The sequence below is a fragment of the Struthio camelus genome, chromosome 15, assembly GCF_040807025.1.
Source record: "Struthio camelus isolate bStrCam1 chromosome 15, bStrCam1.hap1, whole genome shotgun sequence".
Taxonomy (NCBI): domain Eukaryota; kingdom Metazoa; phylum Chordata; class Aves; order Struthioniformes; family Struthionidae; genus Struthio; species Struthio camelus.
The window spans coordinates 14,368,325-14,512,503 of NC_090956.1; the positions used below are offsets into that span (position 1 = coordinate 14,368,325).

At 44.5% G+C, this 144,179-nt stretch overlaps 1 protein-coding gene and 2 long non-coding RNA genes across 10 annotated transcripts; all 3 read right to left on the reverse strand.

Moving 5' to 3' along the window:
• Nucleotides 1-22,744: 22,744 nt before the first annotated feature.
• LOC138061093 (uncharacterized) lies at nucleotides 22,745-34,536 on the reverse strand. The gene is made up of 3 exons (XR_011134732.1): nucleotides 34,372-34,536; nucleotides 29,572-29,674; nucleotides 22,745-22,973 (listed from the first exon to the last, which is right to left on the reverse strand). It is a non-coding gene; the product is annotated as an uncharacterized lncRNA (long non-coding RNA).
• Nucleotides 34,537-34,726: 190 nt separating this feature from the next.
• Nucleotides 34,727-78,164, reverse strand: LOC104149725 (uncharacterized). Of its 8 annotated transcripts, XR_011134731.1 has the most exons (6): nucleotides 72,185-72,358; nucleotides 70,876-71,224; nucleotides 69,387-69,553; nucleotides 62,951-63,097; nucleotides 60,946-61,088; nucleotides 34,997-44,326 (listed from the first exon to the last, which is right to left on the reverse strand). It is a non-coding gene; the product is annotated as an uncharacterized lncRNA (long non-coding RNA). The 8 variants fall into 8 exon arrangements; XR_011134728.1 differs by lacking the exons at nucleotides 60,946-61,088; nucleotides 70,876-71,224; nucleotides 72,185-72,358 and adding exons at nucleotides 73,763-73,836; nucleotides 75,962-78,164; XR_011134727.1 differs by lacking the exon at nucleotides 60,946-61,088.
• A 7,287-nt stretch (nucleotides 78,165-85,451) lies between these two features.
• HAPSTR1 (HUWE1 associated protein modifying stress responses) lies at nucleotides 85,452-103,118 on the reverse strand. The gene is made up of 4 exons (XM_068908575.1): nucleotides 102,833-103,118; nucleotides 102,061-102,141; nucleotides 97,627-97,902; nucleotides 85,452-88,938 (listed from the first exon to the last, which is right to left on the reverse strand). Exons 1-4 carry the CDS (start codon nucleotides 103,050-103,052, stop codon nucleotides 88,694-88,696), a joined length of 822 nt encoding a protein of 273 aa, XP_068764676.1. The 5' UTR covers nucleotides 103,053-103,118; the 3' UTR covers nucleotides 85,452-88,693.
• Between the last annotated feature and the right edge of the window lie 41,061 nt (nucleotides 103,119-144,179).

Consider the following 144,179-nt stretch of genomic DNA (forward strand, 5'->3'; position numbering starts at 1 on the left):
AAACAAACGGATAGAATTGTACCAGCTACCTATTTCTCAGACTCAGAAACAGCACAAAAATGCCATATTTCCATAAGCATTTGTTACGATGACAGTTCTGAAAATAAAATAGGTTCCAGCCTATTCCCTATCAGGTCAGACTGCAGTATCCAGCTGCCCTTTATCAATTACTGTGTATTTGACATGCTTCATAATCTCTTTATTAATAGGATGAAAGGTTTTATGGGGTAATAACCTAGTTCCAATGAGCAAGTGTATTTATGAGACCAAAGGCCAAGTCATTTGTCCTTGCAGAAGGAGCCTTGAGATCACAGTGATTGGCACTGATCTATGAAGAATAAATCATACAAGCAAAAACTTCTGTCCCATGGCATATGGATCCAGCCCTGAATCATTGAGGACACTGGGGGGGTCTGTCTTTGGTTAAAAGACACCACGAGGCTGTTTTATTATGTGGAAGCCAGTGCTTCTGCCACCATCCTAAGGAGTAGGGTGACAGGTGAGGGTGACAGAGTGGCCAGAGAAATGTTCCAGAGCACCTTGCAAGCTGCCAAGGACAGGCCTGGGCTTTGTAGGAAGCTGGAGCGAGAATTAGGAATCATTTATGGTGCAGGGTAGAGGAGGTATATTGGGAAACTGCAGGCACCATCACCCACTGTTAGTCTGAAATGCTATAAGAGAGGAACAGGCTCCTTTCCCAGCCTGAGAATAACATGAACGGCAGGAGTACTGGCACCAGCTGTGGTGAGCTCCTGCAGCTGCAGCCAGACTGGTACAGTTCTGATCTCTGAGCTGGTGAGCTTCAACAAAGCCAGGGTACAGGTTATGCCCCACTGCCACGTTAAACCGTTCCTGATGGTTTCCTTGGAAGAATCAAGGTTTGGTTGAAATCTTGTGACCTGAAAGTGTGGGCATTTTTTTTATTACCAAAACTTGTTGGTGTTCTCACCCTGTACACATAAGCAACTTGCAGTTGTTTCCCAAAACGTTCTTTAGGTAAACAGAAGCCACAAACATTCTGCTCATTTCAAAAAAATCCCAAAGCATTTTACAGAAACTACCTGGACTAAAAGGACAAATGTGTTTTCCTTGGTTCTTGAGGAGCCATGCAATAGCCCCTCTCGAGAGGGACGGGGCATACATGGCTAATGGATGATGACCACACAGAATCACAGAATCATTTAGGTTGGAAGGGACCTCTGGAGATCATCTAGTCCAACCTCCCTGCTCAAGCAGGGGCCTCTAGAGCATATTGCCCAGGATCACATCCAGGGTTTGAATATCTCCAGGGAAGGAGACTCCACCACCTCTCTGGGCAACCTGTTCCAATGCTCTGTCACCCTCACAGTGAAGAAGTTTTTTCTCAGGTTTAGGTGGAACTTCCTGTGCTTCAGTTTCTGCCCATTGCCTCTTGTCCTGTTGCTGGGCACCACGGAGAAGAGACTGGCCTCATCCTCTTGACGCTCCCCCTTCAGATACTTCTACACGTTGATCAGATCGCCTCTCAGTCTTCTCTTCTCCAGGCTGAACAGGCCCAGCTCTTGCAGTCTTTCTTCATAGGAGAGATGCTCCAGTCCCCTAATCATCTTTGTAGCCCTCCACTGGACTCTCTCCAGTAGCGCCATGTCTCTCTTGTACCTGTATGTATGATCATACCTAGCTTTCCACCTCAGCTGTCCCAAACCTAATTAATCTCATTACACCTGCACCCAAATCAGGCTAGGTTTCCTCTTCTGGTTAAATGTAAACTGGTTAAATGTAAAGTTCACCTTCCCAACACAGCTGGAGGAGAATGTGAGTAAGAATAGAGGAGGCTCCAGAGTAGGGTATTGCTAACAGGAGGAAAGCTCAATATTTCTTCCAATTAGCCCATTTTTCCAGTGGAAGCCACTGCATTAGCACTCAGCATGTGTGCTTCCTCTGTGAGCTCTACTGCTTGGGGGAAATGGCACAGTCACCTCGTGGTTTTGTTTCTGGTAATGCTGGAGAATGACTGCAGAACGGGTTCTTGCTGCAGACAGTTTTTCAGTTCTTACAATCCATATGCAGAGGCTCGCCATAAAAGGAAAAAATCCATATTGACCTAGTATTATCCCATAGTGGCATTTACATATCACTCATAGTCCTCATCTATATACTGTATAATAACGTGGTATTCAAAAGACCACTGGGAAGGAACTGCTGATTTTAATGGCAAGCATTGTAAGATAAAGGTTGACAAGAATTTGTAATGAGGACACAAGAGGAGCCTGTACTTGCAGCAAATAAAGACCAAATTGGCAGTACAGAGAAAGGTAAATATCTGGTTTTAAACTCAGAATATAGGTTGATATTAGAGCTCTAAAACAGTGATTTCCTATTTGACAGGTTCTTCTGTGAGAGCATTCACTACAAAATTGAAGATATTTTTATGTAAATGAATGAGTGTAATAAAGTTTGAGATTATGACTGTAAGAGAAAGGCCCTGCTTTCTATCATCTGTTTAGTCAATGCTAATTCAAACAAGTTATGAGTGAGTTAGTATCAGTCCCAAAAATTCTCGCTGCTGTAGTGCTCTCTCCTCAAAAGCACATCCTCCTGTCATTTAAGATACACAAATGAGGTCAGTCTCTTCCCACCACAGGGTGTCATGCACACACTCAGCCTTTGGTGCAACTTTTAGACAGCCCCAAAGAGAGTCTAGACGAAAAATCTGCCTTCTGACAATGGAAGACAGGTTAATAACTGGCAGGGCATTTTTTTCAGAGGGAGAGATGTACTAAATGAGCAGAAACAATGGAAGGCAACTTCACGTTTCTGCTAATCTGTGCCAATACAACAGCAAGGACGATCCTGAAGGATAACGTCCTTCCAAAGCACAGCAAGAGAGTAACCTTTTATGGTAAAACTGGAGATTTCACTGGCAGTATATTTGGGAGATACAAAGTCATTCGGTATATGGGTACTAGGAATTCCAGTTATCCCAGGTAGGGTGAATATTAACTTTCAGGTCGCCAAAGCATAAGACAAGCTCTGCATGATGGGAGTAAGGAATATGCAAGCTCTTCAGCTTTGCTATCCCTTGACTATGACTAAAAAAAGCAGCTTCTGCCAGAGACAAGGCACTGAGATAGATGGATCCATTCTGGCAGCTCTTTGAGCAATCAGGTGTAAGCTAATTTGTTCTCTTTTCTGCTTTTACAAACACATACTTGTTTAGTAGGAGTTACACAGAGTGGGAGAAGTTTGTGAGAAGTCACATTTTCCTGTATGTTTAAAAGGGTCAGGATAATCTCCGAGTGTCAAAGCAGCTTTCTAAAGTATGGCACCCAGACTATCTAAGTAAGTCTGTTGCATTTCTGAGGCACTTGCTAAATGAGGTAGTATTTACTAACATGCACAATTTTTTCAGCTTTCTAGTCTAGTTATTTTGTGCAGACAGAACTATCTTACCGCAAGCAGCTACTTAAAAAGGCTTCTTCAGCATCTGTCAGATTTGTGATGTTAGATTGGCAGAGCAAAAAAATCAGTTATTTCCTATAACTAGAAACTAGCAAATGCTCATTTCCGTACCACCCACAGATATGTTCATACCTTTTTGTTCTTCTAACATTAAACAAAAAAGTTTTATTTGTATTCCTTCAATAAAATAAATCCTTGGCTTGAATTTTTTGCTGATCAAATAATGCTAAAGAAGTAAACATATTTGAGTTTCTTCCTACACCTCTGGGATTATGCAGGCCACTGCCTCATCAAAGAAAAGCTAAATCTTTTCATTAAACCTTGGCTGTTATTTCCAAGAAGAAAAGTTCCTTACTGCAGGCAAAATTATAGAAAAATGTGCAAATGAGTTGTGAAGGATAGCAGAGGGGGGCTGGATTAAGATAAAAATCTGGCTCACAGTATTGCCAACCATTTTTTCTTTTTGATGCCTTCAGTATAATTTGCTAGACTACTAGATAATAAACTCATCTGCCACTAATATTTGAATTAGTAACCCCCAAATGGCTAAGAGGAGGGAGACTAAGTGGCAAAGGAAAGATGTCAGTTGTGACTACAAAAGCTTGTGCACATTCTCTATCCTTGTCCAATTAATATACTGAATTTCAAATCATTGCATGAGTTCATTTGAAGTTTGTTGGACAAAGCCATCCTAAATACGTAAAGAAAAGTCTCTCTGATCTATTGGAGCATGTAACTAAACAGGCTCAATTCCTAGAATATTGAGCTACATGTATAATAGAAGGCATAATCATCACTATCCCTTTAATTTTAACATATGTTAGCAGGAAATTATTAGTGTTTTGGGAAAATACATTGGATTGAATTTGTTTTAGTTTGGTTTGGTATGGTTTTTTTCCTGGTAGCAGATTGGAGTAACTGCAAAGAGGTAAAAGTTGCTGCAAGCTAAAAGTACAAAGTCTCCTATAAAAATCCAGTGTTCCAAGGAGCAAGAGCATGCACCCAGGAAACCTGTGTTGATTGTTGCTAATACCTATGATAATTAAGCTAAAAATACCCACAAAGCGATAGAATTTGTGGAGATGACTTTATTGTCTTAAGCAAATAATGAGGCAAAGAACGGTTAAATTGATCCCATGACTCTCACTTCAATAATAAAGCAGCAACAACTGTTAATTTATAGCACTCACTTTAAATTACAAACCTAACAAAGAACAGGCAATTTCATTAGAAAGAACATAGCTAAGAAAGAAATGCTGGGAGGGGAAGAAGTCATTTTCAGTGAAATCAAAAATCCTGATAAGTTCTTGCTGCTTTACTTGGAAGCATAATTGGGGAAGAGTTATCAGAAAAAGAAGGTACACCTGACTGTTGGTCCTTAGCATCCAAGCAATTCCCTTTTATTTTACCTTAGGGGCTCTCAGGATAAAAGAGGCTGAACTAGCTAGCCACCTCGAAAACTGCCATAGGTAGTTAGGGTGTCTGGTTATGCTACAGTCTGGGTGCAGATGGCAAGAATTTCTAGGAAGGGGCAGCTGAGAGGAACAAAGAAAGTTCACCCCATCCACCTTGGTCAGAGCCTGAGGAACCACGCTGATATTGCTTTCACAGAGGCTGCAGGCTCAAACACATGGGACACGTGCATCCCTGTGGACAGAAGGAGCCGAAGGAGTAGATGGGGAACTTTTTTCTTTTTCATTTTATTCTCGTCCCTGAAATGAACACACGCTCTGAGAGCCAACAAACCCCTCAGCCCACCCACAGATGCCAGCAGTGCCTGGAAGAGACAGTTCTCTTTTTAAATTAGATCTTTTTAGGCACACACATGAATCCAAGCATTCTCCAGGGCCTGCAGAGCTGGAGCCAATCAACATCCACAGGGTGATGGAAGGAAATGAAGGAAGGATGGAAAGGAAGATGAAGGAAGGAAAGGTTTCTTCATCAACTCTGTGGGCAGCTGTATAGAGCTTATCGGAATAAGACCTTTCCGTTTTTATTGAAGGTAGCAGATAGGACTATGTATCCCCATGGAACATATTTACTGAAGGACCAAGTGCCATAATAGCCTTTTTTTAATGGTAGGACCATATTTTAGAGCTTCTAGAAACATTCTGAAATAAAATCATAGAATCAGAGAATAATTGACATGAGAATGGGCTGATGGAAGTCTCTAGTCCTGCCTGCTCAATGAAGAGCCAACTTTAATGTTAGAGCAAGTGACTTAGGACCTTGACCATCTGAGTTCTGAAAACGTGCAAGGATGAAGAGCCCATAACCTCTCTGAGTAATCGGTTGCAGTGCTGCACCATCTTCATTTTGATTAATTTTTTTCTTTATAGCTAGTCGGAATTTCCCTTGCTGCAACACATGATCACTACCATGTCCTTTTGCAGCACTCTGCAAAGGAGAGTCTGGCTCCATCTTTTCTGTAACCCCTTTAGGTAGTGGAAGACAGCCATTAGATTCCCCTCGGCTTATCTTTTGCAGGCTAAACAAACCCAGCACCCTTGGCCTCTCCTCATATACCAGGTGCTCCAATCCCCAAGCATCTCATTGACCCTCTTTTGGACTTGCTACTGATAGCTGACCTCTCTTTTGCACTGAGGACTCCCAAAAACAGTTTCTCAGCTGTAAGGTGCAACCTCACAAGTGCTGAGCTAAGGGGAATGATCACTTCCATCAATCTGTTGGCTACACTCCTACAAAGACATCCAGTATGCAGGCAGGCTTTATCACCTCAAGCACACAGTGCTGACCCATATTCAACTTGCTGTCCACCAGGACCCCCAGGTTCTTTCTGCAGAGCTGGCCCCAGCCAGTCTGTTCCCAGCCTGTATTGCTGATGCATCTCAGATGCGAGACTTTTTATACCTGTCCTTGCTGAATGTCATGAGGTTCTTTTTAGCCTGTTCCTCGAGCTTGTTAAGGTCTTTGTCTATCTTTGAAAACAAATCCTAAAGGTTTTGAGAACATCTTCTGTGTGATTTCATGAAAAAAGGAATGAATATCTCATAAAATTTCCATATATATGTGCAAATTCCCAGGTGTCAAGCTCTATCACACCATTGCTCTACATTCTTTATAACATCACCAGAGGTCTAGGAAAACCCAAATCCCAGCTGACATCAACAAGAGCTTTTAACTGACTGCAATGACCTTGAAAATAGTTCAGTCCTGTAAGTGCAATAGCAGGAACCAGGATGTCAGCATTAGCACCGCGATGGAGTTGTTTCAGCTTGACTTTACTACAAAGGAAGGAAGATTTACTTACTGTGGCGGGGCTTGAAATCTATAACCAGTATCCCTATTTGAAATTCTGCTAGCAAAATTTATGACATGCATTGGAATGCCATTTTTTCTTGAGCAAGAATATTTCTTTCAGCCATACCTTTTGCAATTCATGAGGCCTTTCTGCAGATACAGTGGGTTATATTACTCTGTCTCTGCTTATATAGCACCCTGAGATATAGACATTTCCAAACCTATATGTATTGTAATGATTGTACAGAACATCTCACTGAAATACTTCTGCATCCTTGATAATTCATTTGTTACTAAATGGAAATATTAATTGCAGCATTTGCAAAGGCTGTTCTAAGCCACAGGGTGGGTGTTCATAAAACTTAACTTCCTGAGTCTAGATTCTTGCAAGAATTCCTCCCGTACATGGAATCTCCGTTGTCACAGGATGTAGTAAAACATTGCCTAATGAAATTTCTATTTTTCCCTTCCTTTGTTGCAATTACTTGTGCATTTTACAAGTGCATTACGACTGCGCTGCTTTTATTTTGTTAAAATACTCAGGGAATCATTAGTTCTGCATCTAACAAAGAACAAATGTACAAATTCAAAAATTAAATATTTATTTTCCAAAAAGCCATCATGAGTTGTAATGAGTGCTTATCTTCATTGTGTGTGGAAATTTAAACCCATGCCATATAATAATTCTGGTGATAAAATAAAGGATTATGCATGACAAGGGACATTGACCCAGTTCAGTAGGAACTCTTTCCCTATCTCTGAAACTTTACTCTAAATTGTAGTAAGCCCAGGCCAGGTCAAACATAACAAATTAGGACTTCCTTTAATGTACTGAGATCCACTGATTTCTCAGAAGATACAATACTAACCTAAAAGCTCTTTCTGAATCTCATGATTTCCTGGATCTTCTTAAAGGAGCAAAGCTTTCAGAATTCAAGGACCAGTATGACCTGTAAGCCAACTATCAATGACACTTGGAGAGCTCAGCCTCCCCTCTCCAATTCCAAGAGACTTCCCTTCATCTCTGTATACTAAGAGGACTTTTGTGAGACTCCCGTTTGTAAACGAGAGTATTTTGTCAGACATGGAAATATAAATCATGGGAATGGAAGAACTGCATTCAAGAAAGGAAAAATGGATCTATTCGTTTGGAAAGACAAAGGAAAAAAGAGACCTCAGGAATATACTCAACATTATCTCAACAATCAGATATTTAAGTGCTTATTAAAGTTCAACTTTGCAAGATCTATTCACCACTCCTTTAGCTGTAAGTGGGAGAATGAATAATTTAGGGAACTGAATTTAATATTGTCACTTGCTAGTTTAAAGATCTGCGGGAAACCTTGGTTGTTACCAGCTGTCACAGGTGTTACGTGAAACATATGCAGTGAGAAGTATTTTCTTTTCAGTTAGCAACATATACATGTGATTGAATGGGAGCTCTCCAAATTTAAAAAAAAAAAAAAAGTAGAGAGAGAGATACCCCAAAGAGTCTGCATTTACTGAATACCTGATTTCTGCAGAGGGAGTGAATTGGGGTCTTCATAAGTGAGCAGAAAGGCTGTATCTAAGCATAGGTAGGACAATAAGTCCAGGAAGACAGCTCAAGATATTTCAGAAAATATTGAAGAGCCTACTTTGGATAATATTTTAAATGATTGTAATTGTGCACAACTCAGTGATATTCTCTTCAGATGAGACCAACATCAAGGCTATTTTTGTGAGAGAGATGCATTATCCAAAAATATTTCATTAGCTCTTACTAAACCCAAGACCTTACAGTCTTCCAGTTTCTCTTTCCTGGACACTACAGCTGTATATGTAACAACCCAGTGACTCTGCGGACTAAAGCATACAGTTTGCATTCCTGCATTTCAAGTGCTGTTGCTTTCCATCTTTGCACCCTGCTTTTACTCATCTTCCTTGGAAATTTCATATTGCTAGAAGTTGTGAATTTTGGCCCATGCCTTCAGGCTATTTAAACAGTTCCAACCTTTTTAGATTAGATAACTTCCAACTTGGTTTAGAAAGTTAAACTATATAGAGAAGACCACCTGCTTTTTGCATCAACGAATCTGCTCTTAAACCACTGGCAATTTCCCTCTCTCTGTAGATACGCTAACTTCCCGTCACTACATAAAAGGCTGAACAGTTTCTAAGACAGAAGTATATGCAAGCACAGAGCTTTGAACTGCTTTCACAGTGGATTCCATGTATGATACAATGTCTGCAAGGTGTTATCCAAACTAAACCATGCCAGTTTTGCTCTTCCAATTAAACTAGTAATAATCACAAACACATTGTAACCTGTTGACCATAGTCAAGTCCCAGTAAAATTGCCCATGCTCTGGTAAGCAAGGGGTATATGCATTGCCATAGCTGCCAAATTTCACTGGGGTTCTGCATAAACATGCCAGCTGGGTGCACAAAACGCCGTTCACAAGACAGGCCAGCAATGAGAGGAAACTGCTGCGTTCTTCCACTTTTCTGCATAGCAGTGTAACCTCACAAAACCTCTTCCACTCCTGTCATACTCTTTCTATCGTCCCTCCCAGGGATAACTCGTACATCATCTTTTAAACCGAGCTTTTTCCTTTCTACAAGCAGGCTGCCTCACAGTAGTGTACTTAGCTGTTTTGAGTATAATTTTCAAAACATTTTAAGATATTCGGGAGCCGTTTTCCCAAATAACCAAAGTGAAGCCTAGAAAGCTATGGAAGTGTGAAAAAAAGCAGAGGCTTTTCTAGTGATTCTTAACAACAGGAAAGGCACTAGCCTGCTGAAGAAACACAGTGCCTTGAGTTAACCACCCACCTGCATCTTCAAGTACCCGAGTATCCACGCACCCCAAGGCACTAAGAAGCCTCATTCTCAACTACTCTCAAATAAATCCAGGTTTCTAAATCATTTTGGCCGTTCTGATAATCAGTCAGTTTAATTAGGCTAAATATAGAAGAATTAAACTGTGTTATAAAATGCCAATAGGTAGACACTTGGCCAGTATAAATTCTCACAGCTCCATTAAAGTTAAAGGAACTATGACAATTTATGCCAGCTGAAAACATTTCCCAGTAAATCTGAGCACAAAAGAGTTTGCAGTCTGAGAAAACAGTATGTGACTGTATAATTAAGTAACGTGGGCCCAATCCTCTTTTTGCACCATCATTTCCTTACAGACCCACATACACTGTCAGAGCAGCATTAATTGGTCTGGAGATAAATAACAATCAAATTCAATACCAGGATGCACAGGCAAGAGAGAGAATAGCTATGAGGACACATGCATTATGATAAGAGTATTCAGTATACTCTTAGCAGCAATAGTATTACTTTGGTTTAGTGCTCAAAAAGTTCCAGACCAGCTTCTAAGGCTGTGACTGGAGTACGGGCTGCATGCACACATACACTGTTTACCTAAGCAGCCTCCCAGCTGTACACCTACCTGTTCATATGAACACACACAGACACAAAGTACAACTTTTCTCTTGTCTTATACAGCACCATAGCATTTAATAGATCTGTTATCATCCCAATTTGAATGTACCCAAAGGCAATAAATGAAACAAAGTAGAAAAACAACTGGAGTTTCCCTGACTGCAGCTAACCTTGTATCTGAGAGCGTGTCTACACAGGGAGCACAATCAGGCAGAAGAACATCAATCACAGACCTTCTAAACGGCTCCCTTTAGAGCAGCAGCTTCATAAGGCTACAAACTCATCTGCAGAACAACCAGGTGGGGCCTGAGAATAACGGCAATAATCAGAAGCTCACCCAGAAATCACAAAATGCCTTTGCAAAGGAGACCAGACCTATTTACCAAAAGGGAGACTGAGGCACAGAGCACTGTAGAAATTGCCAAGCTTTAGACAGCAGCTGAGCCCATCTATCCTCAAATCCCAGGCCACAAAGCCCTTTAAGAATAAAAATCTTTTCTGAAATCTAATGGGAGCTGGTGCAAACATCTTCTCTGCTTTTATTAGCATATACCAGTTCTTAGATCCACTGATACTGCCTTCTGGGTAGCAATGGTGTTATGCAGATGTGGGAGAAGGACAGTGCTTGACCCAGTAGAAGGAAAAGTCCTTAACGTACCTGTATCGTCCTCACTTGAGTGCAGGAGAGACGAGCACAGCCTGGTTCAGAGAACCACCCAGCACGGCCTGCCACCAAGTGAAGGAACTTTGTAGGTTTTAGAAGCCACCATCAACCACACAGGATTGGGTTTTATGCCCAGCTTTTCATAGCACTAGTGTGTTGCTAGACATGATCAAAATCCTGAAACACCATGTTGTCTGGGAATCTCACCTTGATAACCTGTGGCAAGTTAACAGACCAAGCACTGCACAGTGCGCAGTGCACTCTGTGCCATACGCTCAAGGAGCCCTTTCCACTATGAAGGGGACAGCCACATTCCCAGTTTTGCTCGTTGGAGAGAGGTCTAGGCACATTTTTCCAGCACTACATCTACTTTTTTTTTTTTCGGAGGTAAAATGTCCCGTGCCCTCCTTACCTTTCACTGACCAGCTCCGGATTCAGCAGCTTTTATGCTTAAAAGAAAGCACGTGCAAAAGCTCTTTAATCTGAACTATTACAATTTCACTCTTATCTAGGAGTTTGGACCCTCCTCAGATGCACTCCAGCAGTGATACCCTGGAAGAACAGGCAAAAGCTGAAAAAAAGACATGAGACTGACAGCTGAAGAGCAGTTATTTCACCTACAAACTGCCTGTGCTCTGATAACTCAAAAACAAAAAGCTGGCATAGTTTGTGCTTATGTCACTTTGGCCCTGAACAGATACAAATCTGAAACCGCAGGACAAATTCTGCCAAGTAGTCATTCCTCCTCTTCCAGACTGGACAGAAAACATATATTTTGGGCTAATTTACTTAAGGCTGAGCAACAGATGCTTTCAAATAGCATTTCTGGCCTGTACCCTTCACCAGACAGTTTATTTCTACCTCTTCATCCTGCAGAGTAATCTATCTTGAAGGCTTACTTGCTTTCTCGTACATTAGCTCCAGAAGCACTATGACTATCCCAGAACATTTCTATCATCTGGCTGTTAGTGATAATACGAAAGACAAAAAGGATATGGTAGGTTCTGTAAATTACATTTTACTGAAAGGGTAAGAAATGGTTTGACTAGTGCATTGAACAGCTTGGCACATTTTCTACCTCAGGGTACCATTTTTTATCTCAAGGCTTTCATTTAGGAAGAAAAAAGAATGATAGCAGCAAATTTGAAGGCCTTAATTTATTCACAGAATAACTACAATAAAAATAGATACAAGATTATGTTCAAGGTATAGCATCTGTTGATTTCCCCTTAACTAAACATTATGATTATGACTGGACTACCTTTTCAACAGTGATTTCATTCTTATCTTAGAATCACTACCATCACCAAGTACACTTAAATCCCTTTTCAGCAGACAGATGTAATTGCATGATTACCTGCATGGTGCGTGCTTACACATCCTCTTCACCTCTACCTGGTGTCTTAAGATTGCAAACTACACACTGAAATGGATTGTGCTCTAGAAGGGAGGTATCATGAACACAAGTAGCCTGATTCCTCTGGAGCAATGGCACCTGTTTTGCTGTTGCACACAACCATATTTGTGTGCATGTGTGACTAACGTGATGTCTGCACTGAACTTGAATCTGTCAGAAAAGTTGTTCAATTAATTAGAATTATAAGTAGCAGGCAGCTTAAATCCCTTAGGAAGTCCTGACAGTTCTGGTTGCAATGTGTTATATTGAGCTAAAGACTGGGAAGACACCCAATTGGGGTAATTCTGTTTTCTTTCAGATAAGGCCTCAGTCTAGAAATACCTTCGTATTTCAGCACCTGGCTTTTGGAAACTCATAACAATATTACACATTCCAAGCATGCAGAAGGATTTAAACAGCTTGTTCAGGAATGGACGCTAATGAAACATTGCACCTCAAAGCTGACCTCCTCTAAGGGATAAGTAGGAGTTTAAACTTTCAGGATGTCAATATATGGCGTATGTTTAAGATACCATTGGAACTGTGGAGTGAAAAACTGCATTATCTTAAAAAAAATGTTCACCAAAAGAAGTACTCAAACTCAGTGTCATATTGTATGAGCAATTGTTCATATCCTGTAACATGCAGCTGTTACTGGTTACTAAACAAAAAGTGATTCAGTGCCTCTAAGTTTTATGATAATTTTTCAAACATTTCGTTATTAGTGAGCCTATAGTAATTATTCACAACATCTCATGTGTACAGCTATCACGGTTACTATCACTAGCTGAGCTGTTTGGACTAAAGGCCATAGTATGTCCTGTAAATATACCTATCCCTCTCTAAGGAGTGAAGGATGAGTGGGAACTGAAAATCCAAGAGAGAAAAAGAAAGGAGTTATGTTGGCTTTTTTCTTTCATCAGAATTTCATCTTTCTGTATATGTAAAAGATACAGGCTGCAGACTTCTTCCTCCACACCCTCAGACAGACGACTTTGGAGAGCAGTAGCCAGCTTGCTTACTTGGTATCCATCAGCCATGGGCAAACCTCTACCTTCTACTTGAAGACAGAAAGCAGTTTAGCTCTGTAATGTTAATAGTACGTTCCTAAATTGGCCCTGGAGATAATCACTGCATTTCTTGCAGAGTTTTAGCACTTTGGGTAATCTTCCCATTCTTTTCAAGGTTACTTTAAAATGCCTATAAAATAAGCTCATGTTACTTAAAGCTACCCCGATGCTTTAACTTAATGTTCGACTTACAGCTGAACTTTCCAAAACAGATTTTACGGCCCTCTAGAGTCAGACGCTTTACACATTTACTTTATTTTTGTTGAGCTTCTCCTCATTTTTGTTCTGGTTCATCAGCAATTTCTGGTCAAGTTTCAAGGGCAATTCTGTAAACCCTTACTCCGCTTTAGTGAACGGGGCTAGAAACAATCAAATAAAAACCAGTCTCCCGAATGAGATTTTGTCAACTCCAGACGGGACAATATTCAAGTAGCTAAATTAGGTCTGTTTTCATCTTGCACATTTTTTTCAAGTTTTGGAAACAATAAATGTTGATTTTCCAACTCGCACTAAGGATTTGCTGCACCGCCCCTCCCCTTTCTTTCTCCTGAAAAATGTGGCAATAAAATAGAATGAGAAAAAACAGTTCCATTCTTACATCTCCTCCTTGGCATTCAACCTGCCATGCCCACACTGAGGCCTAGCAAGGGCTTTCATTTCCCACATTTCACTTTTGTGACTCTTCCTCCCAGCTCAGGATGGAAAAAGACATCAGCACTTCCTACAGATAAAACTGCTATTACCTCAATACTGCTTTGGATCTAACTATCTCTAAACCATTAGTAGAGAGAAGACTTCATGGTTTTCTTCTTACCCATATGCTCAGCATTTGCTTACACATTGTTGTGTAAGCCCCTACTTAGTTAGTGTGGGGTTAGTGCATGTAACCCCACACTACCTCAGCCCCTAACTTTGAGCCATTTTCACTGCCTGACACTTTTACCCCATTCACTAGAGCGTTCTCTTTAACAATTTTAACTGTTTCACTGCCATACTCTAGCATTTCCCTTGCCACTGCCCTCCTTCCTTTACAAAGCCGTGCTTGTTGCTAGCGAGTTGGCCCCTTCTTTTCCCATCCATCATTCCTATTTACCTTCTGCAGAGGCCAGTAAACCTCCCAGCAAATTTTATTGATTTCATTTGGGCGCTGCCCAGTCTTTTCAAAATCTGCATAATAACTAGGGCAAGAAGCAGCCCTGTCAGTAGTAGTTAAGCTCTAGCCAATTCTCTGAAGTCTAGAAACGTACAAGCTGCAGCGGAAGTTTTCCCATTTCTGGGGGCACTGATAAACTGTTGGTGGATTCTCCAGAACCAAATGAGATCAAAGTCTGTGCCATCATTTTCTTACCTTAGGCAAGAGGAGAGATTTTCTTGTTCATCTGTTGTCATAAAACTTGTAGGAACTCTATCTCTGAGCCTATCCCTCTATCAAACATTGTTGAAATTGGCTGAGTTTCAGAAACTCTTAGGAAGACTGGACAAACACACGCACACAGACCATGACTATAGAGGCATCTTTTCCCTTAGGAAATCCAGCTAAAAAACCCAAAATTGGGACTAAAAGAGTCAACATTTTGTCTACATCTGCAAAGCTAAAGCAATCCAGCCAGCAGCTGCACTGTAACCAGAAATCCAGACCACTCCACTGTTTGGTCTGGACTGACACTGGCCGGAGCTCTGTTATTCAGCCCAGCCTATTCCACCCTCACTTCTCCTTTACCATGGAAAGTTGCCTGTGCTATGGGATTGGCCTCTGTCACAGATCCATACTTTGGACCTGACCTCTTGGAAGTCCAGTGTATTTGGGATACAGAAAGAGTTCCACCTCTTTTTATTGAGGAAGTATTAACTAGCCCTTCTCTGGGCCTGAGCTGTTTTGTAAATGCTGCTGTTTACTGCGTGTTCCTTCAAATAAACTTTTAGTTTCTTGCTACACCATGATAATTATACCTCTGGCAAGGAAGGTTTCTGATGATATCACTGCAGGGCTACTTCTTTTTTTTGTAACCATCAGTGGTGGAGCAGCAGGAGGTCTGTTCAAACAGCTTGTTCTCAAGGGAAACAACAGCTCAGAGGAGGAGAATGGAAAGAGAGAGGGAGAGCGAGAAAGAAAGAGAGAGAGAAAGAGTGAAAGAAGGAGAAAGAGGAAGAAAGAGAGGAAGAAAAAAAGAAAAAAGAAGGGAAAAAGAAACAGAAAGAGGAGAAAGTAGAAAACAGGCTTGTTTCTCCTACATGTTCACAGTCGCCCAGAAAGGATTTTGAAGAATGTTATCCCAGCTGTCCTCTGACACCACAGCACAGATGCAGATGCCAAACTTCTTTCCCACCAGTGACAGCAGCACTAAAGGCAGCTATTCCTTGATAGCCTTTAAGAAGCCACAAGGCCATTTCCCCTAACAGTGGAGAAGGATTCTCAGTGATTAGAAAAGAGACATTTCAAACCTAGAGCAAGTCCCATCTCACTTCAATATTTCATTTAGCTCTCCAAAGTATCTGACAATAATACTCAAAGATTCATTCCTCATAGTCACAGCATAACAAACAGCATGCATGTCAGATGGAGTGACAGAAGAGAGTTAAGGGGAAGGAAGGTTTAGATTAAAGTTCAGTAGCTAATTTTCTTGCCTGAGTTTTCTGATCATGAAATTTTACCTACAGCAGAACTGTGCATATTTGCAGTAATGGCTCGGAGACCCATTGTGAGCTACTGAACCTTGTGAATTACTAAGTAATTGGAAAGACATAATGAAAATAAGGAAAGGATCTGCATCGTAAAGCATTCCTGGTTCATTTATTGGGATGACTGTAGGTATGGTTATTTAGGGGAACACTTTACAATATAGTGCCATATATGTGAGGAGATATTTAGTGAAGAAAATAAACAAATGATGAAGACCTAATAAAGGGAGGTTTCATTCTAAACAAGAAGGACAACATTACACCACTGGAGATTATGTCTGTGAAGAAATACCCAGAGCCCACTGCTATGTGTTTGTTTTCCTAAGCAGGCAGATTAATGAAGTAAGATTTGGGGCTATTGCACAAATCCCCACTTAGTCCTCTCTGTCTCACGGAAACCATCTCCTCCATGAGGAGGTGGTAAAAGGCAGACCACAGATTTCTTGCTGCAGTTATCTGCCTGAGCTGGAAGCTTTCAGTACAACCACTCTTGATCTTCTGAGATCAACTGGCATCCTTCCTCCTCTCCAGCATCCCCCCGCCCACTGTGCCCTGCTGGTACTCCCTTAGGCTTGCTGAGCCCAGAGACAGTAGAGAAGCCGGTACCTAATAACAATACCATTCAGCAGTCGTGCAGCTCGTGGAAGACACTCGGCCTGCAAAGCGATCTACAGAGAAGCTAGAAGTGACACACTAAGGGTGGGGAGTGGCACTGAAAGTAATTGGTGCAGGAGGGTTCAGCTCAGTCTGCAAGGGGCAGATATGAGTTAGGCACAGGAAACAGCATGAATCAGGATCAAAGGAAGAAGGTTGATGGCAGCACCATGAGCAGCATAGAATGACTTGAACAAAGCGTAGCGCACAGGGAGGAAAGGAGACCCACGAGGAGTTTGCCAAGGGAGGGAAGTGAGATGACATACACCAGATGGGGTCAGTAGCCACAGCGTCAGTAATATGATGGTTCAGCCCTGAAGATACTTTTACAGCTTTTGATCTCTTGCTATTTGGACCTGGGCTACTGAGATCTAACAGTAATCATACCTCCAGACACTAAATTAGGACAAGTTCAAAGGATGCCAGCACCTACATAGAGTCAATGACAGGACTAAGGCCAGCATTTGGGAAGAACTTAGAGGGCGACAGAGGTACTCTGTCGTGGTCCACCCCTCAGCAGAGCTATCATCAGTACCAGCAGCCACTGCGCTCACTACCTCTCCATGCTACGCATGTATGAAGTATAATAAACAGAAGGGCTGCCGGTATTGACTCTGTCTCTGCTTCTGAGAGCTGGGTGCTTCTGAGGAGGCATGATGCCGAGCAACTCAGAGAAGACAAAATCCTCTGCTGTAGCAGTGGCAGACCTCAAAATGAGTGCAGATCTTGTGAACGCATAGCAATGGGCAGAGCTCGACCCACCAGCTCCCTGTTCTAGGACTGTGTGGCTGAATGGAACAGGTTACACCATGAGGGGCAGGTTTTACACATACTGAGTTCATTCACAAGCCTCAGGTCCGTTCTGGAAAATGGAAAAAGTTGCCCCTTTCCTTTGTCGTTTCCCTCTACTTCCAGCTGTGATCCTGATACTCACCCTTCACAAACCCAGTAATAAATAAGGAACAAGTACAAGATGACAAAAATGTTTACCTCTCCCCCCAGTTTTTGTTTCTGTGGATTTGCTACAGATGTACTAGTTAGTGATGGATGAGTTTAATCCTTGCCCTTTTTCTGAGGTCTGTGGATTATTTACTGGTGTTCTTACAGTTTGCTGATCTGTATCTACAAAGGGAATTTTGTAATATGTGATGCCCGCATTAATGGGATTTGAGGCCTGTGTAAATCATCCAGCCCTGATACTCATTGCTGAGTACATATTTCTGAGGCAGATAAGTGTCCACAGTGCCTTTGAAAATCCCACGTGATGCTTTTCAACCGTCTCATTTTTTAAAACCTCCTATGAGGATCCTTCTTTTCTCCTCCCCTCTAAAATTGTAAATGCTTTTGGCATTTGAAGAAGTCAAATCCTTCTAAGGCTCTCGCTGTTGATCTTGCCTTGGGTTAGGGTTCAGCTGCCGGAATTTTAAATCTTTATGTTATTTGTGTTGTTGCTGCATTGGTCGGAAAAGACAGGCTGGCCTTACACCTAACAGATGTCTGACTTTGTAAGGGTGGGTTTTTGCTTTGAGATTATTAAAAAGTCCCACAAGTTTATAACATTGAAGATGTGCTCATTTTTCCTACTAAATTTTCCTTTTATTATAGGACTATAAATAAAAAAGGTGATTCAATATTTGCAGAGGTATTATACTTTTCCCAGACTTATTTAATCTGCACTATTAATATTTGGACCCAATCCTGGTGCATAAATCTTTTGAGGCAGATAGTCACTCTCAACCTTGTTGTGCAAACATGGAAGGCTGACCTTTAAAACAATACTGCAGCAATCACATTTTACATTTATAGAGCTCTACTTATCCCAAAGGATCCCACAGCCCTCACACAACCACGAGATATACCAACTGTCTTCTGGAAAGCAAGCTTCTCCACGGCAGAGAGCGTGAGCTAGCTGGCATGCAGCACACTGCACAGCAGAGAGTAGAAGCAAGATCTCAGACAGGGAAATCAACACAACCGGAAAGATGTCTCCGAATCTTTCATTCAGTCTGCGCAGAAATTCATTTATTAAGGTTTCATTCTTTGAAGCACAAGGGGGTTGAAGACAGAAGATAAGATGTGAAAGCCGGAGTCAAGCACACCAGAAGAAACCACCTCCACTCTCCCAGGTGGAGGCAGGGAAGCCCAGGGAAAAAGTCAGGAGGCAAGTCTTTGAATCTCAGCATAGCTACTAGCCTTGGGTCACTGTGAGCACCTCCTGCAGCCTTCCTAAAAACATGCTCAGACAGCCACCGGCTTCATGACACAAGGAGGTCTCGATCTCTAAACGGCTGCAAGTGCAAAAGGGAAATCAGCTTGGCAGGTAGGCACAGCTATCCTATAAGTTATGTTAGTCCCCAGGAAACACTTGTGCACCCAGAAGTTTGTTTATTCTTTCTAAATGTGACAATAAAAGATATTACTGCTTCCTACACATCTTACTCCAAATAGAAATTAACTAAAATTGAATGATAGGAGATCTAGTTTTCCTACAACATTAGGTTTGATACCTGACTCACAAAATGGAAATACACTCTGAAAAAAAGCTGAGGGGAACCAGTTTCTGTCAAATGGAGAAAACTCTGGATTGGGCCTCAGTGATTCTGGGAGGCAGCATGTCCACCGGCACAGGCAACAAGCCCTAAGCCAATCTCTGCCATGCTCTTGCAAGGTGTAGGCTTGGACAAACGTCTTGACTCTCTTTTTCTCTCCTCACAAGACTAGTGGCAACGCAGGAGCAAGACTAGTGGCAACGCAGGAGCAAGCCTTCGAGGTTTGTTTAACTGAAATTCAGAGCAAAATGGAAATAGTCACCCTGTGACCATCATTACACAGACTATTATTCCTATGAAAGCTGCTTTATCATTTTACGACTTAGTTTTGTCTAAATGAAGTTTGAATGAGGATGACCTTGGAAGTGAGATGAAATAATGAGAGAAGATCTCTTTGCATTTCCAGTTAAGTTGTTTAGCTTCTGAAAAAGTCCATTGAACCTTCAGAGATTTCTCATTTCCACAGAGGAGGCATTCTCCCTCATGCAGAGGCATAATGGATGCTGGAAGGGTAAGAAAACATCTTTCCCAGTCACCCACCAAGAGAATTTACTCAAGACACCCACACAGTATGAAGCAAATGAAAGGTTTCCGTGTTTATGTTGGGAGTGTATCTGAGGGAAAACACAATGAAAAACTCCCATCATAAAAAGCAGGCTCTTTTGGCAGTCTGAAGTGGGGGAGTATCATTACAATAAACACATCTTTCAGAAAGCCCCATGCAGCATGGGTTTTGTATGAAAGCACAAATGGAATTAACCTTAATTAGGGCTGCATTGCAAAGCTATACAAACAAATGACAAATAGCACTTTCTCCTTAAGAACTGCCATTGCAATCCATGAGACTGTAATCACAGTAACATCTAACACAATCTGAATGTGCATGTTCCCTATGAACACAGACCTCTATCTCTCCCCGTGATCAAATGTTCATCTAGCTACTCAAACCCATTTAAAACACAGCTGACAAAACTATTGCACAGATTAGGCTATAGCAGGTTCCAAACAGCTTAAAATTTGCCCGTGCTGGAAAAAAGAAGTAGTATAAGTAATGTTGGGTGCAACTGGAATGGAATACATATCAATATATAAATATCATGCATATAACAATTTGATTTTGTGTGACTGGAAAATCTAGCCCTTGGAATGGAAAATTATAAGCGAAAAATATGGCAAAGCAGGAAATATCATGAAACATCTCCCTAGTATTAAAAGCTATGTGAGCTATTTGTTATCTTCATAGATCTGGACTCTTAACACAAAACATGTTTTCCTACCCTGAGAGAGTAGCGTGGCTGTACTAGCAAGGCCTAACTTTTTAAAGAGGACCTCAGAGCAGGAATACATTAATTTTCACCAAACTAACATTAACAGTACATATCCTGACTACTCAGTGAATATAAGAAGAAAATAAATATGATTCAGACTTTTCAAGTAGCAATGAAAATGCTATTTGGCTTGACAGTCTTTTGAAAGCTTATACATACAGCTTTGTTCATGTGAACTGACATCACCACCACTGGAATAACTATATGTGTGTGTATATATATATTTATATATACACACATATGTAATATGTATGTATGTATATACACATACTGGAAATTTTGCAAGATTTGGATCTATTCATCCCAGCTCTGATAAATTCATGTAGATTTGGAGACAGAGGGTATTTCTGACTTATGCCTATTAATCATAAATACACTACTCATTTTTCAGCAATGATTCCCAAAAGTGGAGATGATTTTTTTCACTTACCTCAACCAAAAGAAACTAGCTCAAAATCCCCATGGCATATTTTCCAGGAGCACAAAGTGTGTGGCCAATTGACAAGGCTTTCAACCCCACTTCACAGCTGCTTCCTAAGTACAGCTCTATTTCTTTTATCCCCCGGACACAGCCTAAGCTGCTGATGTGGTCCTCCCACCAGCAGTGCAGGGAGCAGCAGCTTCTGAAGTGATTGCTGACTTATGAAGGTGGAGAAAGACTTTTATCCTGGTCTGTTATGCAAACAAGATCTCAAATGCCGCTCTGTGTATAGGAAGGGGAATCCCACTAATTTTTTTAGCATATTTTCTGATTAAAACCACACTTCATAAAATATATTATGAAATATATAAAAAATTTTTATTCTTGAGATAATGAGTTCCTGCAAGAGAAGAGCCATCTGTAGAGTAGGGAAACCCTTTTAGTTTCATTCTTCAAATATAATCACTTCTAAGTTTTTCAGCCCTGACATTCATTCATAACACTTCAACTAAAATACCACCTTTTAGGCTGAACTACCACAAATGACTTAGAAGTGCCAATAGCCAGTTTGCTAAGACATGAACACACCTGCTGGCAGGATGTACAGCTAAATAACATGGCAGCAGCCTTCATTTACCACCCAAGATGCTGCTGCATTTCAAAGAGGTGATAGCCCAACACATACGGATGATAACAAAGAACGGCTGAGGGAATTATTTTGGGCAATGACTAATACTCAGTAATAACAACCATGAAATGAAAGCAGTGTTAACTTTTATTAAATAATTTTCCACAATAATGCCTCCACACTGTGGCATTAACATGTGCAACAGAGAGCTTAACTAAATTATCAGTTGAGAAAGTAATGTCAAAAGTTATTACAAAACAGATTGGCAATAATGAAATTGAAAGCCCTTGATTGTTTTTAGAAATGTTTTTTAGAGGTGGAAGGGGGGAGAGAAAGGGAGTCCTGTTTAGTGGCCAGTTATCAAGTCCTCTACTTCTTCCACCTCTGCAGACTGCCTTGTCGGCATAGCTATTTATTGTGTCTTGGGGACTGAAAGGCTGTGAGGATCTCCGCTATGTCTCACTGCAATCAAACCGGAGTCCTTCCAGCCCTCATTACATTTGCGGCTTCTGGCCTGGAGGAGTAAGGGCTCATTGCTTATTCGGCTGGTAGCGCTTCTGCGGGGAGGCACTCCTTAATGCTTGAAAAGTATTTCCCTAACACACAGTACAGAAGAAAAACTTGTAGCGTAAATGCATGTATTTCATAGCAAAATCCGTTTACTGCAAACGTAAAGCAACTATTGAGAATCTCATGGTATAAGGATGTTAACACACAGCCGGCTCCAAGAGGAGGAGAATGTGCCAGCATCGCTTGTTACAGTCCTTGGTTCTCAGCTCAAAACGCAAAGGCTCCAGAGATCCCAATTTCCCTTTACAGTCAAGGAGGGAACTGTCACAACTATGCACAACATACATAACATTCGTTTTGTAAAAAGACCTTTCAACTCTAACTTTTCACTCACAATATTGCTGCTGAGAGCCTATGGCCTTTTGTCAAGACAACCCAAGCTTATAGGCAAAGAAAATCCTCCTCAGCAACACAGAATATATGAGAAGGTGGAGCCAGGTTCCAGCCTTTAAACACAGGGTACAGTGGGATTAATGCCATTGCTGGGTTACCTCCCCCCCCCACCCTCCCATTTAATCCTGCTATGACTATTCACTACAAATGCTCATTTCCCCTGTCTCCTTTTCCAGCATGTTTATTCATATTCTCAAAGCACTTACTCTAAGTAAAACTCCTTGTGGTTTCAGCTCTCCAGATACTTACTCTAAGTAAAACTCCTTGTGGTTTCAGCTCTCCAGATGCCTTCATCCACAGGCAAATATTTGACCATCATGTCTCCGCCAAACATAGCCCTGTTGTCTTCTTATGGCTCATACAGTTTTCAAAACACAAGGTCTAGGGACTCTGGCTGTGCTTTCATGGCATACTGCTGTGCTGGCAATTTTTCTTAAGGACTCTCCCTCCTTCCTCTTCACACCTGGATGCTAGCTGGGGGCGTCTGAGTAAGCAACGGAGAAAAATAAAATGCAAGAAGATGAGCAGCAATGCACAATGAGGCCCACATAGCATGGCCTCCTCTTGCAGCTATGCAGCCACTGAGGTAGATGCTGCACAGCAACAGACAGAAGAAGAGTCATAGGATAAAGTCACACAAGAACTAAAGAGTGAGAAGGATATGTTTGGGCTATTTATGAGGAAAGAGAGAAAAGCATGAAAACATTCACATTAAACAGCTAAGGAATTATTACAGGATGACTCCATTATGTTAACACCTTCTCTTCATCTGATGAATCAAGGAGGGTCATACTATTTCTGCCAATGTCTGAGCATGTACTGAAGGTGCTGTCTGAATATTGCTCTGCATAAAAGTCAGCGTCGACAAACTGTGACTGTAAATGTAGTAAGGTATAAAAAGTGATGGTGCTATACATTTAAAGATACATGGTAGAGACATAAATTAGAGGAAGGCAGACAACAAAGAAAATATACACATATATGTACAGAAAAGAGATAAATTTTAAAAAGCAAATTAAATAAATTAAAAATGAATAAATTAAAAATGTCCTCAAGCAAAAAGCATCAGTTGCACGAGGTGATTGATGATTTTAGTTTTAGTTTTTCTTATTGCTGCTCACATTGTATTCCTGGTATGCTATTATGCTAAATAAACATGACACTGAAAATACAAACAATAAAAAATACTTTATACTCCCACTCCTCTATATACGACTGCTTTGTACTCCCACTTGTCTCTTCCTCCCACTTGTCTGTCTGTTATTCTGTCCTATAAATGTTCTCCAGAGTTCCTCATAAAATACCAGCGTCTACTGCAGCAAGACAAGAATATTGCCTCGCGCAGCCAGCGCCCCAGAGGAACTGTGTGACTCGGAGAGGTGAATAGTGGAGAGTTCTGTGTTTCTGTGATTCTGCCAGCAAAGACAGGAAAAAGTAAAGGGAACACGGTGCAGATGAGGGGGCTCACCCGCTTTTCTTCCTTCTTGTTGGGGCCAGTAGTGACATCTTCTGTTTAGTCATCTCAGAGCTAATTACACGTCTGCTCTTTAGTTTCTTTGTTCCCTTAGTCTGATGAGAAACTGAAAGAGTTCAGTCTAGCAAGATACTCAAAGTGAAGACACCTTGTTCATAAGCTATAATTATTGGCCTAGACAGACCTCTGATTCTAGAAAATTTGAGCAAAAAAAAAAAAAAATCAAGACCAAGTGTCATGTCTGAAAACTGAGGTAAGCTACATTCACACTGAAAAGAAAATCTAACCTTCACATAACTAAACTTTGCGTTACTCAGGGATGTTGTGGTTGGAGCAGTTGGAGTCTCCATCAGCAGTTGGAGTCTCCAAATTAGAAAGCACAGTGTTCAACCACAAGCTATTAGACTCCATGTAGGAAATTCTGGCTGAAACATGTGGTCAGATAAGAGAGGATTCTGACCTCTGGTTTTAAAACCTTTCAACTGTTAACAGGGATTCCTTACCCAAAGCTCCCATCCTAACTGAAGTCATCTCAATACAAAATTGCATGAAAAAAAATTTACCACCTGAAAAGTTAAATGGCAAAAGCTAGTAGGTCAGAGACACTACAAAATATATGCAACTTTAAATACAGGCATACTTTGCTAAAATATGAAGTGCCAATTACCTTTTTTTAGCTGCTCAGCTTAATCATTAATAACTGATCTGACATCACTTTATACCATAGTAAATTAAAGAAAGATGAGAAGTGAACTCCAGATGCTGCAGCTGGGAGGAAATGACAGTCTTTGCACCATGGGGTTTCTTGCCCTTCCTTTTTTTAACATAGTGGGTCTGAACTCCCAAGTCTCATTCTGAGTAAACTGCACATAGAAACTCTGTCAGAAGCAACAGTTTACACATATTTTCATGGTGAAAGAATGGAAAAAATATGTACATATATATATATATGTATGTATATACAGGCACATATATACACACACATATAACACTAGTGTAAGAAGTTTATGTATTGTTTCTGGGAATTTAACCTATGACCATCAGCATGTGGTACGCCACAAAGGTAACAAATCCAATTCTACCATAAGACTTTCTGCACCAAACTAGCTGCTTCCCTGCCCATTTCTCACCCTGAAGATGGATTATCCAGTTCGGCGTCAATACATTTTTGCAGTACACCAGAGACCTAAGAAGTCATATGTGTGGACTGTGCACAGCAGGATATGGGCTTGTGCTTCTCCCCTGGTCCACAGGAGGTTAGAGAGTAGAAAGCATCTGGAGAGGAGAGGTAAATACAGTTATGGGAAAATATCTGCCCTCTGTAGGCAAAGAACCAACTGCTGTGACTGAGATGCAGCCCTAGGTGACTTCCCTGCCCTCCACACAGGGAGGATAGATCATCCTGCAACCTCACTTCACATTCTGGTACACTTGCCTCATTCGAGTTGTCACGTAAGCCAAGATTGTGCTTCATGAAATTATGGGGCAAATTGTCTCTCCTGTGATACTCACAGTACAAACACAGTAATTGGTACACAATGAAGAAGTAGTGAAAGTGTTAACCAACATTGTTACCATACAGAAAGCAGCAGCTGTTGTAAATGCATTTCCTCATGCCAGATCTGGGGATGCCTTCAACGTGTTAAGAACATTTGTAACCCTTCTTCATAACTAATAATTACTTCAACGAACGAAAACATAATCAGCTTACAGAATGGATCTAACTTGGTCTATTTATACAACATGTTGTTTTGCTGTCAGTTACTGTGCCTGAGCTGTCAGGGCAAATTTTCTTCCCCATTCAAGTATGGATGTGCAGTGAATGACATGTTTGTGCTGAAGTATTTCTTAGGCAGGCCAGGAGGTCTCTGTGTTGCCTTCACTTCTTTACTTCGCCCACAATTTGACTATCCTATAAATATTTAAAGCTGGACTCACTTTCCAGGCACATTGATTGTCAGGGAATCATTAGCAAGCATACAGGTTAGAACAGACCCATCCAGTTGCAACCTTGGGACAGAGCGCTTGAAAAATTGCTTAGTTTTATTAAGACTCCATCTCTCATTCCCTTCATCTCGAAAGCATAATGGCTTGCTCTCCAAATCTCATATAGTTGATGCCATCCTGTTCCCAGTTACCACCACCAATTGACCTGAATGCTTCAAAGAAAGTTAAAAAGTACAGTCTTTCTGGGTGAACTAGCATTGGTCCTGCTAACACTGGCTGCCGCTTTTTAGCCCCATGTCCCAAAATGCATGCACTAAATCTAAGCTGTGAATATCATTTTAGTCCCTAGAATGACAATCATCTGTCTTACTTCTAACGTAATCCTCCTTCTCAAAGCGTTCCTTCTTGTCTGTCTTCGAACAGGGAAGGGTCTACAGCAGCCTCACCTTCTGGCCTGTTGCCTCTACTAAACAGCCAGTGCAGAAGCAGCTGAGAGACTGCCCAACACAAGTGACAAGCAAGCGCAAGCAAGACTGTTATGTCTTCTGGAAAGATGGTCATAGGAGCAAAGATATTCCAGTAAGTGCTGAACTGTAGATTTAAGATCTTTGCCTGGAATGGGTCAATAAAATCCCACCTCTCCACTACCCAGACCATTGTAGCAGCCAAACCAAGGTGTAGCTCTGTGCCTCATTAAAACAACGTGCAATTCCCTTCAACCTACATCCTAATTCTGTCTAAATTAATCAGTATGCTTTATTTTGTCAGTTTATTTTTCCCACTTGGGAGAATGGCCTCATCATATGCCCTTTGTTCACGAAACAGTTACCATCTCCAGTCCCAGAATGTCTTTAAATACAGCAATATATTTTATCTCCTGTGCAGCTCAAAACATCAGTAGTAGTCTCAGTGAGGTCTTAAAACAAAACAGCACAGTTTCAAAAATCTCCTTTGACTCTCATTCTTCTGTTCCAGCCACACAGCGCTATTATACCATTATACTCATCTACATTTTGATGAGTACCCGCTGAGCCAAACAGTTATGCATGTGAAAGCTACCTGATGGCAATCCAGTAAACCGATTTCCAGATAACCAGTATAAAAAAAAAAAAGACATCATCACTGAGAAACAAAAATGAAAGGAGACAGAGTTAAATCCATTTCAAAAGTGACCTGGAGAAATGGTGGTTTAAACTACAGTGTACTGACTGTGTAGCCCCCTGTTTTACCCTCACAGCCATGGACTCAAATTTCAAAAGCCAGTAATAGATGGATGTCTAATTCTCTTGGGACCCTTGGAAAATACTACCTAAAACTAGCCTAAAGCTGGTGAACTGAGGCACTGATGCAGTATTTTGAAACATCCTGAGATCTTGTACTTCTGATAACTAGCAGAAGAAAGCCCTGCCATCTTCTAACCCTTTTGTCCTGTGGCTAAAATAACTCAGTTGACACCATATATCTTGCCTCTTTAAGCAAATGTTTGCAGCATCTTTTCACTGGGTTCCATAAGGGCTAGCTGCAGTAATCTGAGCCTATTTAGCTCAGATTTAGCTATTCTTATCAGGTGCTCACAACCTTGTAGGTCTTCTCAGACCCTGACAACAGTGAAAGTTCCCCCAAAATAAGCTTCTTACTACATCTGAGAAAGACTCTTAGTTCTAAATGCAACTAGAGGTCAACAGATCCAGTGGATAACTGCTGTTTCATGAATTAAAATTTTTTTTTCTTTACTTTAGACTTTCATGACTTTGGCCAAGCCATTTTGTTTCTTCTATTTCTGTTCTGCTAATTTGTTTTTCAGGTGAAAGATTTCTTGGGATTGCTTCTGTCTCACATAGTGTGTTGATACACTGCCTAAAACCATAGGATTACTCTTGACTGGGCAGTGCACCTTATTAACAAAGAATAATACTGCAAGTAAATGTTTCCTACAAGGACTTGACAAATAAAATTGTATAATACTTGCTTTTTGCACCAGAATTTTTTTTTGGCCCAAAATTAGACAAAATTAAAAATGTCCTGAAGCTCAAGAGATCTAGATTGATTTGTCATTAACATCCATAGGGATATATTGCAAGGTCTTCTTCATATGCTACCTATCGTCTTCTTCACTATTGCACGTTTACAACAGATGGGATAGAGTCTCTTGAGACTCACAGCTCTGTTGCGTGCCCCAATATAGCTATGACAATTGTTCTTAACCTTCTAGGATACCTTTGCCTCCTATTTTCTAATGTCTTCTGAAAGAGTATCATCATCCGCCTTTCTGTCTTCTACCATACTCTTAACTGACAATGCAGAGTAGCCATCCATACCCTATCTTTAATTTGCAGAGATTTTGCACTGAGCTCAGTTAGTTATAGGGGCAATGTTCTGTCTGGTAATTTGTTTATAAATTGTTTCTATCAATGCTCTTTTGTTGGAAGACCTCACTGTCTAGACTTCACTCCCTTGTTTGTAGCAAACCCATGCTATTTCATTAAGATCTGGGGAGTGTTAATCAGAAAAAGGGCACAATCATTAAGTGAATTACTGAAAACATGTTCATCTCTCCCAACTGCACAATAATTTTCTTTTGCTGTGAATTATGCATTGTGAACATTGCAACAATTCCTCGTGGAATAGGTTCACACATTATGGAATACTTTACTCTAGTTGACTCCAAGTGACGCCAAAGCTCCTAAGGGAGAAAAATGTGAGATTTCAGGAAGATATCCTGGGTGACCAAAAGGCCTTTTCCAGCTGCAAGCTTGTGACTTAATGCTGTCTGTGAAGAGAGATAAATTACAAACTAAAAAGAAACAAGCAAAACCTGGCAATTTACGAGAGGAATCAAAGCATAGGAATGAATATGTAGGAATGACACTATACTGTAAACAGGACAATGAATTTCACAAGTACAGCAAACTGCTCATCCTGTGAAGGACATTCTACTGCTCTGTGCCTTCAAGAAACAGTAAGGTTAGCAGCTTCCAGCACCCTGGAAACTAATCTTTAGCAGTAACATTGGAAAAGCCTGGTCTTTCTTCCTGAAGGTCCCAATGACCTTGAGAAGTTTCTTCATGCTATAGTCTACAAGTCATTTTTGTGCTGATTGGCAGCTTTTAAACAAAAGCAAAATAACTGGCATATTGCTGGGATTTAGTCAAATCATCAGAGTTAACCACAAAACCATACAAGCTCTGCAGCTCATCTACAGAATCAGATGGTGGTAGCTCACTGAGTTGCCCCCACCATAGATGCTCATAAAAATCACCTAAAGCGGATACTTTTCTGAAATAAGGGAAGAGAAACAACCATTTTCTTCTCTGAGGTGTATGGAGCATAAGCAGGTACTTTAAATAGTGACATTTATGCAGGTCAGTAGAACAGCAGCCTCGATGAAACTGTGAATGCAAGATCTGCAATCACAGCTCTGTGAAAGACTCTCTGATCACATACCAGCAAAAGAGTAACCATTCCATGTTCCTTCCTGAAGCTCATAAATGAAACAAGCCCACGTTTACATCTTTAGAGACCTTCTTAGCAAAAACAGAAAGACTGCAACAGCAGCAAAATCAGTATGAAGTGTGAGTAATCTACTTAAGCACTGTATAGGAAGTGTCTCCAAATGCAAAAAAAAAAAAAAAAAAAAAAAAAAGCTCTTGATATAACTTACAGATGTTCTAAAGACTGGTGCCAGTGTTCTTGAAAGGATTATGAACTATTGCTCGCTACTGCTTGGCATTTACCCCAGTCACGTAGGAAATCTCTTTAACTGTCTGAAAAAGATTAGACAAAATTAAGAGCAATTCAGCTGACATTCAAAGCTCATGAAAACTAGAGTCAAGTAAACCCAGGACAAGCTCACAGTATGGTTATAAAGCACTCACTGCTATGGTTATAAAGCACTCACTGCTCCCTTCCAGTTCCACTTAGTAGCAAAACAGTTAGTGCAGGCTCTCTACCTTAATCCTCCGGACAGGCCCGACTTAGTTCTGCTACAGATTAATCTTCCTGCATAAAGGAGGTTTGGGTAATTGATGGCTGAGGTCCAAATGACGTTCAGGTTCTTTAGGTTTGTTTTCTAAAAACACTCACAGTTTGAATTAGCAAACTAGTTGTTAATGTCTAGACTGGAGAATCCATTGAAACATTAGTTATTGCTAGATACAAAAGCTCAGTGCAAAACTTGATTTCATGACATATTAAAGCTCAGATAAACGCTCTCTTGTACAGAAGGGATATGAATTTGCACGTGACCCTAAAGAGAAAACTTATTGTTTAGTTTTTGTTTGAAGTGCTGAATGCCTCACTGTCTTCTCGTGAAATAGTGAGCATTCAGCAACATTCCTCTTCTCAGTGTCACCCAAAGTTTATCTTTCCAAACTACTCAGAGCATCTCTAATCAAGCTGCATCTTGGCTTTAGTCCTAGGTTGATATCTTAATATCTGTCACTTTGTTCATAGGTTTATAAGAGGTCAAAGCCCCTTGTCCTTCACATCTCCCGCTGAAAACAAATCTAGTTAAAGTCAAAAAAGACTGATGAAGCTTCTCATGCATGACTAGAAGATTTGAGGTAATTTCATAGAATCAGTGGCAGAGTGTTTACCATATTGGTTCATGCTTAGCTGCCAAGTGGTTACTCATGCAGATTAGCTGTCTAATAAAGTGTTTCAAGGGATGCACTCAATAGCCCTCTAGATCATTTTATTAAAAGTTATAATGATATCTCTGGTTAAATTAAATTCATGCTGTGAAGGCTATTAGGTTAATCAAAATATAAGGGACTCCACCATCTACTCTTAATTAATACATTACATGTTGCTGTATAATCAGCAAGATTCCATCAAGGTTAAAATTAAGAACTAGTGACCTACGATCACAATTTTCAAATGAGGATCATACAGCAATGGCAGCAAATGAAGCCTATATTTGCAGGCATAAATGTGACTATTTCTGCAGCTCTGTAATAAGGTGGCCTTGAGCTCATATAAATGCTTTAGAACAGTAAGGTCTCACTACATCAGAAAGTATTTGAAAACATGTTTAAAATTAACCACACATTTCAGTCCCATTAAAATGAACGGTCTTTAAGCATATCCTTAAAGCTAAACACACACCACTAGTTTTCTAGTTAGAATGAATTTAAATAAACTCTTATTTTTCTGAACTGGGGTCTAAGCAGCTAAGAAAAGCAATACAATGGGTAATGGAATTTATAGTTCACTGCTGCGAAGACTTGCTTGTATACATCATTTTGGCATATCTAGTTCCAACCCAAATCTTTGCATAATCCTGCCAACACCTGTTCAAGTGTCTGCTTTTGTTCACATCAATCACTTCATTAACCTGAAGACAGCTGCTACCTTGTGTAAAGTAAATGACATATATCTGTAGGCTGGAGACTAATATTTGTATTACATTCTGTGACTCACAGGAAAAAGGCAATAAAATTAAACCCTCTCTCTTACAATGGCTTCATTTCCTTGAATCACAATTTTAAGACCAGGCTGTGCATCAACGATTTGTTGTTGCTACTCCTCTGGTTCAAGGATGGCTCAGTAAAAGTCTCTAAAGTAACTAATTTTTTAAGAAAATTCAAGTGCATTATACAGTCACAGTGAAAGTGTGGGATTATGAACTTCTACACATTGACCTGCAGAACTAACGGCGGACTAGCAAGGGGGCACCTGTAGTACCTCCAATTTTGTTGAAGAACTGGATCTTACTGTGACTCAATTTTAGATATTCAGAATATTTGTTCAATATGAGAAGCAAAACCCCGGCATGCATAATGTGATAAAATTCCTGCATTACGGATCCTTAACCCATAGCTTATTGGGCCTTACAACTCTCTAAACATAACCTGGAAAGGTCTTGTATCACAGAAGAATTTTTGCTATTGTATGTATTGTCCTTTACAAAAAAATCTTGCATAGAATTCCCATTTACATCAACTGGAACTTAGGCACACAAAGAAAATATATACTTTGGGCTTTACTGAATCAAAAAAAAATCCAACTTTTCAAAAAAATTTAAAAATTCAGCTTGAAAAAAAATCAAATTGTTTTGAAAAGCTATAATATACTCTAGGTCCTGATACTGGAAAGTATTTAATCTTATGCAAAAATTAAAGCAGACAAACTTTACAATTAATTTCAGGGCCACATCTTTAGATACATCTTCAAAGTTAGGCACATATTTAATTATCTTGCTCAGTTATGACCTAAAATTATTAGCTCTCTCTGATGTCTGGTGGAGCTTGAAAACGCATCAACTACTCTGGAATAAAACACTGATATTTTTCCCCCAGGTTCAAAGAAATTGCAGAGGGCTATCAACTCTACATTCAAATCAGACTATAAGGATTAGGCAAAGGTAGCTATTATCTCTCTATACAAAGCAGGTTCCTAACAAAGGAGATTTAAGAAAAAAATGTTCCTTTTCAGCAACATTTTACGAGAACACAAAAAACAGTAAAATCTTTGTCTCAACGATTTTATGCAACAACATACTCCTAGCTGCATTCTTCACATTGGTTGGCTTTACAATATTCTTCTTCAAGAAACCATGCTTTTAAAAATGCTAGATTTGCAAGCTTATATTCTTATCTCACTGCTTTTTAAAAACAGTAATTCTCTTTAAGAGATGTCAGTGCTTTCTGGTACTCTAGTCCGGTAATATAAAATATATGTTATTGGTCTGGTTTTAAAAGTGCTGAAAATCAGCAGCTCTCAATGATTTTTATTTGGTTTGTGAAAACAGTATCTTTTTAATTTAAGCCAATGGCAAAGCTTCCTATTACTTTATAGTGTAATGTAAGGACTTATATCTGATAGCGACTGTGTGATTTTATTGTTGGGAAGCCCTTTGGACAATACTGATTTTTCGTAAGCTTATAGTGTTTAAGGCTGAATGACTACAAAGTGCAACTCCAACTCATTAAAATTCAAGCAAAATCGTACCGCCAGGTACTGTCAGGTACAAATTAAAACGCCAGCTCTGAGGACGGTGTTGCGTACTGCCCAACACTCAGTATCGCTTTAAAGTCCCGCTATTCGGAGACATATCCTGACACCATCACTCGAGATAGATAACCTTGAAATGGTGTCCCATGATGGTGCAGTAATGGGTGCTAAATCAAGAGAAGATACTTATTATTGTCAGACTCCGGAATTTTTCAGTCCGTCCCATAATTCTGGGTACGCTGTCTCATTTTTTGTGCAAAAAAATTTGAATCCGAGTTTGAGAAAAGGACAGAGCAGATCGAAGGGTTTGCTTTCCTATCAGAGGAAAATTTGTAATTCCTATCTCCAGTACGGAAAGACAAAAACCAACAAAAATATTTCATTCGGATTTTCGTTTTAGACACAAGTTTGGGGGGGAGGGGGAGTTTAGGCCTTCGAGTAGCTCTTACGCTCTCCCGAAATGGCCCCAGGCCCCGGCGGGGCCCAGCGCCCGCCCAGCTCCCCAGGACCGCGGCAGCGGCCGCCAGCCTCAGCCCCGCGCGAGACGGTCCCGCTGAGGTCCGTTAACCGCGTTCCCTTCCCGGTGCTGCTCTGCCCTTACGAAATCGCGCCCGGAGCTTTCTCAGAGAGAAACTGCCAGCCCAGGGCCTCGGCAGCCCCGGAGGCGGCGCGGGGCCCTGGCGGCCGCCGGCGGCTCCCCCCACCCCGGGCCGGCGCGAGGCGCCCTCGGGGCGGCCTGCCGCACCGCCCTCTCTGCCCCGGGGCCTCCGCTGGGCAGCCTGGACACCTCTTTCGCCTGAAAGGAGGTGTTTTCACCCCGCTAACTTCCTTCCTGGCTGAAACCATGTTCCTTTGCTGTCGGCATAGCTTAGCAAACGAGCCTTAATGACTTAGCGCTACCGGACAGGATAAAATGATCTATGGTATTCGCTAAAGGTGCGTGGAGAACTAGAGAGGCAACGCTTCAGAGGCAGCGCGACCTTCTCCACGCACGTCTGCCCCAAGATCCTCTTCCAGGAAACTTTTTTCCCATTCAGGACCCAAATGCATGTATTTTACCCCTCAGGTTCTTCTCCTAGGATGCATCGATCCTGTAAACCTTGTAGATATGTAGATATTTAGCCACATAACTATATGCCTTTGAATGGCTTATACTGCAGTCCTACTGCAGTCAATAAAGTACTCAAATGTTTGCTATTATAGAAGTACTTAAAATCACTGTCTTTGACATTTGCTGAACCTGCCAGCTAGGAGATCAATCAATGTTTACAGCAGCAACAGACTGATAACATTACCTGACTTCCAAGTACTTCATCTTCACTGCCTAAACTGTGTCATTAGACATATATAAATGCAGACCAGGCTTAAAAAATCCAGAGTAAATGTGTGTGGGGAGGAGGCTGCTAAAGCATATAACAGGTTTCAGCTGGTTGTTGATCTCCCTGCCAGATACCCTTCAGATGTGGGGTAGGGAGGGGAAATCAGAGACACGGTGGCTGTTCCTTACCCTCACAAAGAGCTTCCGGTAGGGAACGTGATCCAAGTCTTCGCAAAGTCACCGAAGACCTGGGAGACGGCCCAAAATCTAATGCAGAAAGTTGGGTTCAGTCCCGTGGTTTTATGCCTGCCGTAAAATAACTCCACTCATGGTCAAAGCCTTTCATTACTCTTACTAGTAAGACATACTGATCTTTCTCTTATCAAGCAATTGCCAGTATTCATCTAATTCTGTCAGTACTGTCACAAAGATAGCATACATAAGAAATTAGGAGTATTTTGTTTAAACTAGTGGCTAGAATTTTAGAGTTGTCTTGTGGTACAAATACAATTTAAACAAGAATAGAGGTCACTAATATCTTTACCTGGTTTAGGAAATAGTAGTGGATGATAACTCCCTCGCTGATTTTGTAGATAAACCTGGTCAAAAGATTTAAAACAACGGTTTCTTTTCAATAAAAACAATTTTATTAAAATTAAGACTTCCTGTGTCTCATATGCAGTTTTCAATATTCCTATTTTGTAAAAAGGCATGTGCTTTTCAAAAAAATGTGAAAAATTTGGCAAAAAAGATTACTGAAATATAATCAACTTTTAACTTAAAACAAAAAAGGAAGTTTCCAAACCCTGAAATTTCAAACAATTTCCATATGGTGCAAAAATAGGTTCACATTTTTGAGCTCATCCCCCCATCAATATCATTACCCAGCCATCACCCCACAGTCTCTGAAGACTGGAAGACAGCAAGGCCATCATGCTTACCTGCATTTGCCAGTTATTTAGGTACTGGTAGATTCACTGCCTCCAGCCACATACCCCTTAGATACACCGTGGATGGCAATGCAATCCCTTCTTTAAAAAGTACTGAAAAAAACATGGAGACATCAGTAAACCTTAGTTTTCTCTCTGTTAACATTTCTCCTGTTCCTTCTGCTATTTCTATGTTTCAGTTTTCTCCAGGAATATCTACTAATCTTGACAGCCCAATGGCCTGCAGAGTAATTGCCAGTTTGATCTTCCTTGCTATAGACCTGTTTGCTAGACTACCTTTGGAACATGTTGTTTATTTCTATGGTAAAGTGTAAATATCCTTGAGAATATGTTTTCCTGTAAAACTTTCTGCTGGCAGGTCAAATTTCTGTCATTTCTTCATTTCCTGGATTCTCTATCACTTACCTCGACAGCGCTCATTTACATCAACCCCCATTCCAGCTGTAGTAGTTCGAGGGATGGTATGGGATCAGAGAGGATTCGATTGCTCAAAAAAAAAAAAAAAACTCCCTATCAGCTTGTGAAGTCAGGAAAGGTATTTTCTTTCCCCCCTTTTGGAATTCTGCCTGTTTTTTCTTTCATACAGCAAAAAAAAAATTTTAAACTGTTCTCCCCATTTCAGAAGCAGGTGATAGATCCTTTCTTGAGGAATTGTTTTAAGTTCATCGCTAAGCTGATATGGAAATGATATCTGCAGACACTTTCTTGGAGCTGGGAATTCCTGTTGTTAGCCCTAGAAAAGTCCCTATAGGATTTATTAAAGGATAGTCAATGTTAGTTAATTCAAGATAGAACAGAAGTATTTCACAGATGTTCTGCAAGAAGACCGTAGAAGTTGATATAATCTTTACAAAGAGGTTAATTACAAAGCTTTTGGAACACGTAATATTTACTACAAACTGTAAAAAGCCCACCTTTCACTCAGAGAGCATTTTAGTCCAAACGTTAATCTTTCTGCTATTTCAATTTTGCAGCTGAATGAACTTAGGTGTGGAGAGGGGAAGTGATAGATCGCACCCCCACTCTCAATGAAAGGTTTTGCCCTCTGGTCCCACCCCACCACACTTTCTCCCAGGTGCTCCTGCTAAATGAACGTGGAGGGATGCAGTGCTGCCCCAGCAGAGCCAGCTGGGAGAATTGCCGACAATGACGTGGACATTGCACTGAGCGCACCCCCTCACCATACAAGCCCTGTGGGCACAGTGGGTACTTCCCAATGCCAAGCACAGCGTTGGCTTTCACTGAAACTTCTCTGGCCAACTTGATTTCACTGCAGGATTCCCATGAGGCCTGCAAAAGACCTCTGACAGGCACTCTGCGGGGCTTATGTGTGACGAACTTCAGGGATCAGGTTTTGGGACAGCTGAGCAGACTGACAAGAGGAGCTTAAATAATTCAATTGACTGATCTGACCAGGCAAAATTCCGTTCTTCTCTTTCTTCCTGTTTTCTGCTTACGCCACTTCACAGTGTGGCAGAATTTTATGGGAAGGGGATTTGTTTGGTTTTGTTTTTTGTCAAAGCTATCTTTACGAGCTGTTGAATATGCTGCTTTTCTTTATTGTTACACTGATACCTATTGACAAGACTACAGTAGATCAGCTGCAAGGAGCTCAGCCAACTCGAACACGAGATACCTCTGTTCTATAAAGGGAATGACGGAAAGTTGTGTCCCCTGCATCCACTCCCCCACTGCTGTGGGCAACTTACGTTTCTATCCTTAGAAAGGTCAACTGCCTCATAATAAGAACATAACAAACTTACTACCACGCTCGGCAGAACACAGCCTCAGCCCCATAATTCACGTGGCAAACCTCATGGTATGAATGCAGATCTGCTGTCCTAAGAGAGCCACAGGCACTGTGAAAAAGTCAAGTTGTCTTACTCTTTCTTTTCCTGTCACTGCAAGGACGAAAACCCACACCAACAGAATTAATTTATTCCTCTGATGAAGGCATTAACCAGAAGAGAAAAATGGTAGGAAAAACAAATGTGACCTTCTGACATTTGTAACATATTGATAAGAATACAAAATGGCAACAAGTCCTATTTTTAATAGCCATCATCCTGCTCTTGTCGGCCTTGACTTATTTCTTTATTGTCAGCCTTGACTTATTTCTTTATTCTCCTGTATTAGAGTCACTACCCAAAGGTCCAGAAAACAGCAGAGAACAATCAAAGGAGGAACAAATGAGACAATGCCTAAGATGATCTACCTTTCAGGACATTATGCTTCCCCACCTATACTAAAAACATTTGGTTTATTGTATTTAATTGGGGGCACATGAAACGTGTCTACCTCCAGCTTCTCTTGAGTCCTGTCTGATAACATGGATGTAACAAGATCACTCAGTATCTTTAAGTTCAGTAGGCTGAATTTTCGTTGTCCTCAGATACGTGATTTCTCTTCACCTGTTGCACACATCCTTAATACAGAGTTACATTCAAAATAGGGTGTTATACCACACTCTGGCTGACCACAGAGCAGCAGCTCTGCGGTGCTCTAACCTTTCAGAATATTTCAAAGATCCCTTTCCCTTAGGATGGTGGAATCTGGAAACTAGTCATGACATTCCGTATCAGTGTATTTGATAATGAGTACTCAGCATCAGTGGAGGGAGAAGCAAGGACACAATCTGATCCTATGATACAAAATTAATTTCAGGAAATTGAAAAATTGACTGAAAAGTTCCTTATAGCAAAGGCACTGATTCTCAGGAGTCCTTTGACTAAATGACTCCCGGTGTGCCACCTAACTTAACTTACCACAAATATAAAAGAAGGGTACCAATCTGCAGAAAAATCTGGGCATGCAGATGGACTGTAGGACTCAGAATAGGCAGTTGTAAAGCAGTAATTCATCACAGCTTCCTGGCTCAACTTGCACTTCTCCATAACAGTTGGAACAAGAAACTGGACAACTATCTAAAAACACCACAGCTACATCTGCCTCCTTTTTTAAGAAAATACCCTTCCAGGGCTCTGCACACAGCTGCCTCTTAGGGAGACAAAGTTTGTAGTTAAACAAGTCCAGTTTTCATTCTACATTGGTGTGCTTAAAACTAACCATGATCAATTCTGCTGAGGACACCAAATCTGTAATGGAAAAGAACAGAGGAAGACAGAACCAAAATGCAAGTAAACAGCCAAGGTGTAAGTAGAATTTGTACACGCATAGAGACACGGACAGCAGAAAGTCTCCACAAAGTCTTTATAAGATTAGCTTCATGATCTTACACTGCAAATCAACAACTTCATAGAGAAAACTAGCGTTTCCTTCTATTCAGAAGGATTTTAAAAAAAGTCTTGAGATAGTTAAGTAAAATCTACTGTGGTCAAATAAAGCAGGACAAAAAATCTTTTTTAATTACTCCGAAGAAAACTCCAACAACTAACAATCACCAGGACTAAAAAATCAGCCAATGTAATCTCATTTCCATTACCCTCATTAGCTAAAGAGACTGGTAGATCAAACCTACTTTCAATCTTCCAGAAATAAATATGCTATTATTTTTAGCCTCATTTCCCAAGACAGTGAAGTCAATGTACTTGGGCTGCCTGCCTGCCTGTTTGTCCACTCTGATAACTTTTGGGTCTGCTGGCTAATTTCAACTTAATTTAATGAATAAATAGTGGTTTCAGAGATGTTAAAGTCAACTTTGAAAGGCAGAAACAATGCAACATCTATTCACTTTGGTTTGCAGAGTGCAGCTGGACAATCAGCACAAGCCTACTCTAGGATCCATCCATACTTATGTATCTCTAAATAACCACAGCATGTGATGTCTTTTGCCCAGCTGGTAAGCCAAAATAGGTGGAGAGTCGATATGAAGGGCCCCTCTGCTGGGGCACAAGGCTGTGGGAGAGATGTGGAAGATTATGAGAGGAAATAGAGAGGACTTGGACATACTGGATCGAGCAGTCAAAGAAATGTCAGTAGGTAACTAAGGAATATTGCCAGGATGTAAGAAAAAATAAATAAACCCAGAAGAAACAGGCCTCATTGATACCATTGCTCCTGGAAAAACTTATTACTTATAATAATAGGTCCTAAGACTTGCTCATCCCAGTGCCTTTTGCTACACCAATGCCCATGCAAACACTCTCAAGCAAATCAAATTTCAACACAGGAGATTCAGTTATTGGAGTTGATAGGGTCCCTCAGCCTGGTGTTTTGGCTAAAACTGTTTGTATGCTGTATGGCTATTTCTGTACTGTATCTGGAATACGGATATATTTAAGCAAAGCAAGTTACATCAGGACTCTATTTTTACTCCTAATCCAGAAGGCTACTACCACTCAGCAGATCTGCAATAACAGGAAGCCAGAAATGGAATTCAAGGGCAGGAGTGATTTGCCTGGAATGACAGGCACAGGAGGAGGAAGACTACTTTTAAAAATCATCCTTCTGTAAAGGGCTAATCTCAAAGTCAGACAGAATGAACACCCATTGCTTTGTTCACAGAACAGATTAAAAAGAAAGTCTGACAAGGAACTGACGTCCCCTCCTCTGTGCTTGCAGTTGTATTTCAAATGCTCTTCCTTCATCTCTTCTTTCCTTAAATTAGATTTTGCATATGACTCCTGCTGGTTTAGCAGTTTGTCGCATGCTTGTTACAGGCAATCTACAGAAGACAAATTGCTTAACATGTGGATTTATTTAATCATATTTGTCTTAGAGAACCTGAGTATATTATGTAATAAGAGAAATACTATAAAATAATCTTTACCGATATAACGATAGTATAATTAACATGACAATGACATAAATAAAAGCTTTCCAAGTATGAGTAACCGCTGTGGAAGCCTGTACTGAGCTTCACTTTAGTGACGTTAAGAGATGATAAGATGGATGGGAAACACTGGCAGAGAGAAGATTCAGAAGAAAAAAATTATCTGAGGCTTTTCCCGGACAGAGGACAGAAAGCCCACTTAGTCACAAAATGGCCAGCAGGTGTAGTTGTGAACTTGTATAGGATAACTTATAATTATAGTATGTTTATATATCCTAAATAGATCAGATTAATATTAATAATAACCAATTATCTAGATGCCAAAAACCTTCTTTGAAAATTCCCCCAAATTATCCCTGAATTCCCATAAACTGGGGAGGACTGTGCTCCCTAGAAAGTTGACCATCAGGCAGTGTTCACTGAACTAAAATCTTAGTTTCATATTTAAACATGTATTGTGTCACATTTATTTCCTATTCCCTTGTTACTGCCATAGTAATACATTACATAATTGCCTAGTATAATAAATGAACTTCACAACTCTTACTTGTTTTGTGCTACTATTTACTCTTGCAGATTCCATTTAAAACTTTTAAATTCCCCTCCTTTATTACTGTGGGAGCATAATCTCTTTAGAAAAGAGCCCCTGAACTCTCTGGTGTCTCAGCATATGTCTGAGGATCAACAGACACCAGTCCTTATCAAATATTAAAGAAAAACTGCATCTGAGCTTAGATAAAAACTTCAGTTTATCTGTTGTTGGATCAGCCCTTATAGCATACATCAGCTCTCCTTCCAGTTCAGAGGACAGGAAGTGTGGCCATGCTTCGTGTTGCTTTTTAATCCACAGTAAGTTTTCTGGGATACAGCCATGTTTTACTACTGCAAATCTTTAGTAGGAAGATAGGCAAGTACTATGACTGTGCTTCTTACAAAAAGTATAGAAACAACACAATATGTGAAAGTGGGAAAAGCAAGTGGAGGTATTGATTTGTTCCTGGGAGACCAGGATCTAGCAAATTTTGTAAGACATTGTCCTCAAAACGAGAAATAAGTGATAGCAGGAGTAACTCACTCACTAGTATCACTGCCTGCCCTGGGAGAAGCTTGAGGTACTTAACACATTCAATAAAAATACAGAAAGCTTTCCCCAGATGTGCTCAAACACTGATAAGGCTGTTCTGAGGAAGCACTAGAGGACAGATCCAGTAACAGCACTCCCAAGCAAATATATTTCATAATTTCATACTGTCGATACTGACAACCGGGGCCATCGGGTTTAACTTGATATTAGCATAAACAAATTGCAACTAGTTACCAGCCATCAACAGACAACCATCGTTTATTCACCCCCCAAAGCCCACTTAGAAAAAAAATTATTACTCCTACCAAAGGAGGATCAACATATTCTTCACTTTAATAATGTACGAGTGAACTTTGAGAGGTGTCGGGATAGGTCAGCTATCGATATCTTATTAAATCCAAATTAAGTGTAGAATCTCACCTTAGACGTTTGAGGAACAGTTAATTAGTCTAAAATCTAATACCTGTACTGCATTTTTAACTCTAGACTTTCTTAACATCCCTTGTAGGAGCATTTAGGCAGTGCTTGGATCATATAAGCACACTGCTGTAAAGGAGCCTTTGTAATGCCCCTTTCTCTTTAGAAAATCATGCAGCTTGAATCGTGTCCTGAGATGTGCATGCAGAGCTGCAGGTGTTCAGCAAGACAAGGGGTATCTGCCCAGAGCAGACTGCCCCTTGCAGGGTGAGCGGGCACATTGCCAGGGCATGTGCATTGGGAGCGAGATTTCTCCATTCTGAACTCACATATGCCAGGGCGAGTAAATGGAATCGGCCTAGACGCTCAGCACAAGGAGAAACTGCAGTACAGCCAGAAAATAAGTGGCAGTGATTTAGATGAAGAGGTTTCAAGATTAAAAAACAGCCACTAGGAAATCTTCCTCTGCAAGATTTTCATTCTGAAACAACCTCTGGGACCACACAAGTACCCAACAAATACAATTTCACCAGTTGTCTTACTGATTTCAGTGGGAAGCTTCACAAATGAAGCTTCGCAAATGAAAAGGAAAATGGTAGCGTAACTCTTGAATTTTGAGCTAGCTAAGTCGTATCGCTTACAGCAATAAAAAAATCTTAGTATTAGCTCTACAAAAGTTTCTAGATACCCTGGAGAGCCACTTAGGCCATGAAAAGTCTGAACGTTAATGGCAGCTCAGTTGTCACCTTTTATACTCAGAGAGTCTGGGGTTTTTTTTGAGGTAAATGGTCAGTCCTGTAGTAATTAAAGGGGCTTAGATTTTATTTATTTAAGGGATCTTTGAAAAACCCCCAGAATGGAAGAGCACATGCTGACTTAACACTTCCATGAGTCTGAGCTCCCCAGCACAAATGTGAATATTTCATGATCAAACATTTGCAGAAAGATCCATGCGCCACTTATTTTCAGTCATTCAGATCTCCTGACGCTATCTGTCGCACTATTTCCACTGTTTGCTCCAATATCTGTGAAACAGGCCAGCGACTTGTTTGGTAACTTCCATACCTAGGAGAAGTCACATCCTTTACCTCCAGCTCCTGAGGCTCCTGCGTGGGGGAGTGGGACGGGCCCCAGCGGCAAGGCCAGGTCTGGCCCTGCTGCCAAGGGGAGCCCCTGTTGCCCCCAGGCCTTGCTGCACCCTGACAGATTTTGCCACGATACTGCGAAAACGTGTCAGAAAAGGATTAATTCATCAAAGTGAGCTGTGCCAGTTTTCCTCAATAATGGCAAATGCATGATGTCATGGGAAATTCTTTCTCAAGACTTTAAAAAAATAAATGCGTAAGTGATAAAATTTGATTACTTTCAATAAACAAATGAATATAGAGCACCACAAAAGCACAGGAAACTGTGATGTGCATCCTATGCAAATATAGCCTTGATGGTGCACTACGTTAATGTCTCATTAACCAGGGTTTATTATGAAAAATAATGTGTACTGAGGAGAGTTACACACATCAATATCACAGTGAGCTCTTATTTACAGTGAGATCACAGTGGGGTTCATAGTTACTATTAATAAATCTAAGCATTGTAAAGGACTTAATAAGCTTATTTATCCTCACACTTCCGTAAGGTAGGTAAGCGAGTTTCTGTAAGTACACACACAGGTACAACAGCTGTGACCTGAATGCGTCCCACTTTATCCAGGGAAGAGCTAGACACCAGGGAAAGTTGTCATGCAATGCAAACATCTTAGCATCGAGAGCAAATATTGCCAATGACTGCAGACGTACGCTAAAGAGCATCCAGGACACAGATACACATCATCGCACCGCAGACACATTCATCATATTCACTTCCTACTGCAAAGTATTTTGCAATTTATTAAATATATAGAAATATAGTAGAATTGGCTGGCTTTCACCCTTCTTCCTAAGCAGTTGGTTAGAACATGTTTTATGCTACTACTAATGTTTACACAACAGGTATAGTGCAACATAGAGTTCTGTTTGCAAAATCCTCCTAAGGGCAAAAATAGGTTATGACTTAAAATAAATATATACCACATTGAAATTCTGTGTGATGGGCGCCTGACCAAGAACCAGTTAATAAGTCGTGAGATGTCACATTTCCGTTTTTAGTAATAAGTTATGAATTTTCCTGGGCGTTGATAATCACTTCTTTACTTTCTTTATGCATCAATTATATAATGTTAGTAACCATTTACTCAATAGGATGTGCTACATACAATGTTGTGACAGTAATTACAGCAAATACAGCAAAAATGATGACTAGTGTTATCCAGAGATCGTGCTGAAATGGAGAGACATGCCATATACAAACATGGCATACAGCTGGGCACCTTCTCAGCTAAGGTTAACCAGCAAAGGAGGAATAACAAATCAGATAGCGGTTGCTACGCAGGAGCCAGTTACTTCTGTGTTCTCCAAGGTCAAAGCAATTGCGATCAGTGATATTAGAGTCAAAAGTAGCAAAAGGAACCTTTGAACAGCCCAACAGTGAGAACGCTGAAGGAGCTGACCATAGCCAACAGATAGTCTCTTAATGCCATTGCGTTCAGGGGAAGAATGGCACTCACCTTGAATGCTGTATATAGTCCAAAACATAAATGAAGAACAACCCAAGAGCAAGAGAGCAGTCCAAAAAAATTAACAGTACAATTGCTTCAATCTCACCATTTTCAAAGGTAAGCATAACTGTTGACGAAAGCAGCGTTTGAAAAGCCCCAGCCACTGGGAAGACTAAGTAACCGCTCCAGCACTGAGAGGATTCCTGTTGTGCAGGAGGAACGGTCTGAGGAAGGAGGCGCAGGAGACAGCAGCTAGCGCACAGGTTCCAGCGAGGTGAAAAGGAGCATCAGGGTTAGTCAGAGCAGGATTTCGTTGCCTTGGCCAGTCGCCACAGGAAGGAATGCCATAATACACGCTGTGCTAAAAACTACAAGAAAAAAGAGGAAAGTCAGAATTTACAAGTTATAACACTAAGTAAAATTAAGTATGTTATTCCTAAAACGGTGGCATCTTTTGCAATTGTAACGGCAAGTTATTTCAGACTTCAGTTAACAATGGTTTTATCAGCAGATTTCAAGTTAAGTAAGATCGTGCCTAAACAGAGAGGAGCATGTGTAAACATCTGCTGGAAAAACTACTACACAATTTTCCAGAAAACTCTCATTTATCAATATTTCAGTCTATGTTCAGCCGGAAGCCTTGTATTCCACACAATATTCATTAACTTTTAGTGCTAACATTCTTGTTCACCAAAATCTAAAGTAAAATATGAACCTATGCATGTAAAACACTTGCACGTTTTTATACCCTGTGAGGTGCAGCTCCCATAAAAGCAAAGCTATTTGCTGCTTATCAGCTTGCCTGGGGGACTTACCGCTCTAAAGAACCCCACCATCTGTTGAAAATACCTTCTATTTCTTACTTGGTTATTTGCTTGTATATGATACTGAGAACAAAACCAATGGAACTTCACAAAACAGTCAGACTTCAACCCCGGTGCAGTAAGCAAACCCCTATGTAGTGTTTTTCCTCCCAGTGGGATACATTTCTATCTCAATCACTAGCGAAACCTTAAGAATAATTTCAGTGTAGCAAGGTTGTTATAAGTTCAAGAAAGCACAGCAGAGATCAGAATGAGGTCTGTCTCCCATGAACCAGGCACAGTTTTGCTTGGCATTGGTTTAAGTCTTCTTAAAGGACCATTTCTCGGTTTCTAGGAAGAGGACCTGCACGCTCTCCTTCCCTCCTCTGTCGACATCCTCCTTTCAAAAACGCAAAAAGATCACGCATTGGAGAGAATAGCTTCATAAAGGGAAGAAAATAGATGACGGGAAGGATACAAATTGAAGCCAACTGCACTGGAAGCTATGCAACACTCCAGAGTCTACTCATAGCAAATCCTGCAAGGATGCTTATAAATGTTGCTGGATAATTTCAGTAGGAATCATGTAATAGTCTAACTGCTCTTGCACAGATCGTTGTCTCAATGGGGCAGCAAGAAAAGGAGGAAGATGTATGCTCCCTCACATGCACTTCCTGAAATTAAGTTAATTTAGCAAAATATCCGTTGCCTTCGTGTACTTAACCCTGAGAAGACCCATCTTTTCATGCATGAATGCATTACGTTTTAATTCCTCATTATCACTGATGGAAATATTATGCGTAAATCCATGCATGCACAGATAATATGGAACTTTATTCCCATTTTTGCTAACTGCTTCCTTTACAGAATTATTGTGCTGTGTGCTGTATTAGACTCCTAAACAGCCTGCTAACAAGCTGAGCTCTCTCTCCACTTTTAAATTAACAATTTTCTGTATCATTAAATGTATGTGATTTATTCTTGATCTTTAGCTTCTTAATACAGAAAAATGCAACAGTAAAGTGCCAACCAGATGGATGTTTTTGTCAAGAGATTAGTCAACATATTCTTCTACTCCTATTCCTGGAACCCTTTAAAAGTACTCCTACTCTGCTGCATATTGAGCCTTGTGGATGTCTCCTACCTCAGCTACTTCTCTTTGTCTCCTTCTGTTCAAGACCCTCCCAGTCTGATAAAGTCATCAGGTCTTTGGATAAGGAGAAGTAATTTCTTTCATTTGATTAACTGCACAAGTTAATGCTGTCAGCTGCATTAGGGGACCAGCATGAGACAGGCTATCTGGGAATCAAAGTCAGCGTGAGGCACACAAATCTCTGCAGCAACACCATGAGGTTTGAATAATCAATTATACATTTCCAAGGAGTTTGCTTGCAATAACCAAAGAATTTCTTGTAGCTTTCAAAGTAATAGGTAGTCTGACAGTAGAGACAAAATTATCCTGCAGCATCGCTTTGTTATTATCTGCAGAGCTTGAGACAGGAAAAGTGCAAATATAGAGAATTGAGATGCGAGAATCTGTTACTAACAAGTAGATACACTTGAGTAACTACAGCATTAAAATGAGAGAAATTAGCAGCGTCTATCTCCAGGTTAGAAGGAGCGAAAGAGTAGCCACGGGGAGCAAGCTCTCAACTGGTTAAAGCCTGAGAGAGTCCTGCGAGGCTTTTTGCTGTCTAATGACTCAGTGATTGCTCCCGGCCATAGCCAAGCAGTGTGCACCATCACTACCCACAAGTGGAACAGCCATGGCCCGAGCGGCCACTGTCAGAAGCCTCTCCTGTACGCAAACCACCTGCAGGTACTGGCAGCATCCAGCCTGTTGCCTGGTTTGTTCCCAGAAGCTCAAGACCGCGTGTCCCAGTTTTGAATATGGTGCCGTCAAACTTGCAAAGGGAGTTCATTTTGCTAATCAATAAAAGGACACGGTAAAGATCACCATGAGGTTGATCACTGAGGGATCAGCCAATGCCGACCTGGTGAATGGTCGTAGAGCACCTGGAGAAAGCTGCCCACCACTTCAGAAAGGCGTTTTGAAGTCCCCAACACTAGCTCTGTTGTGCTAAAGGAGGTAGCACAGCAAAGCCTGTGCTTTCTTGGAACCAGACTGAGATTCACTGGGATGACAATGCATGTACTTGCTCCTTCCCGAGCTGTCCACCATAAAAGAGTAATAACGTGTCTTCAGCTCATGAATTGTTCAGCTGGAGTGAGGTTTAGAAGTTTTGCTGGGAGGCGATAGAACGAAGCATGCTGGTCAAGGGAGATGAGGCTTTTGCTTTTAAATCAACCAGTTTGGTTCAAGTCACTAATCAGTGCAAATTATTTTTGTCCAATGGCAGTCATCATCAGTCAATCCTAGTACATCAATATCTACGTCAAAATTGTCATATGTGGTAGATGTCTCAAAAGAGGAACTAGGGACTGCTGAGACAGAAATTAAACCATCTTTCATTTGCAGTAGCAACCACAGAAAAACAGGAGTAAGGCACAAGGATAAGGCGGGCAAGTATATTCTATTGTTGCTACTGCAATATGTAGGAAACTAAGTTTAATAGAACTCATGTCACCTACCGGTTGTTTGCCTCTATCAAAGGCAGCAAAATTTCATCTACTGGCCTGATACAAACATCAGAGAGGTACCAAGTCATGATCTGAAGACTTCAAGAGGCAGATACTCCTCTCCATCTCTTCTCATCCTTTGAAGGTGAATTGCCTCATTTTAAATAATAAAAATAACACTCCATTTCTCAATTTAATTTTTTTTGGTGGGGAGGGAAGGATTGTTTTGGGGAGGAGGATGTTTGGTTTTTTTGTTTTTTACTTCTAGCCTATAGTTCCTGTTATTAGGCTAAAGAACCCTTAGTGATATAGATGATTTTCAGCTCAGAGATAGGTCCATTCAGCATATAACCACAACTTTCAACCTAATAATAGCCAAACAATACTACTAGTTAGCCTGCTGTTTTAAGATGACAACACATTTCTGCTCTGATACATAAGCAAATAAGACGCTACTCAGGTAAAACCTACAGCAGAGAATTTTTTTTTTCTTTTCTTAAGTTTTCTAGGAAATGTTGAGCCATCTGTCCCGATGGCCCGCATACTGATAAAGCATACCAACGTTTCACAAACTCTCCTGAAATTTGGAGGCCGGTCCTACCATCCAACCCTTAGCAGTGTCTGAAATTAAGACACTTGTCCCACCTCAGACAGAAAAGCCTCCCAGAATAAATGCGACTGTGGCCAGTAACAACATGGAAAGAACTGCAAGATAATTAAACTGATAATGCACCAAGGCAAACCTAGCTGATTGCTGTAGCTGTCTGATTAGTTGCTCCTCCTGCTCTGGATAGCATTAGCATGAGAGTAGAAGATAACCTTGCTATTTCAGTACGTTTCCTGGCATGCTGAAGCTATCTTTCTGCAGTGTGGGTGCAGCGCTCAGTCTGAAAGAGGCTTGCTCAGGCTAATTATTACAATTCTTCCCCTCCTACTGCTGCTATATTTGTAACAGTGGAGGTACGAGTTCCCAAACAAGATACCAGTCCAGTCTTGGGTTCTTGTCAGTGCACGCATTCGTTCGTGCCTAATAAGAATTTCCACGGGCATTTATTTCACGTAGCTGGATGGTGCTCCACGCTCTGCAGTACCTACTTTCCAGAGATTAGGTCTTTCAGCACTTTTTTTATTACCTAAGAGAACTCATGCCTCTAAGTCAGTTCCCAGCCCTGCTGCAGTTCAGCCACTTGACAGCAGCACACCAAACCGGACGTCTGGGAAACACACAAATATATTTCCCAAAAAAATAAGAGAGATCCATTATCTGTATCCCAGCCTCCAGGCCTTTTTCTGAGATACTCAGCTCCAGGCATCTCATGTTGTGCAGGAAGGAAGCAATAGGTCTCACTTCCAGATTAACTCTCCAGAGCTTTTCTAATTAGAGACACCAGATCCATGCCAAAGAAATGTGCTTGCTGCAGCTTATTTTAGCACTGCAGTTCTGACAAACTAGTCACTTTTCTTCTTATGATCTTGTGTAATTGGAGGACAAACTTTTCTGAATAATGAATGCTCAGAGAGATCACTGCTCATGAAGCCATGTATTTTCATGAAAAAAACAGATCTATAAAACGATAGCCAACAAAAACAGTGAATCTGCTCCAAACCCTGCTCAAAGTGGGGCCAACTTCAACATTAGATCAGGTTGCTTGGGGCCGTGTCCAGTCGCATTCTGAGTATGTCCAAGGGCAGAGAGTGCACAAGGTCTCTGCGCTGCTGCTCCAGCTTCTGACCACTCTCACAGTGAAAGTGTTTTTCCTACTGAAGCAGAACTTCCCTTGCTGCCAACTGTGTTTGTTGCCCCTTGCCCTCTCACTGGGCACCTCTGCAAAGAGCCCCGCTCTTTTCTCTGTAACCTCCCCTTAGATGACACCGCAGTCAATTATTATTTGATTTTTGTTTGCAGCTGTGCATGTTTTAGGCTTTCAAAAATCAGTCCTTATTTGCTGTGAAGTTCCCAGATAGAACTTGGGAAAGATACTTCTATATGCATGACTGACTTCTATTCATGAGGATCCCTTCTGCAGAGGAATGTGGTGAAATCGAGAGCCTCAGCACAAAATAGCCCTAACAACAACTCATGTGGTAATCAAAGGACGGAACATTTTCCCAGCTTACTTTTTCTTTTCATTTTATTTTAAGGGCCTGAAAAATGAATAGCAAAAAACACCCTTCCTCTTAGGAAAAAGAGAGTTCATTACTTTCAGCACAAAAAGAACTACCCCTTGCTGTGCTAAAGAAGTCAGTGACCTTGCTGAATTTGCAAAATCATTTTCACTGAAAGTGTTTCACTGTGAGGACTATCCTTCACTGTCTCTGGAAACCTGTGGGGAGCTTCTACAGGCAAATATTCCCAAAGCAAGAACACAGCCGGTGTTTTCTTCCAGTTTTACTGATGAATTTACAGATTTGGGGGAGGTAGGCTGAAGAAAGATATCAGAAGCAATATATTTAAATACTTTCACACGCAAGTCCAACATCATGTGTGTAGTAGCTGTGGATAACCTGCAGAAGTGGCAGACCTTCTCCATGATATGAGTAATTCAGCAGTCCTGTATCTCCATTTTACAGTGATCTCAGATTGTTAGTGTGCATGAATATAAAAACAAATCAAAATCAAAACGTTAGACTTGATTTACTTCCGGGAAAAAATAGGTTCAGCATTTGTAGTTCAGAAAAGGTCCCTACTTCAAGCAAGTGATGTATGTGCTGGGAGAAAATTAAGCATGCATCTTAGTCCATGAAAAAGCAAAAATACCACACACTACAGTACTGTCAATTTACTGCCTTATACCCACTTTAACTCTTAGCTTTCTCAGTTATTTATAACATGTCTAAATGTAAAATATTCAATATGGGTTTCAACTAAGAAAAAATCATTCCTTTACTGGATTATAGAGTACCGAGATAGGAACCACAGCGCTGGATGCTGTACAAACACATAGTGACAGCTAAATCCTGCTCCAAGAACTTACACTAGTCTAGTAGTCTTCTTTACCTAATGATGGAATAAAATGAAATATTGCTATCTCTACTTCACCACGAAAAAACAAGCACGTTGAGATTAAATGATTCAGCCAAGCAATTAGGAGTGCTCTTTTACTTTTCAGAAGATTAAAAATTAAGAACGTGGATAAGGTCACACAGAAAATCAGACCGACTCATGAACTGAGCTCAACTCAGGAGCGGGAAGCAGGTTTCCTGAGCGCTAGTCTCCAATGTACTAAAAGATCTAGTACCCATTTCTTTTTGTAGGGTTGAGCGAGAAAATATCAGGTTAATACCTCTTCTTTGAAAATTATGCAGTTATAACTTCAGATCCCACAGAGCCCCATGCACAGAGAGCAGCCCTTCTCGTAAGCCCAGGCGTTCAGTAGGTATCTATTTGTGTGCGACTACGAGGGGAAACGAGCTCAGATTTTCAGTGTAATGCTGAAGACAGCTGCCACTGTGCATCAGCTGTTGTCGTTTCACAGCACAGTTGCTCCTGGGAACCTCAGCTCACGTTAGCTGAAAACCCCAGAGCCAGGCTGCGGTGGCAATCCTGCAGATTGGCTGAACCATGACAAAGATGAGTGCATTTTCCAAACTCCTTTCGAACTCTTTTCCTGGTAACAGGCCAGAATTAGCCGAGGTTTCTAGTTTCTGCCACTTGGCCTGACACACACTAAGTGTTACATCCAAGAGCCTTTCTTAATCCGTTGCTTCTTACTTGAAAGTTAAAAGTAAAGTCTTTGGTATTTCCCATTTAAAAAGCAGAATTATTTTTTCCCATATATTATATGTCTGACAGTTCCAAAAAACCTCATTTCCCTACTGAATCCACCTAAGAACAGCTGGGAAGGCTGTTTAGGAACTACCAAACTTCTCTCCACTATCACTAGCTCATGGACAGGCTCAGCAGAAGCACACTTGCAACATGTAACATGCAACGCTCTCTACAACATCACAGAAATTCAGCCTAGGGATGGGGTTTTTGAAATCAAGTCCACCCGATAACTAGAGAGATCTTTTTCTAGCTTCATTTCAGATAAAGCCGAAATTCTGTGAGAATAGAAAAACAGCCAATATATCTAATGGAAACTTTCTGAATTCCCTGACAGCTACAGCAAGGCACTGGGCAGGGAGCAGATAATGAAGTAGCAGCTCCCTTCTTAAATAACCACAGAAACTTATAATTTTATTAAGTGAAACTGAGGTAAGCCATTACCCGGCGTTATTTCCAACTGAGGGATTTATGCTCACCTGTAGCACATGAAACGATTTGTAGGTCTCAGTCTACCTCCTAGTGGGGAGACGTGTGCTGGCTCAGTACTAGAGGGAGAAAGGAGAGGAGAGCAGAAATTGTGGATGAGATGTGGTTGGTGAACGAGCTGCCTCTGTCCTCCTCAAAGGGAGTCTCCCCGGGCAGCAGCCAAAACTCAATAACTGCAGTCAAAGCGGAGCAGTTTCTTCATGCTGTACATGGTGGGATCTGAGCAGAGCAGAAAGCTTTCCTGCTCTGGGTCTACTCGCTAGTGAAGGGGTTGAGAAAACCAGGCCAAAGAGCTATTTCTTTCTCCACTGCTAGCTGTTACCAGCTATAAGCTCCCCAGTGTCCACTGCTGAGCTAACAGTAAGTAAATTGTGGCTCAAGCAAAGAGCATCGTACAGCAGAGGCGCCTGAAGTTGGAGCTTAAGGATGACACAAAGGAGCAAACCCACAGCAGGACACAGCCAGCACCTGGGTGCTGTGGACGAGGCTGGGACAGAGGAGCTCCATTTCCCCCAGCGGTTTCTCTCCACGTTACTTGTGTACCTCGTACATCTGAACCAAAAACAGGGCCTCGGACCTCCCCACCCTTGGAGGCTCAGGCTCCCAGCACGGCACACACAGCACCGCACACATCAGGAGAGCGGGATGTGATTGAATGCAAGGTTGATGCCATACAGAGGGATTAGCGTAAGTGCCTGGGCTGTTTTCCTTGCACCACCTCGAAGGCTCAGCCCTTTGTCTCTACGTACCACTACAACTTCTGGTAGGTTTTTAATGCAAAAAATACCCCCAGGGATGTTTTATTTCATCTATTTCCTTTCCTGCTTTGTCTCCTTCCCCACGCTGTTTTACGTAGCTGGGAAAATGCAGCAAGGGGAGTTTCAGCTCTTGCCAGCCACCGCAGACTATTAAATGCAGTTCAGGGCAGCCCAGAAGCTGCTCTTAGCTGCCTGTCCCCTCCACGCACCCGTGTCGCATGGCAGCGGGGAGCTATGCAGGACGTAAACCCATCTCACCTGGGTTCATCAAGCACAAAGTGCCACCACCTGGGCTGCCCCACACAGCGAGCACGTCCTTTAAACTTGAAAAAGAGGCATTTTCAGTAACAGCTGGAGCCAGGCTGGGATTTAACCACTAAGCTGAGGTAGGAAAGGTTAGGAACTGAGATTAGCACACTGCAGTGCGTGTCATCTGAAGAAATGATCCTCTGGAGACAAGAAAGATCCCTTTCTTGTCTAGGATGAAAGGCACTGGGTGCAGAAGGCAGAAAGGATAATATTTTGACTGTTTCCTACATGTAACAAGGAATTTGATTCTGCTTCACTAGATGAAACCGTTACGAGCCGGCTCTCCTAACGTTTTGACTGGTTTAATAAGGCGTAATGCCACTGAAATGACAGCAGTACGAGCACAAAGCGGGTCAGCGGGCAAGGAGAGAGGAGGTCCATCCTGCGCTGAGCAGCATCCTGCCTGGGGGCCCAGCTGCAACGGCCGCTGCCTCGGGGCTCGGCGAGGCCCCCGAGCGGGTCCGCGTCCGCCGCTCCCTCCAGCCTGGGGCAGGAGCTGCCACCTCAGGCCCACAAGGCTTACATCTACAAAATGGGTCAAACTAGGGTTTGCATTGCTGTCAGGTCTGAGGCAAGCAGAGCAGGTGCCCCGGGCTCCTCCCTCCGGGAGCTGCTCAGTCCCTGGGGGTGGCCGGATGCAGTCCCCACGCATGCGCTGGTGGCTTTGCTGAAGGGTGCTGTGCACAACTCATGTGCTCGAGCTGCTTTTCTCAAGTCTCAGCCTTACCTCCACGGTGAAAGAGGTACGAAATGTGACACACGAACAATGCTCCCAAGAAGACACACAACACACTTGGGTGAGGAGGGGGGACATAAGGATTTTCCCTTCTGCTTTATTGTCCAGCTGAGCTCCGGGCAGGTTTGGCAGCTTCTTCTTTTGGTTGTGTGCTGAGCGCTGAAGCTATTTGCAAACTAACCTGTTTTCATTGTCACTCCTACCCTACAAGACTGGTTTGGCTCATGGTTCATTACTCACCTCCGCATGCGCGTTTGCAGTATGGCAGAGTCAGCACAACTGTGGACTGTCACCGAAAGGGACGGTGCTGTTCCCTCACTGCCACTGACCATGGCATCCTGTCATGTCCTCTGAGCCAGCACTGCCACTTGTCTTGCCCTAGAAAGACCGAGTTCAGGAAGCTAAACCAGCAGAAAGCTGATTCTACCAAAAACCACTTGGTTTGTCACGAACCCTCTCTTTTGGACTTCCGTCTTCTCCTGGCTGCCACAGTTCCTGTGCAATAGCAGCAGCACTAGATTCATCAGTTTAGCAAAACATGCAGTTATTCTTAGCCAAAACCAAGCACCGTCGGCTCCGGAGGAGAGCCGCAAAGCCAGCCCCGCGCGGCGGCGGCAGCCGCTCTCTTCCCGCGCTGGGGCGGCGGACGCCAGCGCTGCTGCCGGTCCGGGCGCTTCCCGCGCCCCGCAAAGCCGTTCCAGGAGCAGGAACCGCCTCTCTTCGTAGCAGGATGAACACCAGGGAGGGAAGTCAGACCAAGCAGGTCAACATTATCTTATTTCAGTTGATTATATTCCTAATTAACTCAACAGTGAGAAAAGAAACTCTGCTCAAGCTTTCCCGTAAAGCCAGACCCAAAGGCCTGCTCTGCCATCCGGCACTGCTGCCCCCAGCAGCGCTCCGGGAGAGTGAATAATTGAGCCTCTTAGTCATTTCTGTATTATTTAAAAGCTCAGCTGTTGATTCTAGCAGTCTGTCAAGTCACAGCATATTGCTTTTATCCATCTATTTAAAATACTTGGTGGGGGGCAAGGAAAACAGCTAAGACGGCCTTTTTTCTTCTCTGCTTGAGCTTTCAGTCCGCCAAAAAACAACAGTCCTCCTCCCCCAGACCTTTAAATGGACCCACGCGGACGTGGGCAGGCCGACCCACGCGGACGTGGGCAGCACCGAACCATGCGGGCCGCAGGCGGGCCGACCCACGCGGACGTGGGCAGCACCGAACCATGCGGGCCGCAGGCGGGCCGACCCACGCGGACGTGGGCAGCACCGAACCATGCGGGCCGCAGGCGGATCGACCCACGCGGCCCCGGGCAGCGCCCCACAGCGCGCACACGCGTGCGCGGCGAGGGCACCGAGGAGGGCGGCAGCTGCTGCGGTTCAGTTCGGCGCCAGCCGACACCGCGCCGCAGTCCGGTCCCCTCCGCGGGGCAGGACGTTTCACTGCTGCCTGGCGCCGCGGAACCGACGGCCCCAGCGCCAAAGAAGATTAATTTATTACACGATCTAGGAGGACGCGAATTGTTTTCAGGAGAAAAGGAATTGCTTACTTAAAAGTAATAGAGCAGTGAGTCCCGGTATATATGCACATGCATGTATGTGTGTGCATACATATATATGGGGGGGGTGTGCATATATATATGTGTGTGTGTGTGTGTGTGTGTGTGTGTGCATATATATACGTATATAAAGAGACGTGGGGATGTACGGGCTCCATCTCCAGACAGCGGCAGCTCGGGGTTTCGCGCCGGCGGCTCCCGCAGGAGGGCAGAGCGCCGGGGGGCCGCCGCTGCCGCCCGCAGGCCTAGAAAACCAGCCGCTACGAGCAGAGCGAAGCGAGGCTCCCGGGCAGAGCGAAGGGAGCGGGCAGGACGCGGGGCCGGCGGAGGAGCGGGGGGCGACGCCGAGGGCGGCGGGGCCTCCACACCGTCGCCCGCCCGCCCGCCCGCGCGCAGCAGAAACCGACTGGCGTACGCCCAACTGGCCTGCCGCTTCGCGGCCTGACTTTAAATCCATATATTTGAACAAGGAGAAATCGATATTATACAGAGCAGCAGGGGACAGAGGTTGTCTCCGGCCGCGCGCGCGGCGCGCTCGGCTCTACGACGCTCGCTCCAACGCTCCGGGAAGGAGGAGGCCGGCCACGTCGGCCCAGCGAAGCGACAGCCGCTGCTGCAAAACCCAGCCCTCCTTTCTTGGGAGGGAATCCACGTTGGTCCAACGCAAACGCTGACAACAAGACCCCTTCTGCAGCGCCGTCCCAGCAGACCCATCTCAGCCGCGGCGATGCTCACGGCTGCGGCCGCCTCGGCTGGCCTGGCCCCGTGGGCAGCCGGGCTCCCCCCGCTCCGCGCGGGGACCATCCTTCCCTTCCTCCCGGCCTTCATCTGCCTCGCTCCTGCGGCGGAAACGCCCCGCTCTCACAAGGTTACAGCGGGTCTCGTACTACTGGGCATTTGTTTTAAAAGCTCAGAGTCGCAGAAAGACAAAAAAGCCAGCAACTAGAACAGCCGTGATTTTAACTGCTCCCTCCGGGTGCAGAGCACGGGCAGTCACTGGAGGCCCGTGGTTCACAGGCACGGCTTTGACCCCGTGGCTGGCCAGCGCAAAGCACGCGCCGTTGCAGCGCTCTGGGCGACGCCATGAGGTGCTTCTCTGCCCCAACTAATAGGAAATTAATGGCTGTAAAAGGCTTTTGAGTGTTCGCAGGCAGGAAGCTTTACAGGAAGCAACCGAACCACTATTATTTGTATAGACCTCGTTATTGCAAAACGGAACTCCCCACCCTCTCTGCAATACACCTTTGCCCGGGAGGCCATGCAAAACCCTGAACAAAACCCCATGATATGCTGGGATAAAACAAGAGCACAAGAGGATACAGCCTTTCAGCTTGTTTGCAGTCATCCTCCTAAACCGAGATGCCTCAGCCTATGCTGTGCATTGCAGGGCTCCGGCACATACGCAGAGCTCTGCAGCAGCTGCACAACTCTAAAAACAACCGTCTCCATTTCGCCTGTCGTTCCTGTCTTAATTCTTCCCGTTTTGGTTTTTGACTGATCTGATGGGCTTCAGCAGAATGGGGAGCGTGCCTCTTCCACTGGGGAATTTGGCAGTAAGATACTCCCAGGGATAATCCTGGGCTGCACGCAGCAATTTGCAGGCAATACTGAACAACCTGCATGCGGAGCATCCTCAGAGATTTGCGAGGCTGCACAAAATCCCACTATGCATAAGGAAAAACGTCTAAGCAAACCACCAGTAACACAGAAGCACAGCCCTGCCAGAGCCAGCCCAAGCCCAATTCCTCTGGCAAGGCCAGGATACTGCTCTGCAAACCCCAAAAAGCTGCACCAAGCCCCCTCTTTTTAACGCAATCAGCTGTAGACATAGCAGCAGCAGCAACACGGGCCGCAGAGCCAAAGCTGGGTATTCACTGCGTTTGCACCCATGCTCAAAGGCCACGCAGTTGCTGCCTTTTGTTGTTCCTGTGCTTATGGGGAAGGTGCAAGGGGCTTCGCCGCTGCTTTTACGCCCCTTATCTGGGTGCAAATGCCAATAAGTGGAAGTCTCTGATGTCCTGGGTGTCACCACCCTCGGCAGCCTGGAGCAGCACAGCAGACGCAGCCGGTGCTTTGCTGCGGGTGCCGGTGGCGGGCCACAGCCAGCCAAGCCCGTGAACGGTGTTTGCCATCTCTGCACAAGGTGGCTTTTCAGTTTTAGGCACGGGTTGCTTGAATCCGTCCCCTCGGGGGCTGAAAAACTGCTCCGAACGCTGCCACTCAGCTTCAGTGCCCCCGCTGCAGCCAGGAACCGCTCCCCGGGGAAGGGTAAAAGCCGATGTTGTTTGTGCTGTCGCTGGGGAAGCTGCGGAGCTGCTAGTTAGGACTGGAACAGAAACGCAAATCAGGCCACTTCTCTCTCTCCTATGTGCAGGAAGAGAGAAGCGATAACTCTCTTTAGGTGCTTAAGCAAACCCAAAACAGACCGCTTGCGGAATCGCCTCCTTTACGAGCTGGATCTGTTTTGGGGAGAAGCGAGGGGTTTGCCAGAGCTCCGGCTGCCGGCACCGCCAGCTGCCCCCGGCCTCGGCGCGTGCAGCGCCCCAGTCGCACCCGCCGCCGGCAGTGCCCAAGCTTTGGTCGTCTGCAGCCAATTCCTAAATAAATAAATGGGATATGTGGCAACTGCAGGCTAGTTGGTCTGAATGCATGCTGGGCAAAAACCTGGTTAAGAGCAACGTGGCACAAAATCAGTATATAGCATACTGGTAGCTCTAGCTATATACTGGTAGCAGCATTAGTGCACAGCATCATCATTGCATGAGGGAAATTAAACTGTCAGAGAAGCCAGATAGGTTTTTTGATTGGCTCACAACTTTGACAACAATATAAACCAAGGCTTCCATAAGCATTAGATAGTTACTTCTCAATTTAAAAATGAAATGAAAATATAAAATAAAGGTAGTCAGATTATTTGAAAACTAGTTAACTGCTAGGTGTTGCATGATAATAGTTGCTGAGGTCTCTCCTTGATCCAATCCTATGCAGTACATCATGCAACTATCTGGAAAATATACACCACTATTACTGATACAATGTGTGCATGGCAATATTTGATGCCAGAAACACATTAATGATGGGAACGGGTCTGGAAAGCTTGGCAGTATTGGTTTATTTGAGAAAATGCTTTGAATAGCTGTAGATGGCACATCACCTATCTAAGGACAAAGTATACAGGTTGCTCCAAAAGCATGGAAGACAGTATTTGGGCATCAGCAATTAAGTAAAAGAAACAGGAAGTTTTGTCCAGAACCAGTCACAGATAAACCCCTCGCAGGAGGCTGCTCCTGGGGGGGTAAGAGCAATCCAGGGATACACAAACAGGAGATTAACGAGCAAATGCAGGGAAATGGAGTTATTTCTGTACCCAGTATCCAAGATACCATTACTAAATGCTGTGAATGGGTCTGGTGACCATATTTCAAGGACAGCCTTGAAAAATTAAGAAGGATTCAGACAAGCCTCTAAAGCTATCTTAGCTGTAGAAAGCTTGCCTTATAGTAAGCGGCTTTCAAAGCTCGGTCTCTGCAGTTTCCTGGGAGATGAGGGGGGTAACTCAGCCAAGGTCTGCAATTACCTCCAGGAGGACTCAGCGCTGATAGCGCAGGGCTCCGCGCCTCGCCGAAGCCGATACGCTGCGGAAGCAGCAAATGAGGCGAGTACTGCAAGGCAGAGGCGAGCAGGCACCGGAAGCACAATCCCAGGATGCGAAAAACTTTGCTGCACGTCGCAGGAACCTGGGTGCTTTGCTGCGAAAAGACTGGAGCACGCTGGCTCCCTCACCCAGGAAGGCTCCTGTGGCTGGAGGCGGTTGGGTGCCGCAGCACCACGCTCCTCTCCCACCCTCCTGGTGCCCCCGCAGCTGCTCACCCCAACAAGCCCGAGTCCCTGCTTCAACTAAGATGAAGAAATTAAGTGTGTATGACAACTCTATCATCATCATCATTATTATTATTGAAACTTTTTCTGCATAAGCGTATTCTTTTTCTGTCTGTATTAATTACATCTAGACCAATAATGATTCTTGAATGAGACGTAACACTTCATCTGTTCCTTGGCTTTCTATATATAAAGGGGTCTTTCCTCTTTGCCTGTAAACATGATTCTGAGCGTAACACCATGGCTTTGTAAGCACTGAGGTGGATCAATAGGTACTTTCTTTTAAAAAAAAAAAAAAAAAGGCAAGATAGCTTGTTCTTCCAACAAATACATCAGGGGCAACTCCTGCAAGCACCAGGCTGGTCAGAGGAGGGCAATGGTACTGTGGCAGAACCATACACAACGGCACTATCCTCCACCCAAATACCGTTAGTCAAGGTCATATCCAAGCCAGAACCCATGAATCAGATCTCTGCTGCCATCAGCAAGCACTCATGGAGCCCACTGGTTTGCACAGACTGAGGATCTGACCCATTTTCCACAAAGAGAGGATGATTTATGTTGGGTCTGGTTTTTATTTCCTTAGAAAGGGGAAGTATGGATGTTTTTAACCAACCTCTTCCCCAGAAAGAGGATGAATGCATGCAACGAATCACATGTGGGGCAGTGGCCTTCAGCTGGGACCCACTGCGCAAAGTCACCAAATACTAGCTGCATGACAAGTAGAGTCCAAAAAAATTGCAGAATCTTCCCAATTCTGTAGTGAAAAAAGCCCTACCAGATCACTAAAATTTCTTTAGAGAAATCAAAAGGTCAAAATGTAGAAGCAAACCAATTTGACAAGGCCTCCCCAATCGCCAGGACTTTCACACCCACAGCAGCCTCTCCACCACACAGCCGGCAGAGCGTGCAGACCCTAACAGAGGCCTGGCTGAAAGCAAAAATACCTCTTCCCTTCCTCAGCAAGTCCCCTTGGTGGAGCACAGAAGGACTCGTCAAGCCACAATGTCTAATTATGCACAAATGAACTACCTTCTCCGCTAGCACGTCTGTTGGGCTTTCCAAACTCACACTAGTACTTAAATCAGAACCAATGCATTCATCAGCTGGTGGGACTCTACCAGCAGTCTAATAAAAAGGAAGAAGAAAAATGAGACAAACCTCCAGAGTAATGAGACAAGGTTGCAAAGGGGAATGACAAAACAGCAGTCTTGAATTCAAGTTTGGAATTTGATAGAAAGATTTGAATAACAAGAAATAAAGGCCGGCACTTCGAAAGAATGTACTGTTACTCTCAATGGAGGCTTGTGCCATGAGATTTTTTTCCAGGCAAAACTACTGGTTATGATGAATGACCTAAAACATTCAGTGTTCACATAAAAATCCGTGTGTATCCATAAAATAAGAGACAAGGCTGAAAATAGATTAGGTTTAAAACAATTTGAGGGAGAGCAGAACTCATTTTCAATAAAGTTCCCCCATATCCTGCCCTCTCAAATCACAGTAAAGAACATATCTACCATCTCAAATTCCATTAGCTTCTGGTTCTTGTCAGAAATTCAGAAATCTTTCTTTGATAAACTACATTCCTTTCTATCACATTATTTCTTTATCAAAAATTACAAGTAAGAATTCCTGTAAATTGAAGCCCACGCTAGTAACTTGGAATTTTTATATATATATTTTATATGTGTACATATATATGTGTGTGTGTGTGTATAAACATAAACATATATATATACACATATATACACATATATATATACATATATACATACATATATATGTAGTGTATGTGGGTATAAATGGGATCATGATGTGCCATTGCTAGAACAGGGCTATGATTTCCATAGCTCTTAAAGAGGCAATTGTGATCTCTGATTCATCTGTTTTCAGGAGCTTTGCTTGTCACCCAAAGCTCTATACCTCCTTCATTTTTCTGGTTAAAATAGCTTTTTAGAGTTTGTCTACACCATAAATCATTCTGAAACAGTTATTCTTGTGTGGATGCTCTCACTCTGGAATAAAATGCTTTATCATTTTGATTTAGTTTAATCGCTATGCTGGGCTGTTACAATAATTACCTAACAAAGGTGCTTAAAACTCACATCCGAACTGAACTGGCTTCTGCATGCAGAGAAAGAGTTTTGTTGTAGATGGCTGAATAACGACTTTATAGGTAGGTTCCTGCCATTGGCACCATCCAGAGCTTGACAGAGGCTAACCTGGAGACACGGCTTCCTTTGGGTGTCTGAAATGAAGGATGATGAAATGGAGGGGCTGAATTTTGCAGTTAAAGCCCACATGATGCATTTCTAGCATAGATTACAGATTTCCAGATTCATATTAGCCAGCTTGGTCCTGCACATGCCAAAGAGCAGGACTTTGTGAGGAAATGTACTTTGAGCAGATACCATGATGCTGAAAGCCCTTGTGCCACTGAACATCTGATAGCACCTCTTGGGAACGAGATGGGAAAAAGTTTCAAACTGGAGAAATATTCCTCAAAGAAGTGACAGCTACAGTGCTAAGGAGGATAGAATTGGTGTGCTAGAAAAAAGAACAAAAACAAAAAATGCACTAGCCCTAGGTTGCAGTCAATGTTAACAATAACAGCCCTAATGCTTATGCACACATCTCAAAACACTAAATACTTCCTTCATCCCAAGTGAGGAAACCAAGGAGCAAACAGACCAACAAGCCTAACTCAAGCCTATGCTCTGCATGAGAGTCCAAATATCCTAACGGTGGTGTCGGGGCCAGCCCAAATGCTCCACGTACAAGAATGCTCATAAGTCAGGGCTACGCTGTGCTCATGCTGCCTACAAAGCTAATTTCTGATTTGATTTTTTCTACTAGGCAAATTTCCCACCACATAAAATATAAAGCCATGCGCACAGCATGTGGAATTAGAAAAAAACCTTCTGAACTTTCTGCCATCTTCCCAGCTGGGGAGTAGTGATTTCAGGAACCAGGCATTTGCTGCACTGATTTCATTAAGTGCTTTAACCAATGATTTTGCTGGGCCAATTTTAAATACATTAGACCACACTGCCCCTTCTGTTTCCTTATGAACTTTAAGTCTTATTCCAGATTTGGTATCCTCTCTGCCTCATAGCACGCCCTTCTTCCAGAATCAGAATCGCAATGGTTGAGCAGGGTCGCCTAGAGCACATTGCACCTCTGCATGGACGTGGTCTTCCTAATAGTTTTGCTTTGTGGAAATTACTAAGAATGCTAAAAAATACAACACAAAATCTTTAATGCACTATGTATTGCCAACAGAGCCTTACTACAACGAAGGGGGTGATGAGGGTGGATGCTATCAGACAGCTGGCTCTGTTGAAACATTCAAGCCAAAGAAAATGAGTGGCACGTTGGCGCTTCATGTATGTTACAATATTGAGATGGGAAAAAACTCCCTCTCCCCCACCTGCTGAACCCCACAAACTCAGCTGAGATCCAAAGGACGGGCTTTCACGATAGCTATTCCCATTGACCTCTCCTCCCATGCTCAGCATCATTCCTGAACTGGCCCGCCCTCTGAAAAATCATCCTTTTTTGCAGGTTTTTTAATCTCAGTCAGTTCACAGAACGACCAATGCACAACTGCGCTGGCATAGCCAGATTGCAGGCTGCTGCTGCTGGGAGAGAAGCGAGAGGTGGAGGGGAAGGATGCACGGACCTCGAATTTCATGGGACTCCGAACTGGGGCTGAAGCATCGCACCTCGGCACCAGCCTGGATTAAACCTCCTGCTTGCAACCCAAATGCCACAAACTTTGCATCACTGGAAAAGCCCCTTAATAACAAAGTACGCTCACACATTAATCATCTGATGGCATCTCTCCAGGGATTGACTGGTCCAGCTGAGAGAAAGATGACAGCGCAAAGGGCATTTACAATATGTGTATGGGCATCTCACCACCTTCCCCAGATTTATCCTCATGGCACCTCAGACAAATGCTGCATTTACACTCATTTCACAGATGGGTAACTACAGCAGAGGTGGGAACACAGATCAGGTATTGGAGGGACTTAGGCACTCAGATCACACAAGTTTAGATGTCTACACCAGCTTTGCCAAGAGCACACAGCGATTTCGGTAACTTGCCTTGGGTCAGGAAAGGAGCCTGAAGCAGCATGGGGAATTAGCTCCGGGTGCTGGAAGTCTGCCGTGAGAACAGGCCGTTGTTGCTATCTCTCCAGGTAACATCAGGGTGACCTCTTCAGGAAAGCTTCTCTAAAAGACTCTGATTTCCTATGAAAAAAAAAAAAAAAGAAATAAAGAAATAAACTTTAGGATGATGTTAAGTAAAACTTCCTAAAATAAAACTTCCTAAAATAAAACTTCCATTAAAACAGAAGCCTAAAAGCAGATATTTCTAAAGCTTCTGGAACCTCCACAGGGTACACAGCGCTCTCACCCTGCAAACCCGGCTGCTTCCCCCAGCACTCAAACCCCTGCACTCCTTGCTCTATTTAAAATGAAGTGTAAGGATCATTATCCCCAAAGACAAACCTGCCAGGAGACTTAAGTTCCTAACAATCAAGTTGTGCAGTCAGGTTAATTAGCACATAAATTAAGAAGTGTTTTGCATGCAATAGTACCAGGTATCTCTCTGGGTCCCTCCTTGCACAAACGAGGCAAATAAAGGTCACATGGACAGAATTAAATAAAGAACTGGGGAGCAAGTTATAAGCTGATTTCTGAGGAAGCAGAAGAAATTTAGAAAACTCCCCATGGCAAATGGTTTCTAAATCCCCAGAGAAATCACTGTACTCGTGGATGAGGGAGGTCAGAAGCAGGTCCCTGATTTTCTGCCTTTGCTGGTAATGCCAAACGCTCACCAGACAGCTGCTTGCACGGATACTGAGTGACTGGACAATATATATTTTTAATATATATTGGTGCTATACAATATACGTTTGCAAGAGGGGGGCTTTGCCTTCAGTGAGCTTCTGAGTACTACAGATGGATTTACACCGTCATCCCCCATCAAGCAGACTGTAAAGCCCAAAGGTGCACTGTACAAAGTCATGCAGCACCCAGAAATTTTGAAGACAATGTTAACCATGTTACACCAGTATGGTATTTTTATTATCTCATTCTTACTTTTTTTTTTTTTTAAAGTTTGCACAAACGTTGGACAGGCACCTGTATTGAATTAAAAGATACAGGAAAACTCAATGTTCACTGAAAGAAATATTACACACTTAAAATGCCTAAAGATTGGGCCTCTCTTTAAAAATAGTCATTTTCAGCTTTAAAAATTATGCCTTTCAAGGGATAAATAGACTGAACAACACAATAGCACATCTACAGCTATTAAATCAAACGTTAAATAGCGATGAATGAAAGAGATGAGCAGAGCTTTATTTCCAGGTTGCTCGGCACGGGAGGATCGCCTCAGTGAAAGAACCAGAGGCACCAACGTGAGCAGCAAAGCTAAATGCAGTGCTTTGGCTATAATTTGAGGTTCACCCAGGACCTTTTACTTTCAAGCACTCAGGACCTTTTTGCCACATCCATGGACCGTGTTGCAGAGAGCCACAATAACTGAGGCAACTAAAAACAAATTTTTGCATTGTTTTTATTCTAGTTCCTACTTTTTCCTTGACAAATTTGGAGCTGCTCGTTGAGGTCCTTCCACCAACTTGTGCTGCGAGGAACACATCGCTGCCGCGAGCGCCTCGGGAAGGGCCACGGCATGACCCAGCTGCCAGAAGCAGGCCTCAGCTCTGCTTAGCTTCACAGTGCGAATTTTCAAGGAAATTCACTACGTCTCAAATGCTTTATTTTGTGCACAAGTCCATGTAGGATGAAACTAAACCAGCTAGGAACCTCTCGCACATCGAAGGCTAACCATGGATTAAATACATCACTCACAAGAAACCTAAAGGGTTCCCACCTAGAGGGAAAAGTACAGCTGCATTTGAAATGCTAAACAATTTGATGCAGTTGCCTGAAATTTTCTCAAGGATGCTTCTTGCCTGAGAATGACACAACAGAAGAGAACATGTGAATAAACTTATTCTTCTGAATGGAGAAAAATCAAAAAGATCCCATGAGTAATACAAAGCCAGCCTACCAGAAAAAAAGTGGGGAGGAGATAAGAGGCATGATTAATGGCACCTTAATCTTTTAATAGAATAACTTCTGCATTTAAGCAACTTCTGGTAAACACCACAAACAGAATCTCACCAGAAAATGCTGGAAGTATTAACCTTGCTGACGGTCCCCAGCAGGGTTTCCGCTGTAGCAGCCAGCAGCCCGAGGGCTCCCCCGGCACAGCCAGGGTACTGCCGAAGTAGCAGAAGGACTTTGAGACCGTTCCTGCTGGCGGGAGCAGAGCAGGTCTGGGTCTGCCCTGGTTTGTAACACCAGGAACTGCATCTAGAGCCTTCACACCTGCCTTGCTCACACACGGGCCATATCCTCAAATCCCTCTTCTCACCACTGGAAACTACTTCTGCTGTCCCATGGAAGCGTGCGGAAATCACCTCTGACTCACGTGCCTCCATTTGCTCAGCCTTGAGCACAACGTTTCCTTCGGGTCGCTCACGTCCGGTGTGGACAAGCCAGTGGCGTGCCCCGTCATGCCTCCCGCCTGCCTCACCGTGGCATCCCCATTGCTCACCACCAGCATCCTCGCCCTGCAAACCACCCTCGGGCCACTGTGGAGATGGAGCGTAGCAAGGGACCAAAGATGATGCATTTAGAAACCTCCCTAACGAGCGTGGAGCAGCTCTGGGGAAAGCACACTGCCTTCATGTTAACCACCATGAACTGTGATTTTTCAGAGTATCTAACAATTTTAGGAGCACTAAGTGATGCAGTTGAGGATCTGAGTGGTACAAATCCATCCTGTAAGGCAACGCTTTCCAGCAGAGATTAACAGACTAGGACAGGAGGACCCAGCATGGGAGGACAGCTACCAGGCTGGCTGCATGAATCTCTATTTGCAGGTTTCCTTTTGTCACATCCTATATCAATACAGGAAAAGTAGTAGGAAAAGTAGGTCAAATTTAAATAAATGAATTAATCATTATGTAATTTGGAGGGGTTTTTTTTTTTCCTCAAGTCTTCCAACTTGCACAATGCTCGATCATCTTTCTTGTTTTAGCAGTAACAGACCTTGAGGGCGGCAAGTTGAAGGAGGACGGGGTAATAGCTCTACACAGCTGTGTCCCAGAGCTGCTCTTAGCCCTGAACAGGGGACGACCGTGGGGTGACTGCAAAGCAACAAACACAGCATGTGCTTTTTGCAAGCTAACCCAGTGCAGATTTGCATGAAGCAGTTGGACACATGATGTTGCCCTCTCTAGATGCATAGAAGTTAAAGAGAACTCCAGGAAATGCATCCAGACACACAGACAACCTGTCAGAACTGAGTAAGAGGGGAAAAAAAAGAAAAAAGGAAAGAAAATGGTAGAAGTTGGAGGAGGAGAGGGTGAATCATGTTCACGCTGTCACCAGTTGCATATAGCAATGCAGGGGCAAAATCACAAACTGGTGAAAATGGTCACTGAACTGAGAAACCCACTGATGCTGTGATAATTGGCACCCTGCGAGGACCTGCCCACTGGAAACATCTCAACAATATCTGCTCCTTTTTGCAAAATAGCCTGAAATACATCATACGAATCTAAAAAAGCCTCCAGCCTCATGCACTGAGCTAGGTCCAGCCGCTGATCAGTACCAACCAGGAAAACATCACCCGAAGATGCTCTCCCAGTATGCAAAACATCCTTTGAGTAGCGAGAAGGAGGGAACTCCATGCAGATGGAGGCATCACCGCCCTAAGGGACATCCCTGAGGCCGCACAAGATGATGTTCCCAGGAAGGTCTGAGACGAGGCATCAGAGCCAGAGCACCATCTGAGAAGCAGGGGCCCCGGCAGCCCAACCTCTTCTCCAAGGGTCCTGCAAAAGCTAATGAGTAACTAATACTCTGAGAGAGCTTGTTCAGAGCAGGCACTGAAAATGCATGGACTGAAATGTCTCGGCTAAGTATCCCCAGATGTCATTTCCAGCACTGATGTCTTCAGTTAAAAAGAGTCTCCACTGACAGAGTTGTGCCAGATTTAGCTCATTTCAGTGCTTAACCACACGTCAGCCACACAGCGTGCTTGGCAGGCAGGGACCATATGGATAAGCAAAAACCTTTACTCGCCAGCACGTGCTGAAGAAAGGAGACCACCAGAGAGTTACCCGAGATATTCACCTCCCATGCTATTTAGGCCAGTAAATTCCCTAGCGTTATAGCAAGGCGTACGTGGAACCAGACACATGGGGCATGTGCACCCTGCGCTTCCCCGGGTGCCTGCTTGGCCAGAGATTGAGGATGGATTCACTCATCGCCTGAGATCAAACGCCGCTAACGTAGATGATCAGAGGTGGCACTGGTGGTACTCACCCCCACTGGTGATTTTTAAAAAGTGCGTTGCTATTATCAGCTCCTGCCTCACCCTTTGTACTTCTAGCTCATTATATTTTCCCCTGGTCATTTCAGCATGCCTCCAGTATGCCTCTTTTTCATCCTCCCCTATATTGCCTTTATCAGATCCCTATTTTGTATTTGACGCCTCTGCTCATTTCTCTTGCTGCCTTAGAATAGCCAGAAAAATAAATTTGGAGAAAGCAACAAATTTGCCTTTAAAAGTAAGAAGGTAGTGTCCTGGGAGAACTCTATTTTCAGCAGCATATCAGTATCCAAATACTAAGCACCCTCTTCTGCCTGTTTTCTGTCCCTTTATTTGACTGCAAGCCTTTACAGGCTTGAATGCATGACATGCAGTGACCTGGGGGACAGAAACAGTGAAAGCGCTTGGACGGTCCAAATATTCAGCAACAGAAAGGCTGAGAAATAGCACAGCCCGCAAGGAGGAGAAGCAGGTACATGAGCGATGGACCTGGCTCTCTAGGGAGCCAACCGGGGATCTGCCTACGCCGCAGCTTTCCAACACGTGCAGCACGTTTGCCAAACGAACACTGAGGTGCGAGCACCTGCTCCAGCAGAAAACAGTATTTTCCTCTAAGTTTGTGGAGCTCACAAACCCTTGCAAATTGCACTGATGTCCCACTTTTCGCGCCCCCCCGCCCCGCCTTTTCCTCTCCTGCCCATTCATGTAACCAGAGTTTGATAAAATTAAAACTAAAGATCCAAGCTGCGACTGCCAAAACTTGCGCTCTTCACAGAAACCCGCGCAAGGCTGCAGAGTGCCATCTACACGAAGGCACGGGGATTTGCTGAGAGCCAGCCAACTGGAGTAATAAATCCTTCGGGGATGCATCACGGAGCGCCTACAAGATGCTTTTCAGAAGAGCTCTTTGCAGACTGCAGATGTTTTGTGGCAGTTTTTTTAAAGTATTAAAATACTTCTGTGACTGAATGAGCAATGCTCTCAAATGGCTCGTAGGGTGAGACAAGAGCCCTTTTAGTTTAACATTTGAATATTTATGCATCCTCAAAGAGAAATATTTTAGTTCCTTATTTTTTCCAGGGTTTTTAAGGGTTCACCTGCTTCAGACCGACACTGATTTCAGGACATTTGGGGGCTGCCTTGGCAGCACATCCCGCAAGCCACGGCAGAGCAAGGCGGAAAGTCACAGCTCCTCGCTAGACTGGTAGCACGCATTCAGTAACGAGGGCCTAATCAAAGATGCCCTTGGAAAGGGTTTGGGAGGTGAACCTGACTTCCTATTTCTGCCCTGTGCAGGGGCAGCGGATCTCAGCGCCCCGCGGGTGATGGCGGTGGCAGGTCAGGAGCACCCCGGCGAGGGGTGGCACCGGGCGCCTCGCCGAGGCACCAGCAGCTCCGCAGCGATGCCGGAAACCCGGCAGAAACGAGGCGATTCCTTCTGGTTCAGACGAGCCCGAGGCCCGAGGCTGGAGAGGTCGCTCCGGGCCGGCGCAGACCCCGCAGGGGCAGCGGAGCGACGGCGCGCGCCTCCGCTTCCCGCGGCGCTGGGACGGCGCGGGGGCCAGCCGGCTCCGAGCGGCTCCTGGCCTTCCCGGCACGGCTCCGCCAGCTGCCGCGCGTCCCAGCCCCACGCACCTGCCAGGGAAAACACGCCTGCCGGCCCGGCTCGCCCTGGCTCCGGCGGCCAGGGAGCAGCAAATTTTAAAAGGGACTTGAGAAAAGTGAAGCTGCTGCCACTGCCAATGTTTTCTTTGCCCTTCCTTCTCCCATCTTCTGACAGGACCCAGAAGCTGGAAGGTTTGGTTCAGATTCAAAGCACTCGCTCTCTTTCACCTAGGAAGAGCTTAAGCAACAGCCGAGTTTTGTTTCGGTGGCAGGCCTCACCGGAGGTTTCGGGCCTGGATGGGAGGCCGTCCCTGCTGGTAAATACGACCGTTTCCCTAAAACGTTACTTTTGCCTAAGCAGTGTTAGAGTTGAAAACAAACAGGACTTGGTGCTACCTGTTCTGCATGCGCAAAGCAAAAGGAAGAAGAGCTGAAAACAAGAATCAGATGCAAAGGAACGGAAATTTTAAAAAAGGAAAAAAAAACAAGAAAAAAGAGGATCGTGCAGGAATTCCTTACCAGCAGCATCGCTGGCGCGGCCGATCGCGGGCCCACGCCTGGAGCGACAAACCCACCAAGAGCTCCTCGCTGCCTGGTCAGAGACCGCTGGCTGGTTGCTTCCAAGCACCCTGTTTTCCAGTGCGTTTCAGCAGGAAGCAGATTCACTGTTTCATAGTTTCTCGGAGCTGAAAAGTGGGGGGTAGGAAGAGAAGCTGCAAATACTTGCTATCATAGTGAAGGATTACGTACAATTAATAACATTAATGTCACTTTAGTTTGTGCATGCCTCATGTAGGTACAATAAAGATACCATAAATCAGAGTTTTGCAAAAAACTCACAGGAGCGGTACCAACAGATATCAGGAGATGAGCTGCCTATATTAAGGGCAGATCCTCAACTGGTGTTAAGTGCATACACAGCAATTTGTCCCCGACCCTTTGATATCCTTATCTTCAGAGAGACAAAGGCAACATAGTGCATTCACCCTCTTTGTAGAGCTATTGCCTGTGTTTAAGGATACGATGAAGAGGGGGTGTGCTGAGATGCAGTAGCTCAAGCTGTGCAGCCTTTCCTTTCTGTTTCAAGTGTGTGGCTCAGCTGCCTGGCAAGCCAAGAAAACAGCATTTCTGACCTCTGTAGCTCAAGCAGCTTTATGGGAGAGGGATGAATCCGCCTGAGCAGCCTCTGACACCCCGAAGGCTTGCAGGGCATCGTGGCAGTAGCGGGGAGAGCGTACCCGCGGGCAGGAAGCAAAACCGCCCTCGGGTCTGGCTCCGCACGACCCCCGTGCCGGTTGCCAGCCTGCAGGGTGCTGAGCACCCGGCCCAAACGCCAGCGGTGCCCGCAGCGCCGCGCAGCTCGAGTCCTGGGCAGAGGCGTCCGGCTTGGCGATTGCTGGAGTACCAGTGCCCTCTCCTGTTCGCCGGCGCGCTCGGGGAAAGCATCGCCATCCTACCGAGCTGCCAGGGGGCCTTTCTCTTCCTTTTCGCTCCCCAGGATCAGCAGTGTTTGCATGTGTTCAGAGGCCTGCGGAAAACTATTTGCAAACCCAGCTAGACATCTTGCTACTAATACAAAGCAGTACTGGCCTGGCTAAGGGAACGAGGACACGCTGCAGAACTTATTTGGACAGTGCATAACTTTCTCTTGCAGTCCAGAAAAATTATTACTTGCACTGGACTGTTTACAAAGGAATAACCCTCAAACCGTCTAATTCCATTAAGTACAGCAGGCCTGGAGCTTTCCAAAGCACGCCTTCAGTGACATTAAGTTTTACTTTCCATGGCTATAAATTGAACTTCAGCTGCTGACAAATCTATTCACAAAGCAGGAAACGAAAGCCAAAGGAAGGTTGATAGTGGGTCTGAAGCCAACGAAGCTCATGATCGCTTCATATTTGGGCTGTATTCTTCTGTTTTCACATCACTGCTCAATTACAGCAGTGCAGAGACGCATCCTCATTTTGCCACAGTGTCAAAAGCAGCGGTGATGCTACAAAACGCTTACTGCCGGTTCCTTTTCCTGGTATCCTGAGGAGCTCTCCAGGACAGGTTCAATGACCTTTCGCTCTGGTTTAGTATCATCACCCATCCTAAGGCGCCAGAGGGAACCAGAAGAACGAACAGCAGGGCTTTTTTCCCCTCTTGAAAGACGGGAACACTCCCTACGACAACGTTGCTCAGAGGCTTTAGGAGGGGCAAAAACGTTGGGTAGGCCGAGCGCAAGCACAGAACGGTTCTGGATATGTCATCAAACATAGCGAGCTTCCTCGTCTGCCTCTGAATCGTCACTTCCTGCAGTCATGTTATAACGTGAAGACTTCCATGGCCAGGTTATTACAATGAAGGTTTCTATCCTGTGTGTTTGGAGAGAAATGCTTAAAAACTCAGTGGCTCAAAACTCAGAAGACAAATAAAAAGAAAGCAAAAATTCCCAAAAGTTAACTAAACTGAGTAAATAGGATTTTCTAGCTACTGATCTGCTCTTGTCTCCTCAGTCATTACCACGTGCTCTCAGGTCCCCTTCCATGGCACCGTACGAGCAGGATCGCGGTCTTTGGCGGCTGCCCGGGGAGGAGGGCAGAGCTGCTGCCCCCGGCGCCGGCCCACGCGGCAGCTCGCCCGCTGCTCGCGGGGGAGCGCAACGCGGCGAACCGCTGCTCGGCCCTCGACTTTCAAAGGCAGAAGCGCAGAGACTTCACCTCATTTGCAGACAACGGGCTTTGTGTCAGTAGGAACATTTACAACCAATTGTAATTAACGTTTTCCAGGTTGTCTGAGCGGGGGAACGGCTTTTGCATTATCGCATGAAAAATCCCCGTCCCCCGAACGTCGCCAGGCCCCAGGAATAACAACCACGCTCAAATTTGGCCGCGCCTGGCCCCACGCGGCCGTGCAAAACGGCCGGGCGAGCCCACAGACGGGTACGAAAACAGATGCCTCAGCAGAAAACCCTGTTTCCTAATCTGAACTATACACCCTCCCAGGCGCAGGAAGGCACCGAGGCAGGCAGAAGCAGAAAGCACGGCCGGGGCGACGCGGGGCAGTCGCGCACGGTGCTAGTCGTCTTCGATTTTAAGGACGGAAAGGGGCAGGTAGGAGCTGTTACTTCCTCCCTGCAACGCACAGGAAAAGGACACCGTGTGGGAAAGGCAGCTCCGGCAAATATCTCCAAACCTGGAGACCTGGGGCGAGTTCGCAGCTGTGCCGCGCGTCCGCCGCCGGCGGGAGGGACGCTGGGGACAGAGGGGCCCAGCGGCGGGGGCGAGCGCCGCCTCACAGCCGCAGCCCCCGCGAAACCTGCAGCGCGCTCTAACCTTGGCTGTTGGGTTCCCATCGAAGCGCAGCGGCGCCTTGCTTCAGCCACACTCAGAAGGCGTTCCTTGCGTAAGCCATTCGCCCGGCTAACGGAGAACGACCCGAATAAAGTGAAAACACGGATAAGGCGAAAAGCGGGGCAGGGCGTGGGGCGCGCTTCGCCCTCGGGAAGCCGGCGGGGGCCGCGGCGGCAGCGGGCGGGCGGCCGGGCGCAACCCGGCTATACACCAGCCAGGACACCCGCCCGCTCTCCGCGCCGCCTCCGACGCAGGTTTTCACATCTCCGTTCCAGGTTTTGGTTTTTTTTCCTGCAACGCAAACGCGTGGGACAAAACTCCTCTGTCCCAATCTGGATGCTCGCATTCAAAACGTCCCCAGTGGCAGAAGCTGGGTTTCGTCAGCCCCACGCCCAAGATACGTTTACGCGGCACTAACGAGGCGCAGATCTGGAATTTGCTGAAAGCTAGTCGGGAGACAGGGAAATTTATCCAAAAACAACTTTGGCAGCTTTTAGGAAAGAAAGAGGGTGCCGCACCAAAATATATTTAATTTTGGAAGATACTACAGGCTCTTCTGTATCATAAGCTGGGCTGGCTGGAGTCCAGAACGAGCTTAGGATACCGATTGACCGGCAAGCGGTTTTTTATATAAGCCGTGACTTGTGGCTGCATCTGCAAGCGCGAGCAGCCCTGCAGTGACGCTCTCTGCAAAGGGCCCTCAACAGGCTTCCCCGCTCACAGTCTACTGGATCCTAGAAAGACGTACAAGGAGGAATAACACTATGCATTTCTGGAAAAAATCAGTGCCGAAGTAAAATATGAAGGGAAAATCGTAAGTCTGGGAGCCTTCCCGTACTGCTGTACCTCGTTGTCAGATCAGCTAGAGAAAGCAGCTCGTTGGCATCAAACACACGAGGTTTGGTATCTTCTGGCCTGCAACAGCAGCAGGGGTCCGTGGACGAGGGCTGCTTTTAGAGCTGGCTCACCCGCGGGGTGCCGGCGCTGCCCGCTGCGGCGCTCGGCATGCGTGCACGTGCGTGCGTGCCAAGGGAGACGGCGAAAGGTGTCCCTCTCCGCAGGGCACGAGCCTTCTTTAGCCCCCAAAACGCTACAAACTGGACAAATGAAAAGAGCGTGTAATACGTATTCTTGAGGCCTAAGAATCTATTCGTTCCAGAATTACAAGCCTCCCAGCCTCCAAATTGCCTAAAGTACCTAAAAGTAGAAAGCATTTAATGACACTCAGAATAACTGATGGATTTCAGTCCATCTGTAATACTGGAACTTAATAATCGTCTCCGAGAGCCACATCCTCATTAACAAGTATGGACAAAAAGGTCAAGCTCAAAGCACACTGAACTCAATACTGCTTTAAATTTCTTTTGAGATGAATTTGAAAGAAAAGGCATTGAAAAACGCCGGCTAGACATTCTTCAGCAAGAAACCTTAAAAACGGAAGGAGCCCTCTCTCCGGTTTTGCTGCACCAAAGCATACACTCTGCCGTGTGCAGAAGGCAAGGCAGAAATACAGGACTGCCAAAAAAAAAAAAACACACCACACACACAGAGGAGACTCACCAGCCGGAGGGCTTTTTGGACCCTTCTGCTTTCTTTTCAGAGAAAAGGACATTTTCTTTCAACTTCATTTCATTCTAAAAACGTGAAAGGAAACATCAGTGTAACTAGTCAGATCAGTAAACACGTGTATTTACTTAATATTTACTCATTGTAAACAAAGAGTAAGACCTGAACTCTCAATCAGTGTAAAAGCACGCAGCTCTACTGATCCGACCCACTAAGTCGAAGGCAGCGTTAGAAGCAAGAGCCACGGTCACCACAACGTTGCTTTGCAGTTCTTCAATCATACCTCCGCTACTGAACTTATGTTGACTAAGGTTTGATCAACCCAACGTTTAATACAAAAAAGAGCAAAAGGTTGCAGCATCTGCATGGCTTGCATAACTGTATAAAGCTTCCCACAAAAATCCATAAAATTATTGAAAACTTTACATTCATCAGATTTAAAGCCATGTATTTTTAACATATTCTGGCTGTAGAGAAAGCCATCAGTTTGCTTTCTAAGAAGTCAAAACTCAGCAAAATCAGTAGGCAACAGGCCTGAAATCCAAATAAAAATTTCCTTCAAAAGAGCACACATACCTCTTCTTGCCACTTTGGTGGACTTCATCCTGGACATTATATATGCTATAGAACATAGAGCGTGTTGAAACGATCTGCTTTCAAAACACCACAAGAATCTACAGAAATACCTCTCCTACACGTCTGCAAAACCATTATCTTCCTTCTGCCTTTTCCCTGCAGAACAGGGACAGAAAGCCCAAGAGTAAAGAACAACATGACAGCCCTGCATTTCACCATTAACTTTTAAATATGCTTTCATCGCCCTAAGATAGGCTGAACTGTAGCTTAATGGGGTTTTTGTAGTTTAAAGAAATGATGGATGAGAGCCTTACAGACTAAAACATCTTTCGAACCAAATGAAGCGCTCCATATATGAGCCAATATGGAGCTACTGAAGCAAAAACTACTTTCCAATAAGCACGAGTCCTCTGCGCAGATTTGCTCCAAGCAAAAAGCCACCCTCCCTGACCCTTCGTGCTAAAACGATACGAGTCGCCGACGAAATACCTACAGCTCAGGGAGAAATTAGACAAGATGCCGAGCACATGGATGCAAGTACGTTCAACTCAAACACCTTGGCTGCCCGCCGCCAGCCGTGGCCGCGCTCCCGCGTGACGGTCCCCCGTCTCCCAGGGCTGGGAGCTCCCGACCCAGGTGCGCCGGGGCACTTTGGTGCCGTGCAGCCCGCCGCGCTGAGCAGACCCCGGCGGAGGTCCCTCGAGTACAGCTGGTGCACGCCGTACGCGTTCGCACGCGGTCACGACTCCTGCTCCAGTCATGAACGACGTCTAAGCCGTCCAAACGGCAGAGTTGAGCCCAGGTCTGGACGGCCAGCACTGCCTGGGTCGGTTTAAGCCCCCCCTTGCCCGCACTTCTGTAGCTGCCCAACGAACGCCCTGCTCTACACGGGCAGGCAGCAGAAACGCAGGAGGAAGCTAGGGTTGCTCGGCTGCAGCGAGGGGCTGTGCGGCGCAGGACGTGGGGCAGCTTTGGAGGACAACCCTCCCGAAAACATGAACTGCACCTTTGAGGGAACTGGCCCCGAAACCTTCTAGTCAATAAAACCTTTTTTCTTCCCCCACGCCTCAAAACCGTACTTGAAAAACGCCTGCAGAGCAGTGCGAGGACATGTGGATGCGAGGAGCCCCCGGGAGGAGGCAGCTCCGGACACGGAGAGCAGGTGGTGAGCAGCCCTCGCACCTCTGTACTGTCCTCTCCGGCCTAAAGCAGGCTTGGCGCTGGTGGTGTCACACACTCACGGGATCAATTCAGGCAAAGAGATGCTAAATTGGCCCCCAAAATAATATTTTTAACCTGAACAACATGGTTCATGCTGGGCTGTGTGACCCAGCCAGCGGCAGCCACCTCCGAACCAACGCAGCAAGGTGTTTGAGGACACCGAGGGCAGGAAAGGGTGTCGAGGCGATTTCGGAGGATTTTGTGAGGAAAGGGGAAGAATGGCAGAAAACTGGAGGCATTCCTGAGCAAGGGGGGGAGCGTGGGAGGCACTGCTGGGAGGACACGAGAGGGAAGGGATTTGCTGGAGCAGGATGCAAATCCACAGCCAGCTACGCTTCCTGGGTGTGACTGCCATAAAGGGTTAAAGACAAGGGGCAGTTAAAAAAATACACTCACCACTTTATGGTTGTCATATTTCCTGTTCCAAAGTACATGTGCATTTGCAGAGGCCACTACTTCAATCAGGAAGGTCACAGCCATAAAACTAGAGAAGAAATGCAATGGGTATTGATTCTGGAATATTAAATGCTTCGTTCATCTACACCAACGGGGGCAAAACAGCCCCCGCACCCCCTGTTCATTCATCTCCGAGACAGCCAGCTAGGAATGAATTTGAGACTGTATCTAAATTTTTTTAACCAGAAATTGAGTAAAATACTAGCTGGATTTGCCTGGGTCTTTACCGCATACCAAGGTAAGCTCAGGGTAAATTCATGCAACTTCAGTAAACTCAAACAAGCTTAAGTGTAATGCAGAAAAGAGAGAAGGCCATTTACTAGCCTTTTCAAACAAAATCTGTGAAAATGCTCCATAAAATGGGATTTCTGTTACACCTGAACTGGAACTAAAACCAATTTTCCATTTTCTTTGATGTCCTTGATGCGAGGTCAAAGCCATTAGTGTAGATTTCAAGTTAGGGATTTCAGCCCGAGCTGAACATCTGCTCCCTAACCATGCCCTGAAGCCCAGGCAGAAACAGATCTGCAGCTAGCTTTGGCTCGTGTTTGCTGTGAGTACGTGTGAAAACCTCTTGGATGTAAAGAGAAGCGCTGTTAACACGAAAGCAAAGCAACAGCTCTGTGAGTAAGGTGCAGAAACACGTCCCCGGAGCTGCTTGGGAGCGTTTTGCACAGACAAACCGTAAGCCACAATTAGGATCGCATGTGGAGACGACAACAGAGCCAGAAACCAAGCCCAAGTCTCCCAAGCACCACGCAAAGGCGTCAGCTGCAAAACGTTTCTCTGCAATTTTATATTATAGCTTCTATATTACAGCTCTTTCCTTGGAATAATGTATTGTAATAACATATTAGATACGTGGTTATTCTTCAAGTACCGTTGTGCCCCCGCAGCCTGGCCGCGACTGCACCATCTGCCCTGGCAGCAGGACAGCCGGCCGTGCCGAACTGCAGGCAGAAGGTAAACGCGCTTGGAAACACGGCGGAGATTATTTTGGGAACGCGGGCGCTGCTGCGTTTGTGGAGGAGTTTTTGCATACTCGCACCCTAGATGGCAGCACGATGCAGGGAACGCGCGCGGCCGCGGCCCCCAGCCCAGCCCCGGGTCCCCATCGCGCACATCCCCTTCCCAGCACCTTCGGCTCGGCAGGGGAGGGGGCAGCACCCCCACATGCACTGCACCGTGCGTACAAGGAGAAATCGGCTTTTCATATCCACGCAAACCCTACTTGCAGACCTCAGTCTTAAAAAAAAAAAACTGGAAGCCTGAAAAAAAGGTGAGCAGCACGAGCCAAAGCGTTTCTTAACGCTTCCCGAAGGGGCCGCAGGGTGCAACTCAGCTAGCGGCTGAACCGCCGCGCTCCTGCCAGCGTGTTCGGCGCAGGGGCAGCTCTGCAAGAGCAGCCAGCCCAGAGCGGAGGGGAGCCGCTGCCTTCCCGTCCTCCACGGCTCTCCCGCCACCCTCACGGCAACCAGCCCTCTGCGCAGCCAGCAGGGCTACGCGCTGCCCACGCAGGGCGGCCTGAAAAACTCACGTCCGCCTTCCCGTGTAATCTCTTGCGAGTCAGGCCCAGACCCTAAAATCATTTTACTCATTTCGACAGCCCTGCGCCCTTGGCCCCAGCGCCCCAGAGGGGCTTCTCCTCCTCCGTGCCCCGTTCCCCGCACGGGCAGCGCCGCTCGCGTGCTCCTCGTTCGCCAACACACGAGGGGAACCGCAGCCGCGGCTTGCGGGGCCGGGCCGGGCTCTCCGTCTCCCGCGTGCGTGCGTGCGCGGGGGAAGCCGCTTCCCCGCTGCACACCTTCACCCCCAAACCCTGCCCGGCACGACATGGGAGCAGATCGCAGTAACAGCTGGGATTAATTCCCAGGCCTCCGCTTCTCCTGGCCCGGGGAGCTGCAGGGGAAGCCAGGCGTTCGCTCCACAACCCATGTTGAAGGAGCACTGACGTTTTGCCGTCAATGAATACTGACTTTCTTTCATTTCTTGGTCACGTCCTGTATGGAAACAAAATTCAGAGAAAAAGAGAGAAAGAAAATGACGTCATTTAAATTGCAGCATATTATCCGAGCTTCGTTATGTGAAACGGTAAGTCTGAATTTTACCACAGGGCCTCGGGTTAAGCGTCGCTCCGGCAGATGCACCAGAAACAACCCAGCTGCAACAGTAAAATTCAGATCTAGATACCGACCTCGGAAGGGGCGAACGCGCAGCAGCCCTCGGCCACCGTCCCGGGTCTCGCGCTCCTGCGGCTCGGGCGCCAGCCGGGGCCTCACCCAGCTCACCCTCACTCACCTCCACCTCCACCCCCACCCCACCAACCGCACCTGCGCTCCGCTGCTCCCTCTGCCTAGGCGCCACCGACAACCACGTCCTGCGCCACGCGAGGCGTGAGCTAAGAGCGAGTCAGACGACCGCAGACGCCAGACAGGAACATCCGAACCTTCCCAGGCAGCGCTGCGCGCCCGCAGGCTGAGCAGCAGCCCGCACCCCAATTACGGCGGAAGAACTTGTCCTCTAGGAAAGCCAAAGTACCTGAAAAGCGCGCTCTCAGATGTCTTGTCATCTGTTTTACAGCCATATGAAGAGAGTTAACTTTGGAGAAGACATGCAAGAGCTAGTCTCGTACGATAAAGGAATGATTAAGAGAGATTTGTATCAACTCTGCTGATTTATTTCAAAGTTAAACATATGCAACATACAGAATTAATAAAAAGCAACAGTTTTTGTATCAGGGCCCTGAAAAGTTGTCTTCAGCCACCAAAGAAGTAGGAAAGCAAACTGTAAAGACACATTTTGATCTCCACAAAGGACAGACGACAGCTCCTTTCTTAGGATACAAAACCAGCTACTAAACGGAGGGAGCGTGTCTGCTCCGTAGTTCTCTTCCGACCGCCTTCCCGCCCGTCAGCTGCCAAAGCACCAACCCCCCCCAACTGCAGAGAGGGGCAAACCGCCCCACTAAAAGGCAAAAGCACCTTCAGGAAGCAAGCACGTCGCTGCCTATGCAAACAATCATGTTTTACAGCTGCACTGAACAGCACGGCCATCGGCACAACTTGCCGGGTGCCACCTACCAGAATAAGATCTGGGGTAAAATATGAAGTGAGCAGCAAAGCTCCCACAGCGCTCAGCGGAGCCAGGATCCTCTCCTTGAGCTGCCGGCCCCGGTGCTGCGTCTTTTCTCAGCCAGTTACATGTTATTTATGCCTTCTTTTCAGAACGAGGTGCAAAAAACAGCGGTTACGGCCCACCTGCTGGAAACAGTCTGTCTGCTGGGAAGAGCCGGAGCTGAGGCACCGCTGCCGAGGACAGGACGGCAGCAGCCAGATCACGGCGCTGTCGAGTGAAAGCACCGGCAGGAAACACCAGGAGCACCAAGGGCTCCACCACCACGGGGGATTTATGGGGCGTGCTGTCTCCATATTGGATTTTCTCCTCCTCCTCTGCTTTCACACCACTGTAAACATTAGCCACAGCTACAGGCTACACGGGGCTGGGAGGTGCTCCCTCTTCTTTGTTGCTGCCTCTCTGCATCCAGCCTTTGCCACCTGAAAAACTTTGTTTCTAATTCACACTCCCAAGCAGTGGGAATTGGCACAGCTCCACGAACCAGCCGAAGATCTGGCTCCACTCGACAGCAGTTTTATCTGTGATAGAGATGAACTTACCTAGAGGTTGCCAGCTGGATTGCTCTAAGGGGCCATATTTAGAGATAACACTTGAAAGGGTGAGTTCAAGGTGATGGCCTCCGGTGGCCTCTTTATATTCCTTTGAGAGATCCTTATTCAGTCCTACAAGTGCTTGTCAGGTGACTTGGAGACAGCAGACCCTGGAGCTAAAGCAAACAAGGCTGGGCTAGCTCTCCTCGCTCCGCTTTTTGGGCAAACAGCTACAGCTATACTAGCAAGACTGAAATTGCAGAAAGCCCTACTGCATAATCTTTTTATTTTGTTTCTGACAAATTATACCCTGTTCCCTCTCCACTTCTAGATTGTGATCTTTACCAACCATGAGCTTTTGCAAACAAACCTGTAAACTTTGCCTGCCTCTGTTCCCCGCCAGCAGCAGGACTTCCTTCCCGAGCAAGCTGAGAGGTGTCTCGGTTTTGCTGGAGTCTGTGGCAAAGCCTCTCTTCCGCTTTGCCCTTCAGCACAGGCCAGCTACAACCTATACTTGAAGCCACTAGTGCAGGGGCTGCAAGGAAACGATATACATGCACGAAAGCAGCAGTACCGTCCGCTAGCGCATGAGAACGGAAGCGTAGCTATCCACATCGCCAAACCATAACTGGGAAGCGCTGCACACCCCGGCCAGCAATAGCCGCTTAACGGCCGGGGATCTGATCTGCAATACGCTACGAATTCCTCAGGCCAAAACTTCATTTCTGTAGACAGAGAAGCATTTTTTTTCCCTGCCCTGTAAGAAATGAGATGCTCTGCACAATTCCAGCTGTAAGCACTTTTGAGAGCCATGCCCCAGTGTCATCTTTCTAATTCCTAGTGTAGCTCATGTAACTCATTACTTGACTCTAGACAGCTTGTTTTATAAAGAACCGTTTCAAAATCATCAGCAAGAATGACCTCGAGCGATTATTTTTTCTTACTGAACGACTGGCTTTCAAACAAGGTAAAGGGATTGGACACAGCAGTTAAATAATCCCAATGGCTCTTCGCATTCCTTTAAAGCTTTGAGAAAACTCATAGGTGCTTTAATATTAAATGCGTCAGTCTCACCCCTGTAAAATCCCTCTGTTATACTTCAACATACAGAGACACCTCCACTGAGCCTAAGCCACTTACCAAACTATGGCTTAGAAAAAAGAGAAGGCATTATGCCTTTATTTGGGAAGAAACATAAGCCACTGGTTTTATTTAGCTGCAAGTGATGCAGCAGGTGGGCAGAGTTGTAAAACTGCCCTTTTTTGAAGTCCCACGAGCCACCAGTTGGCCAGGAGAGCAGATGCTGAACCAAGGACATGCAGAACCCACCACTAAGCCAGGCTGAGCTACACGGTCACTGCAGCCAAGGGCTCAGACAGCTACGGGCAAGTTCCTGGCACTTTCCCAGGCCTGCCTCAGCACTCAACCACTACTTGTTTTTTAACAAGTTCTTCCAAACTGTCTCCTCCTAATAATCATAGCATTAGCTATCGGTATCCTGGACCATTAATTAGGAGGGAGGTCTGCCCTAGATACAGAAGAGCTTAGCAACTTCTAGCCAGGCTTTCACATCTTGGAAGATTGCTCCAACAGCCATTCTCATGCCTCATCAAAGCAAAGCTCTAGCAAAACATTTGGCCTATTGCTGGAGGCAGGCAATTTTCAGCAGGAAGCTGGGAGGAAAATGCACTTTAATCGTCTGCCACGCGGTGGCAGTTTCACAGTGCAGCCCGAACGGACTCAGCTACTCTGAAGTCAATTGAAACACGGAAGACAGGGGCAAGAAATTAAACAGTCAAATTTGTGCCCGGTTCCAGCAGCACTTGCCGCACTGCAAACTGCTTCCTTAGGAAGTTATGCAGAAGCAGTTTTAACAGAACAACCTTTATGTTTCCACAAGAGTATGTGCCTTATAGAAAAGGAAAGTTCATTAGTTCTTAAGTTATTAAAAATAGTCTACCGATCAGCAATTGTTATTTGACAGTAAGGACACTAGTTGCCTCCCCACCTCCACCAGATAAAAATGCACCAGTTGAAAACGATAGCATATACTGACTCAGAGTAATCCAGGTCAGGAAGAACTTCTGAAAGTTACCTGGTCCTGAGCACGTCACCCAGGGCCGTGTCTGGTCTGCACATCTCCAAGGATGGAGACTCCACCACCTCTGCGGACAACTGGAGACTAAGTCCCTTTAAAAGAAACACCTTGCCTATTACGCACAAGCACTTACCAAATATATTTCAGCTTTTCATTTTTCCTCACAAGCAACACCGCATACGGCACAGGGAAACGTTCCTTATGTAAAAGCAGTCAGAACAGGTCACAGTCATGAACAGGGAGGGGAGGAAAAAAAATCATTCAGTCATAGCTTATAGATTATGCATTAGAAATCACAGAATCGTTTAGGTTGGAAGGGACCTCTGGAGATCATCTAGTCCAACCCCCCTGCTCAAGCAGGGTCACCTAGAGCATATTTCCGAGGGTTTTGAATATCTCCAGGGAAGGATGACCAAAATGACCAAATGACACTGAAATCTTTAACTTATAAGATACTCTGACACTGAGACTATTTAGCTCCATTTATTTGGCCTTGTGTTGCCTGCAATAAGTTATACCCCCCAACTATCGCAATTTAAATATGCTGAACTCATTTGCTTGGATATGTTCTACTAGATAAGAATTATGAGAGGACAAGAAAGTAGAAAAAAATTTAAGTAGTTTTTGTTTTTTAAAGTTCAGGAGGCGTAAATTACCTATATTTTGGGAGATGCATCTAGGCCCAAGGAAATTTGAATCCTGGCAAGACAACGCCTAGAGTTGTGTTAAAGAAGAGGCAGACATACTAGGTCCTTTCTTCAAGGAGCTCATAATGGCTTACCTGGCAGCTCGTTGCTTGCAAATGTATGTTAACATGATAAACTAAGCTAGCTGAATAATTATTCCAGTGCATAATCAGTTCTTAAGAAATATTCCGGACTGCGTACGTAACTGCACTATCATATGGCAGCACACAAATATTTATAACGCTGCTTAACAACTTCCTACTCTGAAAACAATTGCTGTAGTCAAAGTTTCAAAAATCCATTTTAGCACAGAAAAATGCATCTTCAGTGACTCATTAGCGATGACAATTTCTCCAGGGAGAGGTGAAAAACTCCCTTCTATGGTAGATCACTGCTGCTATTCCACAGGAAATATAAATGTACCAGTGAAAGAGCAAATGATTTTTTGAGCTTTTCTAACAGAAAAGCTTAGAGATAGGAGAAACATACCAACCATAATTCCCTCAGTAAGATGACTGCCAGCAGAAGCTGGATTACCAGCAGGACATTCAACACAGTCTCTAGAAGATGCCCCACTTTGGCTGGTAAGTCCACTTACCTCTAAGCACAATTCATAATTTTTTTTGTTGATGCGTTTAGAGAGAATGGGGAAACAGATTTTGAAGAACAAGAGAACATTTTCAAATACAGTAGCAGTTACCTTCGGCTGTGCTTTATGAAATAGGTACAAGGAGATGTAACTTGCTAATTTGTGGCAGTTTTCCCTTTAGAGCTTTAAAAACTTAATTATTGTACTCCTAAAAAAAGCACATTATGTGTTCAAAAAACAGAAAAAAGATGGCCCTAGAACATTCTTAAAAAGATTCAAATATCGTTGTGGATGTAAAGCGGTCTGAAGAGCAACTTACAAACAAGAAATAAACAAATGGAGTTACTAACTGTATGAGACCAAGTAATTCCTCAGCTGAACAGTAAAAGAACAAACTTGGTATTTCCTCCCTTGCTCGTCAGTCTCATACATTGCATTACACGTAAGACTCCAAGAACTCACTTAATGAGTTTGCTACATCCAAAGAGCTCTCCGCATTTAAACAACGAAGCGACAATCGCTAACCTTTGCACTTGAACTTTTCAAAGCTGATCATATTCTGTGAGCCTGAGCACACATGGTTTTATGGCAGAAACTGGAGTTGGCCCTACCAAAACTCCCATAGAAACTTAAGATTCTTAGTACGTCTAGCTTAACTACAAACATTGTGTTCTCTGCTTTGATATTTTATGAAAAGGACACTAGAGGTAAAAAACACAGAAAGAATCCTCATAGCTTAACAGTTTCAGAACTGGAGGAGCAGCATGAGTTGCTTTCTGACAAAAAGGCAACGTTAGAGCGTGTAAGACCGTTAACAATTCAAATGAGGACCCCAACATTTGTTTCCATTCCTAACACATTGGTGAGCAAATACTCTGCTCAAGTGATATCCATGATTTCTTTACACATAAAAAAAGTCGATACAAGACAGGTAAAATTTTACAACAAAGCATGATTAAAAGTGTCCTTAGAGTCCATTTCACTCAATTGATCAGTACTTTTTTTTTTTTTTTTTTTTACATGTAAGTCCATAGTTTTCTACAATCCAAATTGCAAGACTAAGGGGCTAGCAGCAGATTATAGCAAGGTCTGATTCCTGGCCATTCCCCCGCCACACCCCATCTCAAGTCAATGAAAATACAGCCCTTAAACAATGCCAAATCCAGAAGAAAAAAAATACTATAGCTTTGAATAAATAAGCAGCGTTATTGGCCAAAGGAAAGTCACATAAGAAACACTGGAATCAAGGTTACCTACTCTAAAAGACTCATTTATAGTCCCTTTTAGCATATAGCTAGGTGACACTTACATGCTACATACAAGCAAGTTTGGTTTACTCACTGTGATTGTGGGTTTGAGATTTAGTTTTACTTTTGAGGTGATTTGCAAGGGGATTAACAAAGACAGACAGCAGAAAGCACCAGTGTTGACCGCAGAGCCATTCCATCATAAGTCCTTGGAAAAAGTTCCGGCCTCAAACTGTCTTCAGTTCAGTCCTTTTATTATAAGGAGTTACTTGCTCAAACAGGGAAAGCTTTGGAGACAGGCATCAAGACAGCATTACTGACAAATGCCAGCGCCTTCCTCACCACCATGAATAAGCAAAAAAAAATGCAATAAGAAAGCTATGGATAACCACAGCATCCCCACCTGGTGCAATGCACTTGGCAGAACAAGCTGGGGTACATTCCCTATTTGTGCCAGAATATTTCAACTCTACGCTAACATTTGAACGACTTTCACTAAAAGTCATTTAAGACTACTTCCTAGCTTCCTACTGGTATATTTAACTCATTAAAACCTGAAATATTTTCTAGTTAAATATATCAATAAAAAAATTAAAAACCTGTGAAATAGAGTTTTCCTCAGTAATGTAGTTAAGACCTGCTGGTCTCAGGTATAATGGAAAACAACATTTCTAGGCTTAGGAACACTCACATAAAACAGGAAGAGCTGCTAATTAAAGAACCTCATTTCACCAAAGTCTGAAGACAGGCTCTTGGCTATACAGAGATTAGATAGCTCTACTATTGAAGTCAGTACTACTTGACTTTCTAAATAGAATGTTATAGCTTAAGATGTTTTTTGCATTATTAGCAACGTTAAACCCTACAGACAAGTCCTTACATACTCAAATGAAATATCCCAATTACTACAACCTTCATTAGTCCATTAAAAGATTAGCTTGTGATACAGGCCTTGATATTAGAACAGAAAGGAGAACCACCTAGGGTACAGTTAGACTGAATAGCTACCAAATTGCATTCTTCAGGAAGAATCTTATTCTGCAGAACCAAATCAGCCTGTAAACTCATTCTAATCATGTCTTCTATTTTGGGTTTACTGATGGACTGTATCTTTCAGAAACTTAAAGAACTACAAAGAAGCCTGATTAGTTGTATTTATTTTTTATTAGGTTTATTATGACTTAGAGTTTCTATTACTCCAGTTGGGTAAACCACATTTGAGAGTAAGTTTAACTGCAGGACTTCAGTTTCAGCCAAAATCATTTTTGCATTACTTTATTGTAATATAGCTTTAAATTTAACATTAAAATTTACTTCATTAATAAGCAAGCCAAGCTCAGTAGCTTCAGTGCAGGATGTACTTTATGTAACTTGCCGCACATTCATGTTAAATTTGATGTACACGGAGAAAGAGACAGGTCAACTATATGATTCATAGGAAAAAGCAAAAATAAGCACCATTAACCAAACTAAACAGTTCTTAATTCAGTGTTTCTTGTATGAGATCAACTTGCTTCTTGCTTCAAGAGCTGGAGTTTGGACAATAGTAAAATGCTATTTCCCCCCCCCCACAGCGTTGATTCTCTACACTGGCACAAGAAATAGTCTTCAAAGCAACAGGTACTGGACTTGAATGTTTTATTTTTTAAGAGACAATCTCTTCTCCTTCTGTTTACCAGGTGAATACATGCATTTTAGATCATTCTGGCAGGGGTTAACATTTAAGGAGCAAGTAACAATTGGGGCTTAATGAAAAACAATGGTAAAAAGTTGCCAAATATTTAAGATACAAGCAAAAACATTAATGTAACCAGTCTGATATCTAAGCCTGCTTTCTCAAAGAAAAATGACACAAATTAAAGCTAAACAAATTTAGTTTTAGGTGGTACTAGACTGGACATAATGCCTGAAAGCATTAACAGTAGTTACTTCACTGCAAGGAAGGGGAGAAATAATTTGAACAGGCTCTGTATATTTAGGCTAGACCAGAAACACTGTTACAGTTCAGTCATGTATGCAGAACTCATACCAATATGATGTTACCTTTACTACATGTAACAGTAAAGTCTATATGAGAAGTCGCAGAGCATAAGTATCTTCTAGTTGTACAAGCCAGTTAATGAATAAACAGAAGAGCTGAAGAATGGTTTTCAGATATGTGTCCTTTCAAGTCTGTTCAGGACTCCAACCTGTGAATTTTATTTTGGGGTTTAAAAAGCCCTCTGCCAACATCCTAATAAATAGTAATCCTAACCAATACATTTAGATATGATCTTACATTGAAATCTTGGTTGAAAGTGCAGTCTGAATGAAAACTAGCTTTATGTAGTATTAATATTTTACATTAAATAAGTATTATTAATTGTAGTTAACAGCAGTAACTAAAACTGAATGTACACTGAATCTTCAGGTGATGTGCAAGTTAAGCTATGTAACACAGGTGGGGTTTTTTGAACAGTTCTTACTGTCTTAGACAGTTCTTACCCTTGTCCCATAATTTACAGAACTTGGCTACAGTACTGTGCAACTGTTGACATCAAGAGCTCTTCAATTTAAAAGAATTAAATGGAAGCACTACAAAGCAAGGAAAACATGCTCCAAGAGCCTTGAATTCTGAGAAACTTAAATGCAACATATCACTGCTGTCTTGCCTTGACTAAAGAACACCAATAAAGGACAACAGGGTTATAAGGAGTAAAACTATAGTTAAATCTGCCTTAAACATCAGGGATGTTAATACAAAAATCTTACTCTGCAAGCATAAGCAAAAGTCTTGAAGAGCTATATATTAAAAAGGAGTTCAAGGTGCCTTAGCTTAGAACACCAGTTGTTTTTTTTTTTTTAAAAAAGTACTGTGGATTCAGCATAGCTGCATTTCACCCAAAATTAGCTTATGCTTTCTCTTATAGCATGCACACTGCCTCAATAAATACCCTTTCCCCACCTCCACATTTGGAGCTCTTCATTCTCTCATTCCTCCTGTATTACTCCTCATCTAGGCAGAGATTCAGAGGACCTAAGCCAGAGCTCTCCAAAGACAGACTGTTGCACACAAGTGTAAAAAAGTTCCAAGCAGGACAATGTTGAGATTGACACATATCCTTCCCCATTCTGGAAATGATTTGCAGCAGATCAATCTTGATCTGTAGTTCACTTTTACATTATGCTTAGGTTTATGGCAGCCAGAGTTTGATCCTATGAACATAAGCTCAACACACAAAAGAAAGCCATTTATCCTTTTAAACTCATCCTTACAGCATGTTTATCCAGAGCTTTATAATCAACTTCCAGTTTTAAATTATTTTCTTAGCACTTTAGAGAACCTGCATGTCACTCCCTCCTGCAGGAGATGGCATCACACAATCTTAAGTTAGTCCAAGTTTCCATATGTGACCAGAAGTCTTACTTGTTAGAACACATCCTTTTTTGAACTATTCCCCCTCACTCCCTCTCTTCCCACCCCTCCCTAGTAACGGGCAATTACTTCACAAAAAACATAAAATGGGATATGGGTGTACACAAAACTTACCCTTCACTAATACTGAACAGAAAAAGCCTATTTTCCAATTACAGGACATCTCTCTCTAAATTTAGGTCAGCACTGGTGCTGTCTGCACTGTGTACGATTACCACAAGGATAATGCCAATAAGTACATGTATTTTCCTCAAACTGAAGAGTTAAAAGCCTATGAAGTTAATTGGGGAGAAGTTTAATATTGCTACTTCAGAGCACTAAAACACACAAAGTGAATCCAATAAAGATCCTTGTATTGATTCAATATTAAGTATTAATTGCATGACCATCATAGCACCTCTTTACATTATCACACAATCACCAGAATTATCAACTGCTTTTAAAACTAAAAAGGGTACAGTCCAATATTTATAACTTGCACACTGTTACTATATAGAAACTAGGTGCATGGTACAGTGCTGCAAAAATGGAAGCCTGCAGTTTTGACAAAGATGCCAAGTCATGTTGTAGACAATTTCAGTCAAACTGGCAATACTGTTTAAGCAAATACTCAACACAGCAGGAAATAAAGGACAAAAAAGCATTCTATAACCAAATAAACATCTGAAATTTCCTTTCCCTTTAAGAATACAAGTAAGGTCACTTTTAGCCTTGGAACGGATACATGTTTGCCTATGATGATCTTGCTAACTACTACACAATATCTGATGTCCTCTGCTAAGAATATAGTTTAAGAAAGCCGCAGTTACAAGAGGCATCTAATGTAATATCTAAAATTTCCTTTATGGCAATTATTGAATTCATTTGTCTTAAACAGTGAATATGGGAAGATGGCCTCATGTTTCCTTTTCAATAGTACTCTGAGGATCAAGTGGCTTTCAAGCAGCATGGTGGGTTTGAAATTTTTGCAGTTTAGATCATTCTGTTGCGTTTATGAGTTGGTGAGTCTGTAATGACATCGCCACACTGGGCTGAGGTACGCTTTCTAGTTCCACCATTGTCCAAGTGGAGTGCCATTTCTTCTGATATGAAAGTGTTCAAATCAACATCATGGAGTCCATTTCTCCTTCGACTAGCATTGGAACCACTGCTCACGTGAGTAGGAGAGCCTGGGGTACTTGAGCGAACACTTATACTAGCCATTGCACCACTAAGACCTAAGGGAAGAAAAGAAAGAGCATTTAGATCAAACAGTAAAGAAAACTTATCCCTCACATATCAACAGAAGGGATGACACTTACCCAACTTTGGTTTTAGGGGGATACTGTAAGCACTTCATTCTAATATTTGTAGATACACCTACTTATTTGAAGTCCAGAAATCCTTACGTTCTAGCTTTTACTGCATGAGTACCTAAGAGTTGCTACAGCTGCTTTTTACAAGAGTTGAAGGAAGTTAATATACCAGGTTGTAACACCACACTACGCCAAAAGCTAACTAGCTAAGCATCCAGAAAGCTATTGAAGTGTGTGTACATACTCAATTGAAAGAGTAACCTATTTCAGCACGACCTCTTCAAGAGAGATCGATACTTCTACAGAAGTAAAAATCCCTTGCAAGGACCTTCCACCCTCCCCCAAGGGCTTTCCAGGCAGATTTAATTTGGTCTTGTTCCAAATACCACCACTCTACTCCCTTCATTCCCTCCAAGTAGTCTTAGTTCTAAAGACAACTGCTGTTTGCCAGCAGACCTTGAACAGACTTATACAGCAACTAGTATTAAATAATTTGAGTGAAAGCTTCATTTCAGGGGCTGCCACTCTCAGCCAACACATTAATACTATCATAATTCAGAAGAGCACTTCAAAAATCATGAAAGAACCAAGCAAGACCACACCATACCTTGAAATCTGCAAGTGGCAGATTTTATCCAAAACACCATCACAGGTACCTTGCTATCACTTCAATTCGTGTACAGTTTAACATCTTTAATAGAAATTTCTATAAACTGTTATTCCATTACAATCAAACAAGACTACAACCTTTGTACTAAATTAAACTTCCTGGCTTTGGTAATATTGCAGTTTAGCAAAAGTAGAACTTTCTAAATTAAGGTTTAATAAAGGTTACAGAACATGCAAGCCTAATAATTCTCAAGCTCAGACTACATTCATAGACAAGCAAGAGCTCAGAGATAAGTCAAACATCTTCACTATCCCCCAACTGCTTCAAATCTGAGCATTACTTGAGAATTTCAACACACTGGCAGCCCTAGAAATACTACCCGAAGTATCACACAAGATGGGGGGAAAAAACAGCAGAACAAGGTCTACATCAGTAGATTCTGATGATCTCTAGAGATCCCCCTTCCCACCCATCTATTCTGCAATCTTTCTAGCAAGAAGAACAAGCAATTGTTCAAACTATCCAGGAGGACTGTTGTCTCAAGTAACTTCCAAAATTTTGAGCTGTCTCAGCTTCTGATATCTTCACCAACCACAGGTATCAGGTACTCTTTTCCTTCGTGCAGACAGCATGTCAATCTTGCATGTGCAAGACCACATATGAAGATTCCCATTAAGTTGCTAACTAGGCAACCAGAAGTCATAAGCTGACAAGGCCAACAAAACCCTGCTTACTAAGCTCCAGACAGGCCACACAAGTGGCTTCAGACACTCCATGAAGCCCAATTGCAGGAACTAACTCTTTCAGATTCAAGTTCTATTTTGGAGAGAGTTGAGAAATTCAGTTATCTGGAAGACAAACTGACAAAAAAGTTACATATATCATGTTTCTTAAAGAAACAAGGCTAACAGATGTACAACATTCTAAGTATTGAATGGTTAAGCGCCTCAGAATAGATATTCTGTAGGGCAACAGAATCAACACACTATATACATTCCTACAGAGTCAGCATGCACTTAAGCTCAGCAAGTCTATACTGCTTCAAACTTACTCCTTGACTATGCCTTGAATATATTTCTTGAATATACCAAACAAAGGTCAAAAAACTACACACTAACATGATAAAACAGAACAACCTCAGACTACTTTCTACCTACAATGCAAGGTCAGGGTATCTTCTGAGGTCAAGTATGACATGTATAGAGTAAGAATGCAAAAAAAACCTTATGAGCTACTACATTAGTTGCCAGATGCCTCAAGAGGCATGAATTCAAAAGCCATCTGCAGTGACAGCAAGTTGAGGTACATCAGGATAGAGCAGGTCAACCAATTTCACTCTGCTGTACATTAATGTTGAATGAACATTTAAAGCTTAGATCTTGTAGAAGCTATAATTTTACACAGATGAACTATTACACAATAAGTAGAAACATGATGAGTAGTACTGATGCATTCCTAGAGCTTCTGCTTAGAGCACTAGTAATGTTCCTATACAGCTCTGAACAACAGTTAAGAGATTGAGAGGGACCCTGCACATCGTCATTAACACTAACATCTTTCATTCACAATGGCAGTAAGAATTTATCAGTAGAAGTCATTTTAGGGAAGATGATTCAGAATCAAGATTTCTAATATTCCCAGGATTAATGTTAAGCTTAAATTCAAAACCATATTGAAAAGAGGTTCCTGCAAATCTAGCAAATAAAACAAAGCAACTAGATGATATACACATACAAGCAGAAAAAGCCAATTCAGATGCTGTGACCTGGATAACAACCAGTGCCCAAAGTTTGGACAGGAAACAAATCTCTGCAAAATTCAGATAGCAAGTTTAACGTTAAACTGGCATGACATGTGTTAGAAAATGTTTCTAGCATACAGGGTGAACTAAAAACAAAACAGTTAGGAATCCTTAGCTTCTGTGTACTAACTGTTTACAACCCAAATTGATATCTTGCAAATATTTCCCTTCCACCCCTGCCAGTACAACTACCAGCTGATTCAAATCAAAACTGCACTGAACAGTTTCAGTTAGTACTTCCAATTAGAAATCAATTTACAACACTTGCCATTTACTGTTCTATTACACACAAGCCACAGTAACCAAAGAGTAATGTACTAATTTTTATCAAGTCATCTTTTAATTATAAATATATGAACATATATACATATGAAAAATCTCAATGAAACCAAAAACTGAGCTTTCCTAGATTATTACTGTAAAGGTGAATACATTTGTAGGCACCACTTTCATGAACTATGTTTAAGGAAAGGCCTTCCAAGTGATAAGCATTTGTAAGACTACTAGATATATCATTCAAATTCTAACTTTTGTATTTGTAATATGCTGCAGCATATTCCAGAACACTGCCAAGGTTTGCAAGCAGTGCCTCAAACAGGCATTACTTAATATTTAGTGATACTGAATCACTGTATATTTAAATACACATACAACATTCAAGAGAAGTTAAAGATTTCAAAGGCAGAAGAAAAATTAAGTTCCTACAGAGACAGGAGCACAAGAATATTGGAATCCAAGAAATACTTCCAGTTTTCATTTAATCTTGCATTTCATACCCACTAGTCCAATGTTAAATATCTGTAACACTAATCAAGTATGCCACAGGCTCACTACCAAGTGAGTAAAATTCAGTTACTAGCAGTTAACTGTATTACACAGCAGTACAGATTAATCCAGGAGAGCAGAACTGTCAACCTAGACATTTACATCAGCTTAGAATTAGGTAATCAAACTCACACGGAAGAGTCAGAAACAAAGTTCAAGGCATGTACTGAAATACCACACTGCTATTTATGCAAGCAAGGTCTTTGAAGAGTATTAGCAATACCATTAAAAGGAATCTGCTTTTTGTTAACAAGTTTCAGGAGCAATGATTCACAATTCATATTTTTGAATGCTGCTGCTGTACAAAGGAAGTCTCAGAAAATCTGTTTACTGTGAATTATTCTGAATTTAAGCTTTCTGTGTGCTCAGAGCATGCCTCTCCCCAAAGCATTTAAACAGTTAAAGCAGTAAAGCAAGCAGCAACAGATACCAGAAAGAGTAATACATTTGCATAACAATTAGTAACGCCATTCACCACTACAAATTTCTATATTGTGATTAACACAATCATATGCACACCAATTTTGTCTATACAACACAATAGAGATTCTGATTATTAAAGTGCTTCTACTTCTTTTAATATGTAGAGACCACCTCTGAAGTCTTCCACTACTTCATAAAGGGAAAGGCATTTAGGAAAGAACAAGTCTTTCCCTTTTCAAGCTTGAAAGGATTAAAGTGGATGGAATAATGGGAATATCCCGCAGCACTTATAATCCCACTCCTGCCATTATCATTTAGTTAAACCAGCAACACAACATATTTTGTAAGCAGTAATTTCACAAAAACCTCTGCTTATACCTCAGACTACATTTTAAAGCATCTATTACAGTACTGGCAAAAGCTGCAGTATGAAAAACTCTGATTAATACTAGCTAATTTATAATTAAGCACTCTCCCAAAGCTATCCAGTTATTAGAAAGCTTAGCTAAAGTCAGTTTTTGAAGGAATGTGCAGTGCCTAAGGCAAATAAACTGTCACCTTAACATTAACAAGCTTTTCAACACTAGTCTAAACAATAACCTGTTTTATCTGCACTATAGCCACATCTATAGTGACTATGTTATTCAAATTATCACCAAAAGTTATGCATGGAATAGCTACTGTTCAGAGTTATTTTCCAGTTTTTCCGGTTGCGTTCAGGAAGTATCAAAATTAACATTCATGCTCATCTGTGACCAATGCAGAAATTGGTTAACTTCAGATAAATATAAAGTGGCATGCAGCTCCCTCTATGCTACACTCCCTATTTCACATTATTGCTCAGAGAGCAAGTTTCAGCAGCACATATTTAGTACAGAACTCCATGATAGTTATGTACACATCCTTCACACCACATTACACCCTTTCAGACTATACTTGAACTCTGCTCTCCCATCCCCTATGTCAGCTTCCTCTTCTCTACTTTGCTAGCAACTGTTGTTTTACATTGTCATTTATTATTTCAAGACAATTAGACAGAAGAACTAATGGAACTTTAGCATCTTTAAAGGGACTAAGCTACACACTTATATGCTAGAGCAAAGGTTCCCCCCCCTCCAAAGGGACTGAATCACATTACTGAGATACCTCAACACTAAAGCTAAGAGGCAAAAGTATAACACACTCACTGTGCAGCTGCTGCCTAATTACACCTCATTTTAGCAAGAAAGCTTGAGTAACATACTTCATAGTGTTGCTTCCTCCATGACTACTTCCTCCTTCTCATATCATATTGCTTTCTCTCACTGCACTGGGAGGCTGGTTTGTAAAGCATGGTACGTGTTTCATAGCAGGAGCACATCTACCCTACAAGCCCAAAACATAACTTCAAAGGTGGATGATGGATAGTCATCAGCACTACAAGACTTAGTATGCTAGCTCCAGGAAGGTGGAAGGGGAAGATCTGGCAGAAGTCAGGAATCTTAAGACAGTCAAGTTTGATGTAATTCTATCTGAAACTCAGAATTTGAACAATGCTACTGTGTAGTCAGAAAGTAGGTGAAGATGCATCTATAGCTATGCTAACTGCAATGATGGTTGGGGTTAGATGGAAGTTAAAGAAGCCTGACTCTACGTTTAAAGATTTGAACAATAAAAGCATTTGTCTTCCACTGCTATCACATCTTAAAACAGAGCCTCAGTAGATACAGAAAGCTTAAGATAATGCACTGTTCTTGAAGTTTCAAAAAAATCCACTTGAACTGCAGAATACAATAAGCACTTATTGAGTAATTAACTCAAGGTAACACATTGAAGATAACTTTATTAAAGGCTTTAATATTCTGTTTTCAGGTATTTAGCTCGAGTTTCTAGCCAGATTCAATCTCAATGGCTATCCTTCAGCAGATATATTCATGGCAAGAATATCATGGCAGATGATATTCACAGCAAGAATTTTCATTTGACAGTTCACTCAAAAATCATTCTCCAATATCTGTAAGTTACACAAAAAGATTTTTGTAACAGGTGCACAGCATAAGGGCCATAACAGAGTTGAGAACACAGATCACATTCTAAAAAATCTGAGTCAGCTTAATTTTACCTTGCTTTCAGTTACTGCAATAAGTCTTGAAAGCAGAATAGCATAAGAACAGGTTTTCCCATAATGCAAAAAACTATTGGTAACTAGTATCATAAAATTAAGTTTCAGTTTTAAAATGCCTAGCTTTTTTCAGAAACTGCTACCTCACTGAGCTAAGCTAGATGTAGGTCAGATGCAACAAGGCCTGAGCTTAGAGCTAAGGTTAAAAATGCCATTTCTTTTTCTTTCCAGATGCAGAGTACAATTTTAAGACTATCTTGATATCTGAAAATATTCTTCTCTAATGTTATAGAGGCTGGGGTATAAACCCAGATTCATGCACTGTTCCTGAAAAATACTTTGTTCTTAGCTAATTGCTGTTGCTGCAGCTTGTCATGAATTTCTCAGATTTAATTAAGCAGCATTTAGAGGTTACATGATTAAAATGCAGGGATTCCTCCCCCAAACAGCAAGATCAGTTATAGGACTGAGGTCTTCAGACACATAAGCGCTTACTTCTGAAAAGCAGTCAATTAGGTAGGTAAAGCAACACTGAAGAGCTGTATTTTGTGTCTTAAACATTGCTCTCTGCCTTACTAAAGGGGCCTTGTTCAGACCAGCAAAAGCGTTGCCATTATCCCTCTAATTCCAATTCAGCCCATCCACAAATAAGTTAGAGAACTACTCGACTTCTGCGGGAAACTTACTGGCATAAAACTGTGCCTCTCCTCTACGTATCAGAGAAAAACTCTCCTTAAAGCCTTAGTCCCAAATGTTTGCTGAGACTGCTACTCTACCATCGTGTTTTCTCATGATTCCTCACAAAGCCTAGAAGCAGCAACTCACTTTTAAACAGTCTGCCAAAAACACAGATATGTAGTCCTACAGAAGACAAGTTTACACACACATGAAGAGTCCATGCAGGTTCCAAAATCAGAGGTAGTGTTGAGAACATTGATATAAAGGAGAATAGTTGGGGAGATAGTTTAATCACAACTTCTCCCAATGTAAAAAAGAGGAAAGCTGGAGGAACAGACATTATAGGCAATATACTCAGAACAGGTATGAGGCTAAACACAAGCCTAGTCACTAAAGGATTGACACAGATGCTTTTGTGCTAAAGAACAGATTGAAACTGATATCAAGGAAAACTAATCCAGAAGGTGACTGACATGTAATCTTGTCTACCAGGTGATGAAGTGGAACAGGACATTTCTAGTCTCTGCAGTGCCACTACAGCACAAGAACTAACTGCATGTGGTCCTCATGAACCTTTGAGTTTGAAATACAAAATCAGCTTTACCTAACAGTTCATACATGTGCATGCTACAGAGAATCGACTTTCATAAGCCAGCTCCGTGTGAAACAGTAAGAAACAACGCAAGGACGTGAGGAGTGCTACATTACCAGCCAAAATACCTATCTGTTTACTCTGCTTGAGAGAATTCACCAGGCTGAAGAGAAATCTACCTTGCCCTCACTTGATAAGCCTTTAGCTGAAGTGAACTACATAAAGGATTCATCTACAGTTTCAAAAAGTAAGTTTTTTAAAAGGCTGTTTATCACTACAAGATGTAAGAGCCACCTTTTGCAGTAGTTCTTTATGAAGTTAGCTTGATCTACTGGATAAGCACTAGTGCACAGAATTCTGAAACCATCTTCCAAAATACAGAAAACTGGCAAGAGCTACATGACCAAGCAAGAGATACTCGATTTAAATGTCAGAGCCACAAACAATACCAGAATCAAGCTGCCACCTAGCTAGTAACTGTGTCCAGGTTGTGTTATCTTGAAAAACTGCCACAACAGAGCAGAAAGGAAGACTGCATTTCTAAGCAACCTTTTCATGGATCCACTCATTTACTAACCCACTAACCGTCTGTTCACACTGAGGATACTGAAAGGGTGAAAAATCTGTGTTAAGTTTCACAGATCGCATTTCTAGGTAACTTAACTTTTACTATACTTTTAGAATGGTCTACTATTTAAACCCTAAGATACATGCTCATTTGTGATCCCCTTTTGTTTTTAAGGAGGCATAAAACCCAATGGAGAACTACCTCATTTCACCTTAGGAGCAATTTAGAAAACACATCTTTCTTTATTGCTTGCTAGGTAAGAGTCCAATTCAGAATTAGCTAGTGAATACTCATCTCTGAGAAACAGAATAGATACAGAGCAAACATTGCCAATGAGACCAAGGAAGAAAGGTTAGACTGAAAAGACTTTAAGACACATTTAAGACTAAATGCAAATTAGCTCTGAACAGGATTCTTGTCATGAGATGAACATACAACACTCCTTTGAGGAGTACTGCTTATTAGGTAGAACGCTTAATCATTAACTAGCACCTAACAAGGGTATTAGAGTGAGATAAGGCTCCCTAGATCCAGAGACAGAAGAGACTTTAGACATTAAATCCCCCCCCCCAAGCCCTGCCCAGATTTGCTAGTTACTGGCTTCTAGTTGAATCTTAAATATTTAACTAGTTCTTAGCATATCACAAAAATTCAAATTGTTTTTGCCTTGATAAAATGCAGTGTCTTTGCACTTCAAAAAGTTATCAAAACTTGATATTCAACACATTGAGTTTATAGCTGTAGAATAACAGATCCAAAACTAATTTCACTAGCTTTTCATGCAGCATCTTTTCTCATATTCAAGGTATTTGGCTAATGCAACATTTTAGTAGCAAACAAGGCTAACGCATGCAAAACCACATTGACTCCCTTAGAGGAGTAGATAACTTCAGCTGAAGCATCAGGTACGTAACATAAGGACATCGACCATTGCCAAGAGTCAAAGCTTAAGAGGAAGACACTTTAAGAACCCCCACCCAATTTTAACCAAGTAGCACTAAAAAAAAGTTACCATGCAGAGCTATGGCTTCACGGAAGGGCTGCAAATCAGTCTCTACAGACGAGCTAGTTTCTGTCGAAGTAGCTCGGTTAGGGGATACTACAGTCAGTCTTGGGGGAGCTCTAGAATTTCTTGGAGGAGGAACTTTTCCACATAGGAAGCTGATCAAGTCTTCTCTACGAATAGTTCTTCTGCGTTTTTTAACCCAAGCTAACACGTCCTTATTCCGACGCTGATAGCCAATTTGAATTCCTACATCAAAACTTCGTTGATGGGCATCCACACTTTCTGCAAGAAGACAAAAAAGGTATTCTTAGCAAATGTCAGATGGAGCAATTTATAGTAATGACATATCACTGGCGTAGCTTCCTGTCAACCATGACAAACAAGGAAGATGTTCTACAGGTTATTGTAACATAATAGCAAGTTAACTGTAACAAATTTGATAGCACTGAAAAGTTGCCTTAAACCTGATGAGAAGGGTAACTTAAAAGGTTCCGTCTTCTTCACAGATCAGAATGTTAGCAGCTCAAACTACTTAAACTGCGTTTACTATACTTCCAAGTTAACACTACAGCACTGTTTTTGAAACTAGTCTGTATTAACATTTAAAATATATACCTTGAGCATGTCAATCTGAAAAAGGCACACAGGAAATTAACAGAAAATACACTTGAAAGGTCAGTTGTGTATCAATTCAGCCAGAACACCACATAAAAAGGAATATGCCTGGTCTTCACTCCTGTAAGATTTTTCTGAAAATTCATTATTTCCTCAGTGTCCCTCCTTATTCAATTTAACTTAATTTTAACTGCATAGGCAATTTACAGGAGGCCATAGCTTTGAACCTAGTTAGAACAGAAGTGTCCCCAGCGTCTTTCAACTAGGCTAAGAAAATTTCCCCATTTAAGAGTCCACTGCAAATTTGATACACAAAAGCTTTAAATAGGTATTACTTGCAGCTAATCCAACTACAAAACGCAATTTCATTCCCCATTGATGTAACTGGTCACCTGTGCACATCAGTTATAACTGCCTCTAACAGATACTCTTCATGATTAAGTTTGTTTCTGGAGTTCAGTAAGTTAACATTTCTAGCTACTTTTTAAGAATTACGTGAATAAATTCCACAAACAATAACACAGGTAGGATAAACCATACTCTGTACTCAATTACACTCCTCTTGTTTGTAATAGATGTTTGTTACTAGAGCTTTGCCAACAAGTATTTCATTTTGATAAAGATGACTGCCATGTTAGCTCTTTCTCCACTAATTGGAGTGGATATTATTTTGATGTCACTTAATTTACCGTAAATCAAGAGCTTTAATGTCAAAACTAGTTAAAATAGCATTTTGTATTGTTGTTTTACTAATGAAGTTCAACATAATAGCCATTTGCCCAGAACAACTTTGTCCTAAAGAACAACTTTAGGAGATTTGTTTAAAGAACAGCTGTCAAAGATATTGCTTTTTAGGTAAAAAATGATATATTCATCTTAGCTAGTTTTCGCATAAAAACCCAAAGTGAACTTCATTACTATTTAATTCTGTTCTTAAATATCATTCTAAAAGTTTCAAAGGTACCACTGCTTGGTCCAGAAAACACAACACTAAAACTAAAACTTACTCTAACAAATAGCACCATTTCAGATAGAACCTACCAAAGAACAAAACACACCTCAATTTGATTATAGTTTAACCTCGGAGCTTTTAAAGCGCAGACTGCATAGGTATACATAGAATGCATTAACATGTTACTGCCTTTTATGTACTCTAAAACTAAAAGCATTTTACCTATGCTACTTTGTAATCAAAAGACAAAGATTTATGACTGCTAATTTCTGTCAAAGCAGTGCCAACACAACAGATTATTCCTGCAGCCATTTTATATTTCACAACAGCTACAGTTCTGATGCACTCTCAGTAATAAAAGCTACTAAAACTCTGGAACTAGTTTGGAAATTGACAACATTCCTTTAATCACTTCCTGAAACCCTTGAACAAGTCCCCAGTGAGAAGCCCAGTCTTAAGCATGTCAGCAGTCTGCTTTCCTTGTATACAAGAATGCTTTACAAAGGGCTAACTATGAACTAGTTAGGAGGTCAAACACTGAATGCTGATGTAGACTGGAAAAATTTCCAGTCTTCGTCACCCTGGGAAAGATTAGATTTGTGTTAAAACCACAACTGCTTTGTCTACAAAGTTAAGCTACTGAGAGACAAGCAGTCAGGTCTCCATTAGGAGGCTAGTAAGTATAAACCAACATTATAAAACGTATCAAGCATTTTTAAATAAAAATAAGGTAAAACTGCCTCAAAAACCAATGTGTACATAGGACTTCCTGCAGCAGCCATAAGTTCTACAGCCTACAATTAGGCGCTACTTCAGTACAATCCACAAGATAATCAGGCAAATATTATGTCTAAACAAGCCCTTAATCAACAGGACTGAAAAAATTCATGATCCAAAACCTGCACAGATTTCAGAAAGTATGGTGTGATATGAAGTTAACCTCAAGTCTTTTAATCTATTTTTCTTCACAGAAAATGCTGACACTTACAAAATCATAGCCTTTTCCTGATGTAGCTCTTGCTAACAAGATTTTGTTTTTAAAACACAAAAATCCAAACAGTTACAGGTCAGAAACCAGGGGCAAGAGGCAGTTTGTAGTGTACATCACCCCAAGTACTCCTTCAGTGTTTTGACAAACTCCTCCAAAATAAATATTACTGAGACAACAGAATTCTTTTAAAGAGCAGTTTTCATCACTAGGAAGGCAAGTTCACATTGAGACTCACACTTTCCTGGTATACAAGCACATAGTTGGTTCCACCTGTGTTCTCTGCAAGTTCCTATTAACAGGATCTATCCACTTGGGAGTCAATTGAAAAAGCATGATAGTTCTGAGTAACCAAGGCACTTTAGCAACAAAAACTTTTTAAAATTAATTTTTAAGTGTAGTAAGTTATAGCTGACTGAACAGCTTCCTACTTAAATTCTAGTTTCTCTAATCACTGGCAAACCACTTTGTTAATCACTTCATATAAATAGGCCTCATCTTGCCTATATTACAAGCAGTCAAGTGATCTAACCAAAAATAAACAGCCAGAGCCATTTACAAGTAAGGATGCTTTAAAGCGCAATATTGCCATTGGTAAAAACAGACCACAATTATTCCAGGCAACTCATTAACATTACCTGCTGCTATTCTAGCACTATCCTTCAGTGACCATAGTGTCCCAGTCCATGTTCTAGTGACCCACTCCCTCAGGCCAACACCTACCCTAGAATGTAATTTGCTGCCCCTTTACAATGACTTATGATACATACACAAATTTGCATGCACTTTTCCACAAGACAGGCAAGCCTCTTGCGGTGAGGGTTACACATCTATGTTTCTTCCCTGGTCTCTTCACATTTGCCAGAAACCTGATCAGCCCTCAAACACATTACAAAGTTCAACTGGCATAAAACAAATCTACAGATTGGGAAACTAGAAACAAATGAACAACACACACAGGCCAAGCTCCATGCAGTACTATACCAACAAGAATATAACCTACAATTCAAAAATCACTAAAAACTAAGTCAGAAAAACAACAATTTGCAACTTTAAAAACTTGTCCCTTCTGGTGAAGGACGATAGTAATAACAGGAATCACACTGCACCAATTCAAACATTTACTTGTACCTCTATCATTTTTGTATGATTTTTTTGAAACAAACTAGAAACCAATGATTGATTCTTCTGCAGAGAAGAATTCTTGCATTAACCCTAACAGTAACAGAATTCAGAAAAATCTTGACAGACAGAGGCATACAGTCAAAATGCCCAAAAGCATGGCCACGTACAAGGTCCACCCTTATCAAAGCTTTGGCTAACATTACTTTCTTCCAGTCACCCCGGACATAGCCATGACAGTGTAGTGCTTAAAATAAACTAGGAGGCTTATTTAAGAAGCCTCACTGTCACAAGTGCATAAAATATTATTTGTCACATAGCATCTACACAAGATGTTACAAACACTAAACCCAACTTATACTTCACTTCAAATGTGAATGCACCATACTGCTGTTCCTACATGTAGCAGACCATGTAGCACACAAAATGCATGAAATTGAAGCACTGATTAATAAGCTATGCTACTTTTCCCTCAAAGGCATGAGGGATAGCAACACACTAAAAAGATCCTTTTTGCAAGCATCTAGAAGTAAAAGAGCTTTTAAGTTATTAGTCACCGACATGAGACAACAGAAAAGATTCAACTATCATCAGCTAGAGCGGCCCAGAGAAGAACTTGCAAGATCCAGGAAGCAGTCTCGGGTTAGATTGCATCTGGGTGAATAAGAGACATTAACAGGCCCTGCTTATGAGTAAGCCGGGGCAGGAGGCCGAGCAGGGCTCGGCTCAGCTCGGCGGGGCGGGCAGCCGGGGCAGCCCTTACCTTTGTAGAGGTTGGTGACTGCGGTGGCGGCGTTCTGGAAGGGGACCCAGAGGGAGAGCCCTGGCTGCTGGCACACCCGGTCTGCAGGGAGGGAAGGACACACGCTGTTTATTTTGGAGTCACCAACTCCGAACGGCCATGTTAGGTTTCGCCATTTTGTTCCACCTTCCGAAGGCAACCCGGGATCCGGGCCGAGAAGGGCGGGCCGGCGGCGGCGGCTCGGGCGCGGGCCCCGGCGCGGCGGCGCCCCCGGCCCGCGGGGAAGCGCCCGGCGCGGCCCCCGCCCGCCGCCCCGCCGCACAATGGGGCCGGTCCCCGCGCTTCGCCATTTTGTCGGAGCCGCTTCGCTGGGCTGGGCCGCCGGCAGGGCAGGGCCGGGCCGGGCCCCCGGGGCGTCCCCCCCCCCCACCACCGCCTCCCCGCCCCGAGCCCACCACTCTGCGGGCGCTAGCCGCCTCGCCCCGCGGCCTCACGGCGGCCCCGAGCCGCCAGGGCCCCGGGCCCGACCCCTCCCCGCGCAGGCCGGGCCGCCGCCAGCCGCCGCCGGGGCCGCGAAGGGCGATGCCCAGGGCAGCGGCGGCTCCCCTCACGCCATTTTGTTTTCCCGTCTGCCTCTATGGAGGGGCGCGCAGCCCCGGGCCGGAAGCCGCCGCTCCTCGCCCGGCCCGGCCGCCGCTCGCCGCCACATCCCCCTTTGTGGCGCCGCGGCCCCGGCTCCCGCCCCGCCGCGGCCCAGGCCCCGCTGGCAGCGCCGCCGCCCGGCCCCGCTCACCCTTGTAGAGCTGCGCCACGGCGGTGGCCGAGTTCTGGAAGAGGTGCCAGAGCTTCTGCTGCTTGTGCTCGGGCTGCGCGGCCGCCTCGTCCTGCAGCTCCGGCGCCAGCGCCTCCTCCTGCTCGGCCTCGGCCAGGCACTGCCGCTCCCACTTGCTGAACCAGTGCTCGGGCCCGTGCTCCTGGATCTCGGCCTCGCCTTCCTCCTTCTTGTCCTCCATCCTCCGGCCGCCGCCGCCCCGCGCAGGCCCGGCCCGGGCGGCCCCGCTCGCCCGCCCGCCCGCCGCGGCCGCGCTGCTCCGGAGCTGGGCCGCTCCTACCTCACCCCCATACTCCCGCCGCGCCCAGCCCCGTCCGCTCGCCGGCTCCAAACACACTGAGCGCCGGCGCCGCCCCGAGCGCAGTAAAACCCGGCGGGCCGCCTTGGAGCGTGCTGCCGCCCGGGGCCTGCCCCCCGCCGCCTCACTGGCCGGCGCCGCCCCGACGCTGCCGGTTTGAACCGCCCGTGCGAACCGCACTGGCCGCCCGGCACGTCCGTCACGCGGCGACGTCACAAGGGGGCGGGCCGACACGCAAGATTGGTTACGCTGTCACGGGCTGGTGCGCCGGCGCGAGCTGCCGCGCCGCGCAGGCGCCCTGAGCCGCCGCCACCGCCACCGCCGCCCCCCCCCCCCACCCCGGCCGCGGCCTTGCTCCTCCCCCTGGCGCGAGGCGCCGCGCCCCTGAGGCGGCGCCGCCCGTCGGGCGCGTAGCTTGCGCAGGCGGCGGTAGCGGCGCCGGGTTCCGCGCCCCGTCACCGCTGCGCGGGGGCTGCGCGGCCCACGGGAGTCCGCGCTGGCCGGGCCGGCTCTGCCATCTTAGTGCCGGCCCTTCCCCGCGCAGGGCGAGGAGCTGCCCCGCCCGGCCCCGCGCTGCCGGCCCAGGCCCCTAAGATGGCGGCGGGGGGCGGCCGGGCCCCCCCTGAGGGCCGGCGGCCGCCGAGCGGCGGCTCGTCCCGCGCGGGCCGAGGCCTGGCCCGCGGGGAACATGGCCGCCGGCGGGCCGGGGCCGGGCCGGGCCGGGCCAGGCCTCCGTGCAGGCAGCGCGCAGGCCGGCGGGGCCGCACAGTACTGCACGCTCGCCATGCCCTCTCTGCCCTTTCAGCGCTTTCATGGGTGTTGTTCATCCCTTAGCGTAGCGTATGCGCAGCGTATCAGGAAACATTGCAACAAATAGACCTATATTGCTGTTTCTTTGTGCTTGTTCAAAGCACTGCTTTACCGCAGTCTTCTCAAAAGCTGCCCTGAAAACCGTCGCGGCGCTTAACTACTCCGGCCGCCCCGCTCCTTCAAACTGAAGCCTGCGTCCCCCGGCCTGCGTGCAAGGCGAACCCTGGCCAAGTGCGCAGACGCGCACCAGCCGACAAGTGCGTTGTTTAAACGCTAGAATACGTGACTTGCTCTCTCCATCCTCTGCAAAACACTGGGAGACGCACATACCACTCACTCTAGCCACATCCCGAAAGCGTCTGACGGCCTGAAAGGCAGTCAAGCAAACGGCCCGTCGGCGTGCGAGAAACAGCGAACGAAGCACCTCGGTTTGTGCCAGGCCTGCGGCTGGCCGTGCCGGTCACAGGGAAAGAGGCCCAGCCGTGATGGGACGCTGTACTTCGGCTCCCCCCGCTGCCCTTTTTGTCCCCAAGGATAAAGATGCTTGCTATCTCCAGTCAGCATTAATTCTCCAACATCCTCTACATAAGCTCTCAAGCAAAGAGAGAAACTGAGCTACTGCCTTAATTTTAGCTCCAGCATGATACCAGCACAAGTATGTAATTCCCTATTCTAGAGCTGCAAATGTTGAGATAAGCTAGACAGCAATAGATACACGATTTATCATGGTGCTAGCTATGACTGTTTTTTTTTCCTAATATAGCCCTAAATTTGGAACTCATTGAGTCTAGATTATTTCACAGCTGTACTGTAAGCTAGTTTGACACTTCCCAGTTACTGAGGTTTCTGGATGGTGTCGATATGAACTACAGCAGCTCCAAGAAAACTTCCTCAGCTTTCTCTGTACTGGTCTTGCGAGCAGCACAACATACTCTGCACTACCTAGGATGTTAGCCCACTTCGGTATGCTTCTGCAGATATTTAAAGTGGAATTGGTGTAGTTGATTGCATTTTGGTCCTAAAACTCACCATTTACTATATGGGTCAGACTGAATCAGAGTGAAAACTGATATTCCTGCATTACTCTATGGCCAATCTCCACACGCATGCCAAGAATGGTCTGACATCCGTTGTTTTGCATTGCTCTAATGAAAAGGTGCATATATCTGTGGTTGGTTTTTCATCCGCTGTCCTGAGTCTGCAATGTCACTGTTGCATGTGTGCAGCTGGGTTTCAGATCAGCTCTTCCATATTATTAAACTGTCATTATAAATAAGCTGACAGTCTTGTATGCACGTCTCACCCAAAGCCCCTGTGCAACAGAAACGTTCACAAGCTGTATGAGTTGTTTCCTGTTCTGGCAATGTTTTTCACTCAGTCCATACTTGTTCCCACTTTAAACCGGGATTTGTACAACTTCCCAAAATATAAAGGACTTCAAGCCTAAACCTCATCTGCAGTGAGGGAGGAGATGGTATGGGGAAATAATTAGAACTGCTTTTCTTAAGGCCTACTGAAAACTAAAGCTGCAGGCCAGCTAGACTGTGACTACTAGGGGCTTTGTGCTTTTTCATTGTGCTGTGGTAGTCTGCATGGATAGAAGGATCAAGAGTATCTATGCCTCTGTGCACATGTTCTTAAATTACAGTTGTGCTGTTGGCTTTTATACATATATTTCATAACGATGCACGTGCACAGAAACATGGATATTTTAATCCTTTCTAGGTATGGCTCCGTCCTAATCCTTGCGCAGGATTATAAACTTCAACAGGTTTAGGAACAGTCCTACGCATGAGTTATTGGGCCTTTATGAATGTATAAAGATAGCATAAAAAAGAAGGGAATGATAAAGAAAAGAAATAAATAAATAGAAAAAGACTGACAAGAAATGAAAACCTGTTTTGTAACTATATATTGGTCAGTAGGCTAGTAAGTGCCTATTAGATAATGGTGGTGAAACATGGATTTTTCTTCTGCTGTGCAACTACTGTAAGCCAAACAGAATGAAAGAGGACACTATCTACTCTGTTGAACAGGCTTTCTTATAAATTACCTACAGCTTGGAAATGTTAATTCCTTGTGCTCTTGAATTGTTTAAATATTGAAAGGAATCAAACAGGAATATGTGATGGGTTTGTGTCCAAGTCCTAGTCTGATAAGTAGGGTACTTAAATCAATCTCCCGTATCAGACCTTGATCACAAGGGGAACAGAAATGCTCCTGTTGTCTTCAATGGGTTTTGCAGATGCTCTCCGTTACAATCTGAGGTCAGAAGCATGTAGCTTGATGTAGGAGTAGACACAGCTATTCTGGATCTTTGTGTACCACACATCTGTTTTTCTGAGTATTTCTAAGGAGTTGCATAATGTTGGCAACTTTGAAACAAGTACTTGCTTACTGCAATACAACATAATGTTAGTCACGATTCATCAAGCATACAGTCCTGAAATTTGGCTATGGCTGACGACCATTTAATATAAATCAAGCAGAGAGCTGTAAGCCGTCACTAGGTTACGTAATCCTGGGTAACGGTGTACTAGCAGAATTTCCTCCTTTCGTTTTGAGTAGCCTGGCTACGCACAGTTCTTGGAGATGTCTACACCTGAGACAAACTGCTAAGATTATAAGAGGGATGCTTTCCCATCTGCTCTCACTACACTAAGGAGAGTGGCTGGTGTTGGATTTGTTGTATTAACTGGTTTTTTTTCACTTTTCTTAGGTGGCCATTGGTGATTTCGGGGGTAGTAGTGCAGAGAGGCTTAGCGCAGTTGAGAATTGGGGATATTGAATTTTCCTGCATGTAATCAGATATAGAAATCTTAATTACAGGTAGTTCATAAAATTAGGAAACTTGTGCGGTTACTTCAGTAAAATGGATTGAAGAACTTTAACTTGGTCTACAGACATTTTTAAGCCGCCTGAAGATAAACAGGAAGTTAGGGACCTGGAAAAGAAATGACGAATTTTCTGGGATTAGAAGAAAAATGGAGTGACGACAGCAAAGGAATCCTTCAGGTAGAAAACTAGTATTAAATAAAGAAAGGGGACAATATTGAGTGATTTTTCTCAGGTAAATTGTGGAAGAGGCAGCAAAGGCAAGAAGAAAAAGTAACAAAAACACCATGCGCAAGAACCCCCTAACACACCCAGACACTCTTCTCCCTAGTACCTCAAAAGAAGTTTAACTCCTATATTGTCTGAGCAAGACTGATTCATTAAACAACTTTTCCTCACGGTAAATAAAAAAAGTGCCATCGGTGGCCTAGAGCAAAAACAGCTGTGCTGGTATCGGTCGCTGGTAAATGATTTGTTGGCTAGAGACAAATGCAAAAAGACTAGGAGAAGATGAATGATTGATGCATGGTGACTGTGGCATCTGAGTAATCTTGGTGTTTTGCCTCTTAATTTCCCCTGTGAGAACAGTGCGGTAATGAGAGCAGTGTGGCATCCCGATTGAAATCTCAGGGGAGATGATTACTGGAACATGGTGAGGGTATGCTAATTGTAGAAGGCTCTAAAGACTTGTTTTATTCCCTTATGCAGACTATTACTGAGAGTTGAATTTAATGATAAATAGGGGTAAACATTTTTAGAATAAGAAAATATGAAATTGGGGAAGAGGAGGGTCTATTGCCAATAGTATTTATTTAAAGTGAACACTAAGGTCTTTGAATATTTGAATGTATAGATGGTTGAGTATAGATATGAAAATGTTTTCCCAGTGTTGTGGCCAAATTTTTACATACCTGTACAAGAGAATTTTCTTGCTGGTTTGAGATACTGGAGGAACTGAAGGGAATGGGTATTCACCAAAGGGAAAAAATGGATCCAAATGTCAATATTTTTATTTCTCTTCACCACGTTGTCCTTTGAGATCAGACTCTAAGTTCGCCATCATCCAAAAAAGCAGACCAGCAGGGAAGTAAGCTGCTCAGCTGGAAATTGCCATGTATCTCAGGCAAAAGTTTTCAGCCAAAGTAAATCTGAAATAGTATGCATGAGCAAGCAAGCAGCAGGTTATCTATGAGAAGTCTAGTTTACAGAGAATGATGGTGCAACAACTATTGCATATTGGATAATGAAGATAGTTTAGCCTGTTACTGATGCACTCAGTTAGGCTTTTGTATATACTGGCTTGTTACTGGTATTCCTCACCGAAAAACTGAAGATAGAGCATGTTTAGTGGAAACACTTGATGCAAACTGAAAGAGAAACTGGCTGACAAGGGTCAACAGCATGAATGTATGAGGTCATTTACGGTCACAAGAAACTCATATTCTACTGTTTTGGAGTCATATGGGAAGTAAAAAAAGGAGAAATAGGACACTGTTTCTTCCTTTTTCGCTTTTTCAGTTTGTGTTCTTGGGAAGGGGTATGTCCTCGGCATACCTAACCTCAACATAGTATTAGAAGAGCACTGCAAAAAGGCTGTTTGAATGGTGTTTTGGATGTTAAAGTGTACATAGCTTTAGAAAAGGAATACTGCAATAGTGTCTGCATCCCTCTCATGATTTCCTCTGAGCACTTCACCAACAGCACAGCTAAGATCGTGATCAAAATGCTGTCACATAAAAACAAACTTGAAAATATGGGATTAAAGCTTTTTCAATATGTATTTGCCTAAGATAGAGCTCCAGAGGATGTCTGCCCAAAAAAGACCTGCTCGGTATGAGATGGGATGCTGACTTTGGGGGAACAAGATTCTCAAAACCTCATGACAGGGCCGTGATAGTGAAAACCAGTGAGCTATCCAGGCAAGAAGCAAGAAAGACTACTCAGCTACACAGAAGCGCAGATCAACATCTACCAAAAAGAGCAGTAGCTTTCAATTTTAGTGGGTAGTAACTTACTACGTTGTTGGTTCTGTTGAAATAAATGGGATTTCTTGCATAACAGGCTAAAGCACTTAGTGAATATGCCATAGTTCTCCTGTTCAGTACTTCAGAACAGCCTAATCTTTTTTCATGTCTTAAGAACTGCTCAGAAAGAACTCTGGTATTCTGTAATACTCCTCTAAACAGCTTATTTCTCCCCCAGATTCAAATCTCCAGTGCATTGTTAGAAATAAAAAAAGTTTTTACATAGCACCTTAAGATTAAAATTCATGAACGAGGTCCTGTTGCTGTGTGCTGCGTACAAATGAAAGAGATGATCTCTGCTGTGAAGGAACAGCAGTTAAAACACAAAGGGAGAAAAAAAATGAGTATCTTATTTTCATGAAATACAACGAATGAGCAGGTGACTATTGCTTCTAATAACACAACTCTATTAGCCTATGCGTGTGCTGGTGTTTCTATTGTTCGTAGTACAGAAGACTGATCTTGAAGCTCAGTTCAGTTTGGGAGCGTGTACTGTGATTAGCATAATTGTTGGCCCAAATCGGACATTTTTACCCCAGGTCCAATCCTAAAGCCAGGTCCAAGGCTGCAGATTGCATCCATGAGGGCAAGCAATATCCAATGATTTCTGATCAATGCAGGTCAAAGTCTAACTGTAAAGTATCTTAATCACTTACTGCAGATATAGGACTTTTAGGCTATAAAATAAAAAGGCTATAGAGTAAATGAAAAATCCATTGCGTGGGTCATTCAAAGTGGCTTTTCCTTTGGTTGTACAGTACATGGCTTGCTTCATGAAATAGGAAACTAAAGTTTTAAAAAATCCTTAATAGAGTATAAATGGAAGCAGAAGTTCTCCATGAGATCTTGTGGTGTGATGTTGGAATATTTGGCACTGTATAAATTGATGCTGCTGGCAGGCACATCACCACTTACTGTCACTCATTAGTTGAAAGAGCAGCAGGATGCCAAAGGCCTACAATAGGTTGTCTGCATGCTCTGAAAGGCAGTTATGAATCACTTCTGCATTTAGCTCCCCTCTTTTCTAGAGCATCATAAACTATAAAAGAAAAAGAAGTTTGCTGTGTCAGGCTTTGCAGAGTGTTTTGGTATCACAGATAGCAAAAGTTTTTTCTGAAATTAAGCCTGTGCTCAGAAGAGACAGTCTTTCGTTTATAGGAAAAATGTCCCATTACAATAGCTTTATTTTTCTGTTGTCAGCTTACCTGCATACGGCTGGTAATGTCACGTGCCCCTCAGCCTCTTAAATCAAGAAACAGGGCAATAATAGGCAGAGCATTAGTTTGCTACATACCCTTGCTGGGTATGGTCATAACAAAACTCATTCTGTGCTGCTGGAGTTAGATTTCAAGTGCAGGGATTCCAAACTCTTTTCTTATCTGATCTACTTGCAACGAGAACAAGTTTTTTTCCTTTTATCTAGTAGGTCACATCAATCCTGAAGGTGCGCTTCTCTCAGCCTCACTGATAGCACTCATAGCTAGACTAGGTCTACATGAACTGGAGTGCAGGAGGATTTGATTCAGGTGGACCTGCAGAACTCTACAGGAAACATTTTTAGCAGGACTATATGGCTGAATAAGCTGTGAAAAGCAAGCTACCTGATCAAAACTTTGAGGCTCAGGAGAACCCCCACTGAAGTTATTGGATGCTTTGCTCGCTCAAGGACAACTGAATTTGACTGAACTTTTTCTTTAGGAGAACAAAAACACATATTGTGCACAGCGTAGCATAGAGTTAAGCAGTAATATGAACAGATGGTAGATATCAGATCTCTGACTCCAACTTTAACAGCAATATCCTTTCTGTTCTTGACCAAACTACTTATTTCAAAAAGTACATCTCTCGCCATGCTCTTCTAATCAGCTGAGTAGAAAAAAAAATCAAATCGCCTACTCCCACATTGTAAGGATTGACTCTTTGAGTTTTCAAGCATTTCTAGGACTAAATACAACCTTTGCAGTTCTGCAGCTCAGTTATTGGACGATTCAATAGCTGTTTGGATAGTAGCAATCTCCTAGCCAGGAGGACTTCATCTGCACTTTATATAGAGAGTAGTATGCATAGCGCTCCCAAAAGTGGGTCCTCTAGCTACTCTACTTAATTCTCCACCTTCATAAAGGAGATAATGCCCTTCTATTTCAAAAGAAGTATGGAAGTAATACCTGTCCTTCAGGGATCCCAGTGATGTCAGTCTTTTACAATCTTCCTATTAGTCAGTCCTGAGTAAACAGGACATGGTAGTAAACTAGGAAAGTTAACAGGGTCATTCCCGTTCCTAGGAGCTGAGGACTAGCACATGAGTTTCCATGGATAATGTTTGCAGAGTAGTCATAGTATGGGGTTTAGGAGCAGTTGCTGTCTTTTTGCTAGTTCAAGAAAAGTAAGGGTGATGTCCTGTTGACACCGTAAATGCTTGATGGAATATCTTCTATCAACAGGAAAATTGCATAAGAACGGATTTTTCTCATAAAATGTTAATGACATCTTTAAAATGAAACATGATGGATATATTAAAGAATAAGAGGCTTAACAGACAAGTTCTGAATTTATTAGAAGTAATCTGACATCATCACCTATAGCTACCTAGTTGTCCCGTGCCAGCAGCTACTGACATCCTAGCAGGCGTAGCAGAACCGTAGGTAAGCCTGACTGTCAGCTCCCACAGTGCAGTCCAGTGACTTTGTCTAAAATCATTTTTACCAGGGATCAAGCTATGAACTGGTCCCCCTTCTCCAGGGACAGGGGCTAGTCATACAGCTGAGGACAGTAATGATTCTAAGACCACAAGAAAAACTTCCAGAGTTCATCTCATGGAGGCCTGACAGATAGCAAGTGTCTCTGCTACGCTCTACAGAGAAAGAGTGCTGGGCCTGAGAAGGTTGATGGGTATTAGAGTAACTCGAAAGGTTCTCAGATTCAACCCCATTTTTCACTAACTCTCTGCAGCATAAGAGAGATGTTACTAATGTTTGCCATTGCCTGTGGTTGATAGAGTACAAGAAGACTTGAAGTGGCACTGTAGCTGGGACTCAGGCTTCAAGTGCTATTTCAAGAACTGAATATATCAATTTCCTTTGAGAAGCAAGGACGGGGAAAGATTAGTATTGCAGAGAGTGGAAATGTACTTGGATGGCACAGTTTTCCGGATTGCTACGGTGAGAATGTGTCCAGCTGTGCTCTATTGTAACAGCCTTAGATATGCAATAGTTACAGTCTATTCCAGTTTAGATTTATGAGGATGTTAGAACGCTTACTCCAGAGCATATTTTTCTCCCCCCATAGCTATAGTTCTCTAACTCTTCCTGTATTTTACTCCTGGGAATAGAACAGAAACAGATCCTCAGATCCAATAAACATGGAAATGGGTTAAGTTTCTTTTTTTTCCCCCAAACTTGTTTTTTTTTCCTTTGCCTTTTACTCAAGATTTAGTGTTCTGGTTCTGGCCCAAAGGTTCTAGGCAGTTTAGGTCGTTTGTGGTTTTTTACTGTTCCAGCTGAGAACATCCACTGAGAGATGAGGGCAGTGTTGTCTAAAATGAAGTTTAAGCAAACTATGGGCACCCACCAAAAGAAGTCCCTTCCTAGCCAAATTTTCCTTCCTGTTCTTTTATGCCAGCGTTTGCAATTGTGTACCCACATATCAAACTAGATCAGGGAACTGATCTGATTGAAAACTAGCTTTTTATCTTGTTATGTTTGAAAAATACTAGTTTTCAGTCAAATCAGTTCCCTGCTCTGGCCTATGGGTCACATGTGGTGTAGAGACACATTCCTGTAGCAGAGCTGACTTAGATCAATTTAAAGTGATCATGAAACCACAGCTAAATTTTGTGTTTTAAGTCATTCTTTTCTTCTGCAGGTGAAATATTAGCTTTCTAGCTTCTTTTCCTTTGTCTTTTTGAGAATAAACAGAAGGAAATAAGATAGGGGAAGGAGCAGGGTTTTTTTTTAGACGTTGGCCTTGCCTAAGGAGAAAATAACTGCTCAGATGATTGTGAAAATCATAAATAATTCCAGTGCAACGTGTAGAATAAAACATGCAAAACAATTCAGTTCTAATTTATTTTTAATTCCTCCTATCCCCACTAGGTGCACAGCTTTGGATTGTGTCTATATGTAGTTTGCCAAGCCAGTGGATTATTGTTAGTGCCATAGATGTAGTTATTTCTCTTTATTAAAATGCCCTAGTGCAAAATAGAAAGCGAGTCATCTGGGTCTACAGATAGGTGCTGGAAGCCTGGTGCTTGGTGGCCTGCAGACGCTGGAATGGCTATTCAGGCTAGTAGTTGCTGGGCTTTATAGTAGTTTGGAGGGTTTGTTTGATTTTCCTTTCCGGCTCAGCTCTCTCAGAGTTTTGAAGAGGCTTTATACTGAGGTGTAAGCATGGATGTTCTGCCTTTCTGGACAGTTTACACTGGTATAAAACTTTGTGGTTGAAATTCTCTGCTCTGTGCTAGGCAGAAAATCAGGCAGATTTTCATAGTAGTGTTTCAGGTAAGCAGGGAAAAATAAATTGGAATTCTAGCTCAAGCCTTTTATTGAACCAGTACCCTATTTTTGTTTTTAAATCCCTTCTCATTCTCACCTTCTCAGCCCCATCCTTGGATATGTTTCTTTACTTTCTATGCAGTATTACTGTGTGCTAATAAGGGAATGTTATGCTCCACTTGAGAAGTCATAAAGTAAAAACCATATAAATACTCGAGGAAGAGCTCTTTGAGTTGCTTCAGGATTCACAGGGCTATAAATTTGCAGTCTCTTACTAGCATGATCTCCTTCTATGGCATGTATTTATATCAAAATATGGTGTTTCCAGACTTGTATTTGATACATGGATTCTTTCCAACTGGAATAGAAAGATGGCATCAGTCATCTGTATTTAAAATCCGAATAGAGGAAGTTGCATATACTAACTGGCATTAGATAATGAGAGGGAGGATGCCAGTGTTTCCTATAGTTCCTCAAAGTGTGACCCTGAGCAAGTCCCTGAACCTTTCTATGCCTCAGCCTCTGATTCTGAAACATGATGAGCATGTGTACTTTATCAGTGAGGATGTTGTGCAAGTTATTTAATGAATGCCTGTAAAATGATTGGAGGCATTTGAATGAAAGAGGCTGTGTAATTGCAAAGCATTGCTGTATTATATAATTGCATATGCTTCAGGAAGCGTATAGCAGGCCAGTTGCTTGCTTGCTTCTTGCTGAATAGCCCATAAGCAAGTGATCTTTTCAGTGGTAGAAATCCTGTTATACTGAAGTGTACGAATGGATACTCCGCTTTTCTGGGCACTTTACACTTCCTCGTATAAAACTCTGTGGTTGAAATTCTCTGCTGTGTGCTAAGAAGATTTTCATAATGGTGTCTTCTGTCATAATGGTGTCTTCTTTCATAATGGTGACTTCTGTCCGATTATTTAAGCAGGTAAAAAATAGTCAAAGTCAGTAACTTCTGTCTCAATAGCAGGGAGAAAATACTGTCAGACTCCAGGTGCGTTTGCATCGGGACTGAGACCTTGCCACCGCAGATATCTTTGTTATAGAGAAGGAATGCAATCCTTGCAAGTATGATATTAATCCATTATGCTGCTCATAGATTCAGCTGAAAGGTCAGATCTGCACATCTCATTTATCTATTAGACAGTACTTAGCACTTCTGAATGAGCATGTATAACCGTGAGGTAATTAATTAGTGGTTTGATCTCAGTCAACAGCTAGCATCCCATATCGCTTGTCTCTCCTTATGCCACCTTTGACTTTAGGGCCTGACCTCTTTTCGGATTACTAATTCCTGAAGTATACCACATAACAGCTCCCGCTAAGGCTTTATCCTTCTGCATGTGTAAATGAAACACCATTTTTTTGATGTTTGCACCCGAGTTGACAAACTGTAGTAGTGCAGAGAAGAAGCAGTGCAGCCATCATTTTTGCCACTAGTTTTTCTTATAAGTACGTGCCTCGATTCAAAGTGCTTCTGTGTTTGAAACTTTACTGCGCGCGTTAGGCAGCTTCAACACGTAGCTAAAAGCACAAAAGTGGTTACTGGTAAAGTAAGTCTATAGGAAGCGGGCTGAGGAACAGCGCCTGTTAAGTAGAGCTGAGAAGAGGAATTCTTACTGATTTTCTTGTGGCCTTTTCCCCCGTTATCATACCAGTTTTATTACAACTTTTCTAGTTGTCTTTTGCATCTTATTTTTACACTTAGAAGGAAAAGGCTGTGTCTCTTTTGCCCTTTCTGAGTGCAATGGCTCCAGGAGCGCAGCTCCTTCCAGCGTACTGCCTTTGGGCAGTAGTAACTTTGGGAACGTAAGGCAGGTTCACAGCGTATCGTTGTTCACGCAGTGAATGGCAAATCCTCAATGGAGTCTTTATGTAGCTCCTTTTCTTTTGAAAGCTCAGTGGGGTGTGTGTGTACGTGTCATCTATTTATACTACACTACTGCAGTGGTCATTTCATACACTTGTCAGTCACTCAGGACTGAAGAAGGGGTTGAATCTGGTTTAGGTAGACAGGAATCAGCATGCAGAACAGGAACATATGCATAATAGGCATGCCTGCATGGATATGTTAGGATCGGACCTAGAAAGAAATCCTGCACAGACTAGATTTATGTGTGCACGCTGACTATGTGGAGAGGGCAGGCATTTAAAATCTCTAGAGTGAGATTACAGTTTCTATGCCCGTACAACTTAGCCTGCTCTAAAAAGCATTTTGAACTCTCTTAATCACTACAAAAAAAGGTTTGGTAAGAACTGCCTCTGGACGCAGCCAGAGGCTCAGGACCCTGTCCCGGACAGAAGGCAGGAGGTGGTGCCAAGGCAGAGATGTAAGAACCGGGCGAGCATCTCATAGTGCTCCCAAACACTGCGCTGTAGCAGCTGCCAGCAGCTCCCCGCTCCGTACTACGTCTGACTTCAGCACTTGCGCTCTGGCCTCTGGGGACACTGGGTCAGCACCCAGGACCAGAGTCCCGGCGCTCTGGGCAGCTGCAGGAGGCAGCCAGCAGCGAGGCCGTGAGCGGCGAGCGCCCGCGGCACCCCACGTCAAGGGAACAGCGAGCTGTTTCCCGTGAGCACGGAGTTCAGCCGCTTTCCCCGTCGCCCTCCGTCCTCTCCTCCCGGAGCTCGGACTGGCCGGGGAGCAGTCGGCTCGAAGTGCTGCAGCTTCACAGCGACTGGCTCCGTTCCTCAAACTCTATCTGCCATTTTTTTATCTAAAGGCTTTGGGGTTAATTTAATACTTCAATTATATTGCTACATATTTCAGCTCTTTACAAAACAACAAGGAAACTTTCCAGCAATGCTGCATAGAAAGGAAAAGTGGACAGAAAGTCACTTGTTGGTGCTAGAATATCCTCTGCCAGCTGGGCAAGCTGTGCAAAGAGAGAAAGGGACAGATTTGTGGAGCTGGATGTCAGGGCTTGCGCTGGTTTGTTCGGAAGCGTTTCCGCGTTCGCATAGCCGTCGACAGAGCTGAGCGCTGGTTGCACTTTTGTGTTAACGTATGGGTTTTGTATCCTCCCTTCTTGCTGGAGTGGCTGAGACATGCCACAGGGTAGGACTTCTCGCTTCTCAGGAAAGTGAGCGCTATAGAAACCTGCCTGTACTTGGGGTTTAAAAACACTTCTTAAAAACTAGCTCGCTGTTCATTTTGTTCATGGAGGTATCCGACCATTAACTTTGACTGGGAACATGAGATCCACAGGTGCAACGTAGCTTGCTTTCTTCCTTAGTTAGGCAGCTTCGCAGGAGTGCATGGAATGAAGGCGCTGTCCAGCCTTCGAAGTGGGAGCGGTCTGAAGCTGACTTTGGTGACGACTTGCTAAACTCTAAGCCTTACGGTAGCACAAAGACAACAAAATGTGAATTTCTGTGGCTGTCATATCTAAATTCAGTCTTTTTTTCTTTAAGCGACTACTCATGAGCTGCTGACTCCGAACAATAAGAAGGCTTTAATAATAAGCCCAGATATGCTTGTAATTGTAGTTGATCTGTTACTGTAACGGTTGTTGCTCTGTATGATTTGGGAGAAAACTCCTGAAAGATTTTTAAACAAATAAGCCTTTTTTTAAGCAGAGACCAAATTAGATGATTATTTAAAAAATATTGTTTATTCTTTGTACCACCGCAGTTTAAAACAGCTGGGACCCTAGCATGATGTTCGAGTTGTGCTTTAGCCAATACGTTGCCAAAAATGAAGTTTTAGTCTCTTTCTGTGACTAAGCGTCTTGAGCACTTTGAAATCTAGCCGGCAGGCCCAGAGACCGAGCGCACGAAAGTGCTAAATTCCCACAGCTCCTGCTGAAGCTCATGAGACTGTTCTGGGCTTTGCACCTGACACAGCTGAAACTCAGAAGAAAACTTGGCAAGCATGAAAGGAGCCCAAACCGCACAAGGCCTTGAGGTGACCTGAGCCCTGAGCGTTTCAGGCTTGAGAGCGGTGAGTCCCTGCTGATTTAAAGAAACACCAGATCAAGCACCTGGGCTCCAACACACGTGCTGACATGGCACAGCTGAAAATCCAGTCCCAGGGTTTTGCCTTACCACACTTCTGGTCAAAGCACTTCATAATTGTAACAAACACTCAAACTCCTTCCAGTGCTGTAAAACGCCTTCAGGTATTCACCTGCTCTGCAGGCAAAGAGTCCTTGTACAATATGTGCATGTGTGTTTTTGTCCGAGAAACCCTGTGCTCATGTATAACAGCCCTAGGAAAGGGATGTACTGAGCAGCCCATTTGCCTGCACTCTGGCTATTACAGAGTATTATACTGCAGGAGAGAAACCCAAAGTTAATAAAGGCCAAAAACCTATTTAGCTGGAAAAAAACAGGCACATGAGAGGGTAAAATTCTTAATTTATTCCAAGAGGAAATAAAGCTGGGAAAGCATTTCAGATCTGTTCTTTCTGAAAAATGATCTAATTTTTTTAGGCCAGATGAACAAAATGTCTGTCTAGAGAGCTCAAGAAAGAGGAACAAAAATAAGCTATAAATATTCAGCTCTTGATTTCACGTTTTAATAAGTGATGAGCTTTGGGAGACACTTTTTTCTTTCAAATAGCAAATGACTTGACTCATTTTATAATTTGATTATATAGCGTTTGTCACCTTCTGTCTGGGTACAACACAACAGTCTCTGGCTTCGGGGACTCTGGCAAGACTTTAAGATCACAAATACTAAAATAAATTCGGTCCAAGGGTCTAATGAGAAACAACCCCTCCCTTGTGAAAGCTGATGTGTGTATCTGTATCTGTGCATCCATATCTGTATCTGTATCTATAAATAAAATCTCCTGAGCAGGAAGCTCTGATTTGAGACATGATGTTCAAAGATTACTTGATCTATTTAAAAATTGTTCAGAACTTTGGTGACAACTACAGACGTAGCGTGATAGATATAAACTCGCTCTGCTCACATGCTGCCAGCAAAGAAACGTACCTAGCAATGGAGGGTCTGTTTGCAGCGCTGCGCTGACCAAGACTTCTGCCACTGAGCTTGTTTGCCAGACAGCCTTGCACAGAAGGAAATCTGCCGTCCGTGTTTCAAAAGCGCGCTTCGTGCACCTGGATGCTTTCTGGAAGTCAAGCTTGTTTACGGTGTGCCCCGTGGCCCACCCAGGATCACTGGCAGTGATTCAAAGGCTCAAGATGCAGACACACTCTGCTCTAAGGGATGTTATTGTAAATCCAAGGTAGACTTAGGTCAGTATAAGTTTTTGATGCGTGTACTTTACTGATGCTTACCAAGACCACACGTGCTATGTGACATAGTTTACTGGCCCTACCTGAGCGTGCTTAATTTGAATAGCAACAGAGTGTCTGCTGTGCATTGGCTCAGATCATGCTCCTGGTAGCATGATCAGGACACTGGTAGAATAAACGATAAATAATTATGCCAGTAGCTTAAAATTTTCCCATTATTTTTAAATCTACTGAAGGAGCATTCTGGATGGGTAGAAATAGGAGAGCTGAGCTCTCTCTGGGTGTTGGAGCATTCAAAGAAATAGCTATTAGGAACCCAAAGAATGAAACAGTGCAAATTCCAGCTGTTGCAAATACAACCTATAGAAAGAAAACAATTCAGCTGATGATGTAGCTGCTTGTGTTGTGAATTTGAATCACAGAGGACTGAGAGGGTGCAGTAAACCATAAATTCCCTTTATCTGAAAACACAAGAAAACTGGGTGCCATCCACTATTAAGGATGAAGAGGCCTCAGCTTTGGCAGTAGGAACATATTGGCATTGCTGACGTAGATGGGTAGCTCCCGGGGAGCCAGCGCGTGCCACATTACTGCAGGAGGCGGCAGCAGGGGCCGCGCGCTTGCTCTGGAGCGCTCTGCGGAGTGCTTAGCCAGCTCTGAACCGTGCCTTTCCTGGTGCGGCCCTAAAACGGGCAATCTGCCAGTCCAGGTGTGAAATACATGACGTACTTGGACCAAAACCCTAGATATCAGCGCATGTCTGTTATTTTAAGTGTTCTGAAACTGAACATGATGCTGGCTGTTCACTTACCCTCTGCAAGACTGAGAGGAAAAATTAGTAATAGCAGTGAGTGCTGTGTACATTTCCACTTAAAAATCTGGAAGAGCTGCGTTCACTGATTTACGTCTGAAGCAAAACGGCCCTAAGGAAGGTGACCATTCAAGAGACTGCTGAAGTGCCTGAACTAAAATCGGCATACAGCATCGGGTAACAAATGTCCTTCCACCTTGTTAACTGGGAGCTGCAGTACAAATACAGCTCCGGCAGCTGGGGCTGGTTTGGCTGAGAAATCTCTGCTTTGAATGTCAGCGGTAGGTGGGAATTGTCTCCGTCAGCCTCTCGGCGTCTGGAGCAAGTGGTTCCTCTGTGACGGAGCAATAGGAATTGCACAGTTTAGGGTTCATGATTGGGGGGCGGGAGGGATTTTCATTGAAGTAGATGATTGCTAGAGGTAGGTTCTTACCTGCAGGTAACCTCCTTTCCTGGGGTTTGATAAGAACTTCACGAGCTTACGTGGGGCATGAGAGGAGCAGAGGCAGCCTGTTGCCAGCTGTCTGCCAGACGTGGCTTGCAGATCTTACCAGCACGAGGGTAGGGCCATCACAGCTGGTACTCCGGCAGGGATGGCTGACTCACCAGCCTGTGGCTTTAGGTATTCCGAATGAGTGCTGATTTGCTTTGGGTTTCTTTGCTGGACTGTGAATTCTCACAACTGCTCCGCAAACACCTGAGACGTCCCTGGAAGCGGGCATCGCCGAGAAAGGAAACCGCTACAGCCATTTCTAGCTCAGCCATCCCTAGCGATCCTTCAGGGAATGCCCCGCGCAGCAGGAACACGAAGGAGTCCTTAGCTGAGTACTCCACTTCTCATGGCAAGTCCCAAGCAGCCTCTAAGGGGTGAGACCTTGTCCGAGCAGCTGCCACCCTCGTTAGCTTTGCAATTACATCATTAGGCTAAGGAGCAGTTACTCTAAGGAGCAGTTCCACAGCATCTTAAGTCAGTCTAAGACATAACCCTTCCTTTTTAATGCCCCTAGCACTTGTACAACTGTGTGAGGAGGAGCTGCAAGGAACCAATCCAGATGAAAACTGACTGCTTTTTTGGAGAGTGAATTTCCAGCTCTAGCAGCTCTCTGGCAGCTCACAGCCGCTCACGCTGGGCAAGGCAGAGGGCAGCACCGCCCAGACCCAGACGGAGGCAGGGCAGCATCAGCGCAGCCCTCCTGCAGAGTGGCTTTTGCTCTTGCATCCCGCAGCACTCTGCTTCAGATATCGGTCTCGAAAACTGAGTTAATTTCCTTCTTGTGTTTGTTTGACCTATTTAGCCTGACAGGCCTGAAAGATGCTGTATCTGATTTCAGCAGGAACAGCACCTTGGGCAGTGGTGCCCTTAATCTTGGATGGACCCTCCTGGTGCTGCTGAAACGTGTGATGGGGAGGCCAGAAGGGCTCACCAGAAAGGCAGGCAGCACAAAGGTGCCTAACAACATAAACAGCCAGTGGTTCCTTCCAGTCATCTGGGGAAAGCTTTGATTTTGGCATAAACAATTTGAATCTAGTTGTCTATTTGTAGAAATGAAGAAGTCATATATTTTCTTAACAAAATATACCTTAAACCCCTTTTATAACTTCCAGATTCTGTAAAGACATAAGTTTACCGTCTCCTGTTGGAAGCATTTTTCAGAGTACACAGAAAACATCCAGGAGTAATGTATTCATCTGGTAGATTTAACTGAGGCACAGGACAGTTGAGACACAAGACAGAGCTTCTCTTGATCACACCATCCATGCAGCGCTAGAAAGAGAAACGGTGCTGAGTCTTCATTACACTGATATCCTGCTGGGTAACACCTTCGAAACACTACTGCTACACCATGAAGTACTGGTTTCACAGAGTAGTGTTGGTTTAATAACGGAGAACTGTGTCCAGTCTTAAACTAAGCTTTCTCCCAAATAATTTCCTTGGAAGACCAGATCCTCTGGAAAAAAACCCTAAAAAATACACAGATAATACTCCTGCAGCATGTTGCAAAGCAAGAGATGTTTCATGGGGGAAATGAAATACTGAAGGTGTGAACAACAGAGCGGTAACTTGCACTGTTCTCCGGAGCCACGTCTGAATCTTATAATCTTACGACCTATATAAAGCTTGTTCTCTTACTTAGAGCAACTTGCTTTCATTCATTTTCCAGAACGTTCACAATCCCAGCCTGTGAATATTTAATAACACAAGGCATAAAGCTTTAAAACAAAGTTATTTTTCCATTGTGCTCTGCCTGCACGAGGTAGGAGCACGCGTGAACTCCCAGGCTGCGCGCCCACCATTCGTTATAAAGCAGTCTGCTGCGTTTCCCTGGTGGCCTCCGTGGAGGAGAGGGAAGTAGCAGAGCTCTTCCTCTGCTTTTCACACAGAGCTGTGCTGCTCTTACCTGCCCGTTCGACTCCAGAGAGCGACACGAGCAGAAAACCTGACTGAGCTTTATCTTGCACTTCTGTGAGTTGATTTTCATCTCTTCAGCAAAGCACTTCCTTGCCGCACGTTGACACGTTTGGTGCCCGTCTTGAAGAAGCACGGTAGCCCTGAACGCTGTAGCTGTGAGGTAGAGATTTGTTCAGCATGTCCTGAATCAACACGATCTACACCGGCCCGTCTCCACGTTTGGAGGAGCCCTGTTAGTAGCTGTGAAAAAGTGGCCCCAAATATAATGAGATGTCATGAATGGAAGCTTAGTCTATACTATGAAGGTCTTCTTCGGCAGGGGAGATCTTGCTCCCAAGTTTGACATTTTATTTCCTAGCAAAAGAATAGCATGCCGCCCTTCCAGCCTGGCCCTTCTGCAGGAAGTTGTCAGTGCTGCTGCACAAAGAATACGTCACTGGGTGGTTTACGTGTATCTTCTACGTGTATTTATACGTAAGGTACAAAACACCTTCCTAGTTCATATACTTCATCAGACATATGTTTTCCTATTTTCCCAAAGAATTATCTTTATAAGTGATTTCAGATGTTGCATTTCTTACAAGTATTGTATGTCACTCAGATTTTGAACTGTAAACTTGAAATTTGTTTCTGAACAAATACCCCAGCTGATAAATGGTTTTCATAGCCTGTGTATCTGTGAGGTTTTTGTGAAGCTCCATGAACCCGGGACCCAGTATGAAATCTATGTTGCAGTAGTTCAGAGGATTTTTCCTTTTCAGTTGAATCTGCATCTTACTGGAAGTGTCACAAAGATCTTAAGATATCTCTACCCACAGCCATGAGTAACAAGGTGGCGGGTCCTAGGAACACAGAACTCCACTGATTTAGCTTAAGGCCAAGTATACCTAAACATATTTGCTGCTGCTCCTGTTAGCAGCTGGCTTCTCCAGCTTCCATCTGGGGCTTACGATGACGTAGAACGAGCCCTGGGGGGCCTGCCGGAGACCTTGAGCTGCGGATACTGCAAGGAAGGAATTCGGAGCATCCAAACTTTCATCCAGAAGAAAGTTTAGATCGGCTTATTGTTGCTGTGGTTACTAGCAAAGCTAAACTCTGGAAAGAGATGTGTTTAGACTTTATGCCAGATACACATATACTGTATGCAGCAAGTATCCGATTTTTGCCACTCTCCAGATCGTACGATGCAGCAGAGTTTTAAACCCATATAGCCAGTGGTGAGCTCTGGAAGTCTGTGTTTGATTTAATACCTTCTCCTCCGCCTGTCATACCTGTGCCGCTTTCCAAAGTCAAAGGCAACGGTGTCTCTCTGGGTGCCTAAGAGACGGCCGCTGCAGTGGTGTTACAGGCGGGCTGTGCCGTGACTCTCCTGACAGCCGCTGCTGGCTCTTTCACTGTCCCCCGTGCTCCCCACCTGGCTGTCAGCAGTACCCAAGTCCACAGCTTTCAGGAATACCTTATTTACCCTTTTTTGAATGTAGAGATCTATGGTTCCTTGACTCCAATCTTTATGAGTTGTTTGAAATTGTGAAAAAATCCCAATGGGGATTGCACAAGCAAGCCCTAAAAACACTTGGGAATCATTAGTCACGCACGCCGGTCCGGGCTGTGTGTCTTAATACTGAAAATATCCTTTCTCCTCCACCAGTTTTCCGGTAACCAGTTTCTAATCAAAAGTGCACTTTGGTTCCCTCTGTCACGTGGGAAGTTCAGAGGGAGCCCTGCAAATTTAGCTAAGGGGGACAACTAAAACACTGAGGAAGGTCGAGGCAGAGGAGCAGCTGCCTCCCAGCTGGGCACCCACAGGGCATGAGTCTCCTGCTCTGGCTATGTCTGCTGCCCCCACTGCCCCCCGCCGCCCCTCACTGTCCCTCACAGCCCCTCGCTGTCCCTCACAGCCCCTCGCAGTCCCTCGCTGCCCCTCACAGCCCCTCGCAGCCCCTCGCTGTCCCTCGCAGCCCCTCGCTGTCCCTCACAGCCCCTAGCTGCCCCTCACTGCCTCCCGCAGCCCCTCGCAGTCCCTCGCTGTCCCTCGCAGTCCCTCACTGCCCCTCGCTGCCTCCCGCTACCCCTCACTGCCTCCCGCTGCCCCTCGCTGCCTCTCACAGCCCCTCGCTGCCCCTCGCAGCCCCTCACTGCCCTCGCAGCCCCTCGCTGTCCCTCACAACCCCTCGCTGCCCCTCGCAGCCCCTCGCTGCCCCTCACTGCCTCCCGCTGCCCCTCACAGCCCCTCACAGCCCCTTGCTGCCCCTCGCAGCCCCTCGCTGCCCCTCACTACCTCCCGCTGCCCCTCGCTGCCCCTCACAGCCCCTCGCTGCCCCCACTGCCTCCTGCTGCCCCTCGCAGCCCCTCACTGCCCCTCGCTGCCCCTCGCTGCTCCCACTGCCCCTCACTGCCTCCCGCTGCCCCTCGCAGCCCCTCGCTGCTCCCACTGCCTCCCGCTGCCCCTCGCAGTCCCTCACAGCCCCTTGCTGCCCCTCACAGCCCCTCACTGCCCCTCGCAGGCCCTCACAGCCCCTTGCTGCTCCTCACAGCCCCTCGCTGCCCCTCGCAGGCCCTCGCTGTCCCTCACAGCCCCTCACTGTCCCTCGCAGGCCCTCGCTGTCCCTCACAGCCCCTCGCTGTCCCTCACTGTCCCTCACAGCCCCTTGCTGCCCCTCACAGCCCCTCGCTGTCCCTCACTGCCCCTCACAGCCCCTCGCAGCCCCTCGCTGCCTCCCGCTGCCCCTCGCTGTCCCTCACAGCCGCTCGCTGCCCCTCACTGCCCCTCGCAGCCCTTCACTGCCCTTTGCTGCCCCTCGCTGTCCCTCACAGCCGCTCGCTGCCCCTCGCTGCCTCTTGCAGCCCTTCACTGCCCTTCGCTGCCCCTCGCTGTCCCTCACAGCCCCTCGCTGCCCCTCGCTGTCCCTCGCTGCCCCTTGCTGCCCCTCGCAGTCCCTCGCAGCCCCTCACTGTCCCTCACAGCCCCTCACAGCCCCTCGCTGCCTCCCGCTGCCCCTCGCTGTCCCTCACAGCCCCTCGCTGCCCCTTGCTGCCCCTCGCAGTCCCTCGCAGCCCCTCACTGTCCCTCACTGCCCCTCGCAGCCCCTCGCTGCCTCCCACTGCCCCTTGCTGTCCCTCACAGCCGCTCGCTGCCCCTCGCAGCCCTTCACTGCCCTTCGCTGCCCCTCGCTGTCCCTCACAGCCCCTCGCTGCCCCTCGCTGTCCCTCGCAGCCCCTCGCTGCCCCTCACTGTCCCTCACAGCCCCTCACAGCCCCTCGCTGCCTCCCGCTGCCCCTCGCTGTCCCTCACAGCCCCTCGCTGCCCCTTGCTGCCCCTCGCAGTCCCTCGCAGCCCCTCACTGTCCCTCACTGCCCCTCGCAGCCCCTCGCTGCCTCCCACTGCCCCTTGCTGTCCCTCACAGCCGCTCGCTGCCCCTCGCAGCCCTTCACTGCCCTTCGCTGCCCCTCGCTGTCCCTCACAGCCCCTCGCTATCCCTCACTGCCCCTCGCAGCCCCTCGCTGCCTCCCACTGCCCCTTGCTGTCCCTCACAGCCGCTCGCTGCCCCTCGCAGCCCTTCACTGCCCTTCGCTGCCCCTCGCTGTCCCTCACAGCCCCTCGCTGTCCCTCACAGCCCCTCGCTGCCCCTCGCTGCCCCTCGCAGCCCTTCACTGCCCTTCGCTGCCCCTCGCAGTCCCTCGCAGTCCCTCGCAGCCCCTCACTGCCCCTCGCAGCCCCTCGCTGCCTCCCACTGCCCCTCGCTGCCTCCCGCTGCCCCTCGCTGCCCCTCGCAGCCCTTCACTGCCCTTCGCTGCCCCTCGCAGTCCCTCGCAGCCCCTCACTGTCCCTCACTGCCCCTCGCAGCCCCTCGCTGCCTCCCACTGCCCCTCGCTGCCTCCCGCTGCCCCTCGCTGCCCCTCGCAGCCCTTCACTGCCCTTCGCTGCCCCTCGCTGTCCCTCGCAGCCCCTCACTGTCCCTCACTGCCCCTCGCTGCCCCTCGCTGCCTCCCACTGCCCCTTGCTGTCCCTCACAGCCGCTCGCTGCCCCTCGCAGCCCTTCACTGCCCTTCGCTGCCCCTCGCTGTCCCTCACAGCCCCTCGCTATCCCTCACTGCCCCTCGCTGCCCCTCGCTGCCTCCCACTGCCCCTTGCTGTCCCTCACAGCCGCTCGCTGCCCCTCGCAGCCCTTCACTGCCCTTCGCTGCCCCTCGCTGTCCCTCACAGCCCCTCGCTATCCCTCACTGCCCCTCGCAGCCCCTCGCTGCCTCCCACTGCCCCTTGCTGTCCCTCACAGCCGCTCGCTGCCCCTCGCAGCCCTTCGCTGCCCCTCGCTGTCCCTCACAGCCCCTCGCTGTCCCTCACAGCCGCTCGCTGCCCCTCGCAGCCCTTCACTGCCCTTCGCTGCCCCTCGCTGTCCCTCACAGCCCCTCGCTGCCCCTCGCTGCCCCTCGCAGCCCCTCACTGCCTCCCGCTGCCCCTCGCTGTCCCTCACAGCCGCTCGCTGCCCCTCGCAGTCCCTCGCAGCCCTTCGCTGCCCCTCGCAGTCCCTCGCTGCCCCTCGCAGTCCCCTCGCCGCCCCTCACTGCCCCTCGCAGTCCCTCGCTGCCCCCCGCTGCCCCCCTCTGCTCATGTCGCCCCTTCCCCGCTTCTGCCGCCGCTGCCCGGTGCCCCCGCTCCCCCCGCTCCCGCGGTGCTGGCAGGGCCGAGGCCAGTCGGGGCGCGCGGAGTGGCGGCGGGGGCGGGGGGTTAGGGGGGCCCCGGGGACCGCGGAGCCCCGCGGCAGGACGAGCAGGAGGGAGCGCGGGGCCGAGGCGGCCTCCCTGCGGCTGCCGTGCTGCGGGTGGCGATGCCGTTTCCCAGGGCGGGAGCGTTCACGCGTGGAACGCTTTGCTGCGTTGCGCAAATCGCATCGTGTTCCCGCGGCGGGAAGACGGAGAGGAGAAAGCGCGGTGCGGCGGCGGTGCTCTGCGACCGAGCCGCGTAGCACCCAGAGCAGGCGCTGAAGTTTCGGGCACAGGCACTTCCTTTCTAAATTGTAAGAGGAAGCAGTAACTGCAGATAGTATGTATGCCCTGAGGCAAATACGGCTTGTGAAAATAATATTTCTCTAGTGATATTTAAACAATTTCTAGTAACTTTCGGCTAAGACAGACTTTCTCATTTCTTTGGTCAGCGGGACCATCATTCTCCCTCCCTATAGGGCTCCACCTACCGGCCTTTATTTATTCATTTAATTTCGAAGTTGACCCAAAATGTATTCAGACATTCCAACAAATAATTTTTGTTCCAAAATAAATTCTGCCTAGCAATGGGTGGCTTATTATATCATCACCCCAGGCACTTCAAAGTCGAAAAAGGTATAACTAAATAAGAATTTAGCAGTAAGTACACTTTATGCATTGGAAAAACTTCATAGGGAACATTTTCCTCTAGTAGAAATTATCAATTTAACTTCTACCTGCTGTTTTAGTGGGAAAATTCAATTTACCCTAAAAGATTATTAAATGCTAAAATAACCCTAACTTTGGGATTTTTTTAAAAGATATTTCTTTCACCAAAAAAACCTGTTGGAGTTGAAAACTGTACATGAGTTATGTTAGGAGCAAATTACAGAAATTCTACAGGGAACAATCCTGAACTATTAGACCAGTTTCTGAACCTGTACTAAAGGTTACTCAAAGTGTACATATAACCCATTAGTTACTACTTATTAATGAGAATGTGTGCTTCCACAAAAATAAATTAATAACCAGAATAAGCTATTTAAGCAGAGCTGCAAGGGCCACCTGGCCCCCTACGACAGTCTCGGTGAGGTCAGTAGGAATCCTGCACCAAAAATATTTCTTTTTTTTTCTTTTCAAATGGAGAAGTGCAGTGATATGGGAAAAATGTAAAGTGATGCGAATCTCATCAAGTTTAATGGAGAAGCAGGAATGTCCCTGCCGCTCTGCTGTTGGCGGTGCGCGTTACAAATGTGGACGACTCACAGGGTTGCAATTTCATAGCCTGAGCGACCGACGCTGTACGTGAAAATGAGCTCCCAGGCAGTTCTTTTCCAGCTGGTTTTCTCAGGATGGGAATTACTCAATCTTCTTGTTTCCTTTGGAAAGTAGATGAGGGTATTCCTGCATAAGACAACTGTGACATCTAAGGAGTGTTTGCAGCAGGTTCTTTGAGATCGTGGGGTGCAAGTTGCTATGAAGTGATAAATGCGTTCTGGCAATCAGGGAAAACACTTTCATGGGGAAAATAAAGTCTGCATGAAAAAATAGCCTAACCAAGCAGTCACATGGCTTTAAAATAAGAATATCACTTTCAAAAAACCTGAATTGAGTTAGCAAATTAAAATGTACATTCTGATAATGTTTTCTAAGCAACTGCAACGCTAGCTGCAACGCTGTGATGTTTTCACGCGCTGCCGTTTGCCTCGTACCCTGCTTTGACCCTCCTCTGGGCGTTCTCCTTTTGATAACGTGCGTCTGAGTCTAGCTTTCTTTACTCCTAAATGTCCTTCTCTTTTTTGGTTCATTTCTCCATGCACCTGCTGCTTCGTTTCTGTCCGCACTGTGGTGGATGCGGCTGAGCCGCGGGCTCCAGGCTCGCCCGTCCGCCTCCCCTGCGCGAGCGGAGTCACCATCCGCTGACGCCCAGGCAGTGCCTTTTCAGCCTGCCGATCAAGTGTCCGTTATGATTTCTTGTGTGGGGTTTGGAAACACTGAAAACCTAACGTACCCATCGTACCCAATGCTGTTTTTGAGTCTGAGGGGATGGAGCTGACAGACTTTAACCTAATCCTTCTTCTCCGTAGAGAAATGGTATTCCCGATGCATTTTGTTGTTTCTGCCAGCCTCTATGTCTGTACGGATAAAGAGCTCCTTCTGGTTTGAAAGTTGTTTATTTTATATTATGTGACATGGAAATCATCATACTCACTGTAGCGCCAGCTTGTGTGTGTCCTGTACATATTATAATTATGTCTTTGTATCTAACACACGTCTTAGCATGGGATAAATTATTCTTAGTAATGAAAGACATTGTAGGGAATGGGCAGGGTCGCAGAATCACTTGGCTTCGCCCTTAATGAGAGCTATGTACCTTCAAACCCATCCGCAGCCATTCTCAGGAGCGGTCAGGCTGTCTCTTACCTCCCACCTGACAGCACGGCGCTGTGGCTCCCGTGGAGGAAATAAGATTGGGAGCCTTTGCTTATCCACCTCTCATCTCATGGGATTTAAGTTACAGGCACTCTATCTCCAGTTAAAACTTAGGCTTCTTTCTGAGCAGCTAAGATACATGTGTGTGCTCTACGTGTTGTGACCAGAAGGCAGTTTCTCTGCATTCCTATAAATGTGTAACAGTAGGCCATAGAAGTGGGCTTTATGCCTGTACTTAAACCCAGCTTAAACCCAGTTCATGAGTTTGATGGCATGAGGATATAACCCTTAGCTTCTGGTCAGCCTTGTTAGTACTTGTGTCCTAGGAGGCATGGCTCTGTACCGTGTACAGGCAAGCGTCCCTTCATGATACTGACCTTACCGCAGAACAGAAGAGCTTCGGTATTTTCTGACACTTGCAGCTGCGAACAAGGCTTTCACACAAATCCAGCCCCACATTTATTCTGCTTATTTCAAACTGCAGCTGAAAACTTCACTTCCGTTCGTCTTCTAATTTCCTACGCTCCGCTCGTCGGTATGCTGAGCCGGGTGGGATCCTTTGGCTGAGAGGCGCGCTGGCAGCACTGTCCGTATGCTCCACGGCATCATGCCCAAACACGACGTTTTGCTCCTTTCTGAGAGTAGAGCGTGTGCACAGGAGCCGCTTGCGCCACGCAGCTGGGCGCTGGACGTGGCGGCAGGGCCAGGCGCTGCTCGCGCCCGTGTTCACGCGGCCGTCAGCTGCCGCCGTTTCCATGCCAGGAGCCCGTTCCCGCGCCGCGCGTGACGATTCCCGGCGCCCTGGGAACGCCGGCCCGCTCTCCCTGCCCAGCACGCAGCGCTAAAGCCTCGCTTTTGGCTGCGGCGACTTTGAGCAGGGGCTATGGGGGAGCTCAGCCTTGGGTGTCTCCTTGCAGCTGAGGAACGGCCACACGTGGAGCCCACTAACATCTCTGGGTGTTGTGCGACACGCTGAAATTGCTCCCAGCTGCGTGGAGAGCACACGGCCCCCGTGAAACGCTTCCTGGGAAAGGCAAACAAACGTACTATGAAAATCCAAAGAAACACTGAGGGTTTTGTTACAAGACTAAACCTTTTGTTTAGCTGCTGTTGTACAAGACGACTGTTGCGCGTTTCCAGCAGGAAACGTAACAGCGTACAGAAACCTCTAGACCAGCAGATCTGACCCCGAGGCTGTGCATGAGCGCGTGTGCAGGGCACGCTCCTGCCCGAGCCACGGTGCCTTCCAGCCCCGCTCCTCCACCACCGCCGCCACCGGTGGCACTCGAGGCCGCAGCAGGGGCCCGGCTTGCTGCCCCTCGCCGGGAGCGGCACCGTCTGCTGCCCCGCTCCGAGCGCGACGCCGGACTCCTTTCCCCCCTCCTGCTTTCCCAACTTTCTGCTGGGCTGCGCATGTCCACTTTATCCCTCCGTTTCCCGGGCAGGGGTTTTGGCAAGTCGCTCTGCGGGGCTGGCGCGGCTCACCTGGGGAAGGGCTCCCCGGGCCGGAGCGCCCGCAGCCCGGCCTTCGGGGCGCTGCTCCTAAACTGCCGTCGCTTTCCCCTCCTCTGAGGCAGCAAGCTGAGAGTTAGGGAAAGAAAAAAAAAAATCGTGTGAAGTCTGTGCTGAAATTCTCACGTCTTCCGAGATTCCCGAGCGTGGAGCTCAAAAACATCCAAAAAACAAACAAAACAACAACACCAGCAACAACAACCCAAATATTCAAATATTGTGAAACGCCTGGTACAGTAATTAAGACTTGGCAGCACTGTCGGAACCTGCACACCTGAAAGGCGTTTCTCTATCAGCCGGCCTGCTTGAAGTACAAATGGCTGCTTGTTTTCCGCATTAAGATCCAAAGATAAAGAAAAGCTGGCAAAGGCCAGGAATGTAAGCTGTTAAGCCGGCATCCTCCACCCATCTCAGCTCCCAGAGTTTTAAGCCAAAGAGCTTCCCCTCCCCGCCGCGATCCTCCCCGACAGGGATACGCACAGTCACCTCCTCGTTAAACGAGCTCCCTTCAGCCTGACAGCTTTTGTTCACTGCTTTAGACCTGCAGATGCCTGCAGACACACGCTGTTTTCAGCTTCCCCGCAGCTGGCCGGTGAGTTCGGCGGCGCCGCGGGAGCGCGCTGCGCCCGCGCCCGCGCCCGCCGCCGCCCGCCCTCGGGGCGCGCTCGTTTGGCACAAAACAGGATTTGGGGGGCTGCGGTTCTAACCTGCGAAAGGCACTTGCGTACGACACCTGGCGCCGGGCTCCTTGCTGGCTGGCTTTTTGTTTAATTGTCAGCAATTCCTGCTACAGCAGCACTGTAAACGTTTATTTAAACACAATCTTCTGTCCTTGCCGGTCCCTGCTGAGCGCCCGGATCTGTTTAAAGCCCTGCTGGTGACTCTTGAAGTATGAATGTGCTAAGATACCGACTATTTGTCATTGTGCGCACCAAATGTTTGTATCGGTGCCATTGCCCGTGGCCAAAACAATGAAACTTTTTTCTCTCCCAAAGCCTGCACAGAGATGGCCCCGCAAAGCCTCGCTCTGCTTAACAGCAAAGCAGACTTTGCAAACCTGAGATGCGTTCAGCAGCTCTGAGGCCGTCGGCCTGCCCACATCGCCGATCCCACCCGTGACAACCCTTGTGCTTGGTTAAGGCTTGTCCCGCCGCCGCATCTCTGCTGGGGAGGGTCCATGCGAGCAGCAGAGGCAGTGCCGCTGTTGCCTCTCGCCTTCCTGGGGGGAAGGAGGGAGCTGGTCCCTGGCCGGACCGGTCAGACGGAGGCCTGGGGTGCAGAAGGGAGAGAGGACACCCCGCTGACGCTGGGGACCAAGCTGCGCCAGGGTGGTTGTATCCCTGCCTAGGGGCTGCACGCCGGCCCTTCGTCCCCCGGGTAGTCGAACAGGCCACGGGCGTTTCCACAGCCATTCCCCCTGCCGCTGCCCGGCGTAACCCCGAGCTGCTTGAAGGTAACAGAGTTACTGCAATATTTTGATGACAGCCACTTCCCCGCGATCGCGGCAGCGCAGGAAATCCCTCCGCAGCAGAAACGCGGCCTTTGGGTGAGGTGTTTGCGGTCCAGAGCCAGAGGGGCAGGGGAGAGCGGGGCCTGCGGCTCTCCGGGAGCTGCGTGGGCATCCCCGCGACGGACAGCAGAGCTCCCGCCTGCTCTGAGGCAGCTAACAAGATCCTCTTCTCCTTTAAAGAAGTGTGAAAGGTCTCAACAAAGGGTACGCCTCCAGATAAATATTTCTTTCCAGTGTGTCCTTGTCTTTAGATACCGCTGCTTCATGGCTTGGCTCAGGATCTGAATGCCTTGATCTGTATATAGTGTGTCCAGAATAATATTCAAGCTCCAAATGGAGCTGCTTATATTCTTAAACTATTTTTTCCCCCATTGTGGAGATTTACAACTGGCTTCTGTGTCTTTCTAATGAAATAATAAAACCAAACTATAATCCTGGATGACTCAATGACATCGAAAGGGCCTCTAAAACATGTGTTCTTGATATAACTAGTGGATAGCTTATACTTTCTGGGAAGAAATAGTTTCCTCAAGACTTTTAATGTTGATATTTCACATAAAAATCCACTCTACTTATCTGTTAGAAGGAAAAGAATCTCCTTCAATTACATGTAATTTATTCAATTACATCAATTTCAATTACACTTAACCCATTAACTTCCAGTATCTTTAGGTTTTACCCATCATTATCGCTTTAGGTCAATCCATTGACTTCCAATGTGTTTAGGTTTAAATAAGTTACAAAGTCTTTTCACATGTTAATATTTTGCATTTCACCTGACAACAGCCATCTAGTTCAGACAATTTCATCTAGTCTAGGTGATGGAAGCGGCTTCACAGACTAATATAGGATAAATATTATGATTAGTTCAGTTTTCTGTACTGAAAAACTGAGGCACCAAGGAGATAAGTGATGTATTTGAGACTGAAAAGGGCTGATGACAGACCTGAGATCAGAACTCAATACCCCTCTCTTCTCGCCCTGTCTTACAAGGACTCAGCCCTGCTCCCTCTTTAAACACAGTCTGCTTTCCCTGACTACTCCAGGGACTATGCCATTAGCAATGAGAAGAAATGTAAAACGCAGCACGTGTATTTAAGCAAGAAAGTAGGTTGAAAAGAGATCATCCAGGTATGCACCCCTAAGGCTGAGTGCTCTGGAAATCACTGCCATTAGGTCAGATTATGTCTGTCATTAAATCACAGCCTGGAGCAGAGCCTGGAGGCCTCAGAACAACCCAGATGGTATCTGCTCCCAACTCAGCGGGAACACAGCTAAACACTGCCCTTACAGCGCTGCCCTGCCACCTTCTTCCCATAGACGTGGTTTTAGCAGACACCACGCAGATAGGTGGTGGCTCTCTGCTTACACAGTAGCCACACACCTGCACTCTATTCAAGTACTCAGCTCTTCGTTACGTAAATAAGTGTGGCATCTACTGGCCGCAGGGATTTGAGACTTAAAATGTAGAACAGAAATTCTTGATGCAGATTTATCTTTTGGCATTTTTAGAAAAATGCAGCTACTAAAGGAGAGTGGTGACTTCTCATAAATCCCCTAACTCATTGCAGTCGGTGGCACGCTGAACCAAAGGTGAGAAACCAGCTTACACGGGAGAATTGCACCACTGTCCCTAGCAGCATCCAGCCGTGAAGTGCAGTAAGTGAACGCAACTGAGCCAGAACTAACCCCTGTAATTTCCTCGCAGGAGCTATATTGCATGGAGCTAAGTATTTTTCAGCTGTTCACGTTACTTCAGATGTTGCACTGGAGGAAGGTAACTTATGGCAGGATGCCACGCTGCCCCGCAACAGGAAGGCGCAGCAGCGAGAGTGACAGCTCCGGGGAGCTTGCCGGGCCGCAGCGCCAGCCGTCCCCGGCGCAGACCGCCCCGGCGGGAGGCCCAGCTCGCCCGGTGCCCCCTTCGCAGCGGGCTGGCGCTAGCAGAGCGGCCGTTGACGGGCTCCTGGTCCCCAGCTGCCGGTTGCAGACGGAGGGGCTCGTCACTTCGCTTCGCCCCGTCACCGGCAAGCTTCGGGAAGAGGGGTGCTTGGAAGGAGGCGCCAGGGTGCCCGGGCTCTGAGCAGCGGACGGCTCTGGCCGGCCAGCTGGGCAGCCACGGTCCCGGTTACGGCGTCCCGAAGCGAGCGGGACCGAACTGCAGAGGGAAGAGCAAAGACCCAGACAGCACGCCCGCGACATGGCCTAGCAAGGCAACACGGCGCTGCTCCCGTGGTGAGACTTAATGAAAGGCTTCCCCGTAACCTGAGCGGAGCTGGCGGGCGCTATCCGGGAAGCAAATGACTTGCTTTAAAGGAAATTGCAAAACAATGTCGAGTCCAAATCTGGCGTGCAAGCTCCGCATCAGCTGCGCCGTGGCGCGGGGAGGGGGCTCCTCTCCGCGGCCGTCAGCCGGGGCGCCCCGGGGCCGCAGGAGGCGCTGGCCCCCGGGGCCGCTCAGACACGCATGGCGTCTCTGCGGGGACTGAAGCCATGAGCAGAGCACATCCAGCTACGGAAACCGCGCTGCGTTCAGGGTGATGAGGCTCTTATCTCATCTCAGAGTTCGCGTTTCGTGAGCAGCGGGAAAGGCGAACGCCTTCGCAGCATCCAGCCACCCATCCGTCAGCTGAGCCAGGGCACAGCGTGGTGGCGGCCGGCCGCCCTTGGGCCCCGACAGGGCTCTGCACGCCAGGCCGACGGCTCTCAGCAGCAGAACGTTTCTGCGCAGATGAATTTCCTGTGCAAATCACATGCTGCAGTTCGCTATAGTATTATTTTCATTTGCCAGACCCTAGAAAACTTCCAGTGGAAGCGTGGACCCCTCTGCAGCGCGTTAGTCTTCTGGCACCGGGCTTGCCTTCAGTGACCGTCAGGGCCTCCTCAGAAGCAGCAGATGGACCCGTTCAGACTTTCTCTAGGAATTTCTCCCGAAACGAGCTCTGCCACCTCCGAGGGAAGCGCTCGTCGTCCGCGCTCTCGCTGGCAGAGGAGAAATCGAGGGAGGGACTTTGTGCAGACCCATTTCCTACCTGTCTGTAGGGTGTTTGCTTGACAGACGCAAAAGATTATTGTGATTAGTTTAAGGAGCACGCTCGTAATCTGGCAAACTGCAAATTAGCATAGGAAGTGAGGTGCGACAGAAAAGCGAGGCACCCTCTTCCCGGCGTTTAGGGGTTAGCCTGCACAGCGGGAGGCGCGAGACTCGCAGGCGCGGGGTGAGGTTGCCCGGAGGGGACTTCACGGCTCAGCTCACACTTTGTCTGCTGCCCGAGAACTCGACGCTGAGTCGCAGCGTACAGAGCATTTAGTTCTGACTTCTTAAATATTAGTTCTCCAGATGAAAGGAGTGAGTACCCGCTGCATGGAGAGAAATAGCTAAGGAAATTATCTTCTCTGAAGCAAGAAAATGTTCTGATAATATTAGTCATTTGGTCCAATAGCTGTTATAAAAACTATATTTCTTGAACCATAAAGGTTTAATTATAGAAGCTGGATCCCAGTTAAAGGCCTGAAAAAACTAACTAGTCTTTTGTTTTCAGTGGCTGAAAAACTCACCATGAAAACTAATTACTTTCTAGATTAATACTAATTAAACATCTATTTGAAAGAGATTGGGCTGCACAGTGTGCAAGGAAAGATAACGCAAAGCCATGTGTGGTTAAAAGGGACTGACCGACAAGTAGGACAGACCGGCACTTTATGTCCTTGGGTAAAGGAGATCCCAAGAGACGCCGAGAGCCCAAAGACTCAGCCTCGCACAAAGTCAGCCGTACCAGGACAGAGATCTAAGTAGGCAACTGGCCATGGTAGTGTAAGCACCCCCCCACCCCAACAACGTAAACGGAAAGGACGGTGTTAGACCGTACGAGTGTCTGCGGTGAATCCGCGCTAGTCCTGCCACGCCGGCGCTATCAGCTTGGAAAGTGAGCATCACGTAGGAGCGCCGGCCAAACTGCATGAGAGCTTTTCCGGTGGGACTAGAAGGTGCCAGAACTCTTCAGTGTTGCCTTGTTAATTCTTCATGTCAGGACGTTGCTGCCCTGAATCTTGAGGGTTGAATATTTGAGTCCTCTGTTCACAGCGGTGGGACCAGCAGCGCTTCCCACTTCTCACCTCACCGGCTGATTTATACGGGTGAGGTTACTGAGGGTGTTTGAATAAGGCCTGTCTCCCTGCTTCATACTGGGGGCCTAGATGCTGGGATATGTTTCAGCAAAAACATGTAACTTTCTAATACAGCCGTAGTTACAAAAAGGTTTAGGAGGCAAAAGTAGTTTGACTTCAGAAAATTAGAAAAGTGCCTCCTTGGGAATACCGCTGAGTTAGTGGCGTTTTGGCTGACTACGGAAATTTGCATTCAGACTTTTCTCCTTCAACAAAGCAAAAGAAAGATTTTTCATCCTTTCTGGCTGTTAATTTTTGCAGAATTTGCCTGCCAGGGTAATTGTCTGGGATGGAGAGTGATTGGGATCTGTTTTGCAAACAGAAATATAATGAAGTTTTAATATTTGGCATTTCCACAGCAACACCCAAGAATCCCCGTAAGATAAAATACACAGTCCGGAAGAACGACAGGCATGTCCTGGGTTGTCACCACGGAGCCTCTGGTTTCAATGCCTTTGTGCGGTTTCGAAAAAAGTGAATTGAGCTGCAAGAGTATAATTATTCATGATGGTAATACAATGCTTACAATGGGGAAACAATGCTCTTTGGACTTGGACCTAGCGCAGCACCCGCCTCTTCCGCTCCCCGTTACTCTGACTGTTTGAATAAGAAATAAAAACTGAAGCGGAACAGGAGGTGCGACGTCTGCCGGCAGAGGGCATGTTCGCAGCCGCGCGGCCCTGGGAAGGTGCCAACCTCTCTGAAGGCCGCAGCACCGTATCAAAGTGCGCGCTGGGCCCACGCCAGCATCCATGCAGAAGGGATAGGATATTGGATTATTTTTCGCTTTGACAACAGGAAGTCTGAGACAAGGCATTTCCCATTATGGTTCCAACATTATATGAATGGCCTTTAAAAGTGTTTTAGAGAAGTAAACACAAAGGCATTTTGTACAATGGAACGGTTTTTAACAATGCCCCTGTTTTCTCCGAGTTTAGCTGTGTAGCTGGACTGCTTTGGCCAAGTATACTCCCTGGCAAGTGAGTGCAATTCTGCTCGCATCCCTCCATCGAGAACTTGTTCCTTTATGTCCCTTCTTTTGGTATCATCAGCAGGGACACCAGTTGCACTTCCAAAACGGCCTTTCATCTGGGAGTTTAAGAAATGACCAATGATCCTCCGCCAGCACTCTGGAGCGAACTTCCAACAGTACGTGGAGTTTCAGATCAAGATCCATTTTCTCCAGGGGCCGCTCAGATCAAGCCTTTAACTTCTGTTTCTTGGTTCAGACATGGAGGGACAGTCCCAGTCATGCTCGGGCCTGACTTCTGAGGTCCCGCTCTCCACTGCCTCCTAAGGATGGTCCTACAGGTCTCAGCTGACCTTGAGGCCTAGGGAGAGCCGCTCCCAACTCTGACCCTGCTGTCTGACCCTCCTTGGCGCCTTTTTCCTCCTGCAACCCCTCTTCTGCCCACCTTAATCCCTTCTTCCTCCGTACTTCAAAAATAGGATCTCGCGTTTCAGCGGTATCACAACTCCCAGCACAGCCTGGGCTCACCCCAGTCATTACGTCAAGAGCCGGACCTACAAGAATGTACATGATGCCTGCCCTACTGCACGTTCCCTCCTGTTCCCAGCATTGACTGGGTGGGAGACAGGCTGGCTCTGCTTCTCAAGCAGTTTAAAGTTGTTAACAATAGCAGGGCATCAGAACAAAACTTACACCTTTTAGGATTCTGTGTTTTAGCAAGCAGGTATATTGGGTCTAATAAATGATTTAATGGTCTTTTCTAGCCTTCAAAAATGGTTGGAGCAAGGGAACCTCTCATCAAATAAGGACTATTTCCTATCTTTAATTTAGATGTGCTTGTGCTTTGTACGATCATATTCCAAATCTATTAGGTAATGGGTGTTCATTCCCGTAAGAATGAGAGCCTCTGTATCTAAACACAAGATAGAATGGAAAATGTTTTTATTCTCCTCTCTTGATTCCAATAGGCCTGTTCTGATGATGTTTTGCTGTGTATATATCCGCTATGTCCCTGGAGTGAATAGCCTTCAAATATTTGTACGTTATTTGTTAATCAGTGCTTAGTGAATTTATAAATAGTCCCTTTAAACTCTTTTGCAAGTCTTCCAGCCTTTGTGCTGCCCTGTAAACTTTGCTATAGTGCATTTTGGCAAGAACCTTTAAATGAATCGTATACTGCCTGAGTTTTTCATACGTCCGCTGGAGAAAGCTGAACTTCATCTGAATAATCATCTTTAATTTACACATGGGAAAAGGGACAAAGAAAAGTTAAATGCTCTCCTCAAGTCTGTGCAACAGCCCAGTGACAGAAGTAATTTCTTCATCCTAGTCCCATATAGTTGCCTTAAACTATATGGTAAGTAGATACTTATCTCTTTAGAAGAACTGTCATACTGATCTCATCACTGGCATCTCAGTCACTGCTTTTTTATCTCTAATTATGTACTGATATAATTATCCTTCATTACCTAAAGTGCATACTGTGCACACACAGGAAAATAACTATGTAATGCTGCTTGGTCATGCTTCGTTCTGTCTAGGGATAAAATTCAGCCACCATCATCAATTCTCAACCATTGAATGTAATATAAACCAGTCAGGGGCTTCGGGTTTTTTCAGAATAGAACTGTCCTAGTGTTATGGTTTACAGTTCATCCATGAAGATACAAATTGTTTTCACTTCTCACTTCTCTTTTACATTTTTTTCCAATATTAAAGCATTTTCTGGAATATATACAATAAAACTGCTAACACTAAAGCCTTCTGCTTGGTTCAAGGCACTTTCCCATGTTCATCTGCCTGTATTTATTTCTCATCTGCCAGGATATAAATAGAATATACCATCTTAGGCAACCTGAGTATAGTAAATTACTCCTTAAGTCACCAGATGGAAATGAATCAGTTCTTTACTGAGTAAGAGATGCATAAGGGTAAGGATTCTTGGTCTGAAGACTACCAGCCACCGGGTTCATCCATGAGTGAGCTTTCTGGGTAGCATCACGTGTAATGAATAAAGGTGGAAACATCTGGCACTAAAGGTGGAAACATCTGCCACTAAATTGAGAAACTATCTCTGGTAAAATAACATCTTAACAGCTAAAACGATAATTACAATTAAGGGGGCGCTTTCTGTGGAACTGCACGGCTGCGAGTACATCATGCAGACTCACTCCTAGAAATGGAAGGGACATCCTCAGTCATTCGACCTATCTTTAGTATAATATCCCTTGGACTTTAGTGAATCTTGGTTAGACCTGGTAAAAGCCATGAGCTTACACAGCCTGAAAGATCTGCTGGAGACGGCAAGTGAGACTTAGAAGTTGCACAAGAAGTTTAGCTACACATCCTCCATTAATGAGAATGATGACTAATCGTGCCGTTCAGACAGGCTCACCCCCTACCTCATCAGGGCTGTCTCACCTTAATGATGTGGCAGTTGGTGCTGGCAGCATGCCAGGGATCCACGATCTCCCCTTAATGCATACTCCTGGCAGTGTTTTAACTGTGCTGTTATTGCTAGTACTTCTGTCTGGATCTTTCTCGATAGATTACCTGTAATCTTTTTTATTTTATGTAAATGAGGACTAGAGCCTTACCTTTGATCAGATGAGTTCTCACCTAGCAGTTGGGAGGAGAAGGCAGCTAAGGGTCATGATTTATGAGTACACAGGGCGCACTTGATTTCTCAGAGCACATGCTGTGCCTCCGCATTATAAATAATTCCAATGTCTGATCCCTGTGGCCTTTCATTTGTATACGTGCCCTTCAGATAACCAAGCCATTTGATGACAGGAAGACAGTGTCTTGATTCCTCCTTAATGTTTTACTCCTTTCATCTTGCCTATCATAGTCAACCTGAAAATCAAAGAGATGGTTCCCTGTGTAGTATAAATCTCACTTACAACAGTTGAGCATGTGGACCTATTTGTCTGATACTGCCCAGGAAAGGAACATCTCTATTATTATGAGCTGATTTTCCTTATTTAATTCAGCTCTCCATCCTGCTGCCAGTGAAGTGAGTGGCAGACTCTTCTGAATTTTGTTGGATGAATGATTAGACCATGCTGCGTCGAAAGCTTATTAAAAGAAGGAGGCAGGACTGTGTTTGCATTTGTTTGTATTGTTTTAAGCAAGTTGATATGTTCCATGAACAAAAATGTTCTTTGTTTTACGCATAACAGTAAAAGAGGCTTGGAGGCTGAATTTCTCTAGAAAATTCCCACAGGAATTTGAGTCCAGTGCTATGGTCTGGCCCAAATGTAGTGTTACGGATGGGAAAAAAGATCTCCATTGTCTCTTAGCTGTTGATCTGTGACAAAAGTCTATTTCTGAGATCTCCACTTTCATTCCATGTGGTCACCTATGGCCCATGTTCTCAGCAGTTGTTGGAGGGTGCACACTCAGCAGTACCTCTTTTGTGGGAGGTAAACTCGTAACACAATGCACACACTAGATCAGAACTCTTCAGTCATTCATGTATACCTTGAAGAGTACCTCAGTCCCACGACTATTGGTGCTCTCCGTAAGCAAGGAGGGCAGGCTGTGGCCCACCATCTGTTTTTTTACCTCCCTGTAACCTTTGGAATCTGAAGAGTGCAATTACTTCATCGTTGCATAGTGAGTGTTGCTGGATTCAGGGAGCCAGGAGTGAGCTGCCTTATAACTGATTCATATTTTGGTAGTGCTGTATTTTATGTGTTATATATCAGTTTTTGGCACCATCAAAAAAGTTCTAGTGAAATATTTTTGTGGGAGGCAGAATAGGAGGCGAAGGCTTCTCTCCTCTATTTTGGTCAAAGGAATGAAAAACATCCACCATAAAAGAAGAGGAAACTACCAGTTCACAGGAATGTCATGCAGTTTGCCTGTGGCTCTGCCATCTACTGAATTCAGAAACTCTAAAAACTCTTTTTTTTTCTTTTAGAATCAAGAGAAGCTCTAAAATATTTATGCCCTTCTTCTTTAAGAGATCAAGAGAGTCGATCACAATACTTATCTGACATTGTGCATCCCTGAAAGCATAATTTGAAGCATTGTGCAGCATCACATTATTCTTCAGAATAAGAAGGTAGATTCAGCAAAGAAAGCTGGCATTTGAAGACTAGATTCTATGTCAGGGCTGGGTAGAAGATATCCCACTGTTTCAGAGCCTGAAACTCTGGCTTATACTCTTTCTCAAATTAGGGCATATTATTAAAGATTTGGGGAGTTTTGGTGCCGGTTTTTTGTTTTTAAGAAAATTCTACGCAGAAAAAAAAAAACCCATCACCTCGATGAGTCAATGTTTCTCTGAAGCTTTTTATCCCTCTTGTAACACGACTGGTAGCAAATGGTATTCAAAAGACTGCTTTCATCTGATACTTTATGTTATTCCACTGGATCGATGTAATATTACAATAGTTACTACATAGAGCAGAAAGAGCTGAAATACAGTGTTTGAACTGTGCATTGCTCTTGTCTTGAGTACTCTGCAGCCACAGCTCAGCACCTAACTCCGTCAACGCACCTTAAATTGATCTTTTGTTCCTATCCCAGTCCTCACTTGAAATAATTCCCAGTGAATCACTGTGACCTAATTTGGAGAGGTCTAATGTCAACAAAAGAACAGGATAAGATCATTAAATTTGTTTCTGCTTAGATTCAAAGTTGACAAACATTTGAATAATTCAGCATTCAAACCCAAACCCAGTCTAGTACCCAACCTGTATCTGATATTTGGTTTTGTATATTACAATTATAGGCTGGTTGTACTCTTAGGAACTTAAACCTGTAATTTTACTGTTTAGGCAAGACTAAAAAAAATCTGCAGAGTTAATGGGGTTTTTTTTGAAAGTAGTCATTAATTTTCACACAATTTAATGAAAGTTGTTACCATGAAGTCTGCTTCTAGCAAGATTTTACCTCTGAAGACTTGCATTAAAAGCCATATTTTTAAAAGTTAGGTGTATAACTGCATTAGGTTGAACCACTTGTTTTCAGTTTGCAGCCTGTGAAGAAATCTTTCCTCTTATCACTGCCTGAATTTAATCTAGATCACCTTTAAGCGTCATGTTCATGCGTTTGGACAGAGGTTGCAAGTGGAGACTGTATAGATCAAATGCGCTGGAGTTTGCTTTAATCTCCATGCCTACTTGGGGAAGCCAGTTAAAGAGGTATGAAGAATAATGACAGGTTTCACTCATTTGTGGAATTAACTATTTTGTTTTTCTGATATAGCGCTAGGATTGAGTAATAATAACCACCAGAGAAACATTTCCTATTGTTTAGTTCGAGCACAATCCTACTAAAGCTAATGGGGAAAGTCTTGGCGCCTTTAGTGAGACTGGGACTTGCTTCTGTTCCAGGCTCTCAGTAATGGAAACTGTCTCACTAGCTTTAGGATTTGAAACAAATAAGTCATAAGGAGGATTTTCAACAACGGTACTCATTAGCATGTTTGGATGCCCTAAAGCAGAGGCAGGCCCACTTCGTCCTGGGTGGCACTCTGCCTGCACCCTCGCCCGCTCTTAGCCGGGCAGCCCCCGTGAGGAGATGGGCATCACGATGTGGCCGTTCTGCGTCCCATGCATGGAGGCGTGTGAGAGGACGCTGTGGGTCACTTCCCTGGGCATCTCACCTGACTGGCACGAGCAAACCTCTAGGACTGTTTGAACAAAACCAAGCAGAATTCACTAGCCATTTTTGCTGAATCCAGATACATAGAGCAAGTCGTTCCAATGATGTGCATTAATAGCTTTCAAGTGTTTATTTTTGCACTATTTAAGTCAAACAGTGCACGATGAACTTGATGATTGTAACTTTCTACCCCATTTCCAGGGTATCTCAGAAATTAACTGTATTGAAAGCTAGACAGCAAATAAAAACAAGTAAATTTAGGACAAGCAGCAGCAGACTTGCTTTGCTGCCTTCACATGCATTTCAACCACAGATTTAAAAACTTTACCTGTAATTTCTTTAGTTTGGTCACATATGCCTATCTCTCCAGATTACACTATTTTTCCTAAAAAAAAGTCCTCAGGAAGATACATGGACATGGCTTGGACAGCAATAACATGCCTGGGTAATCTGCTGATTCTCTAAAACATATATAGCTACCATTAATTACTTCCACCTACAAAATATCATGAGATAAATACTAATCTTAAAAATAAAGATGATGTAGAGTATGACACTGTCATAATGAGCAAAGACAAGGAAATTAAACTACCTGTGTGACAGTTCTGAGTTTTGGAGGATAAAAGAGATGTTTCAGATAGGTCCTTGTGTTACTTTGCTCAACAAAAATTACATTATTTTCTCAATACTTTGCACTAACAGAGATCTTTGTATTCTTCCTATTTTTTATGTATGGCTAATAGTGACATTTCTACTTCATGATTCATGTCCTTAGATATGTTATCGTTTGCACACCTGTACTTTGAATAGCCATATCTCCAACACTAATCCATGTTATCTTTTTCCAGCAAACGTGTCTGAGTATTGCATTATAATTGCATATAACAGTTATTTTCCCTTGACCTTCTGCAAGCCCTCTAGCCCTCCTCTGTTGCTGCGGTTTGCCTATTACTTTTGCATTAGAGCACTGTAGATGCTTACAGTCTCTTAGTAAAGCACGGCAGCACATTTTTCTCTTCCCTCTGAAAGTTGTCTTACAGTTTGGGATTGAGGACTTCAGGCAGAAGGTGAACAAATTGTTTTCTAAAGGCCTCCCAGTTTGACACTATGCCAGAGCTAATGGAGGTTTAAAACAAAGTGAGAAGTAAATGACACTAACCAAACCCATGGTGATGACGGTAGGGAGAAATGAACATTTTGGGAACAGTTAAATATTTCTGAGCAACTGTCAAGCTACAGGCTTTGCCTTCCATTGACTTATGATTCGGGGGTTTATTGCTCTCAGCATCAGGATGACACAGATTCTCTCAGGCATCTGATAACCAGAGAGAATTACACACATCTTGCACACATTGCATACGTTACATGTGGGCCTTGCAAGCTGTGATAATATCCTTCCTGAATAACTGTAATATTTCTCAAGATAGTAGTAACAACTGAATGTTGCACAGAAACTTTGGCTACATCAACACGCATTGCGTAGAAGTTTGCCACATTTAGCGTGTTTGGA

Coding starts and splice junctions, on each gene's coding strand:
- HAPSTR1 (XM_068908575.1), bottom strand. CDS start 103,052: ATGGAGGACAAGAAGGAGGAAGGCGAGGCCGAGATCCAGGAGCACGGG. Junction 97,903..102,060: donor AGTCACCAACCTCTACAAAG/GTAAGGGCTGCC, acceptor GTCTTCTTGCAG/AAAGTGTGGATGCCCATCAA. Junction 88,939..97,626: donor TGAAGCCATAGCTCTGCATG/GTAACTTTTTTT, acceptor TTCTTCCCTTAG/GTCTTAGTGGTGCAATGGCT.